Source organism: Megalobrama amblycephala, linkage group LG10 (genome assembly GCF_018812025.1).
Source record: "Megalobrama amblycephala isolate DHTTF-2021 linkage group LG10, ASM1881202v1, whole genome shotgun sequence".
Classification (NCBI taxonomy): domain Eukaryota; kingdom Metazoa; phylum Chordata; class Actinopteri; order Cypriniformes; family Xenocyprididae; genus Megalobrama; species Megalobrama amblycephala.
In genome coordinates, this window is record NC_063053.1 from 28,065,863 (window position 1) to 28,210,041 (window position 144,179).

The following is a 144,179-nucleotide window of genomic DNA, read 5'->3' on the forward strand; positions in this document are numbered from 1 at the left end:
GCCTGTTTTCAGTTGTTTCAGCTGTCATGAGGAAAAAATCCATCAGAAAGCGCCGGCGCGTTCGTCGGCCAGAGGGATAAAATGTAGCAAATTTAGTTTAATATTTATAGTGGGCTATAGCCTATTATTATTATTATTATTATTATTATTATTTAATTTCATCTCAATGATTATGATAATTGAATAGCATGACGGATGCGCAATGTTGGGAGACATGCAGCGGGTCAGACTTGAGTTTGACCACTTCATTAAGTTTTGTTTTATAGTAAGTGTTGCCCCCTTGGACAATAACAACGACAAGCTTTACTTTTCTGTAGATTTATTCGCCCCGGTTGTTTCTTCTTTTTGTTTTCTGCAACAGATTTTGGGGCTTTCGCACGAACAACAACATGCGTCAACTGCACTTATTCTCTAATCATCTTACTTCCATGTCCTTCTTCCCACAGCGCCCCCAACAGTATACAAATTTTCCTTAGGTTTTCTTTATATTATCTTATTATATTACTGCAAATTATTTATAATAAACAAAAACATGAAACAAATTAAATAACTCTCTTGAGGTCATAACACCCTCCCACACTAAAAAAAAAATAAAATGTTACAAAACATTTTTTTTCTATTTCTAGGTAAACATTTTAAATGTAAGTTCCATTAACAGTGTAATGTACATGCTATCTAACAACTTAACATTACAATCAACATCTTCTACTTCTATACAATTTGTGACATTACTACAATCATCTAAACTTTCAGACTTGATGCGTGTTGAGAGGTGTCTTGTCTTTAGGCTTGCTGGTGGGCCCCCCAGAACATCCTGTAATGACAAGTGGACACAACCACATACACCTCCACAATGTATTGACACATTTTCAATGTCACTTCAGCACTGCATTGATCTCTGACTGTTTCATTCAGCCTTTTAAATACTTCTTAAGCTGGCAAAAACTATAATTCTGCTGTATAGCACTATTACAACTGTAAACTTACTATACCCCTTACTGTTTATAACCCACTTAACAAAAATATCACTTTTACCTTAACTATTTCAACTCTTACTTAGTATAAAGGATACAGATTCAGGTGATCGATGCTCTGCTGGGGTCGTATACCGCAAGTTACCACATCATTGTTCCCACCACAAACACTCCAGTTCACTGGTCGAAGTGTGGGCTCACCCAGAGTGTCATACGTGTAGAGATTCCTAGGTCGCCTGTTTCTGGTGGAAGTTCTTCTCATATGTTCTGACTCAAAGTCACCCTCTTCGTGCTTTTCTTCTCCTATGGATTCTTCCTCCAGCTCCAGATCTGCTAATATTTGTTCATCAGATCCCTCTGGGTGTCCGTTCAGGTCAGGCAGGTTTACAGATTTCTCAGCGATTTCTTCAATGTCAGAATCCCTCTCAGGTTTCCTGTTTTTTTCTCCTCTTTTAGGGTGAAATTCAGCTGCACATGGATCCAGATTTGTTCCTGTTCTTTGCGTTGGAACCCACAAGTCAAACTCCTCCTCGCTGGAACTGTCAATGCCATCACGGTGAGTATTCCATTGTAATTGTGCTTCCTGTTTTGATTTTTTTCTCTGATTTCCTTTTCTTTCCAGACAAACATCGGCTGTCTTCTGCTCATCAACCAGGTAAGGACAAGGTAATAGGAGATTTCGGTGTAGCACTCTTTTCTTTCCAGTCCCATCCAACGGTTCTACTACATACACCGGGCCATCCTCTCCTCTCCTCTCCTTTCTTTCACCACATATGTTTGCTTTTCCCAGTACGCTCGCAGTTTTCCTGGGCCACCTCTTTCTGACAGGTTCCTCACCAATACATGATCACCTGGCTCCAAGACAGAACTCCATGCCTTCCGGTTGTAATTCCTCTGTCCCTTTGCAGCAGCCTTCTTCATGTTCTTTGTTGCAATCTCATATGCTTCTTGCATAGACCTTTTCCATCGCTCAACATAGTCAGCATGAGACTGAGCGTTCTTGACTTGTTTTGTGGGGAGCACCAGATCAATGGGGAGAACTGGCTCTCGACCAAAGAGGAGAAAGAATGGAGAAAATCCCGTTGACTGATGCACTGTAGAATTATAGGCATGGACAACTTTGTTAAGGTGGTCTGCCCAATTTGACTTCTCTGTCTCCTCTAGGGTCCTCAACATTCCCAAAAGTGTCCTATTAAACCTCTCTGATGGGTTAGCTTGGGGATGATAGGGAAGTGTACGTGAATGCTTAATCCCACAGTACCTCTGTAGTTTTTGAAACAGAGTGTTCTCAAACTCCCTCCCCTGGTCATGGTGGATCTTTGCAGGAAAACCGAAGCGCATGATAAAATCTTCAAAGATCTTCCGGGCTGCTGTCTTTCCAGACTTGTTCTTGGTGGCGTATGCCTGGGCAAACTTTGAAAAGTGGTCTATGACCACGAGGATGTATTCTGCTCCCCCTCTACTTTTCTCCAGGTGCAGATAATCGATCGAGATCATCTCAAATGGAGCTGTTGTCTCAATGCTCTGGATTGGGTTTCTGGTGATCCGGTTTGGTTTCTTCTGTCTAAGGCATCGACACACTCTTGTGACATAATGCTCTATCTCTTCTCTCATTTTTGGCCAGAAGAAACGTGTTCGAGCTGCTGCCACCATACGATCAGCACCGAGGTGAGCCATGTCTTCATGTAAGTACCTGAATATCATCCTTTTCAACTTTTCTGGGACGACTAACTGAGTTTTAGCCATTATTTTTCTTTGCAGGATACCTTCCTCATCAATCTGCAGGTGATGCCATTCTCGTAAGAGTTGTCTCACAGCTTCCGATTCCTTCAATTTGTCTTTATGTTTGAGGTAGAGTTGTTTCTTTTTCAGTGCAAGTACTCGGCTGATGACTGGGTCACTCAACTGGGCATTCCTGATATCTTGAGGTGTTAGCTGTTGACAGGTCTCTGATCCACTCTTCAGCTCCTCAGGTAAGACATCTATGTTGCAGGTGATTGCAGATATCCAATCCACTTCTCCCCGTTGTTGTGCTTTCAGGGTTTCCCCAATTGATCCCAGAACTTCTGGCTCACATTCTTGAGTACACTCCCTGACTGTGACTTCAATGGGCACTGGTCTCCGCGACAAGAAGTCAGCATCTCGATTCGCCTTTCCTGGTCGATACTTCAAAGTGAAACGGTAGTCTGCCAGCTCCGAAACCCACCGTTGCCCCGCTGCATTAAGCTTTGCTGTTTTCATGACACATGTCAGTGGGTTATTATCACTGTAGACAATGAAATGTGGCGCATGAAACAGGTAGTCCCGGAAACGTTCTGTGATCGCCCATTTTAGCCCCAGGAACTCCAACTTCCCAGAGTGCAGCCTGTAGTTCTTTTCGGCGGGGGTCAGAGTCCGAGACCCATAACCCACTACTCGGAGTTTGCCTCCCTGACGTTGGTATAATACGGCTCCTAGCCCTTCTTCTGACGCATCCACGTGAAGGACAAATGGCTTCTCGAAATCTGGGTATGCCATAATGGGTGGGCATGACAACTCTGCAATCAGCTTCTCCAGCGCTTCCTGATGTCGCCCTGTCCACTCTACTGGCTGCAATGGGGGTGCTTGTGAGGAAGGCTTTCCTTTCTTTCCCGAACCTTTAATGTTGCTCATACTGGGTTTTGTCAACAGTTCATATAGCGGCTTGGCTATTCTGGCAAAGTCAGCAATGTACGATCTGTAGTAACCAAGGAAACCCATAAGCTTCCTCACCTCGCGAACCGTGCTGGGCGTTTCCCACTTGAGTGCTTGCACTGCCTCTTTTTTTTTTTGGGTTCATGCTGTACCCATGTTCCGAAATGATGCGGCCCACATAGCAGACTTCCCGCTTGAAAAGGTCACATTTCCTCGGCCGTAGCTTGATACCACACCGCTCCTGTCGCTGTAGCACTCTCCTCAAGTCCTCCAGGTGCTGGTCGAAATCCTTGCTGAAGACTAACACGTCGTCAAGGTAGGGTACACATATATCATCTCTCAGCTCTCCTAAGCATTCTTCCATGTACCTCTGAAAGGCAGCAGGTGCATTCATGAGGCCAAAAGGTATGCGTACCCACTCGTAGAGCCCCCAGGGTGTTATGAATGCTGTGTATGCCCTACTGTCTTCACTCATGAAGCCCTGATGATAGGCTTTACCCTGGTCCAGCACCGTGAACCAGGAGTTCCCTCCTAGATTTTCTAGGATCTCTTGAATTCGTGGGATAGGATGCCGGTCAGGGTATGTCTTCTCATTGAGCAAGCGATAGTCCACACAAAGACGCAAGCTCCCGTCTTTCTTTCTCACACACACAACCGGCGAGGAATAGGAGGATGTTGACTTTTGGATCCACCCCTGACTCAGCAAGTTCTGTATGTGGGTCTTTACCTCTTGGTACAAGGGTCGCGGGATTGCATTATACGTCTTTTGGACAGGGATGTCGTCTTTCAAATGAATATCCATTCTTAGGTCCCGAACACATCCAGTATCCCAGTCATCCTTAGCAAAAACCCCACTATTCTCTCTCAATAGTTGTCTCACACGTTCCTGTTGTTCCCCAGGTAAGTGACTGAGGTCCACTGGAGGGTCCCATCCTTCACTTTCCTGACCACTGGGCTTTGTCTCTAGCGGTAAGTCACCATTGAGTAGTGATGATTGAAGTTGGGGTTCAGTCGAAGGTGGTAGTTTTACTTCCAGTTGATGGATAGCGTCCACTGCATACAGCCATCCCAGGACTGTCCGTGCAGTAAGGGTCAACTCTTCGTCTGTTGTATTTTCCACCATCACTGCGATGTTGTCATTATCTTTCAGAGGCATCTGAATGAGCTGTTTGTTTACCTTTATCCCCACAGGCCAGGGTACATCCGGATTGGGCTCCAGCATCACGTGTGCTCCCAGGGGAACAGTCTTATTTAGTTTGCCACAACGTACATTCACTCTTGCGCACCTTGGAAGGAGGATGGATTTCCGTCCCATTCTGGCAATATGACAGCCGTTGCTGTCTTTACGTTTCTTCAGGAGTGATAAGACGGCTTTTGCTTTCCTAGGGCTTACTTCCAGAGATGAACTCAATGTGTTCACAAGTAAACTCAAAGGAATCTGTTGGGCTGCATTAGCTTGGACCAATTCCTCAATCACATTAAAGCCGATTATTGGTTTCTCCAATTCACTGGATGTAATGAGAATTGGTGCCAGCAGGTGTCTGTCTCTTCCTTCAGTCTCAGTGTTACCAGACAGACAAAACTCCACTTCCATCCATCCTTCATATGGGATGCTCGTCCCATTCGCCGCTGTCAAGTTGAGTTCCCCCTCCTCAAGCAGCTCTCTCACTGGTCTCACCTCTGCATCAGTAAGATATCTCTTCTTCCACTCTGAACCCACAATTGAAACTTGTGACCCTGTGTCCCAGAGTACAGATGTATTAACACCTCCTAGAGAACATTGCACCATGCATCTACGTCCCACCAAACTGGCTGTCTTCTCTTGTTTGGTTGACCATGGTCCTTCAGGTAAGTGATCTCTTTGTAAGCTTTCCATGATGTCTGAGGTTGTCTCAATCTTGTTTGATGTCACATGACTTACAGTTCGTTTCCGACAGCCTGCTGCCCAGTGCTCACTGCTTCCGCACTTGTAGCAGTGTTCACATCTTCCCTCTGGGTTGGACTGCTCACACTGTGTGCAACGTCTGACGTTTGCTCGAGCAGGTGGAAATTGATTACGAGTGAATCTCTGGTTACTTCTTCTGACTATCTGAGGTTGTGATGTTTGGGTAAGACTTGCCACTTGAGAAGTCAGGCTCTGGATTGCTTCACATATCACTTTATCCCGTGCACCCAACTTTTCCATCAGGCTGTTAGGCTTTGGGGTTTTCTCCTTCTTTAAACAGACACATTTATCTTGTCCAGCATGTGTCTGTTCCTCCTCACTCACTGTAGCCACCTTGACACACTTGGGTCGAGTAGTTGAGAACTTGGATTTTCTTTCAAGCTCAAGACTATATGACATGTTCATCTTCTCCAAAAGCACTTCATCTTCCACCAGCGGGTTTTCCAGGTAGGGTTTCAGATCTGTGCGTATGCTGTCATCATGAAGGCCAGTCAGGACTGTCTGCAAGAACTGATTTTGGATTAACTCATGGTTGTATTTTAACCCTGTCTTCACATTTTCAGATGCTGACAAAATCCTCTGCCTGAGATCCATGGCTCGGACTAAGAACTGTATAGGTGTTTCTTTGGGTTCTTGAACTGCGCGAGTAAGTGAATGATATAATTCTGTTGCATCTTTTTCAATAAAATGGGCTCTGAGAATTTGTTTAAGGACAGGCAATGTTAGGTCTGTTCTACTCTCCAGATAACTTCTCAGACTTACACCTGGGATGATAGCTTGAATGACTGCCTCAACAATTTCTCCTTCATCATAACCTCTCTTGCATGCCCTGTGGATCTGTCTGTCCAGGCTGGTAAAGTTTAGTTTGTCTCTCTGACCAGGTTCACCGATTTGTCCGATTATTTTGAGTTATTTTTTATACACTGGGTGCATTAGTGTGACATTTTCTCCTAAAACAGATTTTTTTCTGTCTGTTTTGCAACATACTGATTCTGTTTCTGTCATTTTCACAGGTTTTTCGGGTGCAATTCCCATAATTCCCACAGGGTGGCGCTCCAGGTCAACTTTTCGCTGCCTCTCGATGCTTGTTTCACGCTCTACACTGGATGAGCTATCGGTTTCCTCTTCATCATAATTTCTCAAACTGTCAATTTTCTCCTTGGTATCTAACAATATAGATAGTCCTTCATCTTCAAGTGAAACAATATCATCTCCTTCTAAATGCTGCAGAATGCGTCTTCTCAGCACGCGAGGCGTGTGTGTTTCACCCTCCCCCACATTTAGCTTGAGCATCTCACACAAACTTCTCAGTTGCGAAGCGGATAACTCGAGTAATTTACTCTCAATTTCATCCAGCGTAGCTTCCCACACAGGCAACATTATAGCCACTCACTGTACAGAATCATGTAACTCACGCGTGCAGTTATTTTTTCCGCTGTTCACAGTCCTCTCTCTCCGTGACTCGCGGCTCGTTTTTCCTCTCGTGCTGCACTCGCGGCTCGTTTTATCCCTCGCTGGCCGCTCCGTTGCCGCATTTACTGCTTTCTTCCTCCCGAAATCCGTCACAACCGGGCGGAAACACCAGTTTTATGTTGCCCCCTTGGACAATAACAACGACAAGCTTTACTTTTCTGTAGATTTATTCGCCCCGGTTGTTTCTTCTTTTTGTTTTCTGCAACAGATTTTGGGGCTTTCGCACGAACAACAACATGCGTCAACTGCACTTATTCTCTAATCATCTTACTTCCATGTCCTTCTTCCCACAGCGCCCCCAACAGTATACAAATTTTCCTTAGGTTTTCTTTATATTATCTTATTATATTACTGCTAATTATTTATAATAAACAAAAACATTAAACAAATTAAATAACTCTCTTGAGGTCATAACATAAGTCTTTCTTTAAAGTGAATTTCGTTTTGTAGAAATTGTATCTTTATTTTAATCAATGTTTCATCAACCAATTGCCTATATTTAATAAATGGGAAGAAAACCAAGAAAGTCGGGTGTGGAATGGATTGAGGTGAACAAACGAACCCATGTTTCCGGGGCCTTTGAATAAGGCTGAAGCAATAGACGTCTTTCTTTTCTTTTCTTTTCTTTTCTTTTCTTTCCTTTTTTTTTTTTTTTTTTTTTTTAATATAAATTTCTTTATTACTTTATTACATGTCTTTATTACTTAATTAATCGTGCCTGTGTTATGTGCCATGCCTAATTTTTGGTCTAACAATATAGGCTATTTTAGCTGGTCTAACAATATATTTTCAGTAATTTCGATCGGTGCATCATGATAATTCATGTATAGTAAAAAAAAAAAAAGAAGAAAGAAACAACTCTAGACTTATTGGCTAGCATGGAAAAGTCCCGGTAGCTGACCATTAGCAGAGCTGGCGATGGGGTAAATACGCTTGGGCAATATATAATAATAATAATAATAATAATAATGTCTCAGCAAAGACTGAAAACTTTTCCCCTTTTTGTAATTTAGCACTAGCCTATTTTCTATGATCTTCTGCTTTCATTTTTGGGCTTCAGTTGGATGCTTTATTTTCATCTTTAGTCAATAGGTTGCTTCTTATGTCCCCTTTCCTCTTCTTGGGTGGCATCTACAAAGTACAAAAAGGGGCAAAAAAAACGGAATATTAAAATGTTTTTACTCTGGCCTTTGTATGTGGCAGAGAGACAGCCCTGGTAACTTACAGTCGGCGTCGTCAACATGCGCGCGCGCGCACACACACACACACCACCCGCTCGCTGCTAGTGCAAGCACAAAAGTAGTCCCGGCCCGCGCGTGTAGCCTGTCAGATACCCCGCCGCCAATCAAATTACGGCGTTTCTTGTACTGTCGTCGTCCTGGCCGTTAGAATCGATCCAAAAACCAGTGCAAAGATCCAAATAGCAGTTCAAAGGAGCTTGCTAAATATTGGTGGGGACAAATTTGTCATCTCAAAATATTGATAGGGACTAGTACCTAGCGTCCCCCCCTAAACCTACGCCCATGGTATCCACACTTGTATGGTGACTGACAGCAAACATTAGATTCATCCGCGCTGAGGAGCTGTGCCGATGCACAATGCACGTAAAGATAATAATTTCACATATAACTGCAATTGCAGGTTTCAAACAGAGAACCAGCTAATATACCAGAACTATACCAGCTCTAATCAGGTTAAACCAGGCTGGGTCAACGTGGAATTAATGCTGGTGAAATGGATTTTTTTTTTTTTTTTTTTTATAGCAGGGAAACAAATATTGAGTGTTTATTTACACTAATAGTTAGGGGTGGTCTTAGGGGATAGTGAGAATTAAGGTCCCAATGATACAACATCCATTTATGATTTTACACTTAATATGTGTATATATGTGTTATCCATTGATAACATTGCTATTTTAGAATGTACTACAATACATTGAGGTGCAAATACAATCTCACACTATTTGCATTAAGTATAAATAACATCCAACCCTACTGACACAGTGCAAAGAAAATACTTTTTTTGTTATTTTCACTTGGTGTAAACAGCATCTATCACTATTTACACTTATTAGCACCTATTTGCTATTTGCAAATAGCCTCTGCCAAACCCCCCCCCCAAAAAAACAAAAAACAAAACTCTTTTATCTTTTGTCAGTCTGTTTTTCTCTTTTAAAAAACAAGATGGCAAGACAGAAATGCTAATGACTCGAAATGCTGTTTCAGCATAACAGGCCAAAGGAATACTTTTATTCTTACTGGTTTGCAGAAGGGCTGACGAGTCACTTAACCACCAGTGGTCATTTTATTGCCTTTTTTTTTTTTTTTTTGGCCCAACTTTAACTCTTGAGCTTATGAGAATCTCATGAAAGAGAACTAACTACACACACACACACACACACACACACACACACACACACACACACACACACACACACACACACAATTTGCAACAGTGAAGGCTGCTCTCCACATCAGTGTCTCCACCACCCTTGCAGATTTGGCCTGTCCATGACAAGCGATAGTCCCTAAATATAGAGTGCTATCAAGGTCAGCGGCTATTTTCTTCTACACAGGGTGCAGAATAGAGGCCGTATGTAAGACTGTGTTATCAGCAAACAGATACTATGGTTTTCAGGTTCAAATCAACAGATAATTGCATTATATGAAGTTTTATAAAGGTTGTTTGGAACCATAAGCACAAAAGCTAACAGCATGTGTTATGTTTATTCAGTTATACAAGGTTATCTCTGTCGCCGTTACTGCACATTTTCACAGGTGGCAGAATAATTGTTGAATATTTTGATCAATTTTAACTGTTTGAGTATTGGTGATCATTTTATTGTTACTGCAGTTTTATAAGAATGTTTTATAACCAATTTGAGGTTTACAACATTTACAATTACAACAGCTGATGAGGTTTTGGTACCTCCCACCTTCCTCCCTAAAAGCCTTGATATACTTAAAGCAAAATCAAAGAATGAAATGGTGTGACATCATTTTGAACAAAACCAGGCCAAAACTAAGTTTGTTTAGAGTTAATTCTGGGAGTTTAAACTTTCCAGAAATGTTCACCCTGGCTGGTAACCACCATTGACACTTGGCATTGACTGGAGTGTAGAATTGTGGAGCTAGAGCAAACATATCCACATCACTATGATCAGATGCTTTCTTGACTGCAGTTTTCTCACTGCTTTCATTTTTGTTGTCTGTTTATTTTGTTATTGAGAGAAAAGCACACAGCACATTTTTACATATTCATCTAAACACTGCATCCCAGTTAGATGTTCGTTAACAATAATTTTTCGGTGATCATATTGGGACCTTAAAAACTCTTACTGTGTATCTCTGTAACATACAGCCTCTCGTGACTTATTCTACTCAATCTGAAGTCGTTTGGGTATCATGTCAATATGGACTGTTGCAGAGCCTGTGCAGACAGCTTGTTTAATAACCTCTGAACCCACAAACCATTCTCTTTCTTCAGCCACTCCCTTTGACTACCACAGACCTGCTCTTTGAGAGAACACATGCCCTCTCAAAGAAACATCTGCTTGTCGAGAAATGACACATTGTCATGTCTTTATTATTTGTGAATGATGTCTAAGCTGCTGGAGCTGAAGGTGCTTGTGTGTGAGTGTGTGTGTGCGCATAAATGAGCACTCTTGGCTTCTTGAGTGCTGCGCACACCCTTTTGAGGTTTGGACAAATTTATCCATCATCACTCTCCAAACTAAATCAACAATGTTTTCTGAAGGAACTAGGTGGGGCAAAGCTTCAGCAGAAATATGACAGAGAATGAAAGAGAAAGACATACTAAACCATGATGGAGACCTACGTGACTACAATAAGATGGCAAAAAGAAAAAAAAAGTAAATTCAAGATGTGAATGCAAACAAACTGAGGTTTCACAGACTGCACATTTTGGGGTCAGGTGTGTCAATGTCAGGTCAGAGCCCTCCAAACACTGTCCACCAGGACACTACAATCTGTGGGAAGAGAGAAAAAAAGGCCATAATATACTGTACATTATGCAATACTCTGGAGCCTTAATTGAGTTCTAAGTTTTTTTCATTTACAGTAAGTAGCTCAGATATTTATCCTCAAATTCTCTGGAAAAATATAAATAAGCAAGTAAACAATCATTAAGAAACAGCATAGAGCTATAAATTAAAGTGGATAGCATAGCTCTGACCAGCCCAGTTGGGAAATTAGAAAAATATTTCAGACATTTAAGTTTCTTGGTAAATGTGAGCACACTGCGAGGCATTGTTGAGATCTTTTCTGAAACTCTAGGATATACAAATTAGATTACAACCCTTTTTGCAAACCTTTCATATAAACACATTTTATAAATATCAGTAGTTTTAAAGCTGTTGAGATAATTGAAAAACTTTTGTCCAGAAATTTTAATATTTTCAAATGCCAGGGTGGCACAACTGCAAACATGGCTCTTTTATTATGAATTGACCTCTCCCAAATATTGGTAAAAACTTCTTTTGAAATATAGGTAGGTTGGTACACTTTCCATGTCAGGTGGTACAACTATACATATTTGGTTGTACTGCCTGACATAAAAACAGTCAAAAAATGAATTTAAAAACTATATTAAAAAAAATAAAACACCTTTTTTTGAAGCATTATTTGTCATCGACCCTAATGCATTTAGCAGATGTTTTTATCCAGAGCATCTTTCACTGGATTGAAGGTGTTGTTCTCCTGAAAATAGAACCCAAACGGCTCATGACTTTTAAGCCAGTGATAAGTCTGAGCTCTCATATACAATGTGTAAATATTTAAAAGTTGAGACCAACGTGTCGGTTGTTTTCATCTCTCCATCTGCAGTCATCCATCAGCGGACTGTCACTTGGGGTGGCTGGGATGGCCAGAGGATGTGAGTAATCCTCTAAAGTGACTCCACAGAACGACTTGGCTGAACTTTCATATAGAAGTCACTCTGAACCCTGCAGACACTGCCAATACCACAGCCAGGCTGCCATTATTGGTTAGGCTCTACCTGACTGAGTAGAAGGAAATAGAACAAGAAAAAAAGTGTTTTGACTCAATGGTAGCAAGGACTAGGTGCATTCTGGGAACTGAGGTGCCCTAAGGGGGCGCCTGAAGGAGAGCTGAAAGGCGTGGCCCCTCCTGCTGTGGTTTACAGCTCACTTGTCATTTCTGCAGACATGTTGGCACAGCAACCAGCACTTTCCCTTGAGGGTTGGTGTTCGCACAGAACATAATCCTGGCGGAGGCTGTCATTTCAGCAACCTCCATCTTTTTTTAAGCACTTGTTTTAAGTTGTCATTTGGACTGTTTGTGTGACTTTATGCATGCCTATTCAGTTTCAAGGATGGCCCAAAAACCGTAGCGTCTTTTTTTAGCCCATAGCGTTTGTGTGTGTATGTGTGTGCGAGTTTGCATGTTTGCTCAACGATACTCACATGATACTCTTTGGTGTGTCCTTGGGAGTCTGAAAAGTCCTTCGTCTGGCCTGAATGGCTCTCTCTGCCAGAGGCTTATAATGAATCATTTGGCAAGAGAATTCCACAGTGTTTTTCTCCAGCTCAGATAAACACGTTTATTCCATTCAGCCTCTCAAGGAAGCACAAAGCTTGTGAGTAACTTGACCAGCATGTTAAAGACATTGTTCATCATATTGTAGTTGGCTGTCAGTTGGCATGGAAAGTATGGCTAAACGTCCTTGGGCAAACTCAAAGCCTATTGAAGAGATAACAAGAGGGTGAGAGTGTTTGGAGCAATGAATCTTGACATGATAATAAATGGTAATCAAGTGTACTCTTAAAATCTCTTGTGCCAACAACCAAAGATATTTACTGATGTCTGTCTTAATGCTTTCATCTGTATTACATGAGGACATGGGTTTGTGAACTTCAATTGTACCAGACATTCTATTATGTAATGTGTGCATGCCAAAATGGATTTTAACATTTTAAAGTTTAGCCTTGAGTAAAGTTATGTAATTCTTTGAAACAAGTTGAATACAGCAACAGAAATGACACAGAACAGAATGAAATTATTGTAATATAAATTAGGTAAATGTGTTAAAAATGTGATGGCATTAAATATATTGAATTATTCTGATTGTTTAAATTTATTAAAATCAGCCTATTGATTTCCATGAGTTCAGTATTCAATGAGCTTATAAACAAATGTAAATGTTTATACATCTAGTTCATATGTAAAATGGTTTTAGATAATGTAAAAGTTTTAGATACTGTCAATGTGTTAATAATGTACACTTCTGTGTTTATGTAAATGTACAAAAATGTATGTGTACTAGAACCAAAATTTACATATGAATACCTACGTTTACTAATGATATCATTTTAGTTGTCCACATGCTTACAACATATAGGAGCTGTTTGATCATATACAAGATCAAATTTCTTTTGACATGATTTATTCTATTCTTGGTTGTATAAATCTTGTGTTTGTAATATTTCTATGACTATTGGAATCTCTGTAAAATATAAAATAGAGCTACTGTGTTGTTCTCTGGATCATAATTTGCTTGAACATAGATTAACATTTTGTTATAACATTCACTGAACTTTTTAGTTACACTAGGTTGGTCATACAAGGACTAGCCTAGAGTCATCTCATTGGTTTGATCATGTGTGTGAAATGGATCATTTTGACCTTCTGCCTCTTCTATGTGATCTGTTTCTCTAGCAAACATGATTCACTTATTCATAAAAGAGGAATGTGCTTTTAATGGCAATCTCTGTCAGTCATGTCCTATTTCCTGTTATCATTATTTAATCCCACCTCTGTTGTTCTTGTTTCTGCTTTCTGATTTAACCCTCTTTCTTTCAGACACTCTCTGCTGTTTTTTTTTTTTTCACCCATTTTCAGAGAAAAATGAGCATCTGTCAATAAAATCAGGTGATCCATCCTTTCTGGGGAAAGTCCCTTCCCAAAACGCTGTCCATCCACTTATGGGGAAAAAAAACCTTAGTAAAATAAATTATCTATAAAACAAATTGATAAAGGCTCCATATAGGCTCCACCCCATACACTATTGAACTATTAACCCTCTGATAAGCAGTCATCATGTTCAATATCAATTTCAAGATCTGTGAGTTCTCACAATGAAACAGAATTCAGAAATAAAAAAAAAAATTAAAAAAATTATTTTTCTCTTTTTTTCTATAAAATCTGATTTACACAAAATTTGGTACACATCAATGTTGTTATTGTTAACTAAAACTAATATATATATTTCTTTATTAAAAATAAAATAAAATAAAATAAAATAAAATAAAATAAATATTATATGAAAAACTTAAATCTGCAGTCTGTTAGTTTTGCCTTTTTGTTGCCATCTCAATTTGAACCCTGCAATTGCAGTTATTTGCAGAATTAACATCTTTACGTGGGATGTGCATCAGCACAGGATGAATCTAAAGTTTTGAGGAGAATGTGTGGCTGTCACCACATTGGTGGATGCTGTACTTCGGAATCACGGATTGTAGTCTTGGAGCTATGACCAAAATAAAAATTTTCACCGGAAAAAGTAATCTGAACAAGTAACAAATATTTTGTTCTGACCAACTGAGAAAAAAGCATTAAAAAATAAATTGTGCTACCAATGGTGATTACATCTAATGATCGCTTAGCTCATATCACATCAAACCAGGCAAATTATTATTATTGTTATACTTTGTTCTCAAATTATTAATGTTAACAACATTAGCATTGCATGACTATGTGTATTTAGTGTGTATTAGCGTTACCTGTAGATTTAAATTTCTGTATAGTCTAATCTCTAACATTAATTTGTCATACCATACAATCCATCATCAAAATATTAAGTTTAATTATTCCAGCTGCTGTGAGAAAAGGCTATAAATGATCCACCACCTGCAGCATCCTCATGCGATATAGCCTACTAGATGGGACTCTTTCTTTATGTAAACAGATGTGGCGTAATGACGTAAAGACGAAAGGCAGCATGCTCAAATTTCCCGTGGAAACCTACCAATACCACTCACATTAGATTACATTATTACAAGCTTACCGCTGTTAATTGAGCTATGGTAAGGAGATAGTTTTGAACACTGGCTGGTTATGTACTTGCTCAGAAATTGATTTTGGATCATTTTTAACCAAAAAAAAAGTTGCTCAGTTGCAGCTTTAAACTTAAAAACTTAAAATCAGAACTGCCTTGGCAACTGTCCGGTGTATGTTCTGTTTTATGGACTTTTAGTTTGTTTTACCTTGCTCTCCTGTTTCCACTTTTCATTTGTTTCCGTAGCAACCGATTGCATTCACCTGTTTCTAGCTTAGCTTCATTGCTTAGTCTCTTTTTAAACCATCTGTTCAGTTCATTTCTTTGTCTGGTGTCTTCAATGTTAAAGTTGGTTTATGCTACTTCTGTGTAGTTCTCCTGTACCTTCCTGTGCCAGAGTTTTTATTTATTTATTTATTTATTTATTTATTTTTAATTTTTATTTAGTTTAAAAAAAGTACTCCTGGTGTAAATAGATCCTCTGTTTTAGGGGTGTCCAAACTCTTTCCTGCAGAGTTTAGCTCTAACTTGCTTCAACAAGTTTGCTTCAAGAACTTGATTAGCTGATTAATGTTTGTTTATTTGGGGTTGGAGCTGAACTCTGCTGGACAGTGGCACTCCAGGAGCAGGATTGGACACCCCTGCTCTATTTGCTTCAATGTGGAACCAACTGTGACAAAACACCAGACGTTAAAATACGACTCTAGCAACAGGTCTTTCAACCATGACTCCTCGAAGAACTTCTCATCTCCATCTCACAAGATGGTCATCCACTGGAAGACTGTAGAGTTCCTTGAGCTCAGCCACCTGGTGTTCAGGGGTGACGGTGCTCTGTAGACCGTTTTTTTTGCAGTGGGTTGGATGATTATCTGATTCAATTCAATTCACATTTATTTGTATAGCACTTTTCACAATACATATCATTTCAAAGTAGTTTTACAGAGAATGCATGTCAACATTACAATTTAGAGAATACAGTTAGCTAATAATGTAATAATTTAGGCAATTTAATTTAAAGTCACTGTTAGCAGTTTAATTGAAGGTAGAAGCAATGAGCTCCTGGAAATGAATTACATATTAACAATAATTAGGATATATAGAAATTTGGGAAAGTGCATGTTGATCCAGATATTGCGTCATCTGAAGTCCTCGCAGGAGTTGGCGCCATTTCTTTAAAGATGTTGGTCATCTGAGGTCTTCTTAAGAGGCTGGATCCAAACTGAAGCTGATGTACTCTCTAGTAAAACAGAAAAGCAAATGGAGAATAATTAGCGTAGCTGCTGTTCATAACATTAAGCAAAGATAGTCATGTGCAACTGATCTGATATGAGATGCATTATGTGAATGCTTGGCTAAAGAGATGCGTTTTTAATCTAGATTTAAACTGGACGAGGGGGAGTCTGAACCCCGAACATTATCAGGAAGGCTATTCCACAGTTTAGGAGCCAAATGTGAAAATGCTCTCCCTCTTTTAGTGGACTTAGATATCCTAGGTACAACCAGAAGTCCAGAGTTCTGTGATCTTAAAGAGCGTGAAGGATTGTAGGGTGATAGAAGATCGGTTAAGTACACAGGAGCTAAACCATTTAGAGCCTTATAGGTCAGTAGCAATACTTTATAATCAATACAGAACTTATTAGGTAACCAGTGTAGAGATGATAAAATTGGCGTTATATGATCATATTTTCTTGACCTGGTAAGAACTCTAGCAGCTGCATTTTGTACTAATTGTAGCTTGTTTATTGAGGAAGCAGGACAACCAGCTAGTAATGCATTACAGTAATCTAGTCGAGACGTCATGAATGCATGAACTAACTTTTCTGCATCAGAAATAGAAACATATTCCATAGCTTAGCAATTTTTCTGAGGTGGAAGAAGGCTGTTTTTGTATCATATGAAATATGATTTTCAAGTCACAGTCTAATATAACATCCAGGTCTTTAACTGTTGAGGATGGAGTAACAGTACATCCTTCTAAATGCAAATTGTAGTCTGAGAGATTCTGTGTACAGGTTTTTGGCCCAATAAGTAATACTTCAGTCTTATCTGAATTTAATATAAGAAAATTACTAGTCATCCAATGTTTTACTTCTTTAACACATTCTGTCAGATTGGATAATTTGGTGATTTCATCTGGTCGATATGATATATAAAGCTGAGTATCATCGGCATAGCAGTGGAGACTAATTCCATGTTTTCTTATAATATCACCAAGTGGCAGCATATATATTGAAAATAGCAGAGGGCCTAACACAGACCCTTGCGGCACTCCATAATTTACTATCGTTATCTTAGATTTTTCCCCCTTTAAATAGACAAAATTGTGACCTTGGTGTGACCTAAACCACCGCAATGAATGTCCCTGAATAGCAGTATAATTTTGTAGTCGATCTAGGAGTATTTTATGATCTATAGTGCCAAATGCAGCACTAAGATCAAGTAACACTAGTATAGCGATACAGCCTTGGTCAGAAGCTAGAAGTAAGTCATTTGTAATTGTAACAAGCGCAGTTTCTGTGCTATGATGAGGCCTGAAGCACAATTGGACTGACACCACATTTTCTAGTATTTTAGACATAAGTGGATTTGAAGATTTGAAATGGGTCTGTAATTTGCCAATACATTTGGATCTAATTGTGGTTTCTTAATGAGGGGCTTAATAACTGCTAGCTTGAACGGTCTTGGGACATGACCTAGAGATAAAGACGAGTTGATAATATTGAGAAGAGGGTCTTCTGCTACAGGTAACAATTCTTTCAGTAGTTTAGTGGGTATTGGATCTAATAAACATGTTGTTGGATTTGACGCAAAGCTTTCTGAATGAAAGTTTATTTAGCTCTTCCTGTCCTATAGTAAAGCACTGCAACTGTTCTCGAGGGGCGATAATTGAGGACAAATCATAAAACATTGTCAAAGGTTGTACATTTACAATTGTACTTGTGATGCTTTCGAAAGAAAGAAATTCATAAAATCTTTACTACTAAACTGTAATGAAATGTTTTGTTCTGGTGATGTCTGTTTATTTGTTAATCTAGCCACTATACTAAACAAGAACCTTGGATTGTTTTGGTTATTTTCTATGAGTTTTCGGAGATGCTCAGCCCTGGCTGCTTTTAGAGTCTTTCTATAATGGGACGAGCTGCCTTTCCACGCGATTCTAAAGACCTCTAAACGAGTTTGTCTCCATTTGTGTTCTAGATTACGAGTTTCTCTTTTGATAGCGTGAGTAATACTATTGTACCATGGTGCTGTATTTTTCTCTCTAACCTTTTTTTAATCACATGGGTGCAACAGTATCTAATGTACTAGAGAAAATGGTGCACATACTGCTAGTCATTTCCTCAAGTTCATTTGTGTGTTTGGGTACAATGAGCAGCTGAGACAGATCAGGCTGGTTATTTGTGAATTTATCTATAGTTGTCAGGAGAATTGTTCTACCTAGTCGATATCGCGACGCAATTTGACAAATATCATCAGTATGCAGTACGCATGTTACAAGATAGTGATCAGTGACATTATCACTTTGTGGTAGAATTTCTATATCGATAGGATTGATTCCATGTGATATAATTAAATCTAGTGTATAATTAAAACGGTGAGTGGGTCCAGTGACATTTTGTTTGACCCCAAAGGAGTTTAGTAAATCTGTAAACGCAGCCCCTAACACATCATTTGTATTGTCTACATGAATGTTAAAATCCCAGACAATCAGCACTTTATCAATGTTGACCAATAGGTCTGAGAGAAAGTCTGCATACTCTTTTAGGAAATCAATATAAGGCCCTGGGGGTCTATAAACGGTAGGCAAAGCAAGAGATAGCGACTTTTTACTTATATCTGAGAGTGTAACATTTAGTGATTCAAGTGATTAAATTCAAATGAATTAAACCTGTAGTTTGTTTTCTGAGTAACGTTAAGAATATCTCTATAGATTGTTGCAACATCACCGCCACGGCCAATCAGACGGCAGTTTTTATAACAGTAGCCAGTTGGACAAGACTCATTAAGACCTAAATAATCATTTAGCTTAAGCCATGTTTCAATAAGGTAAATTACATCAAGACTATTATCTGTGATCATTTCATTTATAATAACCGCCTTAGGTGTTAGCAATCTAATGTTTAGTAGCCCTGACTTTAGAAATTGTTTTTGTTCAGTAATTTTGCGAATTTCTGGTTTGATCACAATCAGATTTTTTCTAGATCCTTTTTTTCATTTTTATTGTTAAACCTCACTATTCGGGGAATAGACACAGTTTCTATAGACTGTACTACACTTACATTTCTATCAATTAAGTGGGCAGAACACACACTGTGATTTGAGGTTTGACTTACTAGTCATATGGTGCGAAGCATCTTGGATATACGACAGAAGATCAGCTCTGATTCTGCTGGGGTGCAGGCCATCAGCACGGAAGAGCCTAGGTCGCTCCCAGAAAAGATTCCAATTATTTATAAAGAGCAGCTTCTGTTCATTACACCAAGACATTAACCATTCATTTAAAGCAAATAATCTACTGAACCTTTTATGTCCACGTCGGTATGTCGGAAGCAATCCGGACACGATGATCCTCGTCGTGGGTGATGTGGCTCGTACCGTCTCTATCACCTCCGTCTGCCGCAGCCTGGTGTCATTCACCCCCGCCTGCAGAACAACAGCTCCGATGCTCTCGTCACCATTCAGGATCGTGGGTACCTGCGCAGCGACATCGAGAACACGAGCACCAGGAAAACAGTGACTGTGCCACTTACCTTTGGTTGTGGTAGGGTGGACGTGACGGACGATAGAGTCTCTGATGACCACGGCGTCGCATTCCGCCTTGCAAAGATGGGAGAAGCTGTTCCTCGTCGAGACTTCAAAGACCGGGGGCAGCGGAGGGGGAGAGGTCCTGGTCCGAGGCCTGGCTCGTGCCTTCCGCAGCTGAAGAACCCAAGGTCCCTGGTGTGACGGCGCCGGAGTGAACGATGAACGCATTCTGGGTGCTCAGGCCCTGTGCAGAAAAACACACGGCGTAGAGGAAGCATGAGTATTAATATCGCGCTGCAAACTTACCGAGGATTGGTGAGCGTCAGCACAGGATGTTTCCAGCGCTGTTTACTGCTCCCGTAGCTCGGCCTGCTTCACCAGTAGGTCTTGGATCTGCTTCTCAATGGCCTCCAGCTCCAGCTGCACCGCATGTAGCTCGAACATGTCCTCATCTGCACTCAAAGGTAGAGACACATCCAATACACTTGCCATTAGAATAGATGAACAGTAGTATCGTGAGTGAGAAGAGTACAAACGCTAGTGTGACCACGCCGCTATTGCTAACGGGCTAAAGCTAGTAGCGAATTTTCGGGAAGTTGGATAAAACTATAGCGATATCAAGGCAATCTGAGTGTTTTTTTATATAAAATAATGTCGGGATGTGTTCACCTGCTGTAAAAGGAGAGAATGATAGGTTATAAATTTGATTTTAAGAGAAAAAACAAGCAATTAGGAAACAACTCGATGGAGCTCTAACTCAAACAGTGCGGCAGCAACAAACTTTGACAAACAGGTGAATTTGTGATTCACCTGTTGTCAGTGGGAGCAACCAACTGTACCTTGCCACAGTATATGGACTATGCGCCGGACTATGCGCCAGACACAAAGCCAGAGCTCAGCCCAGTCTTCATGACCAGTCTTCTATCTCCTTAATTGCCACTGGTTCTGCACAGTCTCCTGTCTCCTTCATTGCTGCTGGTTCCACCCAGTCTCCTGTCTTCTTTGTCGCCATGGTTCTGCCCAACTCATCACATTTTTGCAATCACCAGAGACACTGGCCAACAAATACTGTGAACCAAATACATTTTTGAATAATGGGTGAGTTATGGAAAGAATGCTACATCTCTATTCACTTTCTCTTCTGACATACTTTTTGAAACTTAACATTTGAAGTACAGCTTGAACTAATCCCCTCACATAGAGCAACCCTGGCCCTGGAGTACCGATATTATATCATGGCCTGCACTCTGAGCTTCCTTATTATGTGAAGTAAGTCAGTTCCTCCCTAGCGGAGAGAAGACAGTAAGTAGTTTCTGTTGATTCAAGGTTTGTTTGCTCTGGCAGAAGTTATGAGCGTCTAAGCACTCTGTGCCATTCAGAGTGTAGGCCAGTGCACTCATGTAGAGAGCTACCTTCAGATTCCTGCAGGCTTTCCGAATCTCAGCCCTGTCTTGATTAATGCTCTCTTTCTGACTAATGGGATGGTCAATACATTAGTCATATGCTGAAACTCAGCATCCAAGAGCTCTCGTTACCTCCGGTCATAGAACAGATATCTCCAGAAAAGCTTTCTGGACTATTGTGGTGACTTTGATGGATTAGAAGTTAATTCCAATACATCACTGTCTCTTGAATACTGTGAAGTGTTCTCATTCCTGAAAGTGTACAGTACAAGGCACAAACATAAACACATGGCTCATTGTTCCTACTCAGTGTTCTATGCCAATGGGGACAATAGTGGACATTTGGAGCTGTATGAAAACCTGCTTCTGCTTATGCTGTTGATGACATAAGCAGGTGCAGCAGTAAGCTACCAAATTTCCTCAGTAATCATTAACCGCCTAAAGTTGCCTCATGCAAGTGACTGAGTTGACCAGACAACTCTCTTTCTCTCTTTCTTTCCTCCTGGGCTTGATCTAATCAGCCGGTAGTCACACTTTACATAACACACAGGCTTCTTTTGTTGCCTTTAAGTAATGATTCTGTCATAGCTGACAGCTATGTTGCACACCTATGAACAGTGATGTCACTGCAGTACAGGTGACTGAGTGTGTGCTACACATATCTAGCCTTCCAAATGTGGAATGTGTTCTAAATTAAATATTCTAATACCTAAGATCCATAAAAGCAGCTCTACTTTTCAACAACTTTGAAAAAACACTTAGAAAATAGATATTTGCTCATTTTCAGGCTAATTCCTGTTTTTAGTAAAAGGTCATTTGTGTAATTTTTTTATTGTTAAAATATGTTCTCTTATCCAAGCTTAATATGCAAAGACAGGTAAGCTATTCATGAGCTGATTCGCTTGAAACGTGTAAAAACATCAGTATGTTTACATTGCAGTCATAATCATGCTAGTTTTTGTGCGTAGTCGAGCTACAGTCTTCATTTTTCTGTCCAAGTACATAACACAGTGCGTAACTGAATATTTGAAATATGAAATATATGTTGCACTTCTGTCATATAGATCAATTGCACAATGGCAAGGTCAATTAAAGTCCAAATAGTGCTACAATCTGTGAGTCACCATATTCAAAAATCATAAAATGTCATCTAAATGCTTCAGTCATACTGAAATCATAGCAAAGACCAATAATTTTTTTTAGCTTTTTTAACTGTGGTTCTGTAGTATATGAAAAAATAGCACCAATATTGTCTGTGAGTCTGGGCACAGGCCAATCTATTTTTCCATCCAATGAAAAAAGCGGAGTATTTGGAAACTGGCATTATTTTTGTAATTCCATTTGTTGATGCAGAAATTGTACTTCACTTTTAAAATAGATTTGTTTCCTCGCATATCTTTAGAGATAACAATGAAACAAGGTTTTTAGTATTTCCTCAGAGAGATTTAGCCTAATGCACTGACTGTAAGTCAACAAGGAAGGGCTCTTACTTAGTCTTTGCCTGCCACTTAGCCCTTTACTAAACCAGATTCCCTTTCGTGGGAACTGTCGACGCTGCGTATAACACATTGGGAACCTTCTGCGTGATAACGTCATTGAAGCACTCATGAATCTAACCAATCGCGTAGCGAGACGTCAGAGGCGGGTGACGTCACGGACCAGGAAGCTATAAAGCATACCCGGATGCAGAGATCGCTAGCTTCTGTTGTCTTCAGCAAGCGCTCTATGTTATCTTGTGTGTCTTATTTGGTGTTGTTTGTCTCCCTCCATTTCATTAGAAAGACAAGATCTCTTCGTCTGAGGACAAGCGTTTCAGTTTGCACCACACACATATATATATATATATATATATATATATATATATATATATATATATATATATATATATATATATATATATATATATATATATAAGATACAAAATAGCGGAAAGCAAGCAATTCACCAAGTGTGTTCATCCCTGCACAAGGTTTATACCAGACGGGGATACACATGAAATGTGTGTCGTTTGCCTGGGGGTTGAGCATGCACAGGCAGCTCTCGAGGGGGCTGTCTGTGTCCATTGCGAAAAGCTCACCCTCAGAGTTTTAAGATCACGCCGGGCACTCTTTAATAATAAAGAGGGTGCTCTGGTTGGCGTTCCCCGCGGGTCGGGTCCTGCTGTTGCTGAGGCACAGCGTCGACTTCATCTGTGGGGTTCGCAAATGGAGCTGGCAGAGGGGGTTGAGACGGGCCCAGCCTTATCTCGCCCCTCACCTGCCAGCCCCAGTGTCTCTTCTCTGGCGGTGGAAACACGCGTAGCTGTTTCTTCCCCCCGGAGAGAGGCACCGGCGCTTCACCTCTCTTCCTCCGAGGAGGTTGATGTGGTGAGCGTCGAGACTGGGGAGGAGGACCCGCCATCCTCTTCCCCAGCGTATGAGGAGCTCCTGGAGGTAGTGACCAGGGCTGTCGCCAAGTTAAAAATAAATTGGCCAGCAGAGCGGGCAGAGACAAAACCAAAGAGCAAGCTGGATGAGCGCTTTCTCCCCGCTCGGTCACTACCCCAGTGTCGGGGTTTGCCTTTCTTCCCCGATCTCCACACCGAGGTGTCGAGATCGTGGAAAAGGCCAGTGCAGTACAGAGTGTTCAGCCCCCAGACTTCGGCCTACAGTAACATCGTGGGGCTGAAACAGCATGGTTATGGGGTGATGCCCCAGGTAGAAGAGACGCTCGCGAGCTATCTCTCGCCTGAGTCGGCATCGTCCCTTAAAACCCCGACGTTGCCCACCAAGCCCCTTAAAACTACATCCAGCTTGGTGGGCAAAGCTTATGCGGCAGCAGGTCAGGCGGCGGCATGTCTACATACCATGTTGCTGCTTCAAGCATATCAAGCTGACTTGCTGGGGGAGATCAATGAGAGTGGGGAGGCCACATTTGAGTGCATCCAGGAACTCAGGATGGCAACTGACCTGGCTCTCCGTGCCACCAAAGAGACGGCTAAAGAGGTGGGCCAGTCTATGGCAGCCTTGGTAGCTACGGAGAGGCACTTGTGGCTGAACCTCTCGGACATAAGGGAGCGTGACAAGGCTGCCCTTATGGACGCGCCGCTCTCTCCTGCGGGCCTCTTCGGCGACGCTGTAACATCAGTCGTCGAGAGGTTCCAGGAGGCTAAGAAACAATCTGCGGCGTTCCAGAGGTTCCTCCCCCGCCGATCTAAGATTCCCCCCGAGGTTGCTGAGCGCGAGCAGCCTCGGCTGTCCATGAGCTCCTCAGCGCACCACAGAGCGCAGCAGAAAATTAGTGTGGCCGCCCGCGCTCCCCCGCAGAAAACCTGGGGATCGGGCCGGTCCACAGCAGAAGCCTTCCAAGGGTAAGACGGAGCTGCGGGCCGTCATTATCGCGAGGAAGGCTTCAAAGCGGTCCTGACATCTGTGGGTCAGGACCAGTGAGGGCGGCCCCCCCCGAAGGGAGCCGGGTGAAAATACATCTGACACCTGCTCCCCTTCGGCGCCCTCAGGGGACCGTTATGTTAACCCTGCCACCCAGTGTGCGTCAGGGTGCAGCGGTCTCCACCGACCCTCCGAGGAGGGCCGGTCATCACTTGATTCGATTGTCTTCTGCCAGTGTGCCGCTTCAGAGCATCGAATCAAGTGCTCAAAAAACACCAGAGGCCAGTCTCGAGAGACTGGTTCCCTTAGTAGATTTTATGGCAGAATGGAAACTTCTGCTGAATATATCGAAATGGGTGCTGCTCATCATAGAAAAGGGTTACAGAATTAATTTCGGGTCTCGCCCGCCCAGATTCAACAGGGTCCTTCCTACAGTGGTGACCCCCGAGCAGTCTCTGGTTATGGAACAAGAGGTTATGACACTCTTGCGAAAAGAAGCTATAGAAAGGGTTCTTCCTCCCAGCAAGCTGTCAGGCTTTTACAGCCGTTACTTCATTGTTCCAAAGAAGGATGGGGGACTACGTCCTATCATAGATTTACGTGTGCTAATTCGCTCAATACAGAAGCTCAAATTCAAGATGTTTACACTCAAACAGATTATCCCACAGATCAGGTCCGAGGACTGGTTTGTGGCGATAGACCTGAAAGATGCGTACTTTCATGTGTCCATTCATCCTTTTCACAGGAAATTCCTCAGGTTTGCTTTCGAAGCTTACCAATACAGGGTCTTCCGTTCGGCCTATCATTATCACCCTGCACATTCACGAAGTGCGTAGATGCAGCGCTAGCTCCATTGAGACTCCAGGGCATCCGCGTACTGAATTACATCGACGATTGGTTGATTCTAGCTCAATCAGAGCAACTAGCAGTTCAGCATCGAGATGCTGTTCTGTCCCACATGAAAAGGCTTGGGCTGAGGCTCAATGCCAAAAAGAGTGTGCTAGTTCCGGCTCAGACTACCAGTTATCTAGGTGTAGTCTGGGACTCCACCACGATGCAGGCACATTTGTCTCCTGCTCGTGTGAGTTCCATTCTCGCAGCCGTGAAAGGGGTGAAGTTACGCCAGTCACTCACTGCAAAACAGTTCGAGAAACTGTTGGGTCTGATGGCAGCTGCGTCCAACGTCATACCTTTTGGCCTTCTGCACATGAGACCCTTACAGTGGTGGCTCAGGACCAGGGGGTTTTCTCCGAGGGGAAATCCTTTTCGCATGATCAAAGTCACACGGCAATGCCTTCGTGCTCTGGCCATGTGGAAAAGTCCCTGGTTCCTGTCCCAGGGACTTACGACAGATGCTTCCCTCACGGGCTGGGGGGCAATCATGAGTGGTCGCTCAGCTCAGGGTTTATGGGAGGACCATCAGCTCTCCTGGCACATAAATTGGCTGGAGATGATGGCGGTGTTTCTAGCATTGAAACACTTCCTCCCAGACCTGAGAGGCCACCATGTGTTGGTCCGCACGGACAACATGTTGGTGGTCTCATACATAAACCATCAGGGGGGTCTGCGGTCTCGCCAACTTTATTACTTGGCCCATCGGATCCTCCTATGGTCCTTAGGGAAGCTGCTCTTGCTGAGGGCAGCTTACATCCCGGGGTATCAAAACGTGGGAGCAGACGCCCTGTCGAGGCAGGGGCCGAGGCCCGGGGAGTGGAGACTCCACCCAGAAGTGGTGGATTTCATATGGAAAAATTTATATGATAATACACGATAATACATCCTCGCCCAGAACTGTGGAAGCTATGGGCCTGGCCTCTGAGGGGGCCAGGTTCATAGATGCTGGTCTCCCAACTGAGGTTGTGGAGACCATCCTTAACTCCAGAGCTCCCTCCACGAGGAAGCTGTATTCCTATAAATGGAATTTATTTTCTACTTGGTGTAGACAAAATAATATGGACCCTGTCCACTCTCCTATTAGCTTCGTGCTGAGATTCATCCAAGAAAAGTTCTCGGAGGGCCTATCTCCTTCAACTTTGAAGGTTTATGTTGCGGCTATTTCAGCCTATCATGCTCCTCTTGAGGGGGATTCCTCGGTAGGACGAGACCCCCTCGTTACACGCTTCCTCCGTGGTACACTGAGGTTGAGGCCTCCAGTGCGCACAAGGGTTCCGGCCTGGGACTTGGCCGTGGTTTTGCAAGGGTTAGCCGAGGCTCCCTTCTAACCACTAGAGGAGGTTCCTGAGAGGTTCCTCACTCTAAAAACCATTATATTATTAGCTATCACTTCTTTGAAGAGGATAGGAGATTTACAAGCACTTTCCGTTGCTCCTTCATATCTTGAATTTGCCCCAGGAATGGTGAAGGCATTCCTGTATCCTAGACCTGGTTATGTACCAAAGGTCCCCACCAATGTTCCAGGTCCCATTGTGCTCCAGGCCTTCTATCCTCCTCCCTTTGAGACGTCGGATCAGGAAAAACTGAATCTGCTCTGCCCAGTAAGGGCTTTGGATGTTTACGTCCACAGAGCTGCCCTGTGGCGTAAATCAGATCAGCTATTTGTCTGTTATGGGTCCCCTAAAAAAGGGGGCCCAGCATCTAAGCAGAGGATGAACAAGTGGGTGGTCGAGGCCATCTCATTTGCGTATGAAGCGGCCGGACAGCCTTCTCCACTGAATGTTCGTGCCCATTCTACGAGGGGTATGGCGGCATCAAAAGCTTTGATGTCGGGAGTATCTATTAATGATATATGTGATGCAGCTGGATGGTCATGCCAGCACACATTTATCAGGTTTTATAACCTCGATGTTGGCTCCACTCCAGGGTCCTCTGTCCTGTCAAGATAACATCTGACAAGTACTTGAAGCTACGGCACAGTTGGGATTGCGTTCCCAATGCGTTATATGCAGTGTTGACAGTTCCCACGAAAGGGAACGTCCCAGGTTACAGATGTAACCCTGGTTCCCTTAGTAGGGAACGAGATGCTGCATCTCCTGCCGTACCCCCTGCATACTTGTGAGTGCTTGCTTCAGACTTGTTCCAGAAGTTAGCGATCTCTGCATCCTGGTATGCTTTATAGTTTCCTGGTCCGTGACGTCACCTGCCTCTGACGTCTCGCTACGCGATTGGTTAGATACATGAGTGCTTCAATGACGTTATCACGCAGAAGGTTCCCAATGCGTTATATGCAGCGTCTCGTTCCCTACTCAGGGAACCAGGGTTACATCTGTAACCTGAGACGTTTCAACTGCCAAAACATTCCTATCAAATTTAACAAAATGGTTAATTACCTGTGACAAGTACCTTCCCTCATCTCTACCCCCCCCCCCCCCCCCCCTTTTTAATCTTTTCTCATATCCCCCTTTGATTGATGCTTGGCCTTCTCTTAAGGGTTATGTAAGAGAGAACCAGAGAACAAGCAGCTTCAAACAGGTTTGCACACTGCAGCAGATATGACCTGCAGTCTGATCAGAGCCAAACTACACTTCTCTAAAACTCACCAGGAAGGAGAAACTGACCTGTAGTCTGCCCTAAAATGCCTGTGTCATGTTTGACGTCCACAGAGGGGTGGGGTTGATTGATTACCAACCCCAGACTTAAGAGAATGTCACATAGTGATAAGGAGATGGTTTGAGAGGTAAAGAAATGTACAGAGTAAATTAAAGATTTCTTAGTTTTGTCAGGGTTTTAGACTATTTAGTTCACAAGATAAATTGATGAAATGATTATTCTAATCCATTTACATCAATGTTTGACCTGGAATGGAGACTTATTAAACTTGTTATTAAACTCACAACGTGCTGCAAAGTAACATTCCAAAATATGTATGTTTAACTCAAGTTTCAGAGAATCTCCTTTTATGAGTCATTTGTTGGACAAGATATAATCTGCAGGGTGATTTAGGTAATAAGAAAAATAATCCGTAAATAGATTTAAAATGAGATAAATGGAGCTGATTGGCAGCTAAGGCTATGTTCACACTATCAGTCCAAATCCTATTGTTTGTGTATCCGGCTGAAATCTGATCTAAATTATTAACTGTTCAGATCTGATTTGTGTGTCCCCTGGCGCTCTTTAATTTTCCGGAATATCTGCATTGGTTTCTATGGCAATGATGTTGTGTTAGTAGGCATACGGCAAACAAAAACAACAACAGTAACATGGAGGGGTTTGCAATACAGATGTCTTACATCATGACAATATGTAGCTGCTACGCTGAACTACTGCATCTTCTGAGGCAGCAGCAGAAATGTAGGAGGCTGGTATGTGCTGCTTTTTTCCCCGTGCTGTTGTATCCACCAGTCTCATGATTCAACATGTCTCCAATATATTGTAATTTTCTGCTCGACCGGAACTTTGCAACAAGTTTTTGCAGCGACTTTGAGCATGTTTGCTATAACAACATCTGACATGTTTATGTTTTATGTGGTGTGAGAAAGTGACATAAAACCATGCAAAATCCGAAAACAGATTTCCAGAAATGAGATTTGAACAGGATTTCAAACTACATATGAGCTCAATACAGATTTGTAAAAATTACATTTCATGATGGTGAGGAAGAGCCCAAAAAAATTCCCTCTTGGAGTAATTGAATTTCCTAGGGTTGACATATACATTTATTATTGCAAAACACCGCCAGACATAATTAAACATGACTCATGGGTAAAGGAGGCTTTCATCAAAAAAAAAAAAAAAAAAAAAAAAAGCATTTATCACAGAATTAAATTCTTTAAACAGGACAGGATATTGATAAATTCAAAATATTGATTCATTATTGATAAATTCAAAAAAATCAAGCCAATTTTACCAGTGAAGTAATTACATTTCATCAAAAAAGAGGGCCACCTACCCTATTAAATATATTATTAGGGATAAAATACGACAGAATCTGTTCCAAGCAAATCTTTTCAACCAATTTTAAATGTGTTGTTAGTATCACCAAAATTCTGAACTTCAAGACCCCCATCACTTTTTTTGTTTGCCAAAATATTTTTTATTTTTGGAGGTATGATTATCTAGTGCTAAAGAAATGGAAGGTTATACGAATTTGGTAATTGTGAGATTCGAATCTTTCTTTTGAACGATATTAAGGCCAGCTTAAATTGTGACTATATATACATACTATAAAGGTAGCATTATCACATTTATTAACAAGAATAACCACAACAGGAGAAAAAGAAAACTTGGATAATAGTACAAACCAGAACAATAACAGGAACACACAAAAAGGTTTTTAATGCTTACCACTGTAAAAATAAGTCAACAAAGATGTAGTTAAAGCTACTATAGACCCTGTAAGTTAGGCAAAAGTGCAATTGTCACACATCTCGCATCTTCTCCATCGCACTCTGGGACCCCTTGTTGCTTGAGATTCCATCTAAGTGAATATCATTGCATGATATCAGACATTTTCCTTAAAAAAGTAACTGTTTTATCGATGACGATCACCTTATCGTGTGTTTCATCCATTTTTTAGCTTCTGGATTACGTCAAAGAGTGTAGATAATGAAACTTCATCCTTCCTTTTTGATCTTGCTAAATTCTTGGAAGGAGTACAGAAGACAGGCCTTGTAAAAACGTCTTCATTGGCATGTTTCTATTTCAAGATTAATATTCTCCAAGTCAGCCAACTCCATGCAACTCTCTTCCACAATGTGTCCAGCTACTATGGTGCTTTTTTGAAGGGACTGAATTTTCCTTTTTTTCCCATTATGTCAGAAGTCAAGTATTGCAAAAAAGAAGGTAAATTATCACATCCTGAGCTTTACAAACTAAAATTTCAGCTTGTTAACTTTAATCTCCTCAAAACTACTTAGATGCTTAGAAACGTGACCGTTCACTTAGTCGTCATCTTGGCCCCCCTAAAGTAAGCTTCACTCATAGTAGAGTGGTGAAGGGATGACGTATTTTTGTAGGCCACGGCATCACCTTGGTTCTCTCAACAAAACCCCAAAAGGATTTTCCAGTGGCTTTTAGATAATTGCAGAAATTCTTACATAAACAAACTACAGCATGCTCGCATGAGTTCATTGTCACCAACACAAAGTTTCTGACAATTCTTTTGGCCTTTGTTTAAAAACATTTTCCCTGAAAGATTGAGTTATAATAGTTTGCAAGAGCCTGATTATAAACATAACAAGGCTGTGAAAGAGGACTAGTGAGTAGATTAGTTTACCTGTTTGGCTGATGACGTTTAATGTCCCAGACAAGTAGTCCTGTAACCCTATTTAGCCTTTTGTTAACAACCGCCATTTACAAGACAAGTAAAAGCTTTTAAAAATCACAAGAGGATATTACTGATGTATTTTATATCGTAGAATAAAATGTGAAAATATCTTGAGCTTGTGTTTGCTACAGAACTTATTTTTAAAGCATTATCCAAAACCTCATTTTCAAAAAACCCATTGACTTCAGGGCAATGGAACCAGAAGTGCTAATATTCAAACACGTTTCTGGTTTTTGGCCTACAAAACACATCACCCACCACTCTTTGCTTCCCCCATTGCAAGACTGTGCACACTCTAAACTGTCTGGGTGCTGCAATGCAGTTGATTGCCACCTTCTGTTTCAACAATCATGTTATTAACAAACCTTTAGAAAATCAATTTTGGAAATCTGTGAATCAATTCAAATCGATAGAAGTTAGAATTGCGATTCATATTTGAATCAACTTTCTTCCCAACACCCCTAATACATAGCCATAGGGAAGACCAGGGAGTGTTGTTACACGGGGACAGTTATAACACTGTCGGTTTGACAAGTGAGAAAAGAGCTGTGGTGATGTCATTAATATCATGTACTCCCATCACCTTTTTGAGCTCACAGGAGAAGTGGCATGTGACTGAAAGTATTTTCATGAAAGAAAGTAATTTATTTTAATTAATTTATTTTATTTATTTAGCCTAGCAATTATTGTATTGTGGATACAATTATTTGACGTACATAACCTAAAGTACCCATTTCCCTAGTTTAATTTGATGCTTGCGTTAATGGTAACTTCAAACCAACATGCTAAAACAGTTAGCTATGTTATAGCTGTTTGGGGTTGGGATAGTTGTAACAGTTCATTAAAAATGTTACAACCAACCCCTTATTCCTGGGGCTGGTCTTGGGCATTAAAAACCCAGACTGAAAATGGGCCCCAGTCCAGCCCTGGAAGTTTAAGTGAATTTGTGAAGTGTGATCTATATATTTTACATTCTGATAAATGTCTAGGAAATAGTGTAATCAAAAATATCAATATTTCAATATGTATCGATACTGAAATATCTGAAACGATTCCAATAATCCTTTCTGCAGTATCGATACAGCGACACCAGCTGCGCTTCCTTGCTCTCCTCTCTGAAAGCGAGTTGACACACACCCACCTCCTCTCATTCAGTTGTCTCATTCACTCTGGTTAAATAGTGTTGGTGTGGCCGGGTCTGAATTTCTACTCATTCCCACAGATTTCGAGCTCAAATCCGAAGTGCACACACATGATACAGCCATCTTTGACATACAGCTCATGAGTGCCAAAATCTTTTTCGCGGCTTGTTAATGGTCAAATACACACAAAAATAATGTCACGATGACCATCTTGGTGAGTATTAACGTAAACACAGTCGTAAACTGTTTAGGAAAACACGTATAACAGTATTTTGGGTATGTGCGTCAGGTCTTAAAGGGACAGCAGTATAAATGCGTCACTCTCTATAGCCACTTTTCCACCATCGGGCCTAATGGTTCTCATTGCGTAACCATTCCATTTCATGCCAGTCCAGCTGCTTATGTCATTAATGTTTCGGTGGTGGGGCCGAGATTGTGGAATAGCTTGCCTGTCCATCTTAGAGCAGCTCCTTCCTTATCAGTTTTTAAATCTTTTCTTAAAACTCATTTGTTTTATTTAGCCTTTAATACTTGTTAATCTTTGCTTTTGTTATGCTTGTATTATCAGTTTTGGCTCAAGTTGTTGTTTGAAACTTGTCCAAACATCAACTTTACTCTGGTTTCCCGCCATGACTCCAAATGGGAGTTTTTACACTGTCTCCAAGAAGATTTTAAGCAGTCCTGAGAGAGGTTGTCCACTTTTATTTTTGTGTCTGCTCTTTCCTGTGCTGCCCTTTGAAGGACAATAGGAGGAACCACAGGCATTGGCTGTCCAAATCAACCCCCCTGACCTTCTTTCTGGATAAGCTGGAGAAGGTTGAGGAGGCTAGTGGACAGCAGGAAGTGCAGGTTCCTGTTCAAACTGGATTTTACATGCAAACCCTTGAAATCAGAGAAGAGAGTAGCTTTTGTGTTTCCTTCAGACACTGGCTGTTTTTGGAAGTTGTCTTCCATGTTTTCCTCCAGTTCTGTTCCCAGGCATAGTGACTTTGCAAGTTTGATAGCTCTCAGACTGTGAGAGTGCACTCACTATGGTGTGAAAGAGGTGGTTTCTGTGTTTGTGAAGAGTAGTTGTCCTTGTTGAACAGGCAGGTCCTAGGCTGGTTAGTGCTGGTTTTGGTGATGATGTTGCTGGTGAAGCTGGTCAATTTCTTCTAATGCTTGTTGACAAAGAAAGAATCATCCCATGGCATAGACCTTTTCAGTAGGCATATGTGTGTTCATGTAAACAGAGGAAAGAGTGCAATTCCAAGAGTGTGAGAAAAAGTTTTCAGATACTCATCCTACCTCAACTGGACAGCACTCCAAATCTTCCCTCGCTCTTTCTTTTACACGCAATACTGGAAAACCAACAATTCATTTTTAATTTGACAACAAAATGACTTTGACGGGCAGAAGGTGGGGTGTGGGCCTTGGCTCTGCGGGCAGCTCACAGGAGATCTGATGAGTGACAGGCCTTTTAAACAGCTCAGATTAACTCTAATCTCCAAGAGCCCTACCTGGAGCTCCATCACAACCCCCCATAACCCTGTATGCTCAGTACCAAATCATTTATATGCTGTGCGTCCTTTGAATAAAACCCACATGCTCCAGAATTACCAATTCAGCACCCTGCCAGCCTCGGAAAACTGAAAAATTTTACCCCCATGGCTAGATCTAAAATGCAAATGTCTCTTTGCAGATGAAGACATTCATTTCCCCCAAAAAGATGGGCAGTGGAATTTCAGAGTGTCACATCTCATGTCTTTCTGAAATGCCTGGGACAGGCCTCAAAGGGAAAGCACCCTGGAAAGAGCTCTTGAGGCTTTTCACTAAAAGAGGACCCAGAGAGGGAAAAGGGATTCTTCTTGTGCTTGCTCTCGCTGGGCACATTGAGAGGCTCACAATGCCAGGAGCCAGTGCATTACAGTAAAGGGGGGCTGCCCTCACTGGGCGCCTCTGAAACAGAGGGGCTGAGAGGGAGGGCTGATTTCTTTGGACTCCAATAGAGGTATATGCAATCTGCCACCCAACAGTCAGCCTCTACTCCATCTTTCCATTGACAGCTAACTGTTCCATAAACAAGGACAAATCCAGCATGAATTCCACAGCGCCTGGCAGACGTTGCCCTCTCTCTGGTCTTTTCATGATTTTGCTCTCTTTCTTTCTGTCTCCCTCCCTCCACTTTGTCTTTTGTTGCAGGGATCCCTGAAAGGCTGTTTTCCCCTCGTTTTTTCTCACTAGCCTTCTGTCCATCTTTCAGTCATCTCTCTCTCTCTCCTTCTCTTTCTGATCTCTGTCATTCCAGGAGAGAGAACAAAACTCAATGGTTGCACTCTAACGAACAGCATTCCAATAAAGGCTCTTTTGCACTGATGCTGAATAAAACTCTGGGATTACAGCCATCATTGGGGCCCCTGAAACAGACAACCTGTTCTCTTCCACAAAACAACACACAGATCCACACTTTTGCCTTGATTTAGTGACCTTTTCCAATTGAACACATGAGCACAGAAGAGGAGTTAGTGTGGGCAGCTGCAAGGCTGAGCAACAGGTTTTAAATCCCGAGAGCAGAAAGATACCACCCAACCTCACAACTCAACCACAAATTCATTTTAGTTAGCAACAGATGCTATCCATTATTGAGCCCAGTGTGACATCAGGTGGTGATTATTGGCAAAAATCTGGAGGTATTGTTGCATGGGGGTGGGGGAATTGGGGAGGTCAGAGCAAACTTCATCTGAGGAAAGATTCTGCGATATCAAAATCAACAGCAGGCGGTAGATCCTTTTCTGATCTACCTAAACTCTGGAACAATCTTCCTAGTGTTGTTCATGAGGCAGACACACTCTATCAGTTTAAATCTAGATAAAAGTCCAATCTCAACATATACATAACACACTATCACATTTCCATAATTCAAATCCCTTAAGAGATTGTTAGGTGTAGCCTAATTAGGTCAACCGGAACCAAGAACACTTCCCATACCATCCAATGTACTTGTTACATCGTAAGAGGAATCACATCACACCATATTTGTTCATTTGGCCAGAGGAGAATCTGTTTCTCCAAAGGTTTTTTTTCTCTCCATTTCTGCCACCTAATGGAGTTTTGGTTCCTTTCCAGTGTCACCTTTGGCTTACTGAGTTGGGGACACTTAATATTGAGCTGGATGATGGCATCACTGCTTTCTGCAGAGTTGCTTTATAGCTGAATTGACCACATTTCCTAATTGATGATCTTACTAATACAGATTAGTTTCAAAACATCTATAAATAAACTAAAGAGCGAAAACATACAACAACAGCAACTGGCCATAGGTCCATTATGTAAATGTAAGTATGATCTTTGATCTTGCATTTTATTACATTTTTACATAATGACATTTATTCCAACATGGTGTGTAAGCAACATAACTTATGCAGTTATATCATTTTCCAATTATATGATATAGTAAACTCAGCAAAAAAAGAAACATCCTCTAAATTTCAACTGCTTTTATTTATAGCAAATGTCTTAACATGTAAATATTTGTCTGGAAATAAAAAGTTTCAACAACTGCGATATGAACTGAACAGGTTTCACAGACATTTGACGAACAGAATTGGAATAATGAGTCGCTGAGCAAAGGGTAACAGTCAATACAGTGCATCTCATCCTCATGGACTACACAAGATTGACCAGTTCTTGTTCTGAGATGTTACCTCACTCATCCACCGAGGCATCTGCAAGTTCTCAAACACATCTGGGGGGACTTATTGTTACACATAGTTTGGCACAGTGTGAGGACGATCAGCAGTCTTAGGCATCTCACATTACAGACACTGCAGTCTATTGCTCTGGCCACATCTGCAGTCCTCATGCCTCTCTGCAGCAGGATTATGGCATATTTACATAGGTGATCAGGGACCTTGGATATCTTTCAGTAACACTTTAATTTAGGGTCCAATTATTACTATTAACTAGTTGCTTATTAGCATGCCTATTACTAGAATATTGGCTGTTTATTAGTACTTATATAGTACAAAATAATGCCTTAATCCTATCCAATACCTAAACTTAACAACCACCTTACTATTAATAAGCAGTAATTAGGCGTTTGTTGAGGCAAAAGTCATAGTTAATAGTGAGAATTGGACCCTAATCTAAAGTGTGACCCATCATTCTCATAGCTCAAGAACAAAAAACCTTCACATTATTTTCAGCAATGTCTCTTCATCTGTGAAATGCAGCAGCACACCTGCACACTTATGTCCTGTAAATATTGTAATATCATACAATGTTTATCATATACTTTATGTAATTTACATCTCATAAATCTCAGTATGTAAAATATCAGACAATATTCTTAATGTTAAGATTATTATTATATATTATATTATATGAAATTATATTTGTAGTATTCAATATATATATATTTTTTTATTTTATTTTATTTTTTTTGCAATAGATGCAGTTCTCACAATAGAAATTCCATGAATCTTCATTGACTTGATTTGATTCATTTCTATGAGTATTCCAGGCCTAGAAATGTTAACATTTTCAGGTGTTTCATGACCATGAGAACTATGCTTCAAATAAATGTTTTCATTTTTGTATTACTGTTGAACCTCTGAAGATCAAATTCACATATAATTATACTATAAATGTCTGCAGGTGTTCTGCTACATTGCACTGATGAAGGAACATTCACATGTTTATTTCAAAAAATAAACTTTTCAAGCTTTTATTGGAAAATTTGATTTTTTATAAAATGCTGTATGCTTTGGTGGCCTTTTTCAAACTGTTTTTGGTGTATCAAAAGAGTACACTGCAGAAATCCACCTGACACATACAGCAAATTGAAATGTGAAGAGTGGACAGTTATCTTGAACCACCTGTTTTTCTTATCACCCACTCACCCCTTTTAACTCTCTCTCCCGTAGTGTGTTTGAAAGTGTGTGTGTCTTTGGAAACGGCTAAGGAGTCAGATCACAGGCTTTGGTTACACAATATCTTTCCAAGGGCACCATGGGCTCCTGTCACAAACACACACACACTGGCCCTCTTAAACCCGGGCAATCACTCATGCAAGACCAGGGTGCTCTTATGTACACATCTGCCATGCTGGGCAGTGTGGGCAGAGAGACAGAGAGAGAGAATAGGAGAGGGCACTGGCTTTAGGAGGCCAGGCAGATGCCTGCTAATACTGCCGTGGCTGCCATGGCAATAGCCTGACAGTGTTTACTGCCCCTTAGTAGAGGGCTCGGGACCCCCAACCCCTCCTCTGTGTCATTCTCTGTCTTCCTCTCCTTCTAATGTAAATGACTTGCCATGTTAAAAAGGAGGGAGGTGTTTTGTGCTTGCTGTTTTTCTCTTTCTCTCTGGATGGAGTTGTGTGTGTGTGTGTGTGTGTGTGTGTGTGTGTGTGTGTGTGTGTGTGTGTGTGTGTGTGTGTGTGTGTGTGTAGGGTCAGGTTTATGGTGAGCCTTTGGCTGTAACATTTCTGACAGGCTAATTTCAATGCCTATAGGACTCATTAAGGCCCGAAATATACTCTATGGTATTATGCAAATGTAGGCTAATGAACTAAAAGTATGTGGTCCCATTATATACATACACGTGAAGTGTGTAATTTCTATTAGTGTCACTAAAAGTAATTGCCAAAATAATGTCTGTTTTCAAATAGGTTTCCTAAACACATCTGCGATGGGTCTTTTTTGATCCTGCTTTATTAATGCTAGATTTTGCATGATTAAAGATCCTACAAATTTGACCTTGTAACAAGTCCACTGAAGATGAGCTGAAGTTGAACACAAGGACTAATGAGCAAATGAGAAACACCTGAACACAATGAAACAACGAAAAAGAAAACAGAACTGAGAAACACATGACCAAAACCAATCAGAACATGACACATAAGGTATGTATGACTTGAAGTGGCTCTGCACAGAACGATCGGTGTATAACATCAAAGTACTGTGAGAGCAATTAGAGAGCAGGCAGTTCCATATGCTTTCGATTCGCTCTTGTGGTACTTTGACGTCATACATGGATTGGTTTGCGCAGTGCCGCTTCAAGTAGAACAGGCCTATAGACAAGGGAAGCACATGGCAAGATGACATGAGGAGCAAGGAAAACACGTGACAAACAGGAACCATGGTTATGAGAATTATACAAAATAAAAGACATGAAAACACAAAAGTGAAATCAAAACCAAAAACCGAACATGACAGTCATATAGGCTATGATACATGTGATACTGTGTGATTATGACAAGTAATGTATTGTAAAATATGTGCCACATCATATTATTAAAGCTATGAAGGGCTAGGTAAAATATTTCAATGCTTTTTCAATTACATACTTAAATCTTTGCATACTACTAACCAATCAGCCTGCTAGTTTTGCATAGCATTATCCAATTAGCCAGCCAGCCTAGCATTCTGCTAACTGATTAGCCAGTTTGTTTAGTATACTACCAGCCAATTGGCCTGCTATAGCAAATCTGTCTCTGTTAAAAGGATAACCAAAAATACTATTATGATTATTTAGAAGAAGATATCACAATAACATTTTGAACAGACATTTAACTGGCTAATCAGTTAGAAGTATGACCATATTACTCCAGTTCTGTCAACACTGCATTGGCTTCCTGTTAAACATTGTATAGATTTTAAAATCTTGCTAATTACTTACAAAGCACTAAATGGTTTAGCTCCCCAGTACCTGAGCTAGGCGGTAGATCCTTCTCCTATTTGGCACCTAAACTTTGGATCAATCTTCCTAGCATTGTTCGGGAAGCAGACACACTCTAGATCTCAATCTAGACTAAAAACGCATCTCTTTAACCTGGCATACACATAACACATTATCAATTTATATTTTCAAATCCGTTAAAGGATTGTTAGGCTGTATAAATTAGGTCAGCCGGAACCGGGAACACTTCCTATAACACTAGATGTAGTCATTACATCAGAAGAAGAATGGCATCTACGCTAATATTAGTCTCTCTGTTTATCCCGAGGTTTACCGTAGTCAGCCAGATCCGGGCTGTATCCAGGTGAGATCGAGGACCTGCACCTTGACACAACCACAATGCAGCCCTGAAGTATCAGCAGAGATTGAGTCAACTAGATCATCCACTGTGAAGGCCTCATCGACACGACCAGTGGCCAGTGGGACAGTTCCTCAACAAACCGTCCCATGCCGGCGTGATGAATCTGTTGCGATCCCATCGGACTTATAGCTGCCTGAATCATAACAAAGCACTGTTCGCCAGAGGAGAACTGGCCCCCTGACTAAGCTTCGTTTTTCCTTAGGTTTTTTTTCTCCATTTTTAACACCTGTTTGCCACCTGATGTCACCTGTTGGAGTTTGGGTTCCTTGCTGCTGTCGCCTTTGGCTTGCTTAGTTGGGGACACTTGACATTTGATATTCAACAGTGTTTTGATCTGCCTGCATTGACACCATTGTATGCGAACTGAACTGAGCTGGATGATGACATCACTGTTTACTTCAGTGCTGATATAGATAAATTAACTAAATTAATAACTATTGATTCTTACATCTGAATGAATCAATACTGAATTTACTTAAGATGGATACTGACACCATTTTCTTTAAGAGCTGCTGTGCAGCCAAAATTATATACCAGGTATCACTGTAAAACTGCATTGACACAATCTGCATTGTAAAAAGCACTATATAATAAAGGTGACTTGACTTGACATTACAGGTGACTACTTTTTGGGGTCTATGAGGATAGGATTCTGGATCTTGCATAAAACCACAACCACAAATGATTGATTCAGAATGATGCCAAGTTTGATAAGACATTTCCTGACATACCTCGCTGATGTTTTCCTTTTCTGAGAAATGAAAGGTAGAGAGAGGAAAGACTCAGAGAAGACTAAAGTGAACTTGCTTTGGTGTGGTTGCAATATGTGAAACTGTTTTAAAAATAATACAGAATATCAGTTGCAGATTTGAAATATTTCTTAGAATAATATATCACAAAGGAAAGATGTGCAAGAAAAGCAAAAGAACACTTGTATTTATGTGATTAAGTATCCATCAGTCATGTTCGTGTTCTGAGACACTGAGACACAGTAAATGTCATGTTTGTGGTCTGTATAAACAGTAAAAATCATTGTGGAAGAAATTGTAAGCTATTTTTTATGGAATAGCACACAGAAAAATGTCCCTACCCTTATGGAACAAAAAATATATGGGAATATACTGAAAAATACAATGATGTCCAATCCAGGATCCTCCAATCCAAGATCCAGTCTTTTGGTTTGCTGATATGTCTTTAGAGAGCATGATTATGGAGGGAGAACTACTCAGTGGCTAAATCTGTTTAACATTAGCAAATCTTCAGCAAGCAGCATCTTTAACTCAACAGAAATATCGGTAGCAATTTATTTTACAGCCCTATGTACATACTATGCACTTATTATAGTGATTGCAATAATAAAAACTAAGTATTAAACTATTGATGCTTAACACACCAACAAGTGACATTTCACCAGAAGTTTATATTATTGCGGAAGTTCTAAAGAATGATCCGTGCATATAGTCCATTGCATGTGTGGATGTAAATGTGTGAATGTATGCCAGCATATGAGATATATGCTAAAAAACATATGGCTTGGTTTATAAAAAAAAAAGCAGGTGTAAAGTCCATGTAAAGGGGGTTTCAAGCAGGCTCAACGCACCCATCTGCCCAGCTGTGCCTCTCTTTATCTCCACTTCCGGACCCCATCAACCAGCTTTTCTATGGTCTTCACCCTTCAGCTAGCCCTAAATCCTCACCCTTACACACACACACACACACACACACACACACACACACACACACACACACACACACACACCTTTTACCCACCCCAGCCCATATACTACAGGCCCATATCCTCTGCCCAGTGCTGCATCAAAGCCACACATACTACACCAGAAGATCATTCACTTTAAGACAGGAGGAAGCTTAGTGCCAGACCTTTTGTCATGTCACTTTTCTCTTTAAAGAGCCATTCTTGAGAGCGCCTACCTATCTCATTTATTTAAGACTCGTAAAGGGAGATTGTTGGGTTTATAAAGGGCTGCTTAGGCTAGGAAGCATTGTGTGGAAGGGGCCGTAAAAATCGATATCCCTGCTGGACAGGACAATAGAGGGCTCTATGGCTGCTTGGCAGGGAATAGTGGGGAGGACAGGGAACAAAGGTGTTTGGGTGAGAGGGAAAGTTATTGTGTTAAAGGCAGAGGATTGTGATGGATGGGGGATGAAGGTGTTTGCATGAGTGGAAAAGAGATTGTTTGTGTGAGTAAGCCTGTTCAAGGTTTGGTCAAAAAGAATGACAGCTCAGTTGTGAAGCTTACAGTGGTACTATTTTTCATACTTGGGGTTAGGGATTTGAAGAACTCAGCTTAACTCACCGTTTATGCTACTGATATTTCTTTGTTAAGAATTATGATTTTTGCCTTGTCGGATGATAAAACTCCCATAGATTTGTCCTGAAACTTAAGGCTGGAAAGTATGGTAGTTTGTGATACTTGATGCCCTGTTTCTCTCTATAACTATTTACAAAGTTGGCAAGTGTGTGCCTAGTGTTTTAAAACCTGTTCAGATTTTAAACAACTACAAGCCAAGTATACTTAGAATACTTAATTATACTTTTATATCTCGATCAAAAGATTGAGTAAAAGTATAGGCCAAATATACTTAAAATGTCAGGATAAAGTCTAGTATTGTAAAATATATTGTATAAGTGTAATTTTAAGTATATTTCTGAGAAGCCCATAAAGTACATTTCTGAGAAGTACATAAAATTGACTAAAAGTAGGCCATATACTAATAGCACAACTTTGCAAACGCGTATCACGCCTCCCCCAACTCAAACACCGCAAACTGCTCTTACAGGTGCTTGTAAAGGCATGTCTCAAACAGACTGTCCTCCAAAAAAAAAAAAAAAAAAAAAAAAAACAACCCTATAGGTCGTTTTCAGGCACCTTATTATGACCTATATTTACATTTTAAAGTCATGCACCCTCTAGCTGGCATAAAAATATTTAAATAATTATTTATAATTGATTACTGATTGCTGACAGCTGGCCGAGATGACGTGATGATTAGTCAGATTATTTGAACGTTGCTCCTCCCGAATTTTGTTAATAAAACATCATTTCACGAGTTCACACTTACAAATAATCAGATAGAAAATAGTATGCGTAGTAGTATGCGTATTTGGCGTGCTGTCCGAGGAGAGGGCTCCGAGCTCAGTATTTTGGCCCGAACCCAGATTACTCCCCCCAAAAATTGCAAACCAATGCAGGACAGCAGCCGGAACATTACTGATGACCCCCAAAATTGCCTTGCTTAGGCTGAATGTGCTGCTAGGAGGGTTTAGTAAAGGACCGGTAGAGTTATCGTCATATGGATGAAGACATTGGACAGCGTTGAGCTCCTGCGGGAGCCGAGGCGACATTACTGCTGCGGCAGTGGAGGAATTAGCCAGAACTGAGCTCCTGCGGGAGCCGAGGCGACATCACTGCTGCGGCAGTGGAGGAATTAGCCAGAACTGAGCTCCTGCGGGAGCCGAGGCGACATCACTGCTGCGGCAGTGGAGAAGTTGGCCTGAAGAACTGAGCTCCTGCGGGAGCCGAGGTGACAACACTGCTGCGGCAGTGGAGGAATTAGCCAGAACTGAGCTCCTGCGGGAGCCGAGGCGACATCACTGCTGCGGCAGTGGAGGAAATAGCCAGAAGAACTGAGCTCCTGCGGGAGCCGAGGCGACATCACTGCTGCGGCAGTGGGGGAAATAGCCAGAAGAACTGAGCTCCTGCGGGAGCCGAGGCGACATCACTGCTGCGGCAGTGGAGAAATTGGCCTGAAGAACTGAGCTCCTGCGGGAGCCGAGGTGACGACACTGCTGCGGCAGTGGTGGAATTGGCCTGAAGAACTGAGCTCCTGCGGGAGCCGAGGCGACATCACTGCTGCGGCCGTGGAGAGAACAGCCAGAGGAACTGAGCTCCTGCGGGAGCCGAGGCGACATCACTGCAGCGGCAGTGGAGAGAACAGCCAGAGGCACTGAGCTCCTGCGGGAGCTGAGGCGACATCACTGCTGCTGCGACATCACTGCTGCTGCAGTGGAGAGAAAAGCCAGAATAACTGAGCTCCTGCGGGAGCCAAGGTGACATCACTGCTGTGGCAATGATAGAAAATTTTCGTTATATTGGAATGATGGTATTGGTTGAGTTGGATATGGTGGCTTGCAGGTATGTGTGAGAGAACGAGCTGGAGCTGAAACTAACCGATAGGTGTTCGTTGGGCTTCTTTAATATGGAAGCGATAAGATCGGATGTAGTTCTTAAGCTTCCAGTGACCAAATGTTTGAATCTGATGCTGGGAGTGGCCTTTTTGGGTGGCTGTAGTTGCTGCTCCTATGCAGAATGGATTGTAGGGTTCTAAGGGAGGCAGCTTGAAGAATGAAGTTGAGAGAGGTGTCAAGGAGAGTTTTTTGCGGGTGGTTTATGGAAATATCAGCTCAGAATAAGGTACCGGGGTTGAGAATGGGTCCACCTCTGGTGACAACAGCTTGAATTTCTAAGAGGATCTGATGTTGTTGGCAACATGGTTTGGTTCCAGGGCTGTAGCATTTGGTGGGATGGGCATTAGTGTAGTAGACAGGGTGAACTGCGTTTGCTTGTGGGACAGAGCAAGGAGGAAGAAAGGCCGGGACCGAGGCCGTTAGCGGAGGCAGCCTCACGCTCGGTCGGCCCCTGGAGCCAGGGGAGGGATGAGGAGGTTAGAAAAGAGGGAAACTGAGAAAGGGAAATTGCGGCATCTGGGCCTGCACCGTTAGCGGAGGCAGCTTCACGCTCGGGTTTGCCCCTGGAGCCTGGGAAGGAACAGGGTGGTTAGAAAAGGAAGGGAGGGAAAGTAGGACGTCTAGGCCTGTGCCGATAGCGGAGGCAGCCTCACGCTCGGTCGGCCCCTGGAGCCAGGGGAGAGATGAGGAGGTTAGAAAAGAGGGAAACTGAGAAAGGGAAATTGCGGCATCTGGGCCTGCACCGTTAGCGGAGGCAGCTTCACGCTCGGGTTTGCCCCTGGAGCCTGGGAAGGAACAGGGTGGTTAGAAAAGGAAGGAAGGGAAAGTAGGACGTCTAGGCCTGTGCCGATAGTGGAGGCAGCCTCACGCTAGGGTCCGTAGTTGAACTGTAGACCAAAGATAAAAGAGGTAGGGTGAAAGATGGCGGGATGAAATGGTTGAGACAGCTGAGCTTGCTTCACTAGTAGAGGCATCCTCATGTTTGGAGTGAAGGCGTTCACCAAGAGGGGCAGGCATCTTTGGATGGAGTGCGGCGCCGGTGAAAGCCGCAATGTGTGGCTAAGCAGAGGGAGGAAAGTAGGGAATCTGGGGCACGGTCCAAGCTTGCTGCTGCTGCGGCCTGACGCTTGTTTCTAGCACATGAATTGAAGATACAAGAGTGAGGAGATGTAAGATGAAAGAGTGGCCTTGTGGAATTACTCACATCATGAGGTTTAAGTAGCTGATCGAAGATAGTAATTCCTGTTTAGAACAGTTTGGACTGTTTAGGAAGGTGGAAGCGAACAAATATCCTATTGATTCCTTATGCCGTGAGGCCTGGATATTAGCTGTATTCTAGTTAAGGCCCAGAAATTCAATGGACGTGGCTGGACCCATCGTTTTATCTGGGGCGATTGGAAACCTGAGCTCAGCGAAACTGTGCAGGGAAGAGAGAGAAGTTATTAAATTTTGTACATATTCTTATTTTCTCGAAAAAGGCCTGAAATCCTTTAAACCTGCATATTCACCTCTGACACAATGGTTTGATACTGTAAAAGACAGTACTGTTGAACTGTCATTGTTTGATGTTGAAAGATCATCAAACAGCAAAGTACAATATGATTTAGATGATCCTTTGTTCTTTAACTGTTGCTAGTCTGTCACAAGCACATTTATTTAGTAAAGATCAAAAGAGAATCATTTGTAAAAGACAGAGCTTTGCATAATAAGAATGTGCACCTTGCATTTATTTTAATTGTGTTCAACAATCACTAAAATTTTACCATGAACACACTGCTTGTATAACATTGTTCATTTATATTTATTTATGTTGGTTTCTTTTCTATCCAGACCTGGAAATTACTCAAATTCCATACTTCCAAACTGCAACATAATAGTTTATTCATTGGTTATCTGTCTGGTTTGTTAAGTTACTTACAAATTATGCTCATTATAAAACAGATACAGATGAAAAGGGAAAGGTAAGATTTATTTAAATGCATCAAAATAATGATTTGAAAATAATTTTTCCTACCAGTCTCTGCGTCTCCAATATTGAAGCAGTGGTTATACTTAAACAGAAATACATATTATGACTAAGTTTCTAAGCGATTTTGTTGATAAATCGCTGGACAGCGAGGACAATAAGTTCCGAGTTTCAATGATTCTGTATGCATGTAATATTAACGTCATACGTGCATCAGCTGATTGCGTGTTTAAACCACAATCGTGCCGTAATTTAGAACGGCAAACTTTACAGAAAAGTTTAAAACGTGGATTCCCTCGATCAACATTGATACAGATGGCATAACTGTGGAAATTAATTCAGTGACAGAAAACGAGAAGGATTTTAACTGTGCTTTTGCTGGGTTGAGCCGATGGGGTGGAAAGTGTCAGCTGGCTTGGACTGATATCTGCGCTGCGGCGCGGCTTTGCTGAAAGGCCTGCTGCGGCGGCCTGATGCTGGAGGAAGGCCCGTTTCTTCACGGGAAGAGGCGAAATTGCCCGAGACTCAAGCTTGGTGCTCGACTGCCTTGTTGTCCATTTCTTTATGGCAGAAAAGATAGACTGGGCAGAACTAGGAAAATACACGGAAGGAAATCACGGATGTTTCGACCGCAGTGACGAAAGTCGGCCTCGGCGTCTTGGCATGCGGGGACCGTTTTGTTTGGGCTGAAGTGCCCCCGAGATGAATCGGCGGCGGTGTAATTGCTCCTAGTAAGGCCAGAGGATTGTGGCAAAGATACCTTGTGGACGAAAGATCCTTCATCGGACACACAGAGATTAATTTCGGACACGGTGGGAACTTAGGGCGGGTCAGATGCTGTCAAACTGTCGAGGAATATGGGTGAGTCGACCGTGTCTAATATATATGCTTTCACTCATGCTGATTGGGTAGATATGTTGATTACTGATTGCTGACAGCTGGCCGAGATGACGTGATGATTAGTCAGATTATTTGAACGTTGCTCCTCCCGAATTTTGTTAATAAAACATCATTTATGATTAACAGCAGAATTTATATTTTTCTGAATTTTTTATTTTATTTTATTTAAAGTACATTATGATAAATACGTTTATTGTGGGAGCAACTGTTTCAGTGCACTGGTAGGATTTTGCAGTTGAGACAGCCTTTGAAATTGCAGACTCCCCTGATCAGTGTCCTGACTACCGAACTAGGTGAATGAAGTTTTCTTGCTGCTAAAAACAAACAATTTGGAGGGACAAGACTAAATATAATTGGAATCAGTAAATAAAATGCTTAATATTTAAGAGAAACAGTGAGTGCTCTTTGCCATTGTGGCAAAAGCAAAAGCGTCAGTCTATCTGGGTTCATGTCAGCACAGCAAATACCACAGTATGTATACAGATAGCTCATAAATTATAGGAAAGTTGCTGACACTCCATCAACACTCCACTACAGGATGTACAGCGGCACACCTACATCTTGTCGCCAACGATCACTGGAAATCACTGAAAATCGTCAGCTCTCCATTGAAATGAATTGGATTATGTCACTTTGTTGCTGCATGTAGCTGGTTGTGTGAACAGGCCTGACAGTGTTTTTGAACCGGCATACCCCCGAGATTGACGGATCTGAGCAGTCAATGTTTGGCATGAATGGCATATTGAAGGGTTATTTTACCGCTAACAAAATGAGCTTTCAATTAAACTTGCAACCAAGTCGAAGGCTTCCTCAGCAAAAACACTATGACCGGTTTACAGGCCAAATTATTATGGCTAAGAGACTGAGTCAGAGAATCTCTGAAACGGCAAGGCTTGTGGGTTGCTTCCAGTCAGCAGTTCAGCAAGGAGGGACAAACCACAAGCCGGTGATAAGGTATTGGGCACCAAAGGCTCCTCACTGCACAAGGCCAACGAAGACTATCCCATCCAGTCTGAGCTGACAGAAGGTCTACTGTGGCACAAGTCACACAAAATTTAATGATGGTTATGGGAGGAATGTGTCACAAAACAAAGTGCATCACACTCTGCTGCATATGGGGCTGCGCAGCCACAGACCGATCAGAGTGCCTGTGATGACCCCTGTCAAACATTGAATGCGCCTACAATGGGCATGTGAGCATTGGAACGACCTTGGAGCAGTGGATGAAGGTAGCCTGGTGCAATGAGTCCCATTATGTTTTACATCACTTGGAAAGCAGTGTATGTGTGAGCTGTTTACCTAGGGAAGTGATGCACTGTGGGATGATGACAAGCCGGTCGAGGGAGTGTGATGCTCTGGGCAATCTTCTGCTGGGAAACCCTGGGACTGGCCATTCATGTGGATGTAAATTTGACACGTACCGCCTACCTAAACATTGTTGCAGACCAGGTACACCCCTTCATGAAAATGACATTCTCTGGTGGAAGTGGTTTCTTTCTGCAATAACGCATCCTGCCACGCTGCACACATTGTTCAAGAATGTTTTGAGGAACATGATAAAGAGTTCAAGGTGTTGCCCTGGCCTCCAAATTCTCCAAGTCACAACCTACAGAACTTGAAGAATCTGCTGCTAACGTCTTGGTTCCTAATAAAACAGGACACTTTCAGGGGCCTTGTAGAGTCCATGCCTCAGTGATTTGGCACTGAATTGCCAGCACATGGAGGACCAACAGCATATTAGGCAGGTGTTCATAATGTTTTGGCTCATCGGTGTACAAATAGAAACAAAGAGCGTCTTCTCGTCATGTCGACAACACGAACCAAACTCTTCCAGGCCTCAGCTACAACTATGGTGTTTGAGGGGGGGACAAAGTAGATGTTGTCTGCTGGCAGCCAATGAAGAACATAGACTGGCATTATGCAAATTTTTTGCAAATCTATGTAGGTTCGTGCAGGAAGTAAGACTGGAATTGGTTCTTTTGGGAAACAATAATGACATTTATAGTGCACTTAGCTCTTTGAAAGTTTGCAAACCATTTACATGGACAAACAGCTATATTACACACTACATGAAAGATAATGTCCAAAAAAGCATTACTGGGGCACTTTAAGATGTCCACTTTAGAAATATGCTATTAATGTTGATGGACAAAATGCTATTTTGATTTTATGATTTTATTTCATGTCTGATTTTATGTAACAAAAGCAATTCAAAATTTCTTTGAAGCTTAAAATGAAACAACTAAATGAACCATCTTTTTTAAAGACAACAAGCCAAAACCTCTTCAAAGCTTAATTCTGCTCAGCCTTTGCTGTGAACCACAAGCTACATTCTGACAAACACTTATAGAGTGAGCAACCCTCAGATTTGATCACAGAGAAAATGATAGCATCAGAACACCTTGCTCTTATTTTTTTTTTCTCTGTTAAACATCACACATCAAGTTTAGTCAAGCACGCCATTGACAGTTAGTGGCATTTACCTTTGTTTTGCTGCTGTTCTTGCTCTGAATGTATGTGCTCATGACATTTTCTCTGCTGCAAAACCTAGTAGCTCACAGAAGCAGCATAGGTGTGTTCCCAAATTTAATGTAAATGTATTAAATTGCAACTTGTAATTACAAATATATTTAAAGTATTGTACATAAGAAATGACATTAAAGTATATTGTAGTTTAGCATAAAAGCTTGTCAGTACATTCCATAGTACACTTAAACCATATTTCAAAGACAATAGAAGTATTAATGAATTTACATAAAAATACATACTTAAGTCCAAAAAGCACTATCAAGCGAAACTAACTGCATTTAATATAAAACTATAATACATTTTTATTTAATTGTAAATAACATGCAGGTGTCTTAAACCATTACATTGAATTCACACTTAAGCATATTATTTTAAAGTATATTATTTCTCTAACAGTTAATAGTATAATGGTTTTATTTTGTACAAAGCTATACATCATGAGTGTTATTTGTAGTTTAGAGTAATAATAATAATAATAATAAGAAGAAGAATAAAATGCCTGATATTTGTGTGTTATGTATTTTGTCAGAGTATCACACAGTTAGATTAGCAATATGCTAATGTCAAACTCTAACCAAAGGTAAGACTAGTTGGAGTGCTATTTGTATGAGCATTCTTTTCAGTTTCAAGATGGTGTCTAAAGAAGGCAGCTATTTTTGTAGAAACCTAGTCATATCAGTATATTTTGTAACAGAGCTTGTGTGTTTCTATTTGTACACTCATCTGAAGATCTCAGTTACTCAGTGAAAACATGTTTTTTTTTTGTTGTTGTTGTTGAGATTCAGGGACAAAATGCATTTGTGTAAGTTAAAAAATACACTGGCTATATCTATGTCATGATGAAAAGTACCTGTTTTTGTTTTAATGCAAATTTTCCTTTTGACATTTTTCTACAAAGAAACAAACCACAGACAATAGCATACTTTTGCAGAGAGAGAGAGAGTGAGAGAGAGAGAATGCAGGCAGACAGCAATGTGGTCGCTGGACTGCGTTGAAACTGACAGCCCCACTTACATGTGTGAGGTTAACCCCTGACCCTGAAATATAGGCCAGTAGATAGCAAAAAGCAGGTCTGTGCACTAACTTGTCAAGCGCACCATCCAGGACATCACACTGTGCAGAGAAAAAAGCAAAGAAGGACAAATATCAAACACACATACATACACTTTTTTGGCTACATTAATTATACATTTTACAACACCACCAACAAAAACAACAACAAAAAACTGCTAATACATACTTCCAGTACACTTTTATTTTGTTTGTTTTTGGTATCTAAGCAAGAGAAAGTTTCAGATAAACTGATGTTATGTGTCCATTGTTTGGTATTCTCACATATAATTCAAAAGTGTGCACGTGTGCATGCTAAAGTGTGCGCTGGCTGACGTGTGTTTTCACAAAAGGAAGTCAGTGTGGTAAGATAAAGTGAGTTGCTATGTCGCCATGTGTGTTGCTGAGCTGAGAAACCTCAATGTGCGTAATTGATATCAGGTGCACACAAACTTCACTGGTGTGTACAGATGAGAAGGCAGATTAACTACCAGCTGCACACACAACAACACATTCTGTGGGTGTGTACGCTGGCTGGAGACACAATGTTCAGTGAGTATGAACTTCCTGTGCTCACAGGTCCCTCTGATGTGCAGTGAGGAAACTTTGAGCATCACCAGTGTCCAAAATTAAAAGCGAGATGCAAAAGTTTCTAGAACAACATGTTCTGAATGACTGCATGAGCTTGCATATGATTTGTGCAGAAAGGAAGCACTTTGCTGTATGTGACACATACCTCAAACAGCAGTATTTGTATACATGTGCACATTGTGTTTGTGCAAGTATACAGCATTTGTTGTGCTAACAAGAGTATACAACAAATTATGCATTTTAATGTGTTGCTTGCAAAAAAAAAAAAAAAGTATTTAGATAGAAAAATTATTACACTTGCTTGCTAATGTGATCATCATGCCACTAAAGTGTTAACGGAGAGCAGATCGAGCCGAGATACTGCCAGCTCTGGTTAAGCACAACAGCATTTCTTTCTGTGGGACAGCTGCATTCTCAAGCCAGCATTCTCCCCACTCCCTGAAAAAACCACTGCTGAAGACCCTCGCCTGTTCAGAGTGTCTGGGGTTTTGGTGTTCAGATGCTGTGTAATAAAGTCATGGAAAAATTACATTAATTTTAAGTATGTACAATTTTGTGTAATAAATAATAAAAACATTTATGTTGATTCATTTATCAAATGCTTCTATTCAAAGTGAAGCGTGGCTGAATAATAAATAAATATGTGGATCTTTGCTTTTTATGGCAAGTTATATAAATCATGATGTGATTGAAAACTAAAAGGTGATGCAAGTTCTTTCTGTTAAAATACTTTATCTTTTTATCTTTAATATGCATACACAAATATAATGCTGCGTTTAACTTTATGCTATGTTGTAATTACCATAATTATGAGATGACAACACTGGACGTTCTATTCGGAGCTGTTCAAGTCCTCAGACTCGCAATTATGCGTTACTATGGCAACACTATCAATGCTAAAATGAATCTGCAGTGTTCAGGTGGTAAAGCGGTAACATTGTACAAGTCGGAACTCTCAGAAAAAATGTATACATTTACAAGTTGTAATTGAAGCTACAATATGTAGTTTTTTCGTCGTTAGAGGTCGCCTATTCAAAACAAAGGTGTACCTTGATGACGCAGAGTTTGCTTTTACAAAATAGTGTTTTTCTCTGAGGCATGGTAAAAGCTTGGTACTCGCTCTTTAAACAATAAGACTAAACGTGTTGAGCTATATAACAACAATTCGTTTTCTTTCAATAAATGTAACCAAACAGTTGTTCCATTGTCTAATAACATGTAATATATTAAAGCGTCTTTGGTGTTTCCATGGTTTCTACAAAATAAAACCGGAAACTGAGAGTAACGGGTATGACCCCATTGACAGAAGACACCTGGACGTGTCCCAGATCCTTGGTCCTTGGATCCTTATCCTCACAATTTAGAAATAGTTGGAAACATTTGCGATTTAAGTACTCAACTGAACAAAATATATAACACTGGCCTAGTGGTTTTTGGATATTTTACTGTAAAATTCTTACATATTGTGCCTTTAAGTGTACTACAAGGATGTGAATGCTTTTTACAAGTCGAAATCTTGTAATTACAGTATTTCCGACATGACGTGAACACACTTTACTTTAGACATTTATATGCTCATTTCCCTGAAAACACTGTGGTGCTATCAAAACATTTCTCTTAACCCTCTTCCACCAGCGTGAATCGGGTGCTATTACCGGTTCGGAGTTTGTTCGACTGACGAGCCATATAAGAACCAGTTTGCCTTTCGACGGGCTCAAGTGCCGCCACAAAGCCAAGTCTTATGTCACTGTACACTTTTCATCTTTCCCAGCAACGCTAGCACCAAATACAACACGCAGCACCAAATACAAACATACCAGGCTTGTTCGAGATGCATCCATTCTGCGCAGACCGATTGGCATATGCCATAAAAGTAACACGAGAGTGATTCAAAAACATAAGGAGTCATATACTCTCCAAATCGGTCTGCAAAGCACTGATGCATCTCAAACAAGCCTTCCATCAACAATAGCAGACGTTGCGTTACTATTGATGCTCATGGCTTTGCATGGTGGAAAAGGGGTATCTGTGTATTTAAGTCAAGCAGTCAAGGTTTGGCTTGTTAACATTGCCCTGCTAGTAGATATCAGAAATACACAGAGAAATACACATAGAAATTAACTACTGTATAGACTTGTTTCCCAAAACATGCAAGAGTCTAATGTTGCTGTAGCTATGAATGCAATTTCACATGCGCCAACTACTGTTATTTCAGCAGACACTTTGCTTTGTACATTTGGTTTAACAGCTATAAGTTTGCACATGCATTTCAGTCCTATAGAAATGTTTCTTCATATTTACATAAAGCTGTAAACATCCTTTGGTGGATCAAGACTACTTATTAGTTATTATCTATATTAGTACTGATGGAACTTGTACCATAGGTAGCTAACAGTGTTCCTAGTGGGACTTGAACTAACAGTCGGCATTTGGTGCATTAAAGACCGGAACCTCTAGCACCACACCTTGACTGGGCATGACTATAGTCATGCAACGCCACACTGGAAGTGTCAAAGTGAAAGATTCAAATTAGAGCTGTCAATAGATTTTTTTTTTTTTTTTAAATCGCACACTTATCGTGAAATTAAGCTTTTTTTCAAGGTAAATTTAGATGTCTTTCCAAAAAAGGACACCAAATAACCAAATGATGTGATTTAATATAATTCATACATTTATGTACATCAAAGCACCCATAAAAAACAAAAAAACAAAACAAAAAACAATGCTTTACAGGTTTTTCAACTATCTAATAGTTTTCAGGTACAGAAATTGAATAAAGTAATCAAATATAAAATAACTGCATATCAACTTCTTTGAATAATTAAATAAAGATGACACATTAAGTTACAAAAGCTATTCAGTCAAGAGTGATTTCTTTGTCTTGTGTCGTTTGATTAACATTAAAAACAGAGAGCAGGAATATTAGACTGCTGTCCCTTTAAGACATAATTCAAAGATCCAGCACACTGATTCTGATACACATGCGTTGTCTGTCTCATTTTTCTCTTAAGACATAACCTACTATGTTTGGTAGGATACTCGCTAAGATGGGCATGTTGACATAATTTTTGTGTGAATTTGTCCGCTTAGGTGCAAGACTTGAAAGAGAATTTACGCGAGAGTATTTGCTGTTACGCGGCTCTCCATGTATGTGCTTCGAATGAGCGCACACACAAATCTCCTCACAGAGTGAGCAAGTTCTCTTTCGTGTCTTACGGATTCTCTCATATAATCAGCATGGACTTTTAAGATCATCTAACTGCGTGATGTAAAGTAGGTTATGATGCAATTTCACATGCTTCCGTCATTTTTTTTGCATTAAATGCGTTAAATTATTTTAACGCATTAAGGATTTTTAATTAAATTAGGCAGTCCTAATTTAAATCCTTTTGTACTGTTGTCTGAAGTATCCACCTTATATTACAATGCAGTCATAAGCTATTTTCTGTGAATGTGCGAGATTTCCGATCGACTCTATAGGTAAATTACTAAGAATAATAAAGTGCAGTAAACAGCAAAACTATTTGTAATGATGTCAATAATTAATATGATAACAAATACCAGCAATATCAAGCGCCCAGCATCTGAACACCAAAACCCCAGACACTTTGAGTAGGCAGGAGTGGGAGGAATGCTGGCATGAGAATGCACCTGTCCCACAGAGAGGGAAATGCTGTTGTGTTTAACCAGAGTTGGCAGTACCTCGGCTCGATCTGCTCTCCGTTAACACTCTAGCGGCCCGATGATCCCATTAGAGGCCGGACTGTGATTGAAACAGAAGGGGGAGGGGCCCCATTGACAAACAGCTCTGATTCAACTTTACCCGACACGGATGGCTAATACTTATAGATGTTATCACACACATAGAGATGAGTCTCACAGAGGTTCATGCACAGTGCCATTCCGCTGTGCTGCAACAGCTTGAGGCTGTCTACACTGGACGTGACAACGCGACCATTGCAAATTCATTTGTTCTTCATGTCAGAAGTAGAGCGATTGTACATCAAGTACACCAGAAATAGAATGCATCAGAGGCATCAGTTTATTGACAGAGATTTGTTGCGTCACCTTGCATCCAGTCTAGACAGCATTGCTCATTATTATAGGTTGTATCATCTCTAGTCGCATTGCGCCAATCACATTTGGGTAGACACGGTGTAACTGTCAGAGGCCTCCAGATAAGAGGGCCGTAGAGTCCAGATACCTGGAAACAAGCTGCTACAGATCTAAAATCTAGATAGACAAACAGAGCTTCAACATGTGTCAGTGACTGGTAGGCCTATGCTAAGTGTTCCTGGCCCCTCCTCAAAGTTATCTTGTAATTGCAACCTTATTTCTCATATATGTTTTCTTGCTAACTAGATAACACAAATCATAATTGTGAGAAAGAAGGTGCCTCCAAAAAGACTGGAGCACAGAACCATAATATGTCCTTGCTCACATTCATTTTATACCAACAAGTTGCCATTATTGATTCTATTTTCTTTCTTAATATACTTGTCTTAGTGTGTCCCAATTTCCAAAGTATAATTTTATCCACTTTTTTCATTTCTTGTTGAATATCCAGTTTGAGATGCATTAGACGGTGGAAGTAAAATGTGTTGTAAACTCTGTTTTTAACCTGGAAGATTATTTTAAGAGACAGATGTACACAGAGGTATGAAAAATTTCCAATAGTGCCTCACACAATCACACATACACAAACAATATGTCACGTAGGTTGTAATAGCTCATATTGGCTCACCATGAACATTATTATGTGCTGGAGTGACAATCCCATGTTCTTGTGCATGAGTGTGTCTATGTTTTTACAGTATGTAAGTGTTTATATGTAGTCATTTTGTAATGATGTGTATGTACATTTATAAGTGTGTATGTGTGTATGGACAGAGTGCTGGTTGACCTCGAGGATCAGACCCACAGCTGCAGACACAGTAACCCAAGCTTCGTCTGGAGGCATCAGTCATCCAATCCACAATTCATCTCTCTCATTCCCTGGTTTTCACCCCCCTCCATATATCTGACAGGCTGTGACCTGCATCCATCCCACGCAGCACTCCTCTCCCCCAGGTCACCCCCTCATGGAACACTTAATTCTTACGGTAACAAAACATGCTGTAGCCTGCAATGAACTCCATGACACACACACACACACACACACACGCACACACACACACACACACACACACACACACACACACACACACACACACACACACACAGAGCGCAAGTCCTTTCAAGAACACTGTAGTGCCTATTTGCAGACTGGTAGATTTTATAAATGTGGCAGGAGTAAACTGACATTATCTACAAATAAACCAATGGAAAAGATTTTTTATTTTGCATTCACTCTTTGTCTGTGACAAATTATTAGTAGGCCCACATGTAATGTGCCTGCAGAACTGCACAGAAAGCTCTGCAGAATTCCACAGAACTGGAACACCGATCATTGATAAAAGTTCTCTTTCGCTACATGTTTGATTGTTAAATATTTTGGCTAATTTAATGATGCATTCAGCTACCTATAAAATTCCACTGATTTCAGCAGATTTCCCCTCTAAAATCAACTCAGAAAATGCAGAAAAGTTGACAGATTCTGTCTGGGCCTCATGATTGGATGATGAAATCTAAAGTATATTTGTGCAGTTGATGTTTACCTCCCCCAACAGGCCATCTTATACCTTCACATCATGATTCCTGTGACCAATTGAGAAAGAAGACAAATCCACATTTAATAATAATAATAAAAAAAAATAATAAAAAAAAATTGTTCATATCTGATCTTTAAAATGGACTGTTTGCATTTTGCAAGTCATAATTTTGAAATCAGATCTATTTGTTCAGACAGTAATATTATGACATGCATACAATTCAAACATTTGGGGTCAGTATTTTTCATGTTTTTGAAATTCTCTTGTGCTCACCAAGGCTGCATTTATTTGATCAAAAATACAGTAAAAACAGCACCATTGTGAAATATTACAATTTAAAAGAACTATTTTCAATTGTAATATTTTTTTTTAAATATAATTTGTTCCTGTCATGCCAAAGCTGAATATTCAGCATCATTACTCCAGTATTCATTGTCACATGATCATTCAGAAATAATTGTAATATGCTGATTTACTGCTTAAGAAACATTTCTTATTATTATCAATGTTGAAAACAGTTAGATACTTAATATTTTATGGAAACCATAATACATTTGATTCTTTGATGAATAGAAAGTTCAGAAGAACAACAACATTTATTTCAATTAGAAATATTTTGTAACATTATAAATGTATTTACTGTCATTTTTGATCAAAGTAGCTGAGAGTGTTAATAGAAAACTTGAAATTTTCCCTTTGCTCGTGTCCTTCATGCCACATCACTGTCATGAACTTGAGTTCACTGTCATGAACGTGAGACAACATAAATTTTGAAAATTGAGAATTTCCAAAAATCTGATTATAATCCAATTTCAAACCACATATGAATTTGTAAAATCTGTGCAGAAGAATTATATACATTGTGAAAGATCCGATATTTGCTGACTGACTGAGACTAAAGAGTGCATTTTGTTAGAGACACTGAAAAAGAGCAGAGCTTAGGTGCTGTTGAGTGTGTGTGGCTTCTATGTCATTCCTCAGGGTCTATTTTTGCCTCTCTCTCTCTCTCTCTCTCTCTCTCTCTAAAACTGGCCTACTGGTCTGTGTGGCTTCTGTGACTATTGCCATGACCCTAGTCATGACTGCATGCGTGTATGTGTGTGAGGGTTGTCTGCCAGGCTGACTCACTGTGAGTCTATGCTGTCTGCTGTTTCAACACCTGTCCATCTGCCCTGATGACTATAAACAGAAACAGTGTGTATGGATGTGTGTTTGTGATGTCTGTCTCTCACCTAGCTAGGCTAGTATACATCAGACACTCAAGGAATCTGTTGTGTGGACAAACACCATGGCCAAAGCCATAGCCATACACTTTTGGGTTTTCATGTTTTATGGGTACATTCCATAGACAATGATTTTTATACTGTACAAACTGTATATTCTATCCCCTAACCCTACCCCTAAACCATCAAAAAACATCACTTAGTACAATTTATAAGCTGTTTTCCACATGGGGACCAAAAAATGTCCACACAAGGACAAGGATTTCAGATTTTGTGGTGTTTATGTAGAGTTTACCTGAAGCATAGCCAAACACCATGGGCCAAAGCCATAGTTACACACACTAACCAAAATGCTATTGGCGGAGAGATGCCATCCTGTTTCTATGGTCTTGACAAAGAGTCTGTAAAGGTCGGAATTTGTGCTGGTTTACTTTTCTTCGGTGAAGCAGCAAGGAGCAAAGACAGTATGTTTGTGTTAAACCTTGTGCTGTGTGTGCCAAGATGAGCTTTCCAAGTAAAACAGATGCATCACAAGAAAAACTGGCCCAGTTACTTTGTGAATACAAATGCCTGAACCACACCAAACTATCAGTGTATTGGTCAGACCATGAAAGATATAGATAGACAGATAAGATAGAGAGAAAGAAAGAGAGAGAGAGTAGAATTACAGTATGTGACAGACTTTCCATGGCCCACTATCACACAGAGATAACCACAGCGCCATCTAGTGACAGTTAAGCCACACTTGCAACGTCATTAAACAAATCAAGAATATATGTTGTTTCTCCTATACAGCACTGAAATTAAATAGAGAGACAAATCTCTTCCATATATTTTACTTTGAGAGAAAGACCAGGTGTCTCCTCTAGAATTTAATCTTATCAGTGTCTCAAACTGTGTTTAGATTTGCCAACATACCAGTCTGCAATGAGTGTGAACTTAAACATGAATGTAAGTGAGAACACATAAACAAACATTTCTTTCTCACATCAGATTCTCACAAGACCAAATCAAATGAGCTATGCTACTGACATTCACAATGTTTTTTTCTTTTCTTTTTTCTACTAAGAAGCTGTTCAAAAGTTTGGGGTCAGTAAGATTTTTGGTAAAACTTTACAATAAGATTCATTAGTTAAACATTAACGTATTAACTAACATGAACTAACGTTACTGTATTTACTAATCTTCATTAACTAATGTCAATGAAAATACTGTTGTCCATTGTTTGTTCGTGTTATTTAAGTGCATTAACTAATGTTAACAAGACTTTAATAATGTATTAGTAAATGTTGAAATTAACATTAACAAAGAGTAATAAATGCTGTATAAGTGTAGTTCATTATTAGTTCATCTTAACTAATGTAGTTAACTAATGTTAATAAATTAAAACTTTTATTCAGCAAGGATGCATTACATTGATCAAAAGTGGCAGTAAAGACATTCATAATGTTAAAATATTTCTGTTATGCTATTCTTTTGAACTTTATATTCATTAATGAATCCTGATTGAAAAAAAAAAAAAAAAATCCACAGTTTGCAAAGTTTTCAACACTGATAATAGTAATCAGCAAATCAGAATGATTTCTGAAGAATCATGTTACACTGAAGACTGGAGTAATGGCTGCTGAAAATTCAGCTTAGCCAAATTACATTTTAAAACACTTTACAATAAGGTTTCATTAATAACTACTACTTTAGTTAACATGAATTAAGAATGAACAATACTTCTACAGCATTTAATAATCTTACTTAATGTTAATTTCAGCACTTACTAATATATGATTAAAATCAAAAGAACTTGTTAACATTAGTTGTTAAAATTAACATTACATTAACTAACATTAACAAAGATTAATAAATACTGTAACAAATGTAGGCCTATGGCTCATTGTTCGTTCATGTTAATTAATACATTAACTAATGTTAACAAATAAAAACAGTTTGTAAATTGTAATAATATTTCCAAATATTACTGTTTTTACTGTATGCTTGTATCAAACAAATATAGCCTAATAAATATACTCAAAGTATTAATATTAATTAATAAAGTCTAAAATAATAATATAAATAAAATAGTATAAAATAATAATCTAATTTATTTCCTAAAAATAGTGTAAGGAATATATTCAAATTTAAGGGATTCTTTTTTTTTTTTTTTTTGATGGAGGGACTATTTAAAGACAGTACAGTAGATTTAATCTAAGAAAATAGCAAAGTTTGTGAATAATCTCTCTGAATAATGTCCTCCCTCAGTGTTCAATGATGGGGTACTGGCTTGGCATGAGATGTTGTCACAATGATTACTGTCAGCCCACTGGGCTATATGAAAATAGCTCCCCCCACCCCCGCCCCCAAGACAGACAGAGAGACACACACACACACACACACACACACACACACACACACACACACACACACACACACACACACACACACTCCTGCAGTGCTTCACTGGGCATGCAGCCTGGTGTGGCCGAAACTTTCTTTCTCTTTTCATCTCTCTGTCTGCTTTTCCACTTTTGTCTGTTTTACAGCCAAACACATGATTTCTAAAATCACTAGCATGGGGTTTGGCCGCATGAATCTAATGAAACCCAAATATCAATAGCTCATCTTTCCTCTGTGGCATCAAAAGACATGGTTTGTCCCTCTAAAAACTCAAATCAATAACTATCAAAGCATCCCAGCAACCTCTCCTTAACCGTGCCCTCTCCTGAGAGGAAATGAATGGAATCATATTGTGAGTAGGGATGCTAACGATTAATTGACCATTAATTCTATTTTTTTATTACTTCTATTTTTTTTATTACTATTATTTTGAAGGCAGATTAGTGCCATCTGGTGGGAGTAAAAATAGAAAAACATCTGTAATGCCATGGTGTAACCACTAGATTTCTATATAGCTCTATATAAAAAGTCTTGTACTGTAAATTCTCTATTTGTTTTTAGACATAAATACTTATATTTATTAAGTTGTGGATTTAGATATATATTTAGACATTCTTAAATACTACTTTTTGCCAAGGTTCAGATTTTTTTTTTTTAAATGTTGATTTGAAATGACAGTTTTTGCATCAGTTTTACTAGTCAAACCTGAACACAGAGAAAAACATGGGTTTTTTGGGGTCACATAGCGACTGCCACAAAAGTCACTGAGTTTTGTACCATTCTGAAGAAGTAGCAATTTTTAAAAGTTTAAAACTTTTTTTCAGTCTAAAATGACCGAACTACACCACAGGGATAAATGTAAGCCATGCAAATGAGTAGGTAGGCTAGCCATATATTTTGAAACATAATTACCCATGCGTCCAAAAAACCCTCCACACAAGTGATTTTACTGAACCTACAGTAAGAACTACTTGTGTAAACACCAGAATAAAAGTACATAGAATAAACAAGTAATAAGATCCTGGTTGAGGAGTGGTGATCTTCCAGCGCTGTTTCAGCTGTGCGCTCCTATTCTCTGGCACATGATAAATCAAGACCTGTCAATCTGACTGATCAAACCAATAGAAGTGCACTCCAGCTATAAAACAGTGACCTCTAAAATGAAATTGGAAAACACTGCGAAACGCTACGCATTCAGATCCCGGAGGTCCTATAGCTTTAGCCAAGCAGCATGTCAAGTCTTCTACAATGTTTCGCGATGTTACAAAATAAAACATGGCGCAAAAAGCATCCTGTGTATATTGTTTACATGTGCGCCGTTGGTGCTTTTTCATACTAATAGTTAGAGTTTGGTCTCTAAAACAAATATGCTTATTATATTGTTGAGACCCTTTCAACGTTATATGACACAAGTCTATCTGTTGTAATATGATTTTTCAGATAACATTTTCAGTTATCCATTTGTTAAGTCATGGTCCAATCCTCTATTCATTTCACTTGAGAATACTATCTCAACAACCGCTATGAGGACTGTTTATTCATATTACAGATTTAAGCAAAGCATTTATCCATGCTCACGCATCCCAGACATGAAAATTTTAAGGATTTATAAAAGAGGAATCACTGTCTGGCCATCTGGGATTTTGGTATGGAGATAAAGGGTAGTATTACATCACATCGTAAGTTTATATTAGCACCGTTTGTTGTTTTCTTGGGGCAGTTGGTGAACCCGTTTGGACCCAGAAGCAGTGACGCATGACGTCAGACTTATCAAGAAATTTTTTTTTTCATGCAATGAAAATTGAGTACTTCTAATATGTCAGCAAATTTAAAAGCAATTGTTGAGTGATGGTAACATTCCCTATATTCACTGTAAAGCCAAGCTTCTAGGCTTTAACACAGCACCAATTCTTTGTTGGTTAAGCAAGTGGTTAAGTAACATGATAACTTAGTTGCGCACCCACTTCGGATTTAAAAGGTTAAAGGATTAGTCCACTTTCAAATAAAATTTTCCGGATAATTTACTCATCCCCATGTCATCCAAGATGTTCATGTCTTTCTTTCGTCAGTCAAAAAGAAATTAAGGTTTTTGATGAAAACATTCCAGGATTATTCTCCTTTTAGTGGCCTTCAATGGCCTCCAAACGGTTGAAGGTCAAAATTACAGTTTCAGTGCAGCTTCAAAGGTCTTTAAATGATACCAGACAAGGAATAAGGGTCTTATCTAGTGATACAATTGGTCATTTTCGAAAAAAATACAACTGTATATGCTTTATAAACACAAATGATCACCGTGTATGTGCTTCTGCTTTCCATATTCTTCAAAAAGCTTACGCTGTATGTCCTATGCCTTCCCTATTCACTTTACGGAACGAACGTGGCGCCAGTTTCGCATTAACGATTAATCGATTTTAAGGTTAACGATTAATCGATTAACTGATTGTTCATTTAAACAATGATCGATTATGGGAATTTATGTAAATTGACATTCTTAGCTCTGAGTCTAGCTAGCTTTGCGGCTCTGACCGCTAACTTGATGAGTTTTATTCAGTTAATCCCCCTCCTCCTCCCTCTCACTCTCTCTTTTTTTTTTGCTCTGCCATTCTTTTTGAGCTCTTCTAATCCAATTTGGTAGGCGAAGAGTGTTTTTTAGGCTGTGGTGTATCTTGCCCCCGCTGGGCCGAACTTCACTCGCTTACCCAGCTGTCAGGAGTTATGGAGGGGGCAACAGTGTGGCCCGAATAGTCCTTCCCTACAACACTAAAAGGGCCGCATTGTCCAGAATCTCCATCAGAGCCATTAATTATGGGCCAGAGAGCACGCCTCTAAATTAGAAATGAATTCTCTCTCTCTGCCTCACAGACACACAGGCCAGTCTGACCACTTGCCAGAACGTTCACACTTTAGCACGCCTCTACACACAAACATACCCAAACAAAAGCACAAACAATACTAGACATCATTAGTCAGTCTTTTCCAATCTTTGATGATTTTTTTTTTCTTCTTTTTTTTATTCAGTTAGTAAAGTGGTGAAAGGACAGGAAATGATCATGAGGGTAGGACTGGGAAGTGGACTGAGCCGGAATAGCCCTCAGATCGCTGCACCAGGCTGAGTCTGTAATGGAATTCTCCATTCTTTGAGTAAATATTTTCAGATGTATTCTGTTTATGTACATGGGCATATTCACTGAACCACTCACACAAAACACATTGGGAGGCCTGATACTATGATACTTCGCCTGATACCATGTATAAACAGTTTGAGATCTGGAAATAATGCAGGACAGAAATGTATTGAAATTCGCCTGCCGTTTCGCCTCTTGATTTTAACAGGCACAGCATAAAACATTTTACACAGCCCATGAAACAGCAATTAAAATTCAGATGAAACAATCTCTCTACAAAATTTGATGTACATTATAAATAATATAGCACTTTTTAACACAAATCATCTAAACAGTTCACTGTCATATAAAACCACATGTTGAGAAAGCAGGCTAGCATATATTTATTTAGTTTTAACATACTGAAGTTCTTGAATGATATAGAAGATCAAGTTGTGTGAAAGTGTTCTGGTGTCACGTGGTGCTTTTGTTGAAATCGACTGTTATGAAAATATGAAAATGAAATACTTCTTCAGAAACTGTTACTTTCACCACAGCTGCCCATGAGTTCCTCCAGAGGGCACTCCTTCCGAATTTGTATTTATATCATTTTTTAACCTCTAATACACCACTATGTCCAACTGCGTTCAGCACTCGGTTAGTGAGGTCTGATCGCGCTCTGACAACTGAAGTGATGTCTCGCACTCATTGAAGAATAAGCGCGAAACATCACTTCAGTTGTCAGAGCGTGATAAGACCTCACTAACCGAGTGCTGAACGCAGTTGGACATAGTGGTGTATTAGAGGTAAAAAATTATATAAATACTGTTCGGTTTCTCGCACAAACCGATTATTTCGTTTCTTAGGACATCAAAGTGCCGTCATGAGCCACAGGGTTTAATTTGGATTTGTCTATGCATGTTTTTTGACTCTTATAAATTGTGTTACCATTGACACATTATAAGACTGACAGACGGCAACGGTTGGAGTTAAAAATCATCATTTGTGTTCTACTGAAGAAACAAAGTCCCCTACATCTTGGATGACCTGGGGGTAAGCAGATAAACATAAAATGTTAATTTTTGGGTGAACTATCCCTTTAATTCATTGTAACATGGGAACACTATAGTAAGTGTTCAGTGTACTATATTTAATAAGGTTTAAATATGGACTAGGTTCATGTCTAGGAGGATTAAAGATAATTGATTAAATATAACTTGGTCATTTAACAGCGGGCACCTTTATTGCAAATATATAAGAAAGTTTTGAATAAACAATTACCAAAATTAAATGAACATACAAATATCTTGTTCTACCTCAACACCAAAGTAAAAGAATGGTTTGATATTGAGTCCAAAGTTGTATGTGAAATTGATTAATCAAAAACAAATGAAAATATAGCTGCAAACAGTGAGACAGGGGCCAAGCTCAAAAAGCAGTGCAGAGCCAGAAGTGCAAAAACAGCAGAAATAGAATGTACATGGAAAAAAAAGATAGGTTAAAAAGTACAGGTGAGAATGAACTCAAAATGAACAAAAGTTCAGATGAGAATGAACACAGAATGAACAAAACAAAGGACACATCACATAACAAAGTTGTACCAGGCAGGAATCAAACCCACAATCTTCAGATCACATGCTTGTTGCTTATAGCTTTATGGCACTCGGAAGACACATTTACATCCCAGCTGCCAGGGTTCAGTAGTTCAGGTTAAAATTAATTTAACACTCTGAGGTCTGAGGGTATCGCCGGCGATACCACCGTGGTTTTTTTCTTATCAGTGTGAAAGAGACTCAAAATACTCTGTCAATGTTGCACATACAATTAAGAGTTATACACCATTTTAATCTGTGGAATATCTTCTTTCATTTGTGTACACTCAGAGTAAAAACAAAATGTTGTTCTTTTTGTAAAATAAAGAAAACTAACATGATGCGTGATCTCTCGTCTCCCTCTGAACGAAGTCCAATCTGATAGTTCTTAGAAAATGAACTGTAACTTAGTGAATACTAATGACAAAAAAATTACACTTATGTCTAAAAAAACGTTAAGATGTCAGGTTTTAAAACATATAAGTCAAATCGAAAACAAACCTTCTGTGTTTATGTAATCTGTATGAAAAGAGAGCCATGTCAGAAGTCTGTGATTCAGCTCATTATCCGCTAATGCGGCCACTCCCACGGAGCCAGCGCTATTCAGACGCAAATTCAGTCAATACATGCATTCGTCATCTCAATCGTGTATTTATTGTCTTCAAAAGTGTTTTGAATAGCCATATTTAGCGATCTCTTGCCTCTGTTAGTTCCTTGATTGTCACATGATATGCCTCTTCTTTTACTGAGGCATTTGTGGACAAAAGGGGCAGAGCGCCCTCCGGCTTTGAGTATGAATTAAAAACACAGCATCCAGCGCTCATAATGATGACAATAAATATAGAATAATAAATATTACTCCTCTGTATAGAAAATTGATATAAACATATGAGAATCCATCAATATTTCTCCAAATGTGTATGCTTTTAAGCATATTAAGAAATTATGGTCAATATAAGATTTTAAGAGTCAAAATGTGAAGCTTGAGTCTTAGATCTTTTTAATGATGTATAGTTTGTCAACTGCACATCAACATTTAGGCTCTATAATATAACAAATATAGTAGCCTATATGAAATGCCCTAGAGGTAGGAATGTTCAGACGCGTTGCATCACAGAAATACATTATATTTTAAAGTATATTAAAATAGAAAACCATTATTTGGTTAGAGACTTGAGACTTCTTTTAAAAACATTATAATGGCAATGTGTTCAATCTTTTGACTGGTAGTGTAATTTAACATAGGCCTATACAAAATTTTCTTCATATCATGTGCAATAATACGTGCATGCATGAGATTACAAAAATCATGTTTTGTTTTTTTTGTCCTGAGTGGACTTTAATCCTGTTATCAGCATGATCACAGAGGGTTTTTTCACAGCCTACCTGACTGAAAGGCCTCATTAATATGCAAGTCATTTCAGGTCATTATTATTCAATTCTTTTGTCTTCTCAGGTGAGAATCACCCATTATACATGAGGATTCACGCCTCCATGCATACAGTGTTTCTTGACCAAAAGTGTCTTAGAAAATTTAAATCTCTCTATTGTTTTATATGAAGGAGTAGGCAGCATAATTTTTACATAATTCTGAAGCAAAAACTCTAGTCTACAACCTCCAATACCCAGAAGTCTTATGAACACAGATTTAATATACTTTTTTTGGCCTTATTTCAGTGACTTAAGTTTTTAGTTTTTTCAATAACCACGCATAAACATTATTCCTTCAAAAATACAAACATGTACGTACATGTTCCTCACATATTATTGTAGCCTAGTTTGTGCTGAATACAGTGTAATGACACTTTTGTCATTTATATGTTTATGAACAACTGAAAAAAGCAAAAATGTCAGGGCATGTCAAAACTTCTCCAAGCCCCAAATCAGCCTCAGACTCCAGAGGGTTAAAATGAGGATTTTGTATATAAATGCACCACATGTTTGTATGTTTGTGTGTGTGTGTATATATATATATATATAGGAAATATATTATTACATATATATAATATATTCGATTTAAGGTATGTTAATAATAGTAGTTGATGCACATTCAACAGTATGAATGAGGCAAGAATGAGCACACAAAAGTGCTACTTAGAATTTTAAACACTTAACATGCTAAGCTAACATAACTTATGGCAGAGATGTTCACGAGTCTGAAGTCTTTAAGCTGGAGTCCGAGTCTAATCTGAAGTCTTTATCACTGGAGTCTGAGTCAAGTCTGGAGTCTTTTGTCACGAGTCCGAGTCGAGTCTCGAATCATTAAAAGAAAAAAAAAAATCTCATAATCAAATCCTAGTTTTTCCTAGTTGTATTATATAGAAAAAATATATGATCTTTCTATAATCTGTTCTATTTGAAATTAAGGTCCTATGATGTAAGGGATAATGTACATCCAGTTGTTTGCTTTATAATCCATTACAATGTAGTCAAGTCAAGTCAAGTCAAATTTATTTATATAGCGCTTTTACAATTGGTAATTGTTTCAAAGCAGCTTTACATATTAGAAGCACAGAAAAAACGGAAGTGGTTAAAAATAAGCTGTACAAACAAGCGTGGTAATATGTAACATATACACAATGGTGCTACATTAAGCCAATGTCGGCTGACTCCCAGGGGTGGAAAAAAACCCCTAGGAGAAAAACCCAGCGTGCTAACACTGGGAAAAAAGTCCTAGGAGGGAAAAAACCCCTTGGAAGATATATATAATGTAAATGTAAATATGTAAATGGATATGGAGATCAAAATCTGAATTATACATTTTTATGATAGAGATTAAAAATAGATTATATATAAATATATGTAAGCGGATACGGGGATTAAAAATCTGAATTATAGATGCAGCCAGAACTGGATCTGTAGGCCCATTGTCTCCTGGGCTACGTTGTAGTCAGGTCCAGACACAGGTTCTCCATCTGATCTGGATACGGCCTGGATCCAGCACCCGGCAAACCTCAGGATAAGCAGAGAGACAGATATTAGCGTAGATGACATTCTTATTCTGATGTACAGGTATATCTAGTGTTATAGGAAATGTTCTCGGTTCTGGCCGACCTAATTATTGCAGCGTAACAATCCTTTAACGGATTTGAAAAATGTTAATGTATTGATAATGTGTTATGTGTATGCAAGAGCAAAGAGATGTGTTTTTAGTCTAGATTTAAACTGACAGAGTGTGTCTGCTTCCCGAACAATGCTAGGAAGATTGTTCCAGAGTTTAGGTGCTAAATAGGAAAAGGATCTGCCACCTTCAGTTGATTTTGATATTCTGGGTATTATCAACTGGTCTGAATTCTGAGATCGCAATAAACGTGAAGGACTATAATGCATTAAGAGCTCACTTAGGTACTGGGGAGCTAAACCATTTAGAGCTTTATAAGTAAGTAGCACGATTTTAAAATCTATACGATGTTTAATAGGGAGCCAATGTAATGTTGACAGAACTGGGCTAATATGGTCATACTTTCTGGTTCTAGTAAGAACTCTAGCTGCCGCATTTTGGACCAACTGTAGTCTGTTTAAAAGCCGAGCAGAACAACCACCCAGTAGAGCGTTACAATAATCTAGTCTTGAGGTCATGAATGCATGAACCAACTGTTCCGCATTTGTCATTGAGAGCATATGTCGTAATTTAGATATATTTTTTAGATGGAAGAAGGCGGTTTTACAGATACTAGAAACATGACTTTCAAATGAAAGATTGGTATCAAAGAGCACACCCAAGTTCCTAACTGAGGACGAAGGTTTAATGGAGCACCCGTCAAGTGTTAGAGAGTATTCAAGGTTTTTTCGTGAGGAAGTTTTTGGTCCAAAGATTAGGATATCAGTTTTTTCTGAATTTAATAATAAGAAATTTCTTGTCATCCAGTTTTTAATGTCAGCTATGCATTCTGTTAGTTATGTGAATTTGTATGTTTCGTCAGGGCGCGAGGAAATATAGAGCTGAGTATCGCCAGCGTAGCAGTGAAAACTAACACTATGCTTCCTAATTATCTCTCCTAAGGGCAGCATGTACAGAGTGAAAAGCAACGGTCCTAGTAATGAGCCTTGTGGTACTCCATATTGAACCTGTGATCGATACGACATCTCTTCATTAACTACTACAGACTGATAACGGTCAGATAAGTACGATTTGAACCATGCCAAAGCAATTCCACTAATGCCAATATAGTTTTCAAGTCTTTTTAAAAGAATGTTGTGATCGATAGTGTCAAAAGCAGCACTGAGATCTAATAACACTAATAGAGAAATACAGCCACGATCGGATGATAGGAGTAGATCGTTTGTAACTCTAACGAGAGCAGTCTCAGTACTATGGTATGGTCTAAATCCTGACTGGAAATCCTCACAGATTCCATTTCTTTCTAAAAAGGAGCACAGTTGTGTTGAAACTACCTTTTCTAGTATATTTGACAGAAAAGGTAGATTCGAGATTGGCCTGTAATTTACTAAATCTCTCGGATCTAGTTGAGGTTTTTTAATAAGAGGTTTAATAATAGCCTGCTTAAAGGTTTTTGGCACGTATCCTAGTGTTAAAGATGAATTAATTATATGAAGAAGTGGACCTACGACCTCTGGAAGCATTTCTTTCAGTAGTTTAGTCGGCATTGGGTCTAACATACATGTCGTTGATTTTGATGATTTGATAAGTTTAGATAATTCTTCCTCTCCTATAACGGCGAATGATTCTAGTTTTACCTCAGGGACACTACAGTGCACTGTCTGAAGCGAAACTGTAGACGGTTGCATGTTTTTAATTTTCTCTCTAATATTATCAATCTTGCAAGTAAAGAAGTTCATAAAGTCATTACTGCTGTGCTCTATGGAAACGTCAGCAGTTTCCATAGAGCATGTACAAAAAGCATGTTCAATACAGTCGCTAAACGGACACAAGATGGCACCAGTGAGTTTGTTATACAGCTGTTTGTTATACAACTTCGTTGTTATTGACGACAGTCTTTATCAAAAAATTATCAAACTTCGGAATGTTTAAGAATGTCAATATAAAACTCTACACATGCTGATTGTGATACGTTAAAATATGAGCTTTAAGTAATAAATGGATTAACATCTCTTACTATCTCTCTCTCTTATTTTCACACATTAAGAAATAGAAACGCTGCAAATAATACGAAGATTGATAAAACGTAGTGCTAGGTTTAAAGTCTAGATTTTTTTTGTTCATAGTTTAACAGGCTGGCAATTCAAATGAGCCATGCAGCTACACCACAGTATAATAGTTAGTTGTGTGAGTTAATGTGACTAACCTTTGTGGATGCGATGTCTCATAAAATCTGATGATGTTGTTCCGGTGTCTTTAATTGTTTTCCCACATTCTGTGCGTCTGGCTGATCTGACGTGATAATAAACCCAAACGAAAGAACATATGTTACATGGGACTCTTATTATGACATTTCGGAGTTTATGCGCACGGACATACGTAATCAAATAGAGTCCAATCTACCATGACACGTAAGGAAATATATGTGACGCAGATATTATAAAACCATTTAAACACAACACAAATTCTTTCTTTATTATATCAGTAGTTAAGGGTAAAAAACTTGAGTCGTTTTTAAAATATTCCGAGTCTTTTGTGCCAAGTCGAGTCAAGTCTTAAGTCATTTCAGGTCGAGTCTGAGTCAGAGTCCGAGTCTGAAGTCTGTTAAAATGCGACTCGAGTCCGAGTCTCTAACTCGAGTGTCCATCTCTGACTTATGGTTAACCTGATAGCTTAAGAGCCACATTAGAAAGAATGGCAACTGGTTAGCATGTTAACCAATGAGCTTGCTAAGCTAACTAGCATAAGACAACAAACACAGGCATGGTCAACTTTGGAAAGGTATTTCTCAGGAACGTTGGCAAATATAAAAAAAATGCCCAGACAAAGATTTTGTGTGAGTGCAGAGTATAAATGTAGTTCATGATGAGTGCTTAATGATGTCAGGTGTCTGCAGTTAGCATGTGGGTGAGGATGAGCAGAATCTGTTGGGAGAGGGAGAGGCCCATCATCCAGGAGCAAAGGAGGAGGATCATTGGCCACACCTGACTTTGGGGAGGAATTAGACAAATAGGGATGGAGAAGCTTAAGGAATGATACATGGAAAATAGGAGCAATATGATAGTGGGATGGTAAGTTTAACTGGCATTTGACTGAATTTAACCGTCTTTGAATGGTGAATGAACCAATGTATCTGGGACTCAAGTTGTGACAGGGCAGCAGGAGTTGGATTTCCCTGGTGGAGAGCCAGACCTTCAGATATGGGAGGCAAGCAGGTGTTTCTGCTTTCCTAATGTCAGCCTGACTCTTCTGACTTCAAATCTGCCCATTGCAGGTGGACATGAGCTGGCCGTCTTGCTCTCCTGGAACCAACTGCCCACAGCTGTAACTTCCGATGGCTTTCCTGACCAGGGAAACAGGGGCTTTTGAAAGCAGAGTACGCATTGGAATGGCATCAAACCAGTGGTTGGCTGATGGAGGGAGCTTACTCTGCCCACAGGAGGAAGCCACTCCAGCTGTGTTGTTGGTTGTGGCAGTATGTACTCAGGAAGCGGCCTATCTTCTGGATCTTCTGCTTTATCTGCCTATTTGTCTAAGGGTGGAATGCAGAGGAAAGACTCATTAAACACACCTAGGAGGTGAACAGGGGACCGCGGTCAGATACTATGTCCACTGGGAGGCCGTAATTACGGAAGATTTGATTGAACACTGCTTCCACATACTCAAGGGCTGTGGGAAGCCCATCATCGGCACCAGACAACAGGCCTTGAAGAATCAGTTGACCACGATTCACATGAGGGAGTCTGATGCAGGGAGATTTGTGATACATTTGAAGTCCACACTAAATGTGACCAGGGGCAGTGAGGAATGAGCATAAGAAGTAGCTTGCCAGCTGGAAGTTGGCAAGGAGGTTTGGAGATGGCACAGAACTGTACAAAGCATTGTACTATGTGACACTGTCACATAAAATACATGTTTTACCACTCTATTTATTACAATGATTTTATGTATAATATAGTTTTAATTGGTTTACATGTTTTTTATAGTCCATTTTATTCCTTTTACCTGTTTTAATGTGTGTATGTCTTTTAATGTGTATGGGTCTGCCTGTCATGTGACTGATCACATGACAGGAACCAGGAAGTAAGCCAGCATAAAGGAGGCAGCATGGCAAACAATCAGCCTCTCACTAACAGACACTACGTACCTGGATTGTGGAGTTACTCACCTGTGGACTTACCTTTCCAGAAAGTACTGCAAACTTGGACTTTGTATATACACCGGTGGACATTTCTCACTTGCACATTGGGACTTATCAGCACATTAGGATTTTTATGGACTGTTTTATGGTATGGTGCAAATGGACTCCCTGCTTTTAAACGGCCTAAGTTATTCTCGTTTTATTGTGTTGTTTTAAGTTCCATGTGGAAATTGTAAATACACTTTATTTATTCACTTTATTTCTGTTGTCTGTTTCATCTTTTTAAACACACCTCTCACACAGTTTAATCTGACCCCATTTTAATCAATGTAAAATTGACCTATTGGGCCGATCGTTACATATGGTGGCCCGTACGGGGAACGTTTGAAGATTTTATACGCTGTGTTGAGAAGAGTGTTTTAAGATGATGACAAACCAAGTTAATGCTGCTTCTTTTAATACATCTGCTGGTTTTAATGATGAACGGGGTTTACACCATTGTGATTGTGTACAGCTTCGTGCTGAGGTGGCTGCTCTTAAAAAAATTGTTTTAAAACTGGAGAAGGATTTTAAAGACTCTGTTGAAAGTAATCTTAACTGTGAACTATTTTAGAGAGGCTGTGGATTTTAAATTTTTTTTTTTTTTTTTTTTTTTTTTTTTTAAAAGATGTCTGTCTCATCTTTTTAAACACTTATAACCTCTCACACGGTTTAATCTGATCCCATTTTAATCAATGTAAAATCAACCTATTGGGCCGATCGTTACAACTTCCTGGGACATACGGGGCCACCAGTACCAGAGCTCAGGGCAAGAGTGGAGGGAATTCAAATAGGGAATGACGGAGCACAGATGGACCATAGACTCTTACCTTTAGGACCTCCCTGCAAAGCAGGTTCTGTGATGGTGGTTTTATTGCGATTTTATTGTCCAGGGCCCATTGGATGGTACTGACTATCAGGACCAGAGGTAGGATAATTTCAGGCTCAAAGCTGGGAGAGTCAGTGAAGTGCAGTGACACTGGATGATGGGAGATGGATGATGGGAGATGGTTAAGTGGGATCAAGTGAAGAACAGGGCCCACCGGGTCTTGCCTCATGACCACAACGCAGCCCTGAAGTATCAGCAGAGATCGAGTCGACTAGATCATCTACTGTGAAGGCCTCATCGACACGACAGCCAGTAGCACAGTTCCTCAACAAACCGCCCATACCGGCGTGATGAATAAGATCCTCAACTGGATGGAACTGAGATAAATACTTTGAATGTTGCGATCCTATCAGATTTATGATAGCAACCTGATTCGTAACAATGTTCGCCAGAGGAGAACTGGCCCCCCGACTAAGCCTGGTTTCTCCCAAGGTTTTTTTTTTCTCCATTTTAACACCTATTTGCCACTTGTTTGCCACCTGATGTCACCTGTTGGAGTTTGGGTTCCTTGCCGCTGTCGCCTTTGGCTTGCTTAGTTGGGGACATTTGACATGTGACTTGACATTTGATATTCAACAGTATTCTTTACATTTATTCAACAGTGCTTTGATCTGCCTGCATTGACACTATTCTTGAAGAGCTGCTGTGCAGCAAAAATTATGTACGGGTTATCAATGTAAAGCTGCTTTGATACAATCTGCATTGTAAAAAGCGCTATATAAATAAAGGTGACTTGACTTAACTTGACTCACACAGATACCCTAGGTTGCAGTGATCGGTGACCAAGGAAGGAAGGGATGGCTTTAACCCTCCAACCAGTGGTACCACTCCTTCAGCACCAGCTTAATAGCAAGGAGCTCCTGGTTGCCAATGTCAGAATTCTGCTCTGCTGGGGATAATTTTCTGGAAAAGAAGTTCCCTTTCGAAAGGGAACTTCAACTCTGCGCTAGATTGCGCTATGGGAACCATCACTCATGACAGGTGTTCGAAATGCCAAGAATCACAAAAACTCCAATACTATTGGCCGGCGACAGCCTATGATGTCGAACGGCGTGAACTGTGACGTATAAAGGGAGCGCCTGAGGAAGCAGTCAACATCTTCTCGTCTTTTCGGGACTGTTTTGTTTTTGCCTTTGTCTGCAAACGTTCAGGAGAATGTGTTCATCCGTGTCCAGGGACACTTGATGTGCATGTTTTTCTGTCTGGAGAGGAGCAAACGCATAGACGATGCTTGAGGGCACCGTCTATGTGTGTTTGTCTATTATTCACTGCGAGCGTCTCTCCTATAGGGACACTCCGTTCTCGTTTGACACTCTTCCCGAGGGAGGTGTCTGCATCTGTGCCTGGTGTTTGTAGCCCTGTATGTGCTGAGGCAATATGGCAGCTGCAATCATAAGGCTCGCAGGTGAACTCGTTGGGAAGTCTGAGAGAATTATATTTTCTCTCGGCTTCCCCGGGGCTGACGAGGATGTGTTGGATGACGGTGACGTCCGTGTTTGATGTCACCGCGTCCGATAGTAAGTGCTCCTCTGGCTGCTGGGTATGTGAGCTGCTGTGTTTTTTGGGATGCCCTTTCGGTGGGCTGCAGCTGCTGTGAGAGCGAGTTAAGAAAGGGGCCGCGCGTGGACGGCTCGACGAACGGTTCCTTTCTGTCCATGAATGTTGCAGCTCCCATAGACTTTCCATTCTCTCCTGATTTCTGCGTTTGAGATCGGAGGGCATGGAAAACCCCCTGGCCATTCAGATTTGGATCTGAGCCAGACAGACGGGAGGAGGACGAAGTGAGAGTGAGATGGGTGATCGATTGTAAAAACTGTTGCATTTATAATCGATCCCCCAGCTATTTAAAGGGCGATTTATATCTACCCTCTCTTCTTCTTTCACTTCCCATTTTTATATATATATATATATATATATATATATATATATATATATATATATATATATATAAATATATATATATATATGTGTGTGTGAATATGTACATTTATAGGATGTATGTTTATGCATGTGTATATATATTTTATATCATGCTCAGATACTTCTTATGATCAGACTGATGGCTGGGCCCGTAGTAATTATTTTTGTTGGCCCGCTTTCTCGGTTTAATGATGAGGGGATCTTTTAGGCTTAAAAGAACCCTAGATTTTTTCCTTTTTATGTAAAAAAGAGTATTGGGATCTTTGGTCTTTTAGCCGCAGGAATATGAGATGGGTCTATTTTATGTCTTTTAAAATAAGACCTTGTTTTCCTGTAGTTTATCTGAGCATGTAGATTTTCAGGAGGCTGGCCCATCTTGAGTTGAGGCTCTGAGACAGGGCCAGAGGTCCAGTATGGCCGCTCAGGCACCTCTTTTCAGAGCAGGTGCAGAGACGGCTGGACTGGAGGAGGAAGAAGCAGGTTTGAGGAGGTGATTGATCACGTACACCAATAGCGTCTGTGATCGATTCCCTCTTGTTGATCGATAATATTTTTTCTAAAGGCCACCTTCTGGCTTGATAGTGAAAGTGCTTTTAGGCTTAAAAGAACTTTTGATTTCATCCTTCTTCATGCATTAAAATAAGGAGGGAAAATCTTTGTTCTGCGAGCCGCAGGAAGGTAAACTGGGTTTATATTTTTATGTTTATAAAAGTGTAGACCTTGTTTTTCCTGTATAGTTTTCCTGAGCATGTAGTCAGTAAAGTTAGAAGGGGTTCTTTTGGGCAAAATAACTGTAGCATTAGGTTAATACTTTAGTTTGGTTTGAGTTAGCACTCGTCGCTTCAGTTATTTGCGTACAGGACGGCTTATCGGCCGCCTCACACTGTTTGCTTGCAGTGCTTCATTTTCTCCTCATATTTGAAGGTTTCAAAATGAAGCCCAAGCTTTGCTTGGCTAGAGCTAGGTTTAGGTGTTTGTTTGTTACATCACCCTTATTATTACTATCCCTGTGAGGTTGTATAGTTCCTAGTTCGGGCCTCCTCCTGAGGGAGTTGCGGGACGTATGCCCATTTCCCCTTCAATGTGAAAATGTAGGTGCTATGGCTGAGGTTAACAGCTAAGGTTATAGGCTGTTATTAGCCTTCCTGGTGCTGTTTTAGTATAGTAAAGGGTCTTATGTCGCTGGCTGGCCAGGGCTCGGGCTGGCTAATGACCTCCCTTTGTAGTCGGTCTGTCTAGCCTGAACCTCGATAACACTGCCACGAGCTGATGCCACGTGTCTGCTGAGGTTATAGGCCCATGGGGCCTTCTTTAGCGTGTGATGCCGTTCGTTGTACTCCTCTTGCTTAAAGAGTAAAAGGGTGCTTTTACCGAGTACACTGCTCGTTGGATTGAGTTGGATGGGCTGTTTTGTGGGCACTCACAGCTACCTAATTACTTGGTTGGTCATGCGCTCAGCATGCTATGTTTTCAGTTCTTTGGCCTTATGGGCCATCCTGAATACCACCTTGTGTGTTGGGTTCATGTTGTGATGTTAGTTCATTGTAAGAACTCTTAGCTATGTTGTAGGCCCCTTTTTGGTCAGCCTCCATGGTTATGTGCCTACAGTATGGTCTGTCTGTTAGGTTGAGCTTCGTACTTCCCTTTGGGTTGACTGTGTAATTGTGCTTAGCTCCCTAAGCTGGTCTTTGGTTGTACACTTCTATGAAGTCTCCCATTCAGACTGGCCCCAGGCTGGTTTGTGCTCCACTGCACCAGGGCTCTCTAGCGCACAGCCTCCTCAGCGCTTTATCAGAAGCTGAGTAGATCCTAGGATGAGTGGTCTTACTCCCCTCAGTACAAGGGTTTATAGCGTTCAGCTGAGTTCCGCTCTCCAGGATGCCCATCTCTGCGTGTAGGTTTGAGTTGCTCACTGCCTGCTCTCGCAGTCCCTCTTACCTGCTCTCCTCTTTTGGAGTTTGCGCTTGGAGATTCTGTGTATCAGACAAGGTTGGCCAGGCTGTGTTTGGCTTCCGCTAGATTAGTAAGGCCTCCTTGGTGGCGTTGGGGGTGATTTTGTCCCCTCTAGTGACTGGCCGGGATTCCTTCTGGGCTCCTGGCCACATTCCCTTTAAGGGACCACTTTCTATGGTTTGTTGGTCCCAGATGCCTTGAGCAGCCTTGGTAGGCCTTTCACGGAAGGCCTCTTTTAGGCTCAGCTTGGGCTGTTGGCCATAGGGAATGCTGTCACGACAGCCTTGGAGAAGTTGCTCCCGGTTTTTTTTCCTGGAACTGCCGGACGTTTGTCCAGACATTTTGGGCATGCACTCTCCTCTGGCATGGTGGCGTTGGTATATCGTTCCCATAGCACAATCTAGCGCATAGTTGAAGTTCCCTTTCAAAAGGGAACGTCTCAGGTTACGCATGTAACCATGGTTCCCTGAGAACAGGGAATGAGACTCTGCGCTTCCTTGCCATGCTTCAGGATGCCTGTTGAATAGTCCCTCAAAGACGAGAAGGTGTTGACTGCTTCCTCAAGCGCTCCCTTTATACGTCATGGTTCGCACCGTTCGACATCACAGGCTGTCGCCGGCCAATAGGATTGGAGTTTTTGTGATTCTTGGCATTTCGAACACCTGTCACGAGTGACCGTTCCCATAGCGCAATCTAGCGCAGAGTCTCATTCCCTGTTCTCAGGGAACCATGGTTACATGCGTAACCTGAGACGTTTTCCACAAGGGGGGTAAATCTGTTGTGATTTTATTTTACCACAGTAACTGAAGAAAGCAAGTTAACACTCTGAGGTCTGAAAACGCGCCGGCGCGTTTTGCAGGGTTTTTTTCACATTGCAGCAAAACAGACTTAAAATACTCTGTCATTTTTTGTCATAGAGACATAAGTAATATATCAATTGAAACTATAGAATATCTTCTTTTATTTGTGTACACTCAGAGTAAAAATACAATGTTGTGCTTTTTGTAAAATAAAGAAAACTAACATGATGCGTGATTTCTCCTCTCCCTCTGAACGAAGTCCAATCTGATAGTTCTCAGAAAATGAACTGTAACTTAGTGAATACTAATCACAGAAAAGTTAAACTTATGTCTAAAAAAACGTTAAGATGTCAGGTTTTAAATCATTTAAGTCAAATCGAAAACAAACCTTCTGTGTTTATCTAATCTGTATGAAAAGAGAGCCATGTCAGAAGTCCGTGATTCAGCTCATTATCTGCTAATGCGGCCACGCCCACAGAGCCAGCGCTATTCAGACGCAAATTCAGAGGCAATACATGCATTCATCGTCTCAATCGTGTATTTATTGTCTTGAAAAGTGTTTATCTGGATGTAAAAGTCATGGTTAGGGAGCTCTAGAAGACATGCAGTTAGTTCCTGTTTTCTTTTCTTCTACAGATGAATTTTAGATGAGTTTTTGTTTCTTTAGCGCCCTCCGGCTGCAGTATGAATTGGAAACTCCATTCATGGAATAGCCTCTTCTTCTTTTAGATGAATTTGTGGACTAAAAATGCACAGAGAGCGCCCTCCGACTTCAAGGATGAATCGAGAACACCAGCGCTCATAGTAATGACAATGAATATTAAATAAATATAACTTCTCTGTATAGAAAATTGACATAAGCATATGAGAATCCAATATTTCTCCAAATGTGCATGCTTTTAAACTAAAAGCCTATATTCAGACTCTTTGCATCACAGAAATACATTATATTTTAAAGTATAATATAAAACCATTACTTTATATTGTAATAATATTTTTCTGTATGTTTCATATATCATGATGAGCTTGAGACATCACAGAAGGTTTTTTTCACAGCCTACCTGACTGAAAGGCCTCATTAATATGCAAGTCATTTCAGCTCATTACTATCCAATTCTTTTGTCTTCTCAGGTGAGAATGGCCCATTTTTCAGTGGTGATTCACACCTCCATGCATACGATGTTTCTTGGCAAAAAGTGTCTTACAAAAACTAAATCAATATATTGTTTTATATGAAGGAGTAGGCAGCATAATTTTTACATAATTTTTAAGCAAAAACTCTAGTCTACAACCTCCAGTACCCAAAAGTCTTGTGAACACAGATTTAATATTCTTATTTTGGCCTTATTTCAGTGACTTAAGTTTTTTGTTTTTTCAGTAACCACGCATAAAGATTATTCCTTCAAAAACACAAACATGTACATACATGTTCCTCACATATTATTGTAGCCTAGTTTGTGCTGAATACAGTGTAATGACACTTTTGTCATTTATATGTTTATGAACAACTGAAAAAAGCACAAATGTCAGAGCATGTCAAAACTTCTCCAGGCCCCAAATCAGCCTCAGACTCCAGAGGGTTAAGTATGTTTAATGTGACTGCACTGTTGCAATGCATTAGTCAGAATTCATATGTGTGCTTGCCTACAGTATATTTCTGATCTTATACTCAGTATACATTACAAGTGAATGTTACCACTGTACTTCCATCATATCACTTCCACCATAATCAACAAAACTGTACAAGTGCTCATCATTGTGTAGTATAGACAGTTTTGTTGATTTTAATGCAAGTGATGTAGTTTGTCGCATCACACTGTAGTATGTGACCCAACACAGACGCTACTTTGTAGCACGTAAGTTTGTAGCATAAAGTAAGACATGTACAGTAGACTTAAACATTAAAAACTAGATATGAAAGAGAAACAAAAATAGACACAGACAGGGAAAAATCCCTGCTTGATTACAGGAAACTTTTCTTTCCCTTACTTTCTTTCTCCCTGTTTCTCTAATTCTGGTGTTGGCCATCCGTTCCCTCTGAGAGTTTGTTACATAACTTGTTTCCACCTCTCTCCCTGGTCTGGCTATCAGTGTGGCCCCTCTCTCTCCCTTTTCCTTCTCAGCCTTCAACAGCTCGTCAGCTGTGAAATATTTTCAGCCTCAAATCCAAGCGGAGAACAGGTCTCTGTGCACGGCCTGGTTTTCCTTTACCTCATTCTTTGTGCTATCCATTGCATTGCCACTCTCTCTTGTCTTCCACTTCTTTCCTTTCATCTTTGCGGTCAACAAGCCAATGCATTAAACAGGACATTATTTTGGCATGACAATACTCTGGTTTACATCACTGGTTGAGACCCCCCTTTCTCTCCATTCCCACTTGGGGGTGAATTGGAGGGTGGGGTAGGGTGGGGTGGGGTGGGGTGGGGTGGGTTAGGGGTGTAGGGCTCCACAGGGTAGGATTCAGGGCAGTTATGTCAGCTTGGTGCTCTCATAGACAAAACATCTTTTAAAGGACCGAGAGAAAAGAGGCACCAAAGGGCACAATGATATAATCAGAAAATAATGCATTATTAAAGGTCCCATTTGAATACCAATAGTTCTAATCATTAAGGCAGTGGTCACAAACTCAATTCCTAGAGGGCCACATTTCTGCACAGTTTAGCTCCAACCAGCTCCAACTCACAACTGCTTGGAAGTTTCTTGTAATCCTGAAGACCTTGATTAGCTGGATCAGGTGTGTTTGATTAGGGTTGGAGCAAAACTGTGGCCCTCCAGGAATTGAGTTTGAGACCACTGCATTAAGGTAACCACATATTCAGGACTGGGGGAACCAACGTTTTTTAAATAAGTCTCTTATGTTGAACCAAGGCTGCATTTATTTGATAAAAAATATAGTGAAAACTGTAATATTGTAAAATATTAGAAAATAAAAACACTTTTTAATATAACATATTTCATATAAATTTAATATATTTTAAAATGTAATTTGTTCCTCTGATGACAAAGTTGAATTTTCAGCAGCCATTTTCCAGTCTTCAGTGTAACATGATCCTTCAGAAAACCTTCAAATATGCTGATTTTGTGCTCAATAAACATTTCATATTATCACTTTTGAAAAAGTTGTTGAAAAATATTTTTGTGGAAATGGTGATACTTTTTTCAGGATTCCTTGATGAACAGGAAGTTCAAAAGAACAACATTTATTTGAAATAGAAAATGTTGGTAACATTATAAATGTCTTTACTTTCACGTTTAATCAATTTAATACATCCTTGCAAAATAAAAGTATTAATTTCTCTTAAAAAATCTCTTATATATGTACAATAATACTGTATCCCACAATGCATATAAATAATATATGTAATATGTAATATACACATACATATAATGTAATATAATATAATATAATATAATATAATATAATATAATATAATATAATATAATATAATATAATATAATATAATATAATTTATATATACTAGGGGTGGGAATCTTTAGTCACCTCACGATCCGATTCCGATTCTGGAAGTCCCGATCTGATTCCAAAATAATTCTTGATCTACTTTTTTTTTTTTTTTTTTTTTTTTAATTAATTAATTAGCTAGTTTACTGACTTGAAAATCTTACAATCCTGACATTTGCATGTCCTTACATAAGTAATTATAAGTTATTTTTAAAATAATTACAAATTCAAAAAATTTAATTAAAACAATTGTATGCAAACTAATATAACTTCAAAACATACAAGCAAGTAGCAAATAATAAAGCAAAGAAATAAGAACAAAGAAACAAATTACAAGCAATAGTCTTTAAGATTATCTGAACGTTTTCTATTCAATTACTGTGAGTGATTATTCTTTCTCATCTTTACTGTTGTTTGATTGTTACTATGACATCAGTGAGATCTAATAAGCTCCATTCACGCACGGATCTCTTTTGAAATATATGAAGTAATGTGGTTTGCCCTGTCCGTTTTGTAGTAAACAAAGTAAACAAGTTATGTAACGTCATAAAGCAAGTACATTAAACTACTTACACAGAGTCGTGCACATCCGCATGCGCGAGCACTCTTTACAAACAAAGCGAGCGTGAGCATTTGAAATTGAAAGCTGCCTTCTGTTAATGAGTTTCATATTTGAAATATGTAAGTCCACTGCATTCCATACGACCTAAATGATAATGATAATACCGACGGGCGAGATCGTGTAACATCAAACAAAGCACGTGTCTCTCAGAGCACATCCTGTGCAATGAAGCCCACGAATGTTCTTGTAATTCACTTTAAACTTTCTGAACTTTATGAAAGATTAGTTTACGAAAGGTTTGAGTGGTGTATGTGTGTGAGGAATTGGAAGCAAGCAGAATACCGGTGTTTCTAAAGCAGTTTCAATCAGCGTCATCCCATTAATATACAGTATCTCACAGAAGTGAGTACACCCCTCACATTCTTTCCGTGCTTGGCTCTCAAATTGGACTTTCTGATCACCTCTTTATTGAACTAAACTGTGTAATGCCTCTTCCCCGCCATAAGCCCTATTCGGACGGGATTAGTTTTACATGGGGATGTGGAAAAATTTTACCTCAGGACGTCTGTAATATTAATTGGCCAATTCACACGGGACAAGACATCTCAGTAAAACTAGCAGAAGGTGGAGGGGTGACTTGATTTACTCACCGCCGTCATCTCCCTGTCGTCATGTGGGTATACGTTGTTTCCTGATACCATGTACGCAAACACATATACTCTAAATATATAAACTATATATAACAATTAGGTCCATTCAAACAATTTATTAATTAAATTCTGATTGTATTATGATGTAATATGCACATTAGTTTTGTGCCCCTGACAATTGCTTTGATCTTCTTTTTGCTCTGAATGGTATGGGAAATACTTGAGGATTGCCACAGACTTGTCCCACCACCTACAACACAAATGAATGTTTCTTCAAGTGCTTCCATTCTTGAAAAATGCGCAGAAAACTACTTTTAAACAGGAAATGACTGAATTTTACCGTATATATTTACAGTGGGTCTATTCGAATGGGATTAGTGTTACCTGAGGTAATTTTTCAGGACCTTTTTACAGAAGGTAAAAGTCGCCGTAATCTTTACTGACATTGTCCGTAATGATTACTGAGATGGCACATTCGGACGGGACTAAAATCACAGAGAAGCTCTGGTAATGATTACTTTATCCCCACCTCCCCATGTAAAACTAACCCTGTCCGAATAGGGCTTTAGGGTGAAATCCACCATAACCTACCGTAACCACAATTCTATCAATCCATTACTGTTTTCTGAATCTGTACAAACACATCTGTCCAATATTACTGTACACACTAGTGCCCCTGAAATCCTTGCCAAATACACAGGTGCTGGTCATATAATTAGAATATCATCAAAAAGTTGATATATTTCACTAATTCCATTCAAAAAGTGAAAACTTGTATATTATATTCATTCATTACACACAGACTGTTATATTTCAAATGTTTATTTCTTTTAATTTTGATGATTATAACTGACAACTAATGAAAATCCCAAATTCAGTATCTCAGAAAATTAGAATATTGTGAAAAGGTTCAATATTGAAGACACCTGGTGCCACACTCTAATCAGCTAATTAACTCACAACACCTGCAAAGGCCGTTCGATGGTCTCTCAGTCTAGTTCTGTAGGCTACACAATCATGGGGAAGACTGCTGACTTGACAGTTGTCCAAAAGACGACCATTGACACCTTGTACAAGGAGGGCAAGACACAAAAGGTCACTGCAAAAAAGGCTGGCTGTTCACAGAGCTCTGTGTCCAAGCACATTACTAGAGCAAAGGGAAGGAAAAGATGTGGCAGAAAAAAAGTGTACAAGCAATAGGGATAACCGCACCCTGGAGAGGACTGTGAAACAAAAACCATCCAAAAATGTGGGGGAGATTCACAAAGAGTGAACTGCAGCGTCTCGCCTGGGCTAAAGACAAAAAGGACTGAACTGCTGCTGAGTGGTCCAAAGTGGTTCTCTGATGAAAGTAAATTTAGCATTTGCTTTGGAAATCAGGGTCCCAGCGTCTGAGAGGAAGAGAGGAGAGGCACACAATCCATGTTGCTTGAAGTCCAGTGTAAAGTTTCCACAGTCAGTGATGGTTTGGGGTGCCATGTCATCTGCTAGTGTTGGTCCACTGTGTTTTCTGAGGTCCAAGGTCAACGCAGCCATATACCAGGAAGTTTTAGAGCACTTAATGCTTCCTGCTGCTGACCAACTTTATGGAGATGAAGATTTAATTTTCCAACAGGACTTGGCACCTGCACGCAGTGCCAAAGCTACCAGTACCTGGTTTAAGGACCATGGTATCCCTGTTCTTAATTGGCCAGCAAACTCGCCTGACCTTAACCCCATAGAAAATCTATGGGGTATTGTGAAGAGGAGGATGCAATATGCCAGACCCAACAATGCAGAAGAGCTGAAGGCCACTATCAGAGCAACCTGGGCTCTCATAACACCTGAGCAGTGCCACAGACTGATCGACTCCATGCCGCACCACATTGCTGCAGTAATTCAGGCAAAAGGAGCCCCAACTAAGTATTGAGTGCTGAGTGGGAGTGGGATTTTCCTTAGTAGTCAGTTATAATCATCAAAATTAACAGAAATAAACATTTGAAATATATCAGTCTGTGTGTAATAAATGAATATAATATACAAGTTTCACTTTTTGAATGGAATTAGTGAAATAAATCAACTTTTTGATGATATTCTAATTATATGACCAGCACCTGTAATGCCTCCATTTCCAACGCCCTTGATATACATGCTCCTCTTAAATGTAGACTTGTACCTTCTACACATACATCTCCCTGGTTTACTCCTGCACTTCACAAACTGAAAATTACTGGTTGCCGCCTTGAACGCCTTTACAGGAAAACCGGTTTGAATGTGCATCTTATTTCCAACAAGGAACATTTACAGTTATACAAATCTGCTCTAAATACTACACGCTCCAGCTACTACTCTACACTCATTACTAATCCTCTCATACTAAAACACTGTTTTCTGTGGTCAATAAACTCAGCAACCCACCTGTCATGAGTAATTCAGCAGACCTCGAGTCAATCTTACACTTCTTCCAAAATAAAATAAATCACATATATGATCTCTTTCCACCTACTAACTCCTCTCACCCCTTGCATGACTTCCCCTCTGATTTTGTACCTGGTACTTTTACTGAGTTTAACTCCCTGAGGTCTGAAAACGCGCTGGCGCGTTTTGCAGGGTTTTTTTCACATTGCAGCAAAACAGACTTAAAATACTCCGTCATTTTTTGTCATAGAGACATAAGTAATATATCAATTGAAACTATAGAATATCTTCTTTTATTTGTATACACTCAGAGTAAAAACAAAATGTTGTGCTTTTTGTAAAATAAAGAAAACTAACATGATGTGTGATTTCTCCTCTCCCTCTGAACGAAGTCCAATCTGATAGTTCTCAGAAAATGAACTGTAACTTAGTGAATACTAATCACAGAAAAATTACACTTATGTCTAAAAAAACGTTAAGATGTCAGGTTTTAAATCATGTAAGTCAAATCGAAAACAAACCTTCTGTGTTTATCTAATCTGTATGAAAAGAGAGCCATGTCAGAAGTCCGTGATTCAGCTCATTATCTGCTAATGCGGCCACGCCCACGGAGCCAGCACTATTCAGACGCAAATTCAGAGGCAATACATGCATTCATCATCTCAATCGTGTATTTATTGCCTTGAAAAGTGTTTATCTGGATGTAAAAGTCATGGTTAGCGAGCTCTAGAAGACATGCAGTTAGTTCCTGTTTTCTTTTCTTCTATAGATGAATTTTAGATGAGTTTTTGTTTCTTTAGCGCCCTCCGGCTGCAGTATGAATTGGAAACTCCATTCATGGAATAGCCTCTTCTTCTTTTAGATGAATTTGTGGACTAAAAATGCACAGAGAGCGCCCTCCGACTTCAAGTATGAATTGAAAACACCAGCGCTCATAGTAATGACAATGAATATTAAATAAATATAACTCCTCTGTATAGAAAATTGACATAAGCATATGAGAATCCAATATTTCTCCAAATGTGCATGCTTTTAAACTAAAAGCCTATATTCAGACTCTTTGCATCACAGAAATACATTATATTTTAAAGTATAATATGAAACCATTACTTTATATTGTAATAATATTTTTCTGTATGTTTCATATATCATGATGAGCTTGAGACATCACAGAAGGTTTTTTTCACAGCCTACCTGACTGAAATGCCTCATTAATATGCAAGTCATTTCAGCTCATTACTATGCAATTATTTCGTCTTCTCAGGTGAGAATGGCCCATTATTCAGTGGTGATTCACGCCTCCACACATACTGTGTTTCTTGGCAAAAAGTGTCTTACAAAAACTAAATCAATATATTGTTTTATATGAAGGAGTAGGCAGCATAATTTTTACATAATTTTGAAGCAAAAACTCTAGTCTACAACCTCCAATACCCTAAAGTAGGGATGCTCTGATCGATCGGCCCGAGATCAGTATCGGCCGATAATCATATTTTATGACTCGATCGGTACTCACTAACTTGGCCAATCTCACCAACCGATCACAATTTGATGACGTCAGCGCGTGAGTGTGAGGACGCGCGGGAACATAGCGCTGCAGTCATGTCGTCACCTGTGTGGAATTTCTATGACGTTGCGAGAAACAATGAAAAATTTGCGATTTGCCGTGTATGTTCTAAAGAAATCTCTCGTGGAGGAGTATTGTCCAAAACGTTCAATACGACGAACCTTAATTCGGCACCTGAGAACAAGCCACCGCGAGACTTATGCTGAATATGAAAAACTGGCAACTGCAAAAAAGGCAACGGTAACAACTAGTAATACGACTCTCACTCAGCCATCCATTACAGACATTCTGAAAAAACATGAACTTTACACACCAGACAGCAAGAAAGACTGCTTCATTTTGTTTGTTTGTTTTTTTCTGTGCAGAAACACCATTTTAAAGGCATATTAAAATATTCACTGTATAATGAATAATTGTTGTGATTTAGTGCCCTGTTAAAACTATAGTTGCATTACATACATTACCATAAAAATGGAACAAAAATATAATAAAGGCAACATCTATAGTATTTTTTTATCTGGAAAAAAGGTGATCAAAGAGCTTACAAATCAGTGAAGCATTGAAATCGGTACTCGGTATCGGCTGATCACCATGACAAGAAATCGGTACTCGGTATCGGCTGCCAAAATCCTGATCGGAGCATCCCAACCCTAAAGTATTGTAAACACAGATTTACTATACTTTTTTTCGCCTTATTTCAGTGACTTAAGTTTTTTGTTTTTTCAATAACCACGCATAAATGTTATTCCTTCAAAAACACAAACATGTACATACATGTTCCTCACATATTATTGTAGCCTAGTTTGTGCTGAATACAGTGTAATGACACTTTTTCCATTAATATGTTTATGAACAACTGAAAAAAGCACAAATGTCAGGGCATGTCAAAACTTCTCCAGGCCCCAAATCAGCCTCAGACTCCAGAGGGTTAACCCTCCAACCCCTGCTTGTATATCTGAGCTAATCAAGAAATCAAATGCATCTTTCTGTCATCTTGATCCTACTCCTACTGCTTTACTTAAAAACTGTGCACCTGTCATCTCACTGCCTATTTCACTTCTCATTTCTCAACTACTCAGTACTGGTGTTGTTCCTCTGGAATTAAAAACTGAAGCTGTCACACCTGTCTTTAAAAAAAAAAAAAAAAAACCTGGTCTTGATCCTTCTGACATGGTCAATTACAGACCAATCTCGAATTTTTCGTTTCTTTCAAAGCTGCTTGAAAAAGTTGTTGCTGCTCAACTTCAATGGCATTTGTCATCTCACAACCTCTACGAATGTTTCCAATCCAGCTTTCGCACTCACCACAGCACTGAGACAGCACTTCTCAAGGTTGTCAATGAGCTTTTTATGGCTACTGACTCTGGCCCCATTAGCATTTTAATTCTGTTAGACCTTTCCTCTGCTTTTGACACAATCTCTCATAGTATTCTCATTTCACGACTCTCTGCTCTTGGTATTTCTGGTAGTGCTCTATCCTGGTTCATTTCTTACCTGTCTGAACGTCAGCATTACATCTCTAATATTGGCTCTTCGCCAAGCCAAGTCCATTACTGCCCCTGTTTCTCAAGGTGTTCCCCAGGGTTCTGTTCTTGCACTTTTACTATTCATCATCTACATGCTCCCATTAGGTAACATTATCCGTCATCATGGCTTCAATTTCCACTGCTATGCAGATGACACCCAACTATATATTAGTTTTCAACACAATTCTCCTTTTCTCATCGACTCCATATCTGCTTGTATTAAATACATAAATGATTGGATAACCAGTAACTTTCTCAAACTCAACACAGATAAAACAGATCTACTAATTGTTGGTTCACCGAAATCTGTTTCTCACTTCTGTCATGACAGTGTTAACATTGCAGGAGTCTTGGTTCAACCTTTCACCTCCGTTAAAAACCTAGGTATAATCTTTGACTCATCACTCTCCTTCCTTCCACACATCTCTTCACTCACTAAGTCTGACGTCTTTCACCTCCGTAATTTGCACATTTACATCCCTTCTTACATACCAATGATGCTGAGACACTGGTTCACGCCTTCATTACTTCCCAACTCGACTATTGTAATTCTCTTTTCTATGGTTTACCAAACACAACAATTAATAAGCTCCAATACATTAAAAACTCTGCAGCTAGGGTTCTCACTTATTCAAAGAAATCTTCTCACATTACTCCCATTCTACACAGACTCCATAGGCTACCTGTTCATTTTCAAATTCAATACAAAATACTCCTCATCACATTCTAAGCACTTCATGGTCTTGCCCCCAAGTATATTTCTGATCTCATTCAAACCTACTCTCCTATGCACACATTAAGATCTTCTGATACTGGTCTGTTGTTGATTCCACGTCACAAACTAGCATCATTTGGTGGTCTGGCATTTTACATCTCTGCCCCCACACTCTGGAACTCCATTCCCAAGCACATTTGAGATCTTTCATCATTACATGATTTCAAAACCCACCTTAAAACTTATCTTTTTGTTTCTTGCTTCTCTGACCTCTGACTGTATGATGTTATGTAATGCCTTTTATGTTTTTGCATTGTTTTCCTGTCTGCTGTCACTTATGTGTTATAATATTGTAAGCGACCTTGAGTTTACAGAAAGGCGCTATATAAAATAAACATATTATTATAATTTAGTTATAATAAAACCAACAGCCTTGTTTAAAGTAAATTGTTTAATTATTTTATGGTTTTTATACTGTTTATATGGGAGAATATATGATCATGTCATATAGGCTGGCTTATATATAAAAAAATGATAGTAAATGGACTTTAACGTCCATAAAGCCGCAGAGTACTGGTCTGGCTTCAAACATTCCGACAAGCAAAGTGAAGCCTTCATGTGACTGGAAAGAACATGAGGCTTCGTTTTTTGTTGATCATGTGTTTCTTTGAAAACTATATATGCTCCGGCATGGAGCTTTATGAGAAATTGTGCTGCATACTCGATACATACTTTGACATTTGTCATTTGTAACATCACTAGCAAGCTGTGTCTTCCCGCTTTTGCTCTGGTCATGTCCCCACAATTACTATCAAGATAATAGGCTTGTTCGAGATGAACTACACTAACATGCCACTGGCGCCGATCAAAGTCAGACAAATTTTCTAACCAGAATGCAATGCTTTTGTCAGGCGGCAGCTGATCTTTGCGGCGCCGCATGAAGTCAAACAAGCCTAATAACTAGACACACTGGGTAAGTTCCAAACGGCATTTTTGTGCCCTTGAATGGCACTTTGAGAAGGGGGCGCCATTTGTAGGGGTGTTTCAAATGAAAGTGAACAACTCATTCCCTTCACGAAGGGCACTTAGGTCGTTAGGGAAGGTGCGATGGTCACTTCAAAGAAGTAATTTTATCATTTATGGTCATGTGACCCAGCGAATACTCGTGATTCAATTTTAAAGCTAGATGGCGGGAGAGTTCGAGTTAACTTATGAGCAATTCAAGTAGTTGTTTTTTTTCAGTGATATATTTTACATATTTTTGTCATGTTATGTTTAAACAAGTTTCATAGGTAAGAAATGTGTTAAGTAATGCAGTGTCCAAAGATGAGACAGCAAGTTTTAAAGTTGAGAACAGAGAAATACACACACACACACACACACACACACACACACAGAGACAGACATATATAACACATTTGTGTATGTGTGTGTGTGTATATATATATATATATATATATATATGTGTGACTCTCTTTGGTTTTTCTCTGGCCCGTCTTGTCTCACCCTTCATTAACACGCAACTCAGAATACGGATGATCACAGTATTTATTTGTACCGCACAGAGCAGTAGAAGAAAGAGAAACAAGTGAATAAAGTTGCTTCAGCTCCATCTATAGAGACATTTCACCACAGCAGTTCTCTCTAGCTCTGCTATATACCAATTAGGGCTGGGCGATAAATCGATTTTATCGATTAGCTCGAATTTGACGTTAAGGGCGATTTGTTTTTAATGAAAATCGGTTTTCTCTTTAACTTCCACCACCGGCTCTCCCCTTAGGCTTCCGTAGTTCAGAGTGGGCTCGCCCTCCCCCCGCTTTCCTTACAGTCAGCCGCACACAGACAACATGGCAGTTAACAGCGCAGAGCTCGTTCCAAAGAAAGGCACCGTTTCATCCGTTGTTTGGAATTGGTTTGCTTTTTTAGTGTCAGACACAGAACAAATAACGCCACATTGCAAAGTGTGTTTAAAAGCCGTTGCTACCAAAGGTAGCAGCACAACAAATTTATTCCAGCATCTTAAACAGAGGCATGCAGCCGAGTGGGAGGTATGTGCCTCTCAACGAAGAGAACAAGACAGCAGTTCACAAACACCCGCAAAAAAACAAACTACAATCGTAGAAAGATTTTTGAATTGTAACCCCTATGACAAGAAAGGGCCCCGGTGGAAAGCAATTACGGATTCAGTGGCGAAATATATAGCAAAAGATATGGTGCCCATATACACTGTGGAAAAGCCGGGGTTTATTGACATGATTAAAGTTCTCGACCCCAGGTATGTGCTACCAAGCCGGAAATATTTTGCTGAAGTTGCCTTGCCTCACCTGTACAACAGTACTCGTGAAAAGATCGCTAGAGAGCTGGAGGGGGTGTCGTTTTACTCCGCCACAACGGACCTGTGGTCGAGTCGAACGATGCAGCCCTATATGAGTTTGACTGTGCATTTTATTGAAAACTGGACTCTGCGAAGCGTCTGCCTTCAGACAGCTTACTTTCCCGATGACCATAAAGGTGAAATAATTGCGCAGGGGCTAAAAGATGCTCTGACCTCCTGGAATCTTGACGAAGACCGACTCGTCTGTATGACAACAGACAGCGGCACCAACATAATAAAAGCTCTGAGAGACAATGAGTGGCCCAACCTCCAGTGCTTTGGACATAAACTGCACAACGCGATAGGTAAGAGTCTAATGTCTATGCATTCAACAGCCCAATTAATGCATGTTGTAATTAATGCATTTAATGAAATCAATTAGGGCTGGGCATATATCGCATGCAATTGTCACGCAAATTTCGTCAGTAAAGCCGGTTCCCTGATTACTGCTAAATCGCCATCACCTGCTTTCATTTGAAAGCAGGTGAAAGCAGGTGATGGCGATTTAGCAGTAATCAGGGAACCGGCTTTACTGACGAAATGCGCGTGACAATCGCATGCGATATATCGCCCAGCCCTAAAATCAATACATATTTCCACAAAATGTACATGCATGATTAATCATAATGGGGTGTGTGTGTGTGTGCGTATATTATGTGTGTGTGTATGCCCTTAGTGTGCATTAATAATGTGGAAATGTGAAAAATACTTTTGACACTGACCAATAGTTGTCAATAGATTTTTTTTAATGCATGAACAGCCCAATTAATGCATGTTGTAGTTAATGCAATTTAATGAAATCAATACATACAGTATTTCCACAAAATGTACATGCATGATTGATCATAATGGTGTGTGTGTGTGTGTGTGTGTGTGTGTGTGCCCTTAGTGTGCGGCTGCCCCAGCCCTAACATGTGGAAATGTGAAAAAGACTTGTTTTGACACTGACCAATAGTGACACTAAAAATTGTTTTCTTTATTTATTTATTGTACAGAGAATGGTGTGAAGGACCCACGAATCGATCGTGCCATTGGGGTTTGTAAAAAGGCGGTTGCTACATTTTCCTATAGTTGGAAAAAAAGACGAGAGATGAGTGAAGTACAGGCTGAGCTTGGTCTACCCACTCATCAGCTGGTAACTGAGTCCCTGACCAGATGGGGTTCACGGCAAAAAATGATAGAGAGATTTCTCGAACAGGAGAAGGCCATAGTCCGTGTCCTGGGGTCCGACAAGAAAAGCCGTCATCTTGTGCCCACTTGGCAAGATATTGAGGTTTTAGAGTCTGTAAATAAAGCTGTCAAGCCACTCCAAGATTTTACAGATGCCCTGTCCGGGGAGGCTTATGTCAGTGTCTCCTACATTAAACCGGTGCTGCATTTGTTCAAAACCAATCTCCTACAGCCAGAGGAGGAAGACACCGAACTCACTAAAACAATAAAAAGAAACATAATGCAGTACCTTGATGACAAATACAGAGACCCTGTGAAGAATGAACTCTTGGACATGTCCTCACTTATGGACCCCAGGTTCCGTACAACCTACATTGACCCAGACAAGGTTGAACAAGTCAAGGAAAGAGCTGTCACTGAGCTGATGTCTCTGAGTCTGCCTGCTGAAAAAAGTACACCACAGCAGCCTGGTCCAGCAGTCCAGGTGAGCCAAGGAGAAGCACAGCCTCCGCCCAATAAGAAAATGACTTTAGCTGCTTTCTTCAAGAAGAATGTGCCAGAGTCATCTTCTCACCAATCAGAGGCAGTGAAAGTCGAGACAGAGCTGGCAACTTACCTACTGACCCCTGAGGTAGACCCAGACACTGATCCACTTCAGTGGTGGAAACGTCATGAACCAAACTTCCCAAGGCTCAGTAATCTGGCCAAAAAATACTTGTCTGTCCCTGCTACAAGTGCCCCATCAGAGAGGCTTTTCAGTGTGGGAGGGGGCATTGTTACATGTAACCGGGCATGCCTCAAGCCAGAGGTAGTAGACAGGCTTGTCTTCCTGGCTAAAAATGCGTAAAAAGAATGTTGAAACTAAAGTAATGGATGCAGATGTTTCATTTTGTTTACAATTTCAGGGATTCAGGAAAACTGTTTAAAGTTTTGTTTGCACTTTATGAATACTACTGTGACAAGTATGTATTTTTGTAATAGATCTAATTTTGTCATTTTTGTTACATTTATTTAACCAAAAGTGTTTTATCAAAGAGGGACACACAATTTTATTTTTTATTTATATTTTAATTTATTTTGAAGGTGCATTGTGTCACTGTAAGTTTGAAGTTAATAGAAAACTGATAAGCTACATTTTCACTGTTTACAATGGCAGTGCCTGCCATCTCGTTTACAAGCATGTTTTGAGGCTTGTTTCCTGTTACACTTATGCACAAAGGGGAAATTTAGATTAAACTGCATAAGCGAAAATCTGAACAAAATAAAGAGTACATTTGTTTTGAGCAATTTCTTTGTCGGTTGTAGTTTGTTTTTAAATAGAAAAAAAAAAATCGATTAAAATCGAAAATCGGGTTTGGTGTGAAAAAATCGGAGATTTTTTTTTTAAGCCATATCGCCCAGCCCTAATACCAATATAACAATGAACAATTTGGCTTCTTAGATTTAATGCTTTGTGATCTTATAGTAGTTTTCAATATCAGATAGTAATATGCATAGACAGAAATATTATAATATATTAAATATAAGATATAATAATCATCCACTTTATATTAAACAGAATAAAATGACTAGAAATAACATTTTTTTCCGTAAAACAACATGTTCTACAAAATAGTAAATTCTTAAATACAAAAACAATTACCTGCACAGAGCAGTAGAAGAAAGAGAAACAAGTGAGTGAAGTTGCTTCAGTTCCATCTATACGAGACATTTCATTAGTTCGGGAGCACATGGAATGACACACATGGAAAGATTCGGTTCATTAAAAACGGAAATAAAACTATCAAATACACAAAAATATGAACAGAAAACACACTCTATAAGTCAACTAGTGTTCAATGTGTGCAATCCCCTTCATACATCGTCTAACATTCAACATGAAACTTATATTTTTAACTTTTAATACGGAGCTGCAGCAGAAACGACTCACCCACAGCAGTTCTCTCTAGCTCTGCTGCAGATTGTTCGAACTCGGTGGGCTATACCAATAGGAAGCGTGAACACATTACAGCAGGATTTATTTAAAGAACCCTTGAACTATGATATTTATCCCGTTACATATATATATATATATATATATATATATATATATATATATATATATATATATATATATATATATATAAAATGGATCATTATTTGCAACAGTTATGTTAACAGCAATAATAAGAAATTTCTGTCCTAAGAACAGCTAATCAGCTGATGGACACTGTGCTGTTGTCATGGGAACATCCCAGGGGAAGATAATGAAGAAATTACATTGTCTTTCATTGCTCCCTTCGCCAAGTGCATTCCAAATGGCTACATAATGGCATGCAAGTGCCCTGCTCCCTCCAAAGTCCCCACTTCAAGGGCTCAGCCATTCGAAGGGAGCAGGGCATAGGTATGGTCCCTTCCATTTGGAATTTTCCCACTGACATGAGGAGGTCATGTGACTTTTATTTTTGCATGAATACTGTTTTAAATATTTATTGTTGAAAAATGCAGACTGTTTAACAGCAACATATTTGTGCTGTATTTAATTGTAAGTAGCACTGCATTCTGAACAGGTGGTTACATTTTTGTGAAATGTGAAACAAATGGTAGATAACCCAAATGGGCCAGTGTATTGTCAATTGAGTATAACAAACATGTGAGAACTTATCAAACACAGGAAAAACATTGTTCCCATGTTTTAAGTATAAGAAAAAAAATGTAGTTTATATCTTTTTAAATCAAACACAGGATTTCTTCTGGGATCTTAACAAATCACTCTATTAAAATAGGATCCCTTTATCCCTTACACTAGTCAGTGTGTGTTGTGTCTATCAATGTCATGTCACAAGGTCACACTGTAGGGGTGGTGTGAAATACTGAGTAATGATTTTAATGTGGCTCTGAATTCTCAAGCAGCTGTTTTAACTCTCTGGAGTCTGAGGCTGATTTGGGGCTTGGAGAAGTTTTGACATGCCCTGACATTTGTGCTTTTTTCAGTTGTTCATAAACATATAAATGATAAAAGTGTCATTACACTGTATTTAGCACAAACTAGGCTACAATAATATGTGAGGAACATGTATGTACATGTTTGTATTTTGGAAAGGAATAATGTTTATACGTGGTTATTGAAAAAACAACAAACTTAAGTCACTGAAATAAGGCCAAAAAAAGTATATTAAATCTATGTTCACAAGACTTTGGGGTATTGGAGGTTGTAGACTAGAGTTTTTGGTTCAGAATTATGTAAAAATTATGCTGCCTACTCCTTCATATAAAACAATATATTGATTTAGTTTTTGTAAGACACTTTTTGTCAAGAAACACAATATGCGTGGGGGCGTGAATCTGCATGAATAATGGGCCATTTACACCTGAGAAGACAAAGGAATCACATAGTAATGACTTCTGAATGAAATCTGAAATGACTTGCACATTAATGAGGCCTATCAGTCAGGTAGGCTGTGAAAAAAACCCTCTGTAATAATGTCTCAGCTCATCATAAACAGCAATACTGTGAAATATTATTACAATTTAAAATAATGGTATTCTATTATATTCTTTAAAATATAATGTATTTCTGTGGTGCAAAGTGTCTGAACAATTATGTTACCTCTATGGCATTTCATATAGGCTTTTAGCTTAAAAGCATGCACATTTGGAGAAATATTGATGGATTCTTATATATTTATGTCAATTTTCTATACTGAGAAATAATATTTATTGTCATCACTATGTGTGCTGGATACTGTGTTTTTAATTCATACTTGCAGCAGGAGGGCGCTCTTTACACCTTTAGTCCACAAATTCATAATATAAAGAAGAAAAGGAACTAGGAACTAATGGCATGTCTTCTAGAGATCGCTAACCATTGCTTTAACATCCAAATAAACACTTTTCAAGAGAATAAATACACGATTGAGACGATGAGTGCATGTATTGACTGAATTTGCGTCTGAATAGCGCTGGCTCCGTGGGCGTGGCCGCATTAGCGGATAATGAGCTGAATCACAGACTTCTGACATGGCTCTCTTTTCATACAGATTACATAAACACAGAATGTTTGTTTTCGATTTGACTTGCACGATTTAAAACCTGACATTTCAACATTTCTTTGGACGTAAGTGTCATTTTTTTTGTCATTAGTATTCATAAGTTACAGTTCATTTTCTAAGAACTATCAGATTGGACTTCGTTCAGAGGGAGAGGAGAGATCACGCATCATGTTAGTTTTCTTTATTTTACAAAAAGCACAACATTGTGTTTTTACACAAATAAAAGAAGATATTCTATAGTTTCAATTGATATATTACTTATGTCTCTATGACAAGAAATGACAGAGTATTTTAAGTCTGTTTTGCTGCAATGTGAAAAAAAACCTGCAAAACGCGCCGGCGCGTTTTCAGACCTCAGGGAGTTAATAACATGAGGGGATTTATGATATGAGTTACTGCGTCATTGGCAGATTATTAAATTTAATTACAAAATAATATTTACATAACAGTGTTTTATTATCATTCATGACTTGGGGGTTGAGGAAATCACTCAGTTGACTTGTGGAGGTGCAGTCTGTGATGTTAAGCTATGCGAATGTGTATTTAGGAAGTCTCTTTGGGACTTTCTTTTTATGTCTTTCTGTCTCTCTCCCACTTTAAAAAAATAATTAAAAAATTAAATAATTTAAAAAAATTAAAACGAATTTACAGCATAACTTTTGGTATAGTGTGCCTATAAAGTACGTTTGTGTAGCTATAAGCGAACAATATGTAAAGTTTGGGGAATAAAGGGGTAACAACCAGGAAAATTATCAAATTATTTATACTGTAAGTATTTTAGAACTAAGGGGTGCTTATTCTACTATTATGATAGGCAACAATCTGTCATGGCTGGGTACTTCTCAGAGACAAGGTTTAGGAAGATCCATGTGCAGCTTTATTTGAAAAAACAAAATCCACAAAACATAATCCAAATGATAGGCAAAGTTCCAAAACCACAAGAGATACAAAATAACAGAAAATCGTAAGAACAGAACTTGACAATACAAAACCTCCATGACAAATGCAGAAACAAACACAACTTAAATAGGCAGACAAACGATACAAATGAGAACCAGGTGAGGGCAATCAACCCAGATGAGAACAGGGCAAAAGGACTCTGGGAAATGGAGTTCATGGCAGGGACACAGTGAAAGGGGAAGAAGGAGTGCCCTCTGTGGACAACTAGGGCACAACAGCTAGATGCTGTGACACAATCTTAAGCCGGGTGCACACTGTGCGATTTATAACAGTCCTTTATGATGGTTGCTTGACAGACTGTACGAACATTATCCTCATGTCACACTGTTGGATCTCAGCTGTCATTTATGTCAGACTGTACGACAATCAAGATGCGTTAAAACAGACGCGCACATGAATACTTGTCCGGAGTTTTATATCATCAACCCACACACGTTCGGTGACGGTGAGCTGCATTACACACGGGACTGAAATGATGGCTAACAAAGACATCTCTAGCATTAATTTTGATCACGGCTTGTCTTGAAAAATGAAGACAATTTGACTTTTGTCGTAGGAGAAGTCACACTGCAGGACTGTGTGCCAAATTTTCTGACACTGCCAGAATTTCGTCGGAGGTAAAATTTGATTGCAACGGTCATTAATCGGCTCTCGGTGAACATGTCAAACTAGCGATCAAAGACAACAGATTTTAGCCTAGGATTATAGGAATCTTTTAGGATTCTCAAAATGTATCTCAGACGCCCAAATCATGGCCAAAAGCGCACAGTGTGCACCCGGCTTTACATTTGGGAGCAATTTAGTGAGAACATACACTGCATAGCTTTTTGTAATAATGGTGTACCAATACATAAAGGCCTTTTTTTTTTAATTATGGGGTACATATCAGTACATTTATACAGTCACTTTTTTGATAGCAAAAGTGCACTGGTTAAGTTTGGGCTTCCATGGTAAGGCAAGTAAATCTAAAATTATCATATATATATATTTGTAGGGGGGGGGGATTTCCCCCCTTCTGGTCTATGTATCCCCTGTGGAGATAAAAAAAAAATATCCCCCACGGGGTGATGCTACTCCACAAACCACCAACAGAGTATATAAAATACCAAAAATAAAAATCTTTTTTTAAAACATTGCCAAGTAAAACGCTGCGTTTATATGGAATTGTCTCTCTACGACCACAACAAATGGGACACAGACTACCTCTGCCTTCCCGAAGAACTCCCAGATCGTGAGAACCATCTGGGGGTGGAGCATCCACTCGTCTGAGGGGACATTGCTCCGAGATAGCATATCTGCTCCCAAGTTTGTTCTCCCGGGTATGTGAGTCGCTCTGAGCGACTGAAACCTTGGTAATGCCCATTCCAGAAGACGCTTCGCCAGAGCGCATAAGCGGCTGGATGAAAGGCTGCCCTGGTGATTTATGTATGACACCACTGTCATGCTGTCCGACTGGACTAAGACGTGGTGTCCCGTCAGGTGTGCCTGAAACGCGTGAAGGGCTCGAATCACTGCCAACATCTCGAGGCAGTTGATGTGCAGATGGCTTTCTTTGTGAGACCACGAGCCAAAGGCCGGTCTGCCCTCGCAAAGAGCACCCAACCTGTGTTGGATGCATCTGTTGAGAGCACAGTCCTTCTGGACACTGCCTGTAGGGGTACACCTTGACTAAACCATACAGTGTTTATCCAGGGTTTCAGAGCTGTCAAACAGGCCTGATTGACCCTGAGACGCAGGCGGCCGTGCCGCCAGGCGTGAGGAGGGACCCGGAACTTCAACCAGTATTGCAGAGGCCGCATCCGAAGGAGGCCGAGCTGCAGAACCGGGAAGGCGGAAGCCATTCCCGGTTCTAGTAGCGCGCTCTGGCGATACTACAGCCGTCATATGGGCTGAGTCGAAGACTGCACCCAGGAATGTTATACGTTGGCTGGGGAGCAGTGAGCTCTTGGCAAAGTTGACCCTGAGACCCAGGCACTCCATGTGGCTGAGTAGCACGGATCTGTGATGCTCCAGCTCGGCTCATGACTGGGCTAGGATGAGCCAGTCGTCGAGATAATTGAGAACCCGGATTCCCAACTGTCTCAGTGGGGAAAGCGCCGCGTTCATGCGCTTGGTAAAAGTGTGAGGAGTTAGGGACAGCCCGAAAGGAAGGACCGTATATTGATAAGCCACACCCTCGAATGCAAATCTCAAGAATCGCCTGTGATGGGGCGCTATCTGGATGTGAAAGTATGCATCTTTCAGGTCCAGCGAGCAGAACCAGTCCCCGGGGCAAACCTGCGCGAGGATCTGCTTCAGCGTTAACATCTTGAACTTCCGTCTCATGAGAGAAAGGTTCAGGAGTTTGAGGTCTAAGATGGGTCTGAGACTGCCATCACTCTAAGGGATAAGGAAGTAATGGCTGTAAAACCCCGACTCGCTCTCTGAGGGGGAGACTATTTCTATAGGCCCCTTCTCTAACAGAGACATCACTTCGGCTCACAGGACGTGAGCATCGTCCGTGTTTACTGAAGTGGGAAGCACCCCGCCAAAACGCGGAGGTCTGCGAGCAAACTGGAGCGAGTAGCCTTGAGATATTATCCCCAGAACCCACTTGATACTCCGGGGATGGCCTGCCAGGTCCGCGTGACAAGGGGTTGAATGGCGCCGGGTGGGGGGGCCGCTGGGAGGGGGCCTGCACACCGGCGAGTTTTTAGAAATGCTCATGCCTCATGAACGTGGCTTGTGGGGTGAAACCGGCAAACGATACACTGAGAAACTCAGCAAGCAGATATATGCTTCTTGGAAAAAATATACATCATGAGTCCCACCTGAGTCAGGGGAGAGCGTCAAAGTATATTCAGCCGAGCGGTGTCAGAAGTGAGACCGCTCTTCCTCAATGAACATGGCTTGCGGGGCAGAGCCAGCAAGTCACATGAACAGAAGTCCAGCATAATGAGCATGTTAGTTCCACCGAGCACGAGTGAGCATTGAGCTCGCTTTCAGTGAGCACATACGTCCTCAAGACTCAGTGCAAACAGCATACATATGCTCCATTAAATTAAGCATATCAAGTCAAGTCAAGTCACCTTTATTTATATAGCGCTTTTTACAATGCAGATTGTGTCAAAGCAGCTTTACATTGATAGCTGGTACATAATTTGGCTGCACAGCAGGTCTTAAATAATAGTGTCAATGCAGGCAGATCAGAAGCACTGTTGAATAAATGTCAAAAATACTATTGAATATCAAATGTCAAGTGTCCCCAACTAAGCAAGCCAAAGGCGACAGCGGCAAGGAACCTCCATCAGGTGACATCAGGTGGCAAACAAGTGGCAAATAGGTGTTAAAATGGAGAAAAAAAAACCTTGGGAGAAACCAGGCTTAGTCGAGGGGCCAGTTCGCCTCTGGCGAACAGTGCTTTGTTGCAATCAGGTTGCTATCATAAATCTGATAGGATCGCAACAATCAAAGTATTTATTTCAGTTCCACCCAGTTGAGGATCGTATTCATCACGCCGGTATGGACGGTCTGTTGAGGAACTGTGGCACTGGCTGTCGTGTTGATGATGTCTTCACAATAGATGATCTAGTTGACTCGATCTCTGCTGATACTTCGGGGCTGCGTTGTGGTCGTGTCAAGGCGCAGATCCTTGGTCTCAGCTGGATACGGCCCAGATCCGGTTGACTACGGTAAACCTCGGGATAAACAGAAAGACTAATATTAGCGTAGATGCCATTCTTTTTCTGATGTAACGAGTACATCTGGTGTTATAGGAAGTGTTCCCGGTTCCGGCTGACCTAATTTATGCAGCCTAATAAACCTAATAATACGGATTTGAAAATATAAATTGATAATGTGTTATGTGTATGCCAGGTTAAAGAGATGTGTTTTTAGTCTAGATTTAAACTGACAGAGTGTGTCTGCATCCCGAACAATGCTAGGAAGATTGTTCCAGAGTTTAGGTGCCAAATAGGAGAAGGATCTACCGCCTGCAGTTGATTTTGATATTCTAGGTATTATCAGCTGGCCTGAATTCTGAGATCACAATAAACCTGAAGGACTATAATGTATTAAGAGCTCACTTAGGTACTGGGGAGCTAAACCATTTAGTGCTTTGTAAGTAATTAGCAAGATTTTAAAATCTATACGATGTTTAACAGGAAGCCAATGCAGTGATGACAGAACTGGGCTAATATGGTCATACTTCCTAGTTCTAGTAAGAACTCTAGCTGCTGCATTTTGTACGAGCTGTAGTTTATTTATCAAGCGAGCAGAACAACCACCCAGTAGAGCGTTACAGTAGTCTAGCCTTGAGGTCATAAACGCATGAACTAACTGTTCTGCATTCTTCATTGAGAGCATATGTCGTAGTTTAGATATATTTTTCAGATGGAAGAATGCAGTTTTACAGATGCTAGTAACATGGCCTTCAAATGAAAGATTGGTATCAAAGAGCACACCCAGGTTCCTAGCTGACGACGAAGACTTAACAGAGCAGCCATCAAGTGTTAGACAGTATTCTAGATTATTGCGTGAAGAAGTTTTCGGTCCAAAAATTAGAATCTCTTTTTTTCCTGAATTTAGTAGTAGGAAATTACTGGTCATCCAGTTTTTTATATCAGCTATACATTCTGTTAATTTAGCGAATTGGTGATTTTCGTCAGGGCGCGAAGAAATATAGAGCTGAGTATCATCAGCGTAACAATGAAAACTAACGCCATGCTTCCTAATGATATCTCCCAAGGGTAGCATGTACAGAGTAAAAAGCAACGGTCCTAGTACTGAGCCTTGTGGTACCCCATATTTAACTTGTGATTGATATGACATCTCATCGTTTACTACTACAAACTGATAACGGTCAGATAAGTATGATTTGAACCATGCCAATGCAATTCCACTAATGCCAACATAATTTTCGTGTCTGTTTAGAAGAATATTGTGATCAATAGTGTCAAATGCAGCACTAAGATCCATTAACACTAATAGAGAGATACAACCACGATCTGATGATAAGAGCAAATCATTAGTAACTCTAATGAGAGCAGTCTCAGTACTATGGTATGGTCTAAATCCTGACTGGAAATCTTCACAGATACTATTTCTTTCTAAAAAAGGAACATAGTTGTGATGAAACTGCCTTTTCTAGTATTTTTGACAGAAAAGTGAGATTTGAGATCAGCCTGTAATTGACTAATTCTCTAGGATCAAGTTGTGTTTTTTTAATAAGAGGTTTAATAACAGCCAGCTTAAACGTTTTTGGTACGTATCCTAGTGATAAAGATGAATTAACAATATTAAGAAGAGGATCTATGACCTCTGGAAGCATCTCTTTCAATAGCTTAGTCGGTATAGGGTCTAACATACATGTGGATGATTTTGATGATTTAACAAGTTCAGACAATTCTTCCTCTCCTAAAGCAGTAAATGAATTGAATTTTTCTTTAGGGACACTACAATGCACTGTCTGACACAAGACTGTAGTAGACGGTTGCATGGTTATAATTTTTTCTCTAATATTATCAATCTTGCAAGTAAAGAAGTTCATAAAGTCATTACTGCTGTGCTCTTTGGAAACATCAGAAGTTGAAGCTTTATTTCTTGTTAATTTAGCCACTGTATCAAATAAATACCTAGGGTTGTGTTTATTTTCTTCTAAAAGTTTTGAAAAATAGGCAGATCTAGCAGTTTTTAAGGCCTTTCTGTACTCAGTCATTTTCTCTCTCCACGAAATGCGAAATACTTCTAGTTTTGTTTTCTTCCAGCTGTGCTCCATTTTTCTAACTGCTGTTTTTAGGGCCCGAGTGTGCTCATTGTACCATGGTGTTGGATTAATTTCCTTAATCTTTTTTAAACGCAAAGGAGCAACTGAGTCTAATGTACTGGAAAAGAGAGAGTCAATAGTTTCTGTTGCAATATCGAGGTCTTCTAAGCTGTCTGGTATGCTAAGGCGATGAAACTGATCAGGAAGATTATTTATAAAGCAATCTTTAGTAGTAGTAGTGATGGTTCTACCATATTTATGGCAGGGAGGCAGTTTAGCCGCTTTCACTAAATGTAATATACACGAGACTAGATAATGATCTGAGATGTCATCACTCTGCTGCAGAATTTCAACAACATCAATATCGATTCCATGTGACAATATTAGATCTAAAGAATGATTACGACAATGAGTGGGTCCCGACACGTGTTGTCTAACACCAATAGAGTTTAGAATGTCTGTAAATGCCAATCCTAATGAGTCTTTTTTATTATCTACATGGATATTAAAATCACCAACAACAAGGACTTTATCTGCATCTAGTACTAATTCTGATAGAAAATCGGCAATCTCTTTGATAAAGTCTGTATTGTGCCCTGGTGGCCTGTATACAGTAGCCAACATAAATGTCAACTTACATAATGTTACGTAAAGCACCATCACTTCGAAGGAATTATATTTGAAAGACTTCTGGCTGATACTGTAAATATTACTATAAATTACAGCAACACCTCCCCCTTTTCCTTTCTGTCAAGGATTGTGTCGATAATCATAACCTTGAAGACTAGACTCATTTAAAGTAGTGTAATCGTCCGGTTTTAGCCAGGTTTCTGTCAAACACAGCACATCTAGATTATTGTCTGTGATAATATCGTTTACAATAAGTGCTTTTGAAGAAAGTGATCTAATATTTAGCAACCCAAGCTTTATCATTTGTTTATCATTATTATCTCTATTTTTTATTTGTTGAACATCAATTAAATTTTTACCATTAAATGGGTTTGAAGGTTTTTTGTTTTTATTAATTCGGGGTACAGACACAGTCTCTATTTGATAATATCTAGGTGCAAGAGTTTCTATGTGTTGGGAATTATCTGACTTCTGTAACGTGAGGCAGCTAGCAGACGGTCGGTTTAGCCAGTCTGTCTGCTTCCTGTCCTGGGCCCCAGTTTGTCATGTTTCAGCTCTAAGACTATGTGCCATATTACTAGAGAGAAGAGCAGCACCATCCCGGGACGGATAAATACCATCTCTTTTCAACAGGTCAGGTCTGCCCCAAAAGCTTTTCCAATTGTCTATGAAACCTATATTATTCTGCGGACACCACTTAGACAGCAAGCCATTGAGTGATGATAATCTGCTAACTATCTCATCACTCCTACGAACAGGAAGGGAACCAGAGCAAATTACTTCTCCTGACATTGTATTTGCGAGTTCACACACCTCTTTAATGTTAATGTTAGTGATCTCCGACTGGCGAAGTCGAACATCATTTGTGCCGACGTGAATAATAATTTTAGAATATTTACAATTAGCATTAACCAGCACTTTTAAATTTGCTTTGATGTCAGGTGCTCTGGCTCCCGGCAAACATGTGACTATGGTGGCTGGTGTCTCTATTTTCACGTTCCGTGTAATAGAATCGCCAATAACTAGGGCACTTTCAACAGGATTCTCAGTGGGTGCGTCACTGAGTGGGGAGAACCTGTTTGATGTTCTTAATGGAACGGAAGAGTGGTGTTTTCCGCGGCTAGGCCGCCTCACCGTTACCCAAGTGCCCTGCTGCGCGGGCTCTACAGCCGGAACCGAACAATGTACAGAGTTCACTAAGTTAGTCGCATCCAAAACAGTATCTGAAGCCCCTGCATTCTTACTATCCTCGATTAAAGTTTGGATGCGTGTCTCTAATTCTGATATTCTCTCTGTCAGCCTGACTATTTCCCTACATTTATGACATGTAAATCCCTCATCGCTGACAGAGAGAGCTACACTGAATATGTGACAGACTGAACACGAGATAACAGTGGGAAAGGATGACATTACTCACCGTGTTTGTAGACTGATCCGAGTTACCACAGCTGTTTGATGAACGTGTTGAAAAGGAGCGCACGAGACTGATGACAAGTTAACAAGGGAGATGCAAACGCGTTGTAACAGCGATTTAGATTCAAAGATTACAGGCTAGCGACGTCAGATTAGTGTGGTAGGCAATAATAATAATATAAGCAACAATGAATAAAAGTAAGAGATTCAATAAAAGTAAGAGAAAACAAAGCTATACGGAGACGCAAACACCAGCAGCGAGGTAGAGGCAGCGAGGCAGACAGGAGCAATCGAGCCATTTCATAACGTTTCTCACCCAAGCTAGGGAAGAAAGTTTCTGAACTAACGCGGCTCGCGGGGGAGGGGCCGGGTGAGCAACGCGCATTGAGATAAGGAGAAATACACTCAATCAGATAGAAAATGTATCATGAGTCTCACCTAAGTCAGGCGAGAGCATCATGTCAAATTCAGCTGAGTGAGAGCTTGCTCTCATGCTCCCGAGTGAGAGTATGCATCCTCAATGAATGCGGTTTGCGGGGGAGGACCCGGCAAATGACGCGTTCGGAGAGACGGCATTTGAAGCAAACGCCAGCGTGAAAGTAGAAAAATAAGCTCTGTACTCACCTGACGGAAGACAGCAGGGGATGAGCTGAATGCTTTCAGATGCTGAGGGCGGCACGAGGGCGGCGCGGTGAACAGCTGCTAGAGAGCGAAGATCCGCGGAGCGAGGGGCACTGCATGTGCCACAGCTGTGGTGCGGTACTGAGGCAACGCCGCCGCCGTGAAAACGGCGATTGAGCTCTTTTAGAGCAGCGAGAGCCGCTGGGAAAGCTCTTTTAGAAAGCGGCGTTAAGCCATGGGAAATGCTCCTTAAACGGCGCCGGATGGCGGCAGGAGATGCGCTGAGAGGCGGCCGGAAGCGCGCTGTCTTCGTCCGGCACAGCTTATATTCTATATAAAGCTGCATTTCTCCAAATGTGCATACTTTTGGACTAAAAGTTTGTATGTGTATGCACTGTGATCAAAAATAAATGGGACCAAACGCGACTGAATGTAAAGGTTTGTGTGTCTTTATTCTATTAATAACTACCGATTGATTTTGCATTTCTATCAGATATTAAAGTCCGCGTGAACCGGAAGTTGCAAACGACTTTTCTTCAGTGTTGTGACGTATTTCAAAGTGAAACGGAATATTGAATATAGGGAAGAGTTTTAATTCAGTGCTCCTCCTCTCCATGGGTGCTTCTCAATATCCCTCCTCGTCTCCTCCATCCTCCATCCTCCAACCCGGAAAACGATCGAGCTCAGCCGTCTTGAAGGACATCTCAGTTCTCTAATTGCACCGCGAGGAGGTGAGGAACGAGAAGTGAGGAAGCTTTCTGAGGAGTTATGAGCGAGGATACACCGGTGCATCCTTTGCTGAAGTTTTTCTCATTGAGAAACATGACGCACGCATAAATTCTCCTCCCCCTGCATATCTGTTACAATAATTTAAATGTATGTGTAACCCTTCTCTAAGGATAAGTACACACTAGGTTCAGATACTTCAGGATTTAATTCTAGTATAGTGAATGGTGCAATCGGAAGTTATTGATAACCACACAAATTATCATTCCACATGAACTGTATTGAAGCAACAATATAACAATATCACCAAAACATCAATAAAGTGTGGTGCGTAATCAGTGTATGTGTGTTTTTTTCTCTTTTTTTAGAAGTTCTTTAGTCCAGTCTTTCAGATGGGAAAAGAAAAAAAAAGTTTCCTTTAGTGGAAATCACTTCTGTCTTTTGGGTTCCAAAAAAAAATAATGAGTGAAGCAAAATCAAAAAAGAGAATTTAACAAAAAAACTGTTCTATCCAATCCCAATCTGGAATGTAGGAAAAGGAAAAAAATGCATTCAAGGGTTCACTGAGATCCTACCGCACAGTGTTATCATATGAGACATCCCACAGCGATTGATGACTCTGTGGATCCAACGATCAAGGGTTGCTCGCTCGCCATCCGGAAGAATTCAAATACAAAAAAAACCTGGCCAAGATTCAAGTTCACATCTGCCGAAATGCAGCTCTAATTTCAATGGTCCAAGTGTTCATGATGATCTCAATCCTCATTTTTTAAGTTAATATAAGTTTATAAATGCACTGTATTTACATAAATTGTAGAGTGATCGATTCAAACTTCCCTGCATCCAGGGGAGGATCTAGAAAATTATTTATAGGGTGGCAGAGGGGTGGCATGAGGTCTATGAGGGGTGGCAACACCAAAGCAAGCGCCCATGCATAGTTTTTGGAGATTTATGGCCTGACATACACAATTGTGTTCACAAACATTGCATTACCAAAACAAATAACAAGATTTCAATATCCATCATGGCATCAAGTAAAGGCACTATATGAAAAACATCAACAGATTTAAAATGAGTCTGAGCTTGTATCACTAAAGGAGATGAGCAGTTTTATTAATATTAGACAGGTTACTTCGATGGCATAAATCACATGTTTTAGTGTAAATTAAAGAACAACAAAAACATGTTTTTTGCAAACAATTTTTGAGTTTCTGTTATTAACAGAGGTGGGAATGTCTGTGTGTGTTCACCCAGAACAGCCTATCAACTACATACTCAAGCAACACCCCAGCAATTGCAGCAAGAGCCTAGCAACCACCCAGAATCTCCTAGCAACCACCTAGCAACACTTTAGCAATCACCCAGAACATCTATATTCTGGCCTAAGTGACCAAACTATTTATGTTTTTTAAACAAGACTTTAAGTTGGCTTTATGACAAGCTGGCATAAATTTGTCTTTCAAACTTTTTAATCTAGTTGAAATTAAACAATTCAACATTTTCTCACAACTATAAACACAATCTCAAAACTATGCACCAACCTGTACAAACCTCAAACTTCCAGGTCAAAATAAAATGTTTTAGTCAAAAGCTTATTCTTGTCTGACAAAATCAAACTTTGGCCTCAGATGACACACAAAACTTAACAAATACACAGACTACTGCACTGTCCAGTGAACACTAGTGAGATCAATTCATATAACACTGTAACAAAAATACAGCTTACTCGGATTCAGGAATTATTTTGCATCTCACTGTCTACTACACTATACAAAAATAAATTTACAGATACAGTAAAATACAGCAATGATTTTTTTTTTCTTTCTTTTTTTCATTTTACTATTGTAAATTGATCTGGCAGTAGATATGTATGAACTTGGTATGCACCACAATACAGTATACTGTCAATTACAGTAAAACTAAATTCAGCATCCTCTGCACATTTGGCCAAATTTTATTACAGTATATAAGGTACTATAGCAGTGTATTGGTCTTCTGACACAAGACAGTCATTTCTCAGTTCTGCAAAATACAGTACAACAAATGGCTACAGAGAAAGTTGACAATCACAAGTTTGAGGGTGTACAACATGCTACAGTTTACTGTACATAGTGAAATTTCCCTCATCTAAAGTACTGGTACTGTGTAAGTTTAAAACCCCTGTAAATTATTCATTAAGCTCTCTCTCAGATTTTGACTGGTGTGTGTCATCAGTTTTGGTACCTAATGTAGTCATTGTTAAACGTTTTGAGAAATGTGTCTTTGCTTTGAGAACTGAGCGAATGGTTTGGGAAACTGGGCCAACTGAATCACTTATAATGTGTTAGCAATCCAGAAAAGCTAAAATACATTTAGATTCTTACCTAACTAGTTTCTGTTTTCTTCTTATTGATTTCATGTCACCGTTTCGTCGGACCTTTATCCATGATGAAAGTGGAGCGGGCGGTCGGTGAATCAGCTTGCAAAAAATTACGAAAATTCGAGGACTTCTGAGTTAGCCGAGAAGCAGTAATTTTCCGATTCACGAACAAATAGAAAACAATTTGTAAGTGAACTTGGCTGCGCTGTGTTTTTGACTCCCAAAGAACTGGTTCATAAGAGTCATTTGTTAATGAAGCTGACTACACTGGGCACGCTGCGTGCGCGTGCATCCGTCATGCAGCCTATTGAAAGACGTGTTTTCTTGCCATTATTTTGCAATACGCTGTCTTTTTTATGTCATCACATTGAAGCGCCGCTGCTGAAAAGCAGTAGTACTTGAAACACTGCTAACATTTATATTTTATTCTCTGATAATTTTGGGGTGGCAAAGCTTTTTCTTAGGGTGGCAGTTGCCACCCCGTGCCACCCCGGTAGATCCGCCCCTGCCTGCATCTGCACAACAAATCATCTCATCACTCTCTGCTGATATTAGCTTGTATCTCCCCCAGAAAGAGGGCGGAGCTTCCCATTTTTTCACCAATAGCAAATTTCCATCTGCTCACACACTCTAGTTACCAGGCAGATTTTCTAATATCAGGTTTCACAGAGTAAGAGTACTTAAAGGCACAATTAATGAAAATGAGTTCATACAAATATGCCACCAACTCATTCATATTTTCTTTTATGGGGATTTTGCATAGGGGTTACATATGCTTTAATGTATGCAGTTTAAATACACTTACATCTCACATATTTCAACGGGCATCTTGCTTTATTAATATATATTATATTTTTTTAAAATATAACTGATGACGCTAAAGAGAGCGAGGATATATAATTTCACTTGATTCAATTCCTCCGTCCTCGCTTCTTTTCCTTGTGTCCTTCCCTCACATCCTGAAGGGGTGGAGCTAAGACGCAAGGAAAGGAAGCAAGGAAAGGAAACGAGGATGCACAAATAAGAATTGAGAAGCACCCTATCTCTCGCTCATAGCACACTAATGGTTGGAGGGGAGTGGTTTAAGTGATTTCAAACTAGCCGTCAAACTGATGTCATTAGAGAAGGGGCACCATTGCAGAGGGGAGGAGCATTTTCAGATTTTGATTAAATATTAAGAAGCCAAACAATTTTTTTGTGTGGATTGACTTGCACGGATGAATTGTTCACCACAAAACTAGCAATTTGAGCTAACAAAATAAATGAAGTCAATTTTGATTTCATGTGTACTTTAAGAATTATTAGTGTCATTGTAGTGTTGCAAATATCTAAGCTATCTAATGCTTCAAATCTCAAGGTTATTTCTTTAACAGCTGCCAAAAATAGTATATAGCTCCACTGTGGTTTTTAACAAATTAACCCCCCCCCCCTCTGTTTTTTACACAAATCGCACCCTGTATATATATATATATATATATATATATATATTTACCCTCTTGTTCTATGAAGTTACATGGGAAATACAATAAAAATACATACACAATCTGATATTACTGACTCTGAAACCTTTATTTGAAAAACAACTTAATTCAAAACAGATTTACAGCACTTCTTAATAATTTATTACATTTATTTTAAATTAACTTTTCGTTTCAAATACCTGACAGAAAGTAACACGTTTTGTCCCTTTCATTGTTTCTCTTGCTTCTTCTTCCTCCTTGTTCCTCTTCTTCTTTTTCATTCTTTGTACGCCATAATTATAAAAAAAAAATAATAAAATATTGGTACACTATTATTACAAAAAGCTAAATTGCTCCCAAACGTAAGATTGTTGCATATCATAATAGTAGAAAAAGTACCCCTTAGTTCTAAAATATTTTCAATATAAATAATTTGTTAATTTTCCTGGTTGTTACCCCTTCATTCCCCAAACTTTACATATTGTTCCCTTATACCTACACATACATACTTTATAGGCATGCTATAATTACCAAAAGTCATGCTGTAAATTTGTGTAATTACACAGTACTTTCTGGGCCATAATCTAAAGCTTTAATTGAAATCATGTTTAAAGCACTAAGGGAGTTCACAATCTTTCAGAAAACAAAGTGAAATTTATATCCTGTAAGTGTTGATGTGGAACAGGTGGATGGGTAAGGCTTCAAAACAAGATCTCAAACAGACAAAATAGATCTGACATCACAGACAGTCAAAAGTACGGTGGCCGAGAGAGCTCAACGCGCTGCAAATAAAGAAAACATCTTCATCAGTTTGACAACACATGCGCTGCAAATTCCACAACACTTACAAATAGTGAAACGCGCTGCAAATAAAGAAAACATCTTCATCAGTTTGACAACACATGCGCTGCAAATTCCACAACACTTACAAATAGACAAACGCGCTGCAAATAAAGAAAACATCTTCATCAGTTTGACAACACATGCGCTGCAAATTCCACAAAACTTACAAATAGTGAAACGCGCTGCAAATAAAGAAAACATCTTCATCAGTTTGACAACACATGCGCTGCAAATTCCACAACACTTACAAATAGACAAACGCGCTGCAAATAAAGAAAACATCTTCATCAGTTTGACAACACATGCGCTGCAAATTCCACAACACTTACAAATAGACAAACGCGCTGCAAATAAAGAAAACATCTTCATCAGTTTGACAACACATGCGCTGCAAATTCCACAACACTTACAAATAGTGAAACGCGCTGCAAAAGCCCACAACACTTACAAATAGACAAATGCGCTGCAAATAGGACTGCTCATAATCAGAATGTTAACAAACAAAACAAAAAAACTCACCTTTCAGGTGCACACCACCTAAGAGTAAACATGAACAATCCCAGCCAGCGGTCCCAGACAGGTACGTCAATGTGGTCCTTATAACATTTTCGTTGTGGTCTGTGCCAGTCTCGGCGCCAGGACAAACGATTTGGGGGATATTATTTTGCGTTAAAATATTATTAATAAATGATTAATAATAAATATATATTTTTTAATAATTTACTTGATTTTATGTCTCAAATCCCAGTCAATTATTCACTGCAGAAAGTGAAAGTAGCGATGAGAGCTCTACTTCAACATGTTCTGATAACTATTTAACCTTAATTTATTTCTTAATATTTCTCTTGTGGCCCATACGTATTAAAAAAAAAAAAAAAATGAGAAGAGATATAGGTGTAACACCTATATCTCTTTTCAATTTTTTTCAATATGTATGGGCCACAAGAGAAATATTAAGAAATAAATTAAGGTTAAATAGTTATCAGAACATGTTGAAGTAGAGCTCTCATCACTGAGTTTTTACTTTCACTTTAGCTGAGTTTTTCTAATTAGCTAATCTCATCGCATCGGTTATGCATGATGCACTATAAATTATTGCGGGACAAATTAAATTATTATTTTAATTCTAAAAGTAGCCTAATCATTATCGTCACCGTCATCATCATCATTCAGATCATCGCAGAAGGACTTGAGATCGCTGGGCCTGGTATGTGCTATTTGCAGCGCGTTTGTCTATTTGTAAGTGTTGTGGGCTTTTGCAGCGCGTTTCACTATTTGTAAGTGTTGTGGAATTTGCAGCGCATGTGTTGTCAACCTGATGAAGATGTTTTCTTTATTTGCAGTGCGTTTGTCTATTTGTAAGTGTTGTGGAATTTGCAGCGCATGTGTTGTCAAACTGATGAAGATGTTTTCTTTATTTGCAGCGCGTTTCACTATTTGTAAGTGTTGTGGAATTTGCAGCGCATGTGTTGTCAAACAGATGAAGATGTTTTCTTTATTTGCAGCGTGTTTGTCTATTTGTAAGTGTTGTGGAATTTGCAGCGCATGTGTTGTCAAACTGATGAAGATGTTTTCTTTATTTGCAGCACGTTTGTCTATTTGTAAGTCTTGTGGAATTTGCAGCGCATGTGTTGTCAGACTGATGAAGATGTTTTCTTTATTTGCATGTGTTTTCTTCATTTGCAGCGCGTTGAGCTCTCTCGGCCACCGTACAAAAGGCCTTTAAGAGGGCACAAATCTGGCTTCAGTCTTGACATGGCATTGGATCCACTTAGACACAGTCCTTATAAGTGCAACATTTTCTCCCACATTTTCAGCAGTGATTCAGAGGGAAAATTCAATTATTGAAATGGATTTAAACATAGTAAAAATGAGATGACAGGGATTTAGCAAATAATATCTAAATACATTTTTTAATTGCAGAGAGATAGTATATTAAAAGCACATTTTAGTTCATATTTCATGCTGTCTCAAAATAGCACAGTTGAGTACACTTAGATGTTCTTAAGATGATCTTAAGAAGTACTAAAGAAGAATTTAGTACAAAATGAGTGCATGAAAATAGAGCACTTTAAGTACATTATTACGGTGGCCCAGTAGTGCACAACACAACGAAATTAAAAAAGCAAACATAAGTTCACAACACAACGAAATCGAGACACAACACAACAGAATCGAGCCACAACACAACGGAATAAAGCCACAACACAACGAAATCGAGCCACAACACAACGGAATAAAGCCACAACACAACGGAATCAAGCCACAACACAACGGAAATGCTCCCGACCACTAGGGGGCTCTCCGAGCTCGATAAAGTTAGTTTTCCTTGCCACTGTTCTATAGAGTCGGCAGTAATATCAATACCACGATTAGTTTAAACAGTATGTAACCACTGCATATCGACATGAAATATTAATTCAATATCACCTACGTGCAAAATAGCTTCATATTTAGGCCTATACTTGTGAATGATTTGACGCGCTACCACGGCGCATGATGAAGGGAACGTCTGCCAATACCACTAAGTGGTTAAAACGTATAATTTGTATTCATTAAAATTACTTTTAACATTTAAAAACAGACATATTCAAATTCCAAAGCTTGTCAGTCTTACCAACAGGAACTAACAACCTTTGGAATTTGAACATGTCTGTTTTTAAATGTTAAAAGTAATTTTAATGAATACAAATTATACGTTTTAACCACTTGGTGGAATTGGTGGATGTTCCCTTTATCATGCGCCGTGGTATCGCGTCAAATCATTCACAAGTATAAATATGAATCTATTGTGAACGTAGTTGATTTTTAATTAATATACCATGTCGATATACAATGCTTACATACTTAAAACTAATCATGGTATTGATATCTTTGTAAAACTGTCGACTTTATAGAACAGTGGCAAGGAATAGTAATATTACCTAGCTCTGAGAGCCCCCAAGTGGTCGGGAGCATTTCCGTTGTGTTGTGGCTTGATTCCGTTGTGTTGTGGTTTAATTCCGTTGTGTTGTGGCTTATTCCGTTGTGTTGTGGCTTGATTCCGTTGTGTTGTGGCTTGATTCCGTTGTGTTGTGGCTTATTCCGTTGTGTTGTGGTTTAATTCTGTTGTGTTGTGGCTTGATTCCGTTGTGTTGTGGTTTAATTCCGTTGTGTTGTTGTTGCTTGATTCCGTTGTGTTGTGGCTTGATTCCGTTGTGTTGTGGCTTATTCCGTTGTGTTGTGGTTTAATTCCGTTGTGTTGTGGCTTATTCCGTTGTGTTGTGGCTTTATTTCGTTGTGTTGTGGCTTGTTTCCGTTGTGTTGTGAACTTATGTTTGCTTTTTTAATTTCGTTGTGTTGTGCACTACTGGGCCACCGTACATTATAGAAGTGTACTTTTTTTCACCTGGGACAGTAAATTATCTTGAAACTTCATACACCTCTATAAAAAAATAAGTTAAACAGCAAGAAGAATTTCCATTTTTGTCTCAGTTTTGAACAGAATAATTTGGGTAGTTTTAGTTATTTTGTCTTGTGGAATATAATTCAATGACATGTAAATAAATAAACCAAACAATTTATTTGAGCTCTCTAAATTGCAAAACACATTCTGCCATTATCTATGTAAACTTATGAGAAAAGCGGTTTATAAACTCATGAGCACTGTATGCGATTTGTGAGTGTTTTTGGGAGTTGCACTGAGACTGTTTGAAACAGGAGGAGGTTATTTATGAAACCAAAAGCACATTTAGTCATTCGTCATGATAAATGTGAAAAGTGCTGAGACCAACAGCGACCTGAAGAACAAATCTCTTCCTGAGGCATGGGAAGTGCTTCCAGATTGACTTGTCTCTGGTGTTTCCATGTGGTTTATGTTGACCCATTTTCCCATCTCTGCAATGAAAAAAAAAAAAGGGGGGGGGGGGGGTACTCCCAGAAAAGAAAGTTATAGCACACCTACATGTTCACATAAAACATTTGTTATGCAGTTGTTACTCCATATTCAAATAAATATGCACTATGTGGAAACCCTGTTCTAATTCAGGACTTTAGCTATTACATTAATTCCAGTAAAATCAACTTCTGTGCAGCTTTGTTCCAACAGTTTGTGGTGTCCTTGTACACAAAGTGAAGTACAAAAAGACATATTATTGAACTGATATGGTTATGTGTTTACATTGCTTTAAAAGTGCTGTAAGCTTGTCATGGGAATTAGCATGGCTAAAATTAGCAAAGGTATTCGTTTAAATACATTTATCATCAGTGAGGTAGCATTGCTATTTTTTTTTTTTTAAATAATGTGGCTTTTCAGTAGCAAAGCTATTTTATTAAATTGTGAAGTAACATTGTGAACAGCTACAATGTTATATTTTCTTAATATCGGAACAATGTCCAATTTGAGAATAAATTATCCGGTAACACTTTAGAATACTGTTCCGTCATTAATGAATAACTACACAGGAACAAATGAGTAACACATTATTAGCACTCTAGTAACTACTATTAACTAACAAGAAACTCTGATTAACAAATTAGTAAGTAACAGTGCTCAGTTGAATGTGGTAGTTCACTATTAGCTAATCCGTAACTACTATTTTTTTCATACCTCCCAGGGAACTACTAAGAACTACTATATACAGGTTCATAATTAACATGAATAATGCATAATGTATAATTAATTCTAAAGTGAAGGTAACCCACTAGTAATGACTGATGTATTACCAAATCCTTCAGAAGGAATTGCTAATTATTTGGATCAGTATTCTAAAGTGAGAAATATGATAACTCTCTAGTAAATACTGAAGTCATTGTAAACTTTTGAGGTTTTTGTAAGGTTTTGGATAGTAATGACTCATGTTATAACATCATTCTACTAATTATGGAACTACTAATTATTTGGACCAGCATTCTAAAGTGAAGATCATAGTAACCCACTAGTAATTACTTAAGTGTTACCAAATCCATCAAAAGGAATTACTATACCAAACTGTACAAAAACATACAAAAACCTCAAAAGTTTACAATGACTTCATTAGTTACTAGAGAGTTATCCTGTTTCTCACTTTAGAATACAGATCTAAATACAAACCCGATTCCAAAAAAGTTGGGACACTGTACAAATTGTGAATAAAAACAGAATGCAATGATGTGGAAGTTTCAAATTTCAATATTTTATTCATAATACAACATAGATGACATATCAAATGTTTAAACAGAGAAAATGTATAATTTTAAGGGAAAAATATGTTGATTTTAAATGTCATGGCATCAACTCAAAAAAGTTGGGACAAGGCCATGTATACCACTGTGTGGCATCCCCTCTTCTTTTTATAACAGTCTGCAAACATCTGGGGACTGAGGAGACAAGTTGCTCAAGTTTAGGAATAGGAATGTTGTCCCATTCTTGTCTAATACAGGCTTCTAGTTGCTCAACTGTCTTAGGTCTTCTTTGTCACATCTTCCTCTTTATGATGTGCCAAATGTTTTCTATGGGTGAAAGATCTGGACTGCAGGCTGGCCATTTCAGTACCCGTATCCTTCTTCTACGTGGCCATGACGTTGTAATTGATGCAGTATGTGGTCTGGCATTGTCATGTTGGAAAATGCAAGGTCTTCCCTGAAAGAGACGACATCTGGATGGAAGCATATGTTGTTCTAGAACTTGGATATACCTTTCAGCATTGATGGTGCCTTTCCAGATGTGTAAGCTGCCCATGCCACACGCACTTATGCAACCCCATACCATCAGAGATGCAGGCTTCTGAACTGAGCGCTGATAACAACTTGGGTTGTCCTTGTCCTCTTTAGTCCGGATGACATGGCATCCCAGTTTTCCAAAAAGAACTTCAAATTTTGATTTGTCTGACCACAGAACAGTTTTCCACTTTGCCACAGTCCATTTTAAATGAGCCTTGGCCCAGAGAAAACGCCTGCGCTTCTGGATCATGTTTAGATATGGCTTTTTTTTTTGATCTATAGAGTTTTAGCCGGCAATGGCGAATGGCAAAGTGGATTGTGTTCACCAACAATGTTTTCTGGAAGTATTCCCAAGCCCATGTTGTGATTTCCATTACAATAGCATTCCTGCATGTGATGCAGTGCCGTCTAATGGCCCGAAGATCACGGGCATCCAGTATGGTTTTCCGGCCTTGACCCTTACGCACAGAGATTGTTCCAGATTCTCTGAATCTTTGGATGATATTATGCACTGTAGATTATGATAACTTCAAACTCTTTACAATTTTGCTCTGAGAAACTCCTTTCTGATATTGCTCCACTATTTTTTGTGAATAAAATATAAGTTTATGAGATTTGTAAATTATTGCATTCCTTTTTTATTCACAATTTGTACAGTGTCCCAACTGTTTTGGAATCGGGTTTGTAATTAGTAATTCCTTCTGAAGGATTTGGTAATACTTCAGTCATTACTAGTTGGTTACCATCATAGATATACATAATAAAGGCTAGATGTCTCGTCCGTGCTGCTGGCCAATGGAGGTCGACGTCCACACCTGGCGGCCATCTTGTCACAGTCAGCTCGCTCACTCATAACACTGTTTTAATGGTGCATGTACTATTTAAATAACCATAACTTGCTCAATTTTTTACCGATTTTCAAACTGTTTGGTTTGTTATAAACGTACTTATGTATGTAAGCATGTAAGATGTACTTATGACACTGCATACTTATGAATAATTATAACCATGGACTTCCATATGATAATAACATTGAACTGAGCAGATAGATGCAATGAATATACGCATGCACAAGGTATTTATGTTAAATCAATATATAGGCTACTAAAACTATATATATATATATATATATATATACTGTGTGCTACTGCTACTGTGTGTGTGTGTATATATATATATATATATATATATATATATATATATATATATATATATATATACACACACACACACACACACACACTTTTATAATATGAATATTACCATTATAATAAAATAATTTGAATTATTACATGTTTATTTTAAGTTCTTCAGGGTTGGGCCATTTACTAGGCTGCACAAAAGTCTGGCATCTTCTCCTATAAAGCCAGCAAGGGCAACATACCATCATTTCCTCCCTGCAGTGTCTGGAAATGGCAAACTAAAGTAGCCATTTCTATCAGTAATATTTTATCAGTAAATTTCAGAAGTGTGTCAGTAGCTCAGCTCTTTTCAAAATAGTCTATGGTTTTCAGTAATTTTTTGCAAAGATGGGGGCCTCATTTAAAAAATGTTGCACAGAAGCCGTCCTAAATTTGATCTTACGATCATTTCTCTGATGTGCGTACATGTGATTCATAGAATGAATGTACACACAGAAAACGAGTGTATGCCTCTATTTCAGATGTGAAATCTATAAATCGCAAATGATCTTGAACTTGTGCACAGCTGAATGATTTCAGTTCTCCGCATTTTAGACACCTAATTAATGTCATTTACATATAAAAGATCACCAGTCATCATCCAAATCCTTGGCGAGCTGCAAGAATAGCTTAGATTTCCAAAAACCTGCAGTAATCTGACCAGGAAAAGTGCGTACGTCTGCTCAGATCCTGACGTGGCTCTAAGCACTTTTCCACGTCAAAGACCGTTTTTATAAAAATGAGCGTTTGCGTGGATTTAAGGGTATGCTCACTCTAAGATCAAATCTGTGCAAACACATGCTTTAAAAATGAGGCCCCCTGTGGTGTAGTATGACAATATTCCACTTTATATGTCACTTGCTACTGGCTATTTGTAATCTGATAGACATAAACTTCATTGTAGCTTGCTAATTTTTGTTTTGTAGCTTTGTGTGTAGCTTTGTGAAAAAGAAGTACACCTTTTCATATTAAATCATGTGGGTGATGAAATCGAGAACACAATCTTTTAAAGATTAATCTCTCAAAGCTCTCTCTCTCTCTATGCATTGATATCTGACATATATGAGTAGCATGAGGGCTTTTCAGTGCATTCATTGCTATAATATTCATGAGGTGAGATATCTCTATTAAAGGATACACTCCTCACACCAGAGCCATTTTCAGAACCAGACTGAAAAAACACTTTATGCCTGGAAGTCCTATCCTTTCAAACAGTCATGTGATCATGATAATATCGAGACAATTTTGCTATCACGATACCACGAATATATATATATATATATATATATTAAACAATCCTGCAGTGCCATCTCTGTTTTCTCACAGTAACACAGTGGCAAGTTCTATGAAACAGGATGGTTTTAATGCAGGCTTTGTTGGAGCCAAATCTGGGTAAGCTGTGAGCACAAATATATCACCAAAACACATTTCTTCAGTGTGGTTGAAATAAATACATAGGGGCTCTGAACAAAGTTCAACTACTTATTTGAGCTTGTGGCCTTGACTCTTTCTTTCCACGTTCACAATTCTCTAGTGGCATACTCATCAAAACATTGGTGAAATATGACTGTGTGCTGGGGTTATTAAAACTGTTATTATCATGGGTGAATGGGGTTTGACAGGACCTGACTGTCACTATAATAACCGGATGGTTCAGTTCTGGGCTCCTTGGACTGAAGGAGAGACCAAAAGCAGTCACGAATCCCCTCTATGTGGTATATCAGTAGTTCCCCTTGCTCTTCTGCATGCACAGAAATAACCACATCATCTTGCATGCATGTGTATGTGTTCTCATGTGTTCTCATGCAAAAAGCCATGAATGGATACAGATATGCACAAATGAGCACTAAATACCTTAGACTTAAATATATTAACCCAGCTGACTGCCCCAAAATTTCCATCACCAAAACATTTATTTCAGGCTTCGTCAGTCTGGTGTGGCTAAGAAGGCCTTATTATCCAAAACATAATTTCAATATTCCTGCTATATTCTTCAAAAATCCTGTCAAAGAGGTCTTAAAAACAGATTTTCCACCTAAAGCCCCTGCTGCAGATCAACATGACCAGAGTGGTCTGTATCAACAAACAAGGAGTCTGACCCTTGAAATACGACTATAAAAACAAAGGTTTCCCTTCACGAGTCGCCCCGTAGCCTGGTCCCTTCCCCCAGCCCTGTCCCCCACTTCTTCATTAATCACCCCCACATGCAAAAACATGCCTGTCCAGAGTGAATTGTGGCTCTTTTGGTCACTGAAAGGGTTGTGTATATCCCTGAGCTACCCACAACCCCTTGCTGTTCTTGGTGGCCTGTTTATTTGGCCCCTGTAATGGTCTCTGTCACAGGCGATTGACGAGAAGAGACCCTGATTTACTCCAGGTGCCTATTTACTTATTGTCCAGTCTCTTGAGATGCCCTGACCTCTGACCCCTGGCTCTGAGGTTGACCCATGGCTTAATGAGTGAGAGGGTCAGTGTTTGTGCTCCTAGAGTCGGACGGCATGAAGATTTAGGGAGGAATGTGTGAGAATGTGTTTGTGTTTGACAATTTAGATTATTTGGTAACATAAGAACATAGATTTGTAACATTTCGTCATTTGAAGTGCCCCTATTGTGCTATTTTAAAGGTTCCTATTTGAGCTTTGGATGTCTCCTACAATGTACCCCAGGTCAAAAAATCCCTCCGAGGAGGGTCGGTCAGCGCTTGATTCGTCTATCTGCCGGTGCGCCGTGTCAGATGAACGAGCCAAGTTCTCAAAAAACACCAGAGACCAGTCTCAAGAGACTGGTTCCCTTAGTAGAATATGTGGAAGAATGGAAACGTCTCCCAAACATTTCAAAGTGGGTGCTGCTCATGGTAGAACAGGGTTACAGAATTCAGTTCGGTTCTCGACTGCCCAAGTTCAACAGGGTTCTTCCCACAGTGGTAGCCCCAGAGCAGTCTCTGGTGATGGAACAAGAGGTTACGACGCTTTTGCAAAAAGGAGCTATAGAAAGGGTTCCTCCTCCCAGCAAAATGTCGGGCTTTTACAGCCGCTACTTCATTGTTCCAAAGAAGGATGGAGGGTTGCGTCTGATCATAGATTTACGTGTGTTAAATCGATCTGTAAAGAAGTTGAAGTTCAAAATGCACACTCAAACAGATTATTCCACAGATCAGGTCCGAGGACTGGTTTGTGGCGATAGATCTGAAAGACACATACTTTCATGTATCCATCCATCCTTCTCACAGGAAGTTCCTCAGGTTTGCTTCCGGGGGCGAAGCTTACCAATACAGGGTTCTTCCTTTCGGCCTATCCCTCTCACCCCGCACGTTCACGAAGTGAACGGTTATACGCTTCCTCCGTGGTGCACTGAGGTTGAGACCTGCAGTGTGCACAAAAACTCTGACCTGGGACCTAGCTATTGTGCTGCAAGGGTTAGCTGAGGCTCCCTTTGAGCCAATAGAAGAAGTGTCAGATAAATTTCTAACACTAAAAACAATGTTTCTGTTGGCAATTTCATCCTTAAAAAAGGATTGGTGATTTACAAGCGCTCCATCATGTCTAGAATTTGCGCCTGGTATGATCAAGGCTTTTCTACATACTAGACCGGGCTATGTGCCAAATGTCCCCACTAGGGTCCCGGGTCCCATTACACTTGAGGCTTTCTGCCCTCCTCCATTTATAAATCCGGATCAGGAAAGACGGAATCTGCTTTGCCCTGTGAGGGTGTTGGATGCCTATGTCCACAGAGCTGCCCTGTGGAGAAAAACAGATCAGTTATTTGTGTGTTACGGGTCCCCTAGAAGGGGGGGCCCAGCATCTAAGCAGAGGATGAGCAAGTGGGTGGTCAAGGCCATCTCACTCGCTTACAAAGCAGTGGGACACCCATGTACCTTAGCTATTCGTGCTCATTCCACGAGAGGTATGGCCACTTTTAAAGCTCTAATGTCAGGAGTGTCATTAGATGATATATGTGGTGCAGCTGGATGGTCATCCCAGCACACTTTCATTAGATTTTATAATCTTGATGTGAACTATACGCCAGGTGCTCTGGTATTGCAAGATAACAGCCAGGCATTTGAAGATACGGCGTAGTTGGGACAGCATTCCCATCACGTCATTGGACGTAGCGTCGATGTTCCCACGAAAGGGAACGTCTTGGGTTACGGGTGTAACTCCTGTTCCCTGAGTAAGGGAACGAGACGCTACATTGTGTTGCCGTACCTCCTACATACCTGGAGCGCTTTGCTTCAGACATATTCCAGAAGCTAGCGTTCTTTGGTCTGGGTATGCTTTATAGTTTCCTGGTCCGTGACGTCACCCGCCTCCTCATTGGTTGGATACAGAGGTGCTTCACGAACACAAAATGCAGAGGGTTCCCATCACGTCATTGGACGTAGCGTCTCGTTCCCTTACTCAGGGAACAGGGGTTACACCAGTAACCCGAGACGTTTTCTGCATAGCTGCTTTATATCTGAAATTGAACTCATTCCATAATTGAATAACTGCTGAGCTGATTTCAGCTGAATGATGACACTATTGTCTTTTTAGAGTTGTTTTAAGCAAAATTGAAATCTCTTTGCATCACTAAGTTATTTTGCTGTTTATCACTATAAGGCTGTAGTAAGCTGCTAATAGCTGCGCTTATATAAAGGTAACTAAATAAAGGTGACTTGACTTCAGTTGATGATATTCACAGGCAGCCAATGAAGACCATAGGCTGGCATTTTGCAAATTTGTTACAAACCTACGAAGGTTACTGACAACTCGTTTCGGCAGTTCAAAATCAATCCTTTTTTTTTTTTTTTTTTAAGGAGACAATAACTTTATTTGTTGTTCACTTTTAATCTTTAAAACTTTACAGACCTTTTACACTGCATGAACGATAATATTCCAAAAAGCGTAATAGGGGAACTTTAAAGAATTTTGATGGACAATTCAAAATGCTTCTCCTGTCATTTCTTTTCCTGTCATTTCCTGTAAAGGAGGGGTTTAGAGAGACTGAATCCTTTATTAATCTGTTTGTGTTTCTGTTGTACTGTATGAGAAACATGCAATATGACAAGAACAATATGCATATACACGTATTGGTAAATAATATGCTCTCTATGTCCACATATTGGTAAATAAAGCCACTCAGTTCAATAGGCTTATTTAAATATAGCATGAATGGATACATGCTAATACCCTGCATATGTTAGCAGGGCTCTGTTTTCATTCACTTGTGTTGCCTTCCATGCCAGAACTGTTCACAAAACTCAGATCATGTCCACAGAGAAAAGGTGGGTGGCAGATACCAGTCATTGCTTTGTCAATAGACTTGTTCCCCTTATAAAAAAGAAGTATACTTTAAGTTCATTTTATGAAGTATACTTAAGTAATTTCCAAGTACATTTTTTCAAGTATACTTTATGTAGTAAGTATACTGGTATCAATGTACTAGTAGTAAACTTGTAAGTGTACTGATTCAGTACTGCTTGGGACTAAATTGGCCCAACTGAAGTATACATTTAAGTGTACTCTAAGTGTAACAGAAGTAAACTTTAAGTGTTAAAGTTCACACTACATTTCTCATTTGTACTACATTTATAGCTACAAGTGAACTTATAAGTGTAACCCTGGGTTTAATCCTTGTGATTTTTAAATGTACACATTCAAGGTTGAATGTGAGAGTGAGACGCAAGTTGGGCTTCTCCGTGTGCTTTCAGTTTGAAGATATTTTTTTGTTCTATGCTGTTTTTAAATCCACGTTTGAAGGGTGTGGAAGCCAGATCAAGACTCAAAAAGTGAAGTCATGGAACTTTGGGTCAATGTGAAAAAGAAGAGCTATAAATTTTAAGCTCTTTGTCCACAAGGGAGAACACCCCAGGGACCTCTGTAGGGGGCAGATAGAACTGCTTTATTTAGAGGAATGTGGTGTATTTGCAATTATGACATTCTCTTGACATTTGCACAGTGCTAACAGACAGACTCTGTCAGGGGCTAGAAGTCTCTGTTGCCTTGTTCCCTAGGGTGTTGTGTTTAGAGACAAAAATGAGATGGTAAAAAGCCTGAAAAAGACCAAAGGAAGCCCAATAGAAGCAAAAGGATGTCAGTGAGGGGTCAGGTTTGTCTTGGCCATTAACTGATTGAGTTCTGAGTAGGTTGTAGTTTTGCAGTTTTGAGTGTTTTATAGAATCAGATGAGATCACATAAGAATTAGGGGAGAGCGCACAACCTAATGCTTTTTGACCTTCTCAGTTTGTGTAAATGTACTTAGGGTTTAGAGAATTTGTTTTGTTCCACATTCATTTCACACGTCTGGTATAAACATGTGGCTTTGTTTCATTATTACAGTGTATAGTTTTTTTTCTTTATTTAACCCGAAAGAAGGGAAGTGAAATGTGACAACATGCACCATAGGTGGGGCACGTTGTAACGTGATGGGGCACATAGTGACCATATGACAGCTTAAAATGTTATCTGATCTAATTAAAAAAAAAAAAAAAATATATATATATATATATATATATATATATATATACACACATGACAAACTAAAATATTTTGTCAATAAAAGACAATATTTTATTTTATTTTTTTTCATATTTTTTCTAATAGCGGGGCACACTGCTATTAGAAACACTGCTATTACCCTATCTGCGCAACTGGAATTTAAACCTGGTTAGTATCTTCTGCTAGTTAGTGAAACATTAAAGAACTACCTAAACTGCTAAATAACAGATTGAACTTAATATCATATTTGTCAAATTTTAAATAAACACAAAAAATATAGATGAAAAATTAAGGGGGGGGGGGGGTGATCACACATAGTTTCTGCCAATCTCATGTTAAACTTGAGTACATATAGAGTAATATTGCATCCTTCATATCTCCGTAAAGTCTTTAGTTTTATCATATTTATATAAGATGGATACGCTGTCTTTCCAAAAAAAGCCAAGCTCCTGGAGGCGTGCCTGCCGTCAGTGCCATGGGCAGAGCTAAAGAGTCACGAGCATGCACAGCTTTTGCGTAGCGATCGTCTGCAAGCTGTGACATCATTATAAATAAAAAGGGAACAAAAACATTTCGCGTTGTTTACATTTCATGCACTTGCATGCCGGTTGCCAACAAAACACAGACATCTGATGCAGCTTTACTCACCACCCATAATCTGCAAATCCAGCGCCGAACTGGGACTTGTTTACAAAGCATTCATCACCGAAATCCCAGGAACAAACATACATGCACAACTCCGTTGCTGCCCCGGAAAAACAAACTTCATCCACTGTTCCCTTAATGCTGGGTTCTTTGGGAAGCTGAGAAATATAATTTTTCCCTCACAACCAAAAACACACTCCTTTGTTGATAGGAGCTGCATCTCATTTCGGAGGCTGTGTCCTCCAGAGGTCGCATTTGAAGGCTGCATAAGTCATTAAGAATGTCATATTCAAGAAAAGTAACCGTAATAAAATTGACTGATATTCATTGTGAGGTGTTAAATACTGTAATTTCTTACTTTTCAATCTAACGGTTATTTTTCTTAAATGAGACTGCCTCGATGATGTATGCAGCCTTCGAAGGGTGCAGCCCCTGAATTGGGACACAGCATTGTTGAAAAATCTCTCAGCTTCCATATCCCCAATGAAGCGCTTTGATGGGTGTGCTCTTGCTCTGGGTGATGTGTGTGTGCACGCTTATTAGGGAAAAGTGCCTATACAAGGAATTCCACCCTTTATGACGTGGTACAGGCCATACTTGAAAAAAATTCAGCGAAACGTCCACAACCGGAAGTAGTATATTTGGCACAGAAATACTCCGTTATACGTCCAACTCATGTTTTGAAACTTTGGCCATGTTTAGCATGAGAATGCAACTCTTTAACAGTGTAAATAAGTCAGAATGCATGAAATAACATTACAACCCCCACCTCCCCCCTTTAAAGGGGACCTATTATGCAAAATTCACTTTTGCCTGGTGTTTGGACATAAATGTGTGTTGGCAGTGTGTGTACACAACCACCCTATAGTGATAAAAATCCACCCACTCCTTTTTTTGTTAATGCCCATAAATCATAAGCAGTGTCTCAGAACAAGCTGTTTCCAGATCCCTGGCAGTGTGAGGTCACAAAAGCCACAGGCCCCGCCCACAGTGTTGACTGACACTTAAGTTTGAACATAGAACCGCCCTGAGCGCGTTGTTTACAACGAGTCCGGCATTGCTGCACTGACAAGAATGTCTCCCAAGCGTTTTGTGTTTGGTGTTCTATAGCTGGATGGATTAATCCACATAGCTGGATGGATTAATCCACATAACTCTCTCCATTTACTGAAAACAAGGTGGATTAACTTGGTTTTCCAGGAAAATGCTCCCTCAGTTCTGCTGAAATTTGTTTATGTCTGCACAAATCATTTCACACCGGACTGCTTAGTGAAGGATTATCAATACAAATAGAATACAAAACAGAGACTGTGCTAAAAATGTGCTACTCAAGGATATACAAGTAAAAACGGTTTGTGATCCAGCTTAAAGTCTCCAGAATGATACTGGATACGGCAGTAATGAAGGTGAGGGCACTTTTTTACAGTTCATCTGAGTTTACTTACAGGTATAAAGTTTATTCACTGGCTGGAGCGGACTCACTGGCTGGAGCGGGCTCTAGGGAGGCCTCCAGGTCTTGAGGGATGGAAGCCTTCCTCCTCCTCTTCCTCCTTTTACGTTTGTGAAGCGGAGACTCAGTGCCCACCTCCTCTGTGGCCTCTGGAGCGGATTCACGGGCTGGAGCGGGCTCTGGAGTGGACTCATGGGGCTGAAGCGCGTTCTGGCTGAGCAGGTGTTGCCCAATGAACTCTATGGGAGAGATAATTGACAAAGCCCCAAAAGTCCAAGAATTGCAGCCCCTCCATCTCCCATTGAGGCAGAGGATCATCGAGGCATTTATTAAAAATCTCTTTAAGCGCATCATCATTATATCTTAGCTCCACCGCCCAAAACCTCAGGGAAAAGCACCATACTTCCTCTCCCTCCTGGCGTAGAGCCATCAATTCCCGAAATTGAGCCATTCGCTCCCTCTTCATGGCTGGCGGAAGAACCCCGAAGCTCATGCTGCTGGATCTAGTGGTGATCGTGGTTTCTGTCACGTATAGGCACAGAGACAAACAGGTAAGATCCAAATGCAGCTTTAATGGGGAAATCCAACACATAGTCCACAAATAGGCAAGGGTCAAAATCCACAGAGCAGTTCAAACAGAAAACAAATAAACAAACGCAGGAAACAGTGACCATAAATGAAACCACGATAACAAAGGCAGAAACAAACTCAATATAAATAGACAGACACTAATAACATAATACAAAACAGCTGAGTGCAATGAAGTGCTAATGAGTCCAGGAGGTGAATTATGGGCAATGTAGTTCACAGGTGAAGAAAACCAAAAATCCAGGTTGGAGTGCCCTCTAGTGGCAGACAAGGGCACTCCCAGTAATGATCATGACAAATAAATGTTCAGTGATACCTTTCAAAGATTTCTGAATTTTGGCACAATTTTTTTCTCTATATATTCTCTCTATACAAAACTTCTTCCTCTTATTCCCATACAGATCCCAAACAGTCTGAGACAACTGCTAATTTATCTGAATAGCTTTCATGCTTAGTAATACATTTATTATGTGGGATTGTGGTGTCTGCCAATCTGGGAATTTAGATCTCTTATGAGCTGATACTCCTGACTGTAGTTTCTGGGCCTATTGGTGTTAACTAAAGGACTCTCAATGATGGCACATCAAACAATCTAGAAGAAACATGAATCAACAGATGATTGTTTTATCATGAATGTTGAAAGCACTGGGACCTCTCTGATCTCCCTCTCACTATATCCCTCCTTTAAGCTAATCCATCTAATTAAAATGTGTTGGCCTTCAGGGTGACCGAAAAAACGAGCCCCCCTGTCCAATCTGTTCACCCACTGGTTTCTCACATAGAACAGAGGCCGTTTAGAGAATCCCCCCCCCCCCCCTCCACACAGTCCCGGAACAGAGACTGAATTCATCAGATGGGCTCTTATCAGCCGTACTCTGTTTGAATGGAGCTCTTCAACGTGGCCAGACTACACGATACCCAATACACTGAAGCATCTTTTCTGCCAACACTCACATACTTCGGTCATACATGTGCAAGGAAGAACATTAAATAACTGAGATCGTCATGAGCCCTCATGTATTATCCTAGAAAAACTCTTAGATGGATAATAATACTAAAAGGCAGATTTAAAATCAGCATGAAATCAAAATGCACCCTATTTACTTTCTTAATACATCTTTCTGGTCTTATTAATAGTGATTCATCAGTGCATGTTATTCTAAAAGAAAGAAAACAATTCATTTTTTAAATCAAAATGTAATCAGAGCTTCCTCTGAAACTTTTCTTTTCCATTAAGTTTACTTAGACCACAAAGGATAAAACTGGATTTGATCATGTCAACTAATAGTAAAATTTAGGTATTGTTTTAGCAGATTCACATTGTTTTTTTCTTCATTTGTTTGTTTGTTTTTACTTGTTTACAATAAAATTTTATCAAAATTCGCTTAAGATGCAATAGTGCATATAAGATATTAAGACTTGTTTTCAGAGAATAAATCTTGAATATAAGTGTATTATATTCACAGCAGATTTAAAAAAAAAAAAAAACTTGTTTATACATGAAAAAGTGAAAAAAAAACGTAAACATAATTTTTCGTAGTGTTGCTTCTCAAGTAAATTATAAGTAACATTAATGACAAATATATCTCATCATTACCAGCACATACTCTGCTGCACTATGCCTGATGAATGCATAATCATGTACATTTGTCTTTGCATGAGTAAACACTTTTAGTCACACACAAACACATGTGCAAACATCACTGTACAGGCTGGTAAACAAAATTAAATTCAATGCTGGTGCTCCTGATACATCAAAACAAACTTTCCAATGGCAATGCCGCCTGCCTGTCTATATAAACAAAACCTCACAACTATGACATAACTGCCATTCCAGTTGCCCTAAAAAAACCAAGCACAACTTTATTAGCCTGTGGAGAGAGCTGTAAAACTAAACTGCAATCATTTGGGCCTTGTTACGGATAATGCAGCGGCAGCTACCCGCACGGCTGATTTTCGATGAAATTTCTCGCAAGCCCGTATTTAGCGGACAGAGGGGAGTTGATGTGAGTAGTTAGGCAGCTATGTACTGGCCTGAGTGCACATTAAGGGAGGGGGATATTAGGTATCCTCTGTTATTAGTGGCAGGGACAGAATCCCTCTGTCTCAGCCCCTTTGAGGGCAAGCAGAGGGGATATATTATGGGATATTAAAGCATAATGACGGGGCTGTGTTTGCCGGGCCATGGGAAAGTGGTTAGCGTGTCTCACTGCGGCCTGCTAGCCCCAAGCCAGAACCGGGTCAATCCACCACATATAGTCATTAGGGTGCAGGGGTAGAGAGGCTGGTGTGGTGGGGTGGGGGGAACCCAAACCACTTCACTTGGCCAAACAATCCCCCCACCACTCTCTTCCCCTGACAACCAGAATGACCAACCGATGGACAGAGACTGCGGTATTCAGTATGGTTGTTGCCATGCCAATGGAGCATCCTGGTCCAGAGCCACAGTAAGATGAGGCATACAGAAAACCACAGCACCATGAAAATAATTGGAGGAAAAGGGCAAGTGCAGATTCCCTTCATTTTCTGTGCATGAACCCATGCCTGTCAAATTTGGGTAACTGTCATTCATAACAGAACAGACACATCTCCAAAACACATAAAATAGGTGTAATTATAGATTAAATCAGACTTCTGCGTGCACTTGTCTTCTCAGTCTTCTTATATGCCTGTGAGTCCTGGACGCTCACAGCAGAGTTGCAACGAAGAATCCATAGAATTGAGATGCTATAGAACCATACTTGGCATCTCTTACAAGGACCAGTGAGAAACATCATCAGGTGCGAAGCAGGCCAGTATTAAGACCTACTCACTGCAGTTAGAAAGAAAAAGCTGAAATGGTACGGACATGTCGTCAGAGCCAATAACTTGTCCCCAACAATCCTCCATGGTAGCATCCCAGGTGGCAGAAGAGGAATCAGACAGAAAAAGAAGTGGGCTGACAACATTACAGAATGGACCATGAAAAGCTTTGCAGAGACACAGGTAGTAGCTCATGACCTAGACAAGTGGAGGGACCTGGTCAGATGTTCAACAGAGCAGCGACCCGACGACCACACCAGGTCATGGGACTGATGATGATGATGATGATGATGATGATGATGATGAATTATCTGCAAGTTTCCTATGCCCCATGAGGCCTTGGTTCAAATGTGGGAGTGTCTTCTCACTCATTCATTCAATTGATGACAGTCATTCTAGATTTAGCGATCCAAACTTGCAAACGGTTGGCCTTTACTTAAAGACTTAAGATTCCAGCATCAATATTTGAACAATGTTTTACAATAAAAAATGTTACAGTAACAGTAATTTATTAACTTATGTCAAGAGTGCACATCAATCATTCTGAATCTAACTGATATTTATATTGACATAAAAAGAGAACACACCTATTCAGTTTAGGTGTGTTTCCATTTATTTACGATCACAAGAATGCACAAAACAACTCCATTAAGGCTTTTAAATTGTTAGTTCACCCAAAAATGAAAATTCTGTCATTTATTACTCCCCCTCATGCTGTTCCACACCCGTAAAACCTTCGTTAATCTTCGGAACGCAAATTAAGATATTTTTGTTGAAATCTGATGACTCCGTGAGGCCAGCATAGGGAGTAAATGACATTTCCTATCTTAAGATCCATAAAGGTACTACACTCCAAAGCTTCCTGAAGCAGTGTTTTGAAATCAGCCATCACTAAATAAGTTGTTATTTTGTTTTTTTGGAGCACCAAAAATATTCTCGCCGCTTTATAATATTAATATTGAACCACTGTACTCACATGAACTGATTTAAATATGTTTTTAGTACATTAATGTATCTTGAGAGAGGAAATGTCATTGCTGGCTAATGGAGGCCTCACTAAGCCATCAGATTTCAACAAAAATATCTTAATTTGTGTTCTGAAGATTAACGAAGGTCTTACGGGTGTGGAACGGCATGAGAGTAATAAATTACATTATTTTAATTTTTGTGTGAACTAACCCTTTAAGTCCAAAGGCATTTAAAAATATATTGATAAAATACCCTATGTTTACGTCACTTTTCTGAGCATTTCTATGAATTTTCCTCTAAATTATGCGATGATTTGCAGAGGGAGCTCATGAGAAGAAACAGGAGTTATGAGTTATACGAGTTAACCGGAGTGTGTGAATCTGTGAAAGATATGCGTATGCATTTGTCCGGTATCAACAAAGGCACAGAGAAGAGACAGATAAAACATTAAACCAAATAAATACACGATTATAATCATATATGAATTGTCTACGTTCCTCAAGCAGTCTCTGGTATTTTCCATAAATGTGTGTATTTATTATTGCAATGGTTAGCATAAGTAGCCTTTAGAATCGCATATATGACAGCAGAAACTCGACTGGCTCTGGCTCTGGCAAGCACGACACCAGTAGGAGTAAAATATCACATCATAAGGCTTTGGTGCTAGCAGCAGTGACAGGCGAAGAACAGACAGCGAGTTCATGTATTGCAGGGCCAGGATGCTCTTGTAGTCATGCAGCAGAACTTTTGTGGAAGGTCAGTAAAGTAAAGGACAATTAAAGGGCATGCACATTGTTTTATTGTATTGTGATATAATTAACTAATAAATGTACTAAACTGAAATGTTGTCCCTGAGCGCTGTAACATCTCTCATAAAGGTTTGCAACTTTACAAAGTACTGTAAACAATGATTCACTTAGCCCTTTTTGCTAATTAGGACACAAAATACCATTGGAAACATGTGGATATTCACAATTCACAAAAGTCATTTCTATATGCTTGCAACTGGCATGAACAATTGGGTCCACCTTTAAAATGTGTCCACTTAAAGGCCAATTCACACTGCACAGACAAAATGTCAACAAACACCTACAAACAAGTTGGCAGTTGGATTCAGAATATTATGAACAATAACTTCCATGTTCTCACTGCCCCAACAGACACCAACAAACACTGATTGACTATGGTCAGTCTGGTGAAAACAAACTCTGAACAACTCCAACAGATGCCAACAGGGGTAACACACTGATCAGACAAAACCCAACAATCGTGTTATATATGTGTGTGTGCGTGTGCGTGTGTGTGTTTGTGTTTTCACATATCTTTATTATTTATTTCTTATTTTACTATTTTTGTACTGTTGTTGTCTGTTTACTGGAAGCTTCCTCTGTCACCAAAGCAAATTCCTTGTGTGTGCAAACATACAGTACTTGGCAATAATGCTTTTTCTGATAACAGTTCATACAGTACTGTAGATATCTTATTATTTAGCTTATTATTTATTATTAGCTCACTTGAAAATAATTTCCATTCCATGATGTTGAAATTACATGAATTATTTTATGTTTGTGTAACTTAATTAATGTGGAACCAATATACATGATTAAATCATGTAAATCCAACACATTTCCCCTAGTGTTCTTACTAAATGATTAACATATTATGAGATTTAATATGTAAGATGGATAGCAATCTTTCATTTGAAAGCCACATTTCTAGCATTTGTAAAATGTCTCGGGTTACATGTAATCCTGGTTCCCTGAGAGCGGAACAAGATGCTGTGCCAGTTGCTGATGCTATTGGAATGCGTCCTGCGAAGGGGTGTGAAGTAACGGATTACAAATACTCATGTTTCTGTAATTAAGCAGTTTTTATCAGAGATTGTAATTTTTTTAAGTAGTTTTAAATTGTGTACTTTTACTTTTACCTGAATACTTTTTAAAAGGCACAGTTTCGCTACTAGAGGTCAATTAATCAATAAAATAACAAAGTAGCTGATGCCGTGAATGAGCATGGAATCATGCAAGGTGTCGTCTTCACCACCATAGCTGAATGGAAAGCAATCCAACGATACTTAGGCAGAAATAATGTTTGTGGATGAGCTAATGTATTAAAGGTTTATTAACGTTACTGTAGTAAGAAGCAGGGAGGGCCAGAGAGCCTGGGACATTTCACATTGTTGTTTTTATTATGTTTATATGCTGCAGTCAGCCATTGTTTATTACAATTAAAGTTATATTTAACGTTCACCTCCTTCTTCCCTGAACCTGAATTTTGTTACAGTTGTTTGATCACTTTAATTCACATTATAATATTTCATTGTAATTAAATAGCTGCAAGTGCTGAATTACTACTCACAAACGTCACTTTATCTGATGAATTAAAATGGTTGGAAATGCAGCTCTGTTTTACTTGGACAATATAATCATACTAAATACATTTGAGTGTGTTGAAAATTATGTTATAACATTATTCTGTGCGTTCGCTCGTTGGCTGGTATGAGAAACATGTTGCACACTGTAAGCTGAATGACTTGTGTTGTAATGCAATTAAATATATTTTATGGTGGAGAAAATGCTGTATTATTGTTTTACAAAGCTTTACTGTATTACAAAGCTCTTTATGATTTACATGTTATTCATGGTAAATCAAGAAAAAGAGAAATTCAAACAATAAGACTATAACAACGATTAGTTTCTGTCGATGAAGGTATCCAAAACACATAATATTAAAGCGTCTTTGGTGTTTCCATGGTTTCTACGGAAGTAAAGGGTAGTGCGGATATGACGTCTTTGACAGGCGACACAATGACATGGGCTGTTATATTGGTTAAAATAGCTGATTCCTCTGGATTTAAACATTGTTGAAAACATTTGGGATAATGTAACTACACAACAAAACACATGAAGTCAACAAAATACATAACATTGTTCTAGTGGATTTTTTATGTTTTAATCCGAAAATATTACATATTGTGCCTTTACGCTGCGCACACACTTAACGATTGTAAACGGACGATTATGAATGTAAATTGATATTTATGACTGATCGCGCTCAAACGCATCCAGTCAGAGCCAGTTGCGTTCAGTCTGCGATTACAGTCGGTGTTCAAATTCGATATTGTAAGTATTTAAATTGGTTTCAGTCACAGGAATCAATTGCTGTATGTTGAGCACAGTCTTAGAATGTTTTAGCTAGTCGTTAAATGTGTGCCCGGTTTTAAGTGATGTAGCATATCTGTACTTGTACTCCACTATTTTCCCTCCGTTCGTGGTCGTTACTTGTTTTAATTTTATTTTTAACCATCAACGTGATTGGATAGGGAGAGAGTAATTGATTTCATGACTCCTGTCAAATTTATAGTACATGGAAAACTTTAAGCACAGCAGTAGATGGTACCAACTGCTGTTAATCATGGCTGCTGTGGAAGCAGCACATCATTCAAGCATCAATTTAAATGAGATATCAGCATCTTCCTCTAATTTAAAGAAACATTCAGGTAGATTTTGGATTTCTGCTTACTAAATGATCTGTATATAGGCTAGCCTATCTACAGGGCCTGAAATTTGGTGCGAGGTTGTGGCTATCAATGTTAATACAATGTTACAATGTTAATAACCGCAAGTGCCACGTTCATAATGCAGGGAATTATTTATTTACATATATAAAGATGTGCGATCTGCACTGCAGCGTCTCTCCCTCATGCTTCCTGCAGTAGTCGGCAGTTCGTTGACTCTTGATGAGTTTACTATGAGCGTACTGTGACCAGGAGGGGACATATTCGGTTCACTTAGTTTTGTCGTGGCCACAACATATTAACATGTGGGAATGTGATAATGTGGCCATGAGATTTTAATTTGTGAAAAAGTCATATTAACTCATGGGAACAAATTGTTCACCCCAAAATAAAGATAATATAAAGTACAATTTGTAGTATCTTCTTGTGTACAATAATAAAGAACAATGCAAATAGTTGAACACCAGTAATAATACGGTAGTGGCCCACTAGAAAGAAAACACAACATCTTAGAACTGCATGAACAGTTAGACTACAGTAACACTCAGAGCATAAACCTGAAATTACATATACCCCCTTTCCACCAGCACGAACCGGGTGCTAGTTCAGAGCTAGTGCTAGTGCCAGTTCGGAGTTGGTTCAACTGACGAGCCTTCTAAGAACCGGTTTGCCTTTCCACGGGCTAGAGAGCAGCACAGAGCCAGGTCTTACGTCACTGTATACGTCTCATATTTCACAGCAAAGCTAGTGCCACAACGTCAAACACAAACACACCAAGCTTGTTTGAGATGCATCGGCTTCTCGCATAGCAATCGATGCATGACATCAAAGCTCTGCGAGAACGATCCAAAAGCATAAGGAGTCGTATGCTCTACAAACGCTCCCGCGAATCCGCGGCACTCCGATGTCACCCGCCGAATCGGTCCGCGCTGCTCCGATGCATCTCAAACAAGCCTTCTATCAACAATCGCGGATGTTTCACTACTGTTGATGCTCATGGCTTTGCGAACCTACATCGGCATCCAAACACGGCTCGCCGTAATTTGTATATAGACGGAGATTAAAATCGAGCTGCTATTAGCTCGATTAGCTGCTATTTCAAAAATGGCGGTCACAGGTGTGATGCAAGCGGTTCTTACTTCTAGCCCAGCATGTAGCCCATGTTTTGGTGCTACTTACGAACCACTTTTCCTGGTTCGGAGCTGGTGCTTTGTGCGTCGAAAGACAAAGAACTGATTTGAAACTAGGCTCTGGCTCCGAACCAGCACTCAAACGCCCTTGGTGGAAAAGGGGTAATAGTGTGGATATTACTCACTTTTTCACAAAATCTACACTTTCATAAAAAGCGTTATACATAGATCTGAATCTGGATAATGTCAGATTACACTCGAACAGCAATCACATATACATGCAGCATAACTCTGTGACTTCCTCATCACACAATCACGCTCACACGTTCATACGTATACGTGATGATGTCACCCGATGTTTCTTAAAGAACCTCTTATTACATTCTCCGCAGATATGTACATCATTAACATTTAAATATTTAAACCCCCTTAACCATCACCTGGTTACAATCTCCCCTGCAGCATGGTAAGCATCCTCAATTACTAATTTAAAACCAGAGTACTCTTGATCTCTTTTACTGCTTCTCTAAACAGAACAGAACTCAAATAAGACTGTAAAATTGTTGCTGGACTTATAGGAGTAAGGTCCAGGACAGACTGTGGCTCATGGTACACATTTGAATGCTGTCCAGCATTTGGCTTCCTACTACGTCCACATCAGGCACATGCCCTACACCTTGTTGGCCAACAGACTGGATGCCAAGATCCCTTACTGCAGGAGTATGAGATCTTACCTAATCCTAGGACTCCACTTCACTAATGGACTTGGACTTCTCCTCTTGTGCCTTTGGCATTCTCCTGGGGGTGGGAGTAGGATGATACACACAAGGCCAGATGTCAACTCTGTTAACTCTCTTTGTAGGCTCTCTTTCCAAAGGCTCCACTGTGTAGATGTTGTCCACGATCCCTACTACACAATATATGATTGGCCCCCAGGGATCCTGAATTTTGTCACAGCCTACTGGCCTGTTCCTCAGGTACACCAGTACTCTGACCTCAATCTTTAGGCAATAGATTCTATCCTTGTGCAAGCAACCTTCTGTTCAGAATATTCCCTTGCCTTGGCATGCGCATTATTCAGACGCCTTTGGTGGACCAACAGCCAGTCATGTTTCTGGTAAAATACTTGTTCTTGTCCTAGAAGGGCATCCACTGGCAGGTAAGGTTCAACCCCAAACAATAAATATGCAGAATACCCAGTAGTCGTGTGAGGTGTCGCATATATGCATAAACCAACTCTGGATATACCGGCCACCAGTGTTTCTTTTCAAGTGGCAGCATTCTCAACAGGTCATGTAGTGTCCTGTTAAACCACTCACACCAAGCATTGTCAGTGTGGTGGTATGGTGTGACACAGCTCTTTTTCATCCTATAGAGCTTATAAAGATCAGTCACAACCTCACTCTCAAAATTACGCCCCTGATTGAAATGCAGACATGAAGGAATAACATACTTCATAAACCATTCCTGAAGCAGCACCTTGGCTGTGGTGTTTGCTTTTTGATCTCAGAGAGGGAAGGCCTGAGTGCCATTTATAAAGATGTCGGTGACAACCAGAACATTCTCAAGACCATTGGACGTGGGTTCCAACACTGTAAAATCCACAGCAATTACCTCAAGAGGTCTAGAAACTAGGAACGATTTCATGGGAGGGTGGAGCCTCGGCTGCGGCAGTTTAGTCTTCACACAGCTCTGACAAACTTTTATCCATTTGTCCACATCATTGTGCATCCCTATCCAAATACACCTGCTCCTCAAAAAGTGAACGGTATGCTTGGGACCTGGTGTCCCATATTTGTGCATATAATCCAAAACTGGCTTCTTCAAACAGAGATGTAACAAGAGCTGATGACATTCCCTATGCCTCACATCCTCAAAGACACGGTGCAGTATACCCTGGCGCTCCCTGATGCTGTTCCAGTGCTTCAGCATTGAACGAACAGGTTTTGGCAGAGCTTTTTAGCTTTTTACAATAGAGTCTCCTCTTTTGATCACAGAACTTTCTGAATCCACTAATTTCAAAGTCTTGCTATTGGAAATGACATAATTCATTTGAATAACTTGGAAATGTGGGTGTATTTCCCTGACCCAGTCTGTTACCATCATTAGAGTTGGACACTACAGCTGCATTTACCTCACTTTACAGCTGTGCATCCCAGCAGCCACAAGTGCTTGGTCCAGGTCTGTACCTCAGTGAATCCAACTGCAGACTGCCACACATCCATCGTACTCTGCATCCTCTGAGGCTGGCTCATGCTCCCCTACAAACGGCTGTCTAGATAGTGTGTCAGCTACTGTGTTTTGATGCCTCAAATGATACTGGACTTCGAAATCAAAGACAGATGTGAAATCCATCTTTGTTCAATCACTTCAAATCTTTCTGTTTTCAAGTGGCATAGAGGATTATTGTCAGTTCAATTATTACAACTCTCCGAAGATTATTAGCATGGTAATGGATATGACAATGTAAATGTATTTGGTCTTGACAGAATAGATCTGCTACGCTGCTGCTGAATTGCTGCTGCTGTAGATTATAGTTGTTGTTGTAGATTATTGCTGCTGCTGCAGAGCAAGTACAGGAACTTGATACTGCCAATACATATGCCAATATGCTATAGTGCTGCTGCACAAATAGCACATACAGTTGCATGAAAAATTATGGGAACCACTTGCAGAATCTGTGAAAATGTGAATAATTTTAACAAAATAAGAGAGATCATACAAAATGAATTTTATTTTTTATTTAGTATAAAAGATGTTTACATATCTGGTTACCTGGATGATCTATGACTGTTTTTTTTTTTTGTTTTTTTGTTTTTTCTGTCATGGTTGTTCATGAGTACCTTGTTTGTTCTGAGGAGTTAAACTGCTGTTCTTCATAAAAATCCTACAGGATTTTTTTATGAAAAAAATCATACAGAAAAAAAAAAACATGAAAAAAAAAAAAAAAGATATTTCAACAAAATAAGAAAAATTTGGACATCCTGTTCAAAATTTTTCATGAGAACCGCATGTTTGCTATCTATGTGTACCTGGGCCTGCTTTGCCGAATGGCTTAATGCTAGTGGACTATTGCTGTGTGTACCCGGTCGCTTAACCAGATAGCTTAAAACTAGTGACTTGGCTAAAAATGTATCTAGGCTAGAGAAGCCCAGAGAAATTTAGTGGCTAGTTAGCAATGTGAACCTGGGTGCCGTACCCTAGGTTTGTTTAACTAATGACTTAAATAGCTATGTATGCCCGAGCCAATAGCGCAAAATTACCTAGGTACAAACGTGCACTGTGTTTTGTTAAACAAGAGATTGCGTTGAAGCTGATAGAGATAAAGAAAATAACCCCCAGAAAATACCTGAGCATTTAGTTTTAAATTGTTTGTCACTGATAGTGTCATTGTCATTATCCTCTTACCAATTATCATCAACGTAACTGCAGTGAAAAATATTTACCTTTAACCTACTAACAAGCTAATGAAAAGTATACTGCGATAGCTTCAATTCCTGTTCACCCTGTAGTTGTATTATATATTATATCCAGAAATAATTCTGCCGGAAAATGCAGCTGCTCGCTTATTTCATATTTTGATAGTGTTAATATATTATTATTGCATATTAGAAAATAATGTTACCATTGCATAATCAACTCATTAGCCAAATGCATGAGTCATACCAAAATGATCTTAGCAAGATGCTACAGTAACTTTAATCACTGGAATGTCTTCTTGCATGCTACTGATGTTATTATTATTATATGCTACATTACTGTGAATTTACTATACATGCTGCTGAGGTTTATATTATTTGGCCAAAGTAATATTCGCTACATAACCGTAAGGAAGGGCTATGCATGCATGCTGCTGATAATAATCTCAAACCTTACGATCTGATTTTGCTTTGTATGCTACTGATAATAATTTGCAAACAATGCAATCTGAATAGCTATGGATGCTGCTACTATTGCAGCACAAAGAATTAGAATTGTTGTAGGCCCAACTGAATAACGAAAATGCCACAAATAACACTTTATTCTGTTTACGCTAGGTGCGCGCGGCACATGCGACAATAGAACACATAATAAGTGAAGCTGTACATTGAAGAGGGCGTGATGCGAGCAACACAACAAATTTCTATTATGACCTACTTCGAACACTCGCGCTACTTGATACAAAAGACATGAATTTGCACAATCACTTGTCGTGTCCAGTGTGAACAGCCTTTAGCTGTCACAGCGTGTACTCCAGTGCAGACACTGTGTAATAGTTCACTATCACAACGCTTTTCACTGTATCCTTACACAACTATATAGATTGTCACTTCTGCCATTGCTGCTATTAATGATATTTACTTCATGCAATACTGAACTTGTTGCTGTTAATACAATTTGCAATGTTGCAGTATGATTTTGCTATGCATGCTATTGCTGTTAATACTATTCACAACATTACGATCTGAATTTGCTAGCATAGCATACTGCTGCTGCACAAAGTCTGATTTTTTTTCTATTTATTGCTGCTGCTAATATTATTTGCAACTTTATAAATAGTTATGCATGCAAAATCTCGAACATTACCATCTGAATTTGTTATGCATGCTGCTGCTGTTATATTTTTGCTACATGCAATCTGAATTGCCACTGCTGCATTAAAGTACTATATTTGATGTGGCCCAAAAGCAAATTTGATAGTGAATCCCATGTTATAAATGATGTCACTTCCGAACCTTGCAGCATGTAACCAATTGTGTCCTCACAGCAGCATGAACTTATTCAATGAATTACATGTAGTGTCCCAGGTTTCTATGGGACCCGGAGCTTCTAATGGCACCTGTAATGACGCAAAGGCTTGCCAATCAGTGAATAGCTGTTTTACTTAGAAGGTGGGACTAATTCCGCCATATTGCGCATTGCAGTTTATCCCATTCATAAGTAAAAGGAGTGAACTTCTATATCTATAGTCTAAACACAGCACTGTCACTCATCTCAACCCGTAGCGATCAAAGAAAACACTTCTACATCAATGAGCTGTCCACGCTGCACAATGATCTCCTATTCACATCTGTTTTTAAGGCACTCCAGCATTTTGAGCGAGTAATTCTGACTGATACAAACACCTTGGATGGCCACACTCAGGATCAGCTATATGTCACCTTTATTTATATAGCGCTTTTTACAATGCAGCTTGTGTCAAAGCAGCTTTACAGTGAAGGAAAATAATTTTCGCTACACAGCAGCTCTAGAAGAAAATGGTGTCATTGTCCAGCTTAAGTTCAGTATTGATTCATCCCCTTGTAAAAATCATTAGTTATTAATTTTGTTCATTTATCTATACAGCAGCTGTGGAGAAAACAGTGGTGTCATCGTCCAGCTCAGTTCAATTCACAAAGAATGGTGTCAGCCCAGGTAAAAAAGTAGTATACTTTAGTGTATTTGAAATATGAATGAAGTACATGAATTATAAAACAAGTATACTTCTACTTGTTGTACTTTATTTAAAGAGTATTTGGTTTGTACTTTTTAAAAGTATACTTCGAAAAAGATGTAATTAAGTTCAACTTAATAGTCCAAACAGTAAGTATACTAATTTATCAGTAATCAAATTATTTTTTAAATGTACTTTTTGAAAGTGTACTTTGTTGTAAATGTATTTTAAATTGTATTGAAGTTTTTTTTTTTAAGTGTATTAAATTTGACATACTTAGAGTGGCAATTCAGTGTACTTATGGGAAGTATATTTTTTTGGAAATTAATTGTTAGTATACTTTTTTTAAAGTGTACTATGTTCTCACTTCATTAAAAGTGTGACTTCTGTACACTTTATACAGTACACTCTAAAATAAGTGTATTTTTAGTGGCATATCAGAGTGCTCTCATAAAATATGTTAAAATACAAAAATGTATAGTGGTAATTTAGTGTACTTTTAGTAAGTACGCTTATTTTTAATACAAAGTATAATTTATTAAAGTGTACACTGATTTCACTTCATCTGTAGTGTAATCAGTCAGTCTGTTGTTCGTTATCTGGCTCGGCTCGGTGTTCATCTTCAGTTCTCTCTTCACAGCAGTTCAGTCAGTGTACTGTTTGAGTACATGAATTACTCGGGGATATTGGTTTGTTTGAACTCAGAGGGAGTGTCAGCCACATTAAAAAAAGTTAACAGTCATTTGTGGATTAATGCGTATTGGAGACGCGAACCGTTTAAAACGATTCAGTTCGATTTGGTGAACTGGTTCAAAAAGATCCGGTTACATCGAATGATTCATTCGCGAACCGGATATCACAAACTGCTTTGTTTTGAACTCTCTCTCACAACAGACACGGAAAAGAAGACAATGCTGAATAAAGTCGTAGTTTTTGCTATTTTTGGACCAAAATGTATTTTTGATGCTTCAAAAAATTCTAACTGACCCTCTGATGTCACATGGACTACTTTAATGATGTTTTTCTTACCTTTCTGGACACACAGAGAGCTCTCGGACTAAATCTAAAATAAACTTTGTTCCAAAGATAAACGGAGGTCTTACGGGTTTGAAACAACATGAGGGTAAGTTATTAATGACATAATTTTGCTATTTGGGTGAACTAACCCTTTAATTTGAAGAACATGCATGTTCACGTTATGTCTTGGAATACAGACCTGACTTCCCAGATTACAAATTTGAAAATCCACTTAACTCTGCCATTTTTGCCGTCATTGACTACTGTTAATACTTCTTGTTTGAATTTCACTGATTAAGCAATATGGTAAAAGTGACAGTGGGTTGGATTAGGGATAAACGATAATTTTTTTTTACGATTAATTTAGCGATTATTTTTCGGTGCATCGATTAATCTAACGACTCTTTTTTGTTTTTGTTTTTTTCAGTCCGATTCTATTTCGGTTTGATTCGATTATCGATAATCTCCCCATTAATTGACTATTACCAATTTGTAAAAAGTCCAAAATAAAAGACTATACAAGTGCAAAGTAATGCATTCTTAGTCAGAGGTAGCGTTTGATAAAACCTTGAAGCCTTAAACACATAGGCCTAGCTTACTAATAAAAAAGTGCATCTTGTAATTCTTCTTTCAGATGAAAATAACAAATTGATGTCATTCAATAAAAAAAAGGTCACCCAAAATACTTGTTTAGAGCAATTGAAAGAATACAGTAACCAATGTAAACTTGAGGGCTTTAAGCTATTTAAGTGCTTTTCCAACAAAAAATAAATAAAAATTAACAGCGACAGTGGGAGCCAGCAGCCTGTCATGGTGTCCTTCCTGAACCAACAGAATTTAACATTTGTTGAAAACACATACCCTGTGTCTCAATCAGCTCTCTAGCTCCCTAGGTCGTGAATCAGTAATGAAAGTGAATGTGGCTGATACCCTGATCAGTGCCCTGACTACTGAACTAGGGAGCTGATTGAGACACACGCATAGCTTTAAGCTTACTGAAAAAAAGTGCATCTTTTAATTCTTCATTCACATAAAAATAACAACAACGTATAGTAGTACACTCTGCCACTCACCTTTTTCTTTAAAAAAATACTAATGTAGGTAACTAGAATTTAATAAATGGAACATTATTGTAAAGTGTACCGATTTGTTATACACCGATTCAGACGTCTCATGAGTTCAGTGTTGGACAGATCAGTTGTTTTAACTATTCATTTAAGTGAATCAGTTCAAATGAGTCATTAGTTCGCGAATCGGACATGTCATTATTGGACGTGTAGCCTACGGCAAGCGCTGTGTGATTATCCCGGCAGTTTATTTTTTAGCACAACTCGCACTCCGCGGTAATTCAGCAAAAAAAATATCTCAGAATGCTCCACGTGAAACTTTGTTCATCCCAGCCCTGGTACGGATATAACTACAAGGCCTCTGGCAAATTGGCGCAGGTACCAATACTGTGACCACAAGTGACATGTTGCGTTTATAGGCAACCCTCACAGGGAAAGGAAAAAAAGGCAAGCTGAAGGAGCAGCTTGAGCCAGAAAAAACCAACGCAATTTTAGGTACAGTAATGTCATAGTTATGAATCCAAATCCATTGTCATGATTGATTGACAAATCCATTATAATCAATGATTGTATTTCAATGTTATACATTGTCTATCCTGTTTTAATTCATCCCCATGTCTCTTTCCTGTTTTCACAGATGCAGTGAGGGAGCGATTCCCCAACACCGAGGTGGCAGAGATCCGGGCCCTTCTACGGAGGAAGTGCAACAATGAGAGCTACAAGGCCTCTAGTAACTCAAGTCAGAGCTACAGGTGCTGGTCATATAATTAGAATATCGTGAAAAAGTTAATTTTTTTTATTGTAAATTATTTTTAAAAATGAAACTTTCATATATTCTAGATTCCCTACATGTAAAGTAAAACATTTCAAAAGTTTTTTTTTTTTTTTTTTTTTTAATTTTGATGATTAGAGCGTACAGCTCATGAAAGTCCAAAATCCAGTATCTCAAAATATTAGAATATTTCCTAAGATCAATCAAAAAATGGATTTTCAAAACAGAAAAGTTCAAGTTCTTTAAAGTATGTTAATTTGTACACTCAATACTTGGTCGGCAGCACATATTTCAGCAAATGACTTGCTCCTAGCACAAATTACAGCATCAGTGAAGTGTGGCATGGAAGTGATCAGCCTGTGGCACTGCTGAGGCACTATTGAGCCTTCAGATCATCTGTATATTGTTGGATCGACTGTTTCTCATCTTTCTCTTAAAAATATCCCATAGATTCAGGTCAGGCATGTTGGCTGGCCAATAAAACACAGTAATATCATGGTCAGCAAACCACTTGGAAGTGGTTGTTGCACTGTTAGCAGGTGCTAAAGTCCTGCTGGAAAAGGAAATCAGCATCTCCATAAAGCTTATCAGCAGATGGAAGCATAAAGTGCTCCAAAATCTCCTGGAAGATGGCTGCATTGACTTTGCACTTGATAAAACACAATGGACCAACACCAGCAGACGTCACGGCCCCCCCAAATCATTACTAACTTCAGAAAATTCCCACTAGACTTCAAGCAGCTTGGATTCTGTGCCTCTCCAGTCTTCCTTCAGACTCTGGGACCATGATTTCAACATGAAATGCAAAATGTAATTTTATCTGAAAAGAGGACTTTCGACCACTGTTCACTGTCCAGTTCTTTTTCTCCTTAGCCCAGGTAAGATGCTTCTGACGTTGTTTCTGTTTCAGAAGTGGCTTGGTAGTCCTTTTCCTGAAGATGTCTGAGTGTGGTGACTCTTGATGCGCTGACTCCGGCTTCATTCGACTCATTGTGAAGCTCTCCCAAGTGTCTGAATCGGCTTTACTTGACAGTCTTCTCAAGCTTGCGGTCATCCCTGTTGCTTGTGCACCTTTGCTTACCCAATTTCTTCCTTCTAGTCAACTTTGCATTTAATATGCTTTGATACATCACTCTGTAAACAGCCACCACATTCAGTAATGACCATCTGTGACTTACTCTCTCTGTGGAGGGTGTC

The 144,179-nt window shown here is 39.6% G+C and overlaps 1 protein-coding gene across 1 annotated transcript; it reads right to left on the minus strand.

Annotated features, from left to right (window-relative positions):
- Positions 1 to 16,271: 16,271 nt before the first annotated feature.
- Positions 16,272 to 105,606, minus strand: LOC125277608. Its single transcript, XM_048206093.1, has 5 exons — positions 104,892 to 105,606; positions 19,851 to 20,089; positions 19,622 to 19,743; positions 19,434 to 19,519; positions 16,272 to 16,336 (listed from the first exon to the last, which is right to left on the minus strand). The coding sequence occupies exons 1-5, from the start codon at positions 105,232 to 105,234 to the stop codon at positions 16,272 to 16,274; spliced, it is 855 nt and encodes a 284-aa protein (XP_048062050.1). The 5' UTR covers positions 105,235 to 105,606.
- Between the last annotated feature and the right edge of the window lie 38,573 nt (positions 105,607 to 144,179).

Coding starts and splice junctions, on each gene's coding strand:
- LOC125277608 (XM_048206093.1), bottom strand. CDS start 105,234: ATGCAGCTTTATATAGAATATAAGCTGTGCCGGACGAAGACAGCGCGC. Junction 20,090..104,891: donor CCCCTGCTGTCTTCCGTCAG/GTGAGTACAGAG, acceptor TTTTCTGCACAG/GGCCTGAGCACCCAGAATGC. Junction 19,744..19,850: donor CCACCCTACCACAACCAAAG/GTAAGTGGCACA, acceptor GTTGTTCTGCAG/GCGGGGGTGAATGACACCAG.